This window comes from Phacochoerus africanus, chromosome 15, assembly GCF_016906955.1.
Source record: "Phacochoerus africanus isolate WHEZ1 chromosome 15, ROS_Pafr_v1, whole genome shotgun sequence".
Taxonomy (NCBI): domain Eukaryota; kingdom Metazoa; phylum Chordata; class Mammalia; order Artiodactyla; family Suidae; genus Phacochoerus; species Phacochoerus africanus.
This window is the reverse complement of record NC_062558.1, coordinates 28,285,506-28,390,137: the sequence shown is the minus strand read 5'-3', so window position 1 is coordinate 28,390,137 and position 104,632 is coordinate 28,285,506. Positions and strand designations below refer to the sequence as shown.

Below are 104,632 nucleotides of genomic sequence, written 5' to 3'. Positions count from 1 at the left end.
GTTGTGCATCAAAGGACAGAATCAACAGTGTGAAAAGGCAAAAAAAGAAAAGGAAAAAAAAAAGAAAAAAAGAAATAGAGAGTTCCTGCTGTGGCTCAGTGGGTTAAAAACCTGACATGTGTCGATGAGGATGCAGGTTCAATCCCTGGCTTTGCTCAATGGATTAAGGATCTGGCATTGCCGTGGCTGTGGCATTGGCCCACAGCTGCAGCTCTAATTCAACCCTGGGCCTGGGGAACTTCCATATGCCACAAGCGTGGCTATAAAAAGAACAAAAAAAGAGTGAAAAGGCAACCCACAGAATGGGAGAAAATATTTGCAAACCGTGTTATCTGATAAGGGCCATTATCAAAAATATATAAAGAGCTCTTACAACTCCACAACGAAAATAATCAAATAACCCAATTTAAAAATGGAAAAAGCGGAGTTCCCGTGGTGGCGCAGTGGTTAACGAATCTGACTGGGAACCATGAAGTTGCAGGTTCGATTTCTGCCCTTGCTCAGTGGGTTAATGATCCAGCGTTGCCGTGAGCTGTGGTGTAGTTCGCAGACGCAGCTCGGATCCCGTGTAGCTGTGGCTCTGGCTTAGGCCGGTGGCTACAGCTCCGATTCAACCCCTAGCCTGGGAACCTCCATATGCCGCAGGAGCGGCCCAAGAAATGGCAAAAAAACAAAAAATAAAATAAAAAATAAATAAAAATGGAAAAAGCACTCGAACAGAAATTTCTACAAAGCTGATATTCAAATAGCCAGCAAGCATATGAAAAGATTCTCAAACACCACTGGTCATCAGAGAAATGTAAATCAAAACCACAGTGGTATATCACCTTACATCTCTTAGGATGGCTACTATCCAAAAAGATAGAAAATAAAGAGTGTTGGCAAGGATGTGGAGAAATTGGAAGCTTTGGGTACTATTAGTGGGAATGTAAAATGGTGCAGCCACTATGGAAACAGTTCCTCAAAAAAAATTAAAATAGAACTACCATATGATCCAGCAACACTACTTCTGAGTATATACCCAATTCAAAGCAGGATCTCAAAGAGATATTTGCCCATCGTAGCAGTATTATCTATGACAGCCAAAAGGTGGGAGCAACCCAAAGGTCCACTGATGGATGGATAAACAAAATGTAGTACCCATATACAATGGAATATTATTCAGCCTTAAAAATTAGAAATTCCTGTCATATGCTGCAATATAGATAATTCTTGAGGATATCATGTGAAATACGGCAGTCACCAAAAAGACAAATACTGTATGGTTCCACTTATACGAGATACTCAGAATAGTCAAACCCAGAGACAGAAAGTAGAACGCTAGCTGCTAGAGTCAGGGTAGGGGAGGATGGGGAGTTGTTATTTATTGACTTTCTGTTTTGCAAGATACAAAAGTTCTGGATATCTGGGAGTTCTCATCATGGCTCAGTAGAAACGAATCCAACTAGGAACCATGAGGTTGCAGGTTCGCTCAGTGGGTTAAGGATCCGACGTTGCCATGAGGTGTGGTATAGGTCGAAGACTCGGCTTGGATCTGGTGTTGCTGTGGCTGTGGTGTAGGCCAGCAGCTGCAGCTCCGATTAGACCCCTAGCCTGGGAATCTCCATATGCCGTGAGTGCGGCCCTAAAAAGATATCAAGACAAAAAAAAAAAAACAAAAGTTCTGGATATCTGTTGTACAACAATGTGCAACTTAATACTACTGAACTGCCTACTTTAAAATGATTACTGAGCTCCTGGAGTTCCCGTCGTGGCACAGTGGTTAACGAATCCGACTAGGAACCATGAGGTTGCGGGTTCGGTCCCTGCCCTTGCTCAGTGGGTTAACGATCCGGCGTTGCCGTGAGCTGTGGTGTAGGTTGCAGACGCGGCTCGGATCCCTCGTTGCTGTGGCTCTGGTGTAGGCCAGTGGCTACAGCTCCGATTGGACCCCTCTAGCCTGGGAATCTCCATATGCCGTGGGAGCGGCCCAAGAAATAGCAAAAAAAAAAAAAAAGATTACGGAGTTTCTGCCATGGCACAGCGGGTTAAGTATCTGACTGCAGCAGCTCAGATCGCTGCAGAGTTGTGGGTTCAATCCTCATCACAGCTCAGTGGGTTAAAGGATCTGGCATTGCAGCAGCTGTGATGTAAATTGCAATTGTGGCTGGGTTTCAATCCCTGGCCTAGGAAGCACCATGGGCCACAGGTGAGGCCATTTTAAAAAAATGGTTAAGAAGGTATATTATAATTTATGTGTTTATTAACCACATTGGGGGAAAAAAACCAAAACAAAAAGCTAGAAACATTCTCTTCCCCCTTGAATGTGGGCAGCTGTCTCACTGCTCCGCCAATGTCCCCCCCTCCCCTGCCCCCAGGGTCAGAGCTGGCTCACTAGAACCCAATCCATATTCAAGCCCAAGGGAAGAATGAAAGAGACAATGGAGGACAACCTGGTTCCTTTTTAATAACGTGAACTTGAAGTTGTACCTTCTAGCTGTGCTTGATTCTAATGCACAACGACAGAAGTGATGCAGTGTTTACCTGGCCCTCATTGGCTGCTGGCTCTTGGAAACCAGCCGCCATGCTGGGAGGAACCCCCGACCACATGAGGCTGCTCTGGGTAGTGTTCTGGCCCCTACTGAGGTCCCAGCCAAGTCCCAAAGCTGGATCAGTGAGTGAGGAAGCCTTCTGGATCCCTCCAGCCATTTCTCACCCCAAGCACATAAAAGATCCCTGCAGCAACGGCCTTGCTGAGCCCACTCATCCCAGAACCACAGGAGATCATCATAACTGAGCATTGCTGTTTTCCACCGGTAAGGTCAGAATTGTTTACAAAGTAGCAATATATAGTCAAGGCAATATTGTTGATTTTTTTTAAAATCATGTATATGTATTAAGCATCCTTCTCATTTTTTAAAAGATAATTAAAGCCGTATTGCTGGTTTTTTTTTTTTTTTGTCTTTTGTCTTTTTAGGGCCGCACCCATAGCACATGGAGGTTCCCAGGCTAGGTGTCTAATTGGAGCTGTAGCCAGAGCCACAGCAACGTGGGATCCGAGCCGTGTCTGCGACCTACACCATAGCTCACGGCAATGCTGGACCCTCAACCCACTGAGAGAGGCCAGGGATTGAACCTGCAACCTCATGGTTCCTAGTCGAATTCATTTCCACTGTGCCACAACGGAAATTCTGTATTGCTTTTAAAGTTTAAAGATTTCCGTAAAGGCTAAAAAGATTCGGAGTTCCCGTCATGGCGCAGTGGTTAACAAATCCGACGAGGAACCATGAGGTTGCAGGTTCAATCCCTGCCCTTGCTCAGTGGGTTGAGGATCCAGCGTTGCCGTGAGCTGTGGTGTAGGTCGCAGACATGGCTTGGATCCTGCGTTGCTGTGGCTGTGGTATAGGCTGGTAGCCACAGCTCCAATTAGACCCCTAGCCTGGGAACCTCCATATGCCGCGGGAACGGCCCAAGAAATGACAAAAAGAAAAAAAAAAAAAAGCTAAAAAGATTCTAAATCATAGTTTTCCCCCCACGTATCCAAAGGAACAGCTTTCAGAATGTTTTCTGGATTGTGGAATACTTTTTTTTTTAATTTTTTAAAAAATGTTTATGTACTTTTTTTGGCCACATCCATGGCATGCAGATGTTCCTGGGCAAGGGTTCCTGGGCAAGGGACCCAAGCCACAGCAGTGGCAAAGCCAGATCCCACTGAAACACCAGGGGACTCCCTGATTGCGGACTATTTTAAACATTCTTCAGAGAATAGAGAATAATATACCCGGCTCTGGCTCTAACAAACATTAATATTACAACAGATTTGATGTGCTTGTTTTTGTTTTTGTTTTTCTTTTTACTGCTGCACCTGTGGCATATGGAAATTCCGGGGCTAGAGGTCGTCAGAGTTGCAGCTGCTGGCCTATGCCACAGGCACAGCAATGCGGGATTCTTAACCCACCAAGCAAAGCCAGGGATCCAACCTGCATCCTCACAGACACTATGTCAGGTTTTTAACATGCTGAGTCTCAGTGGGAACTCTGGTTTTCTTTTAATTTTCTTTCTTTCTTTCTTTCTTTCTTTCTTTTTTTGTCTTTTCAGGCCCACCCCTGTGGCAAATGGAAGTTAGAGCTGCAGCTGCCAGCCTATGCCACAGCCACAGCAACAAGGGATCCGAGCGACATCTGACCTACACCACAGTTCATGGCAACGCCAGATCCTTAACCCACGGAGGGAGACCAGGGATCAAACATGCATCCTTGTGGATCTTAGTTGGGTTTCTTACTGCTAATCCTCAAGGGGAACTCTGGAACTCTGGGTTTTTTTAAGTATTTTTAAACACTTTTAATTTTGATTTTTAAAATATGCATAAAGGAGTTCCCTTGTGACTCAGCGGATTAAGGATCTGGCATTGTCATTTCAGCAGCTTGGGTTACTGCCGTGGCATGTGTTTGATCCCTGGCCTGGGAACTTCCACGTGGTACAAGTGTGGCCAAAAAAATAATAAATGAATTTTTAAAAATTGTTAAATGCATAAAATGTACCATCTTAACTACTTTTTTTTACTTCAGATCTGAGCCGTATCTGTGACCTATGCCTCAGCTCTTGGCAATGCCAGGTTGTTAACCCACTGAGTGAGGCCAAGGATCAAACCTGCATCCCCATGGATACTAGTGAGGGTTTTAACACACTGAGCCACAGCAGGAACTCCTTAACCACTTTTAAGTGTATAGTTAAGGACAGTCACAGTAAGTACTGTGGTGCGAAGCCATCTCACCACGCCCCCTAGTGGCTGCTGTAGTTTGGGGGCAGCCTTGCAGAGAGCAGGATGCAGCTTTCGGCTTAGGTTGTAAAACTTTTCACCAGGGCACTCTTCCACCTCCTAATGCTCTCTCATCCTCATCCCTTGAGTGTTTGGGAGAAACCTATTCACTGGGGAGATCATAGACGGTTTACCCTCCAGGCAACATTTAAAAATCTTCCCAAATGGGAGCCTCTATGACTGTTTTCTGTTTTTCCACGTATTTCCTAAATACTTTCCTGTGTCTTATCACGGGGTGTGTGTGTGTGTGTGTGTGTGTGTGTGTACACCATTTTAATCAGCTTCCAAGTGTACAGTTCCATGGCATTAAGCACATTCACATTGTCCTACCACCATCACCACCATCCATCTCCAGAACTTTTTCATCTTCCCCAACTGAGACGCTGTCTCCCTTAAACAACTCCCCATTCCCCTCCCCCAGCCCTGGGCAACTCCTATTCTATCTCTGTCTCCATGAATTTGACTCCTGTAGGGACCTCATATAACTGGAATCGTGCAGTATTTGTCTTTTTGTGACTGGCTGATCTCACTTAGCTTAAAATGCTCAAGATGTATCCATGTTGCGGCATGTGCCAACATTCCCAGGAGTTCCTGTTGTGGCACAGTGAAACAAATCTGACTAGTATCCATGAGGATACAGGTTCGATCCCTGGCTTCGATCAGTGGGTTAAGGATCCGGTGTTGCTGTGAGCTGTGGCGTAGGTCGCAGACACGGCTTGGATTCCGTGTTGCTGTGGCTGTGGCGTAGGCCTGAGCTCCAATTAGACCCCTACTTGGGAACTTCCATATGCCACACACGCCCTAAAGAGCAAAAAAACAAACCAACAAACAAAAAATTCCCTTCCTTTTTAGATATGGTACATATAGACAATGGAATATTCCTCAGCCGTAAAGAGAAGGAACATCATAATGCCATTTGCAGCAACATGGATGGACATAGAGACGATCATACTAAGTGACATTAGGTCAGACAAATACAAATGTCATATGAGATCACTAATAGGTGGAATAGAGTAAAAAATAATACAAAAGAACGTATTCACAAAACAGAAACAGACTCCAAGATTTTGAAACCAAATTTATGATCCAAAGGGGAAAGGTTGAGGGGAGGGATGGATTGGGAGGTTGGGATTGCCATACACACACTACTCTATATGGAATAGATGAGGAACAAGGACCCACTCCATGGCACAGGGAGATCCACTCAATACTCTGTAGGGATCCATATGCAAAAAGAATCTGAAGAAGAATGGATGTACATAAGTATATAACTGATTCACTCTGCTGTACACCTGAAATTAACACAACACTGCAAGTCAACTATGTGCCAATAAAGTTATTTTTAAATTCTCTTCATTTTTTTCTTTTTTTGTCTTTTGTCTTTTTAGGGCCGCACCACGGCATATGGAGGTTGCCAGGCTAGGGATCAAATGGGAGCTGTAGCTGCTGGCCTACACCACAGCCACAGCAACTCGGGTCTGAGCTGTGTCTGCAGCCTACACCACAGCTCGAGGCAACACCAGATCCTTAACCCACTGAGCAAGGCCAGGGATCAAACCCACATCCTCATGCGTATTTGTTGTGTTGGTTAACCACTGAGCCACAATGGGCACTCCCTAAATTCCCCTCCTTTTTACGGCCAAAAAATATCCTCATATATGGATAGGCCACATTTTGTTTACCCATTCATTCGCTGATAGATGTTTGCATTGTTTCCACATATTGGGCTATTGGAATAGTGCTGCTATGACATGGGTGTACCATAACTTACACGGTTTTAAAGTCAACAGTTCTGTGTATCTGCTGCTCCGGAGGAGAAGGACCAGGTGACAGCCCCTTAACAGTTCAGCTAAATGGACAAGCTGTACCTGAGAACAGAGTCTCTTATGAGAAACATCATACTTTTTTTGGCGGGGGGGTCACGTGTTAGTTCCTGGTCCAGGGATCAAACCGACACCACAGTAGTGACAAGGCCAGATTCTTAACCCACAAAGGAACTCCTTTTGGTGGTTGGAGGGAACCATGCCTTTTGTTAAGTGACAGCCAGGCCCTTTTACAGTTTGTTGTAGCTTTGGGCATTTCATATCCAATTTTGCCTTTCCCTCTGGGTCCACCACAGCTAATAATTAGCAGCACACAGTTCAACACCAATGATGGGTGAGGCAATCAGTATAAACAGTGGACGCCGTCGTGGAGGACAAAGTCCCCATCTAAGATATGAAGGACTTGGAGAAATGTTTTCCATGTCGAAAGTGATTTTGTCGGTGGAAAAATGAATGCCATCCTAATTATGTTAGGAGAAACGTCAAATAATTTTTAAATTAAAGCTATTATAAGATACCACTATTCACCTAGCAGAGAAGCAAAGATCAAAGTTTGAGAAGCCCCTGTGCTGGCCAGGGTGTGGGGAAACAGGAGTTATTGACTATTGTTGGCAGAGTGTAAATTTGTATAACCTCGCTGGAGGGGGACGTGGCAAAGTCTGTCTAAATTTAAATTACATAGAAAACGAACTTGTGTTTACCAAAGGGGATAGCGGTGGGGGGAAGGGGTAAATTAAGAGTTTGGGATTAACATATATGCACTATTATACACTAATATACTATTATATAGTAATAATATTATACTATTATTATTATATATAAAATAGATAACCAAAAAGGACCTACCGTATAGCACAGGGAAATCGACTCAATATTCTGTAATAACTTGGGAAAAGAATCTGAAAAAGAATGGATATATATATATATGTATAAATGAACTAATTTGCTGTACACTGGAAATTAACACAACTTTGTAAATCAACTATACTCCAATATAAAATAAAAATACTAAAAATTAGGAGTTCCTGTTGTGGCGCAGCAGAAATGAATCCAACCAGTAACCATGAGGTCGTGGGTTTGATCCCTGGCCTCCCTCAGTGGGTTAAGCTGTGGTGTAGGTCACAGATGCGGCTCGTGTCCTGCGTTGCTGTGGCTGTGGTGTAGGCTGGCAGCTGTAGCTCAGATTCATCCCCTAACCTGGGAACCTCCACATGCCTCGGGTGCAAGCACCCCCCCAAAAAAATTAAAAATTAGAAAACAGGAGTTCCCATTGTGTCTCGGCAACAATGAACCCAACTAGTATCTGTGAGGACGCAGGATTGATCCTTGGCCTCACTCTGAAGGTTAAGGATCCAGCACTGCTGTGAGCTGTGATGTAGGTGGCAAATGCAGATCTGGTGTCGCTGTGGTGTAGGCCTGCAGCTACAGCTCAGATTCGACCCCTAGCTTGGGAACTTCCTTATGCTTTAGGTGCAGCCCTAAAAAGACCAAAAAAAAAAAAATTTAAAAATACAGAGTTTCCTGCTGTTTAGGACTCTGTTTTCACCACTGCAGCTTGGTTTCAACCCCTGGTCTGGGAACTGAGATCCCACATCAAAAGCCGCTGCCAAAAAAATTTTCTGCAGTTTCAACAACAAAATGAATGAGCATGCAACCCAGTTCTGACCAATAAGGGCAAGTCTGTTTCAGAGGCTTCTGGGAAAGATTTTCTTGCTTCTAACAAGAGTCTCAGGAAAGACATGTCAACTTCTCTTCCTCTAGACATTGTCAGGTCTATAATGGGACGTCTGGAACTGCTCAGCCATCTCACTGACAACCTGATTTTTTAAAAAGACCACATAGGGAGTTCCCTGGTGGCTCAGCAGGTTAAGGATCCCGCATTGTCACTGCAGCAGCTCAGGTCATTGCTGTGGTGTGGGTTCAATCCCTGGCCCCAGAACTTCTGTATGCCACAAATGGGGGGGACACACATAGAGGAGGCCAGAGCCCTAGCTCTGAATGTCTTGTTATAAAGATAATATATTGTCCTATGGTTTAGTCCAGTTGCTTGAGTTTTCTATTACTGGAAGCATCCATAAAGCTTTGATAAAATGGATACTTACATTTGCTACTGTACTGCACAAAGAAATCTACTCAATACTCTTTGATAGCCTATATGGGAAAAGAATATGAACAAATAGATATATATGTATGTAAAACTGATTCACTTTGCTGTACACCTGAAACTAACACAATATTGTAAGTCAACTATACCTCAATAAAATTTCTCGAGAGCACAAATTGCTTGGCCAATCATAACCGCCTGGGGGCGCTGCAGGCTTCATGGCTAAACCAAAGTCTGTCCCACTAGCTCCGTCTTCCAGCAGAAAGAGCGCACTGCACACTAAGTGCTTTAATGAAAAAGCACTTGGTCAATTTTTAAATATCTCTGCAAGAACATTTATAATAACTTGAGGCGGATTTTGTTGTACTTTCAGACAAAACATAAAAAGGAATATTACTTTAAATAAACACGAGCCTTGCATTTTTCTTCTGGTCTATTCAAGATACACAATCACATCTATATAAACGAATCCCTACATTATTAACTAGTGTAAAATCAAACTTAGGGGTGCTTTAAGATTTAACAATCAGGGGCGTTCTCATCATTGCTCAGCGGGTTAAGAACCCAGCTAGTATCCATGAGGATGCGGGCTCAATCCCTGGCCTCACTCAGTGGGTTAAAGGATCCAGCATTATATGGTAGGCTGTGGTGTAGGCCGGCAATTGACCCCTAGCCTGGGAACTTCCATATGCTGGAGGTGTGGCCCTTAAAAAAAAAGAAAAAGAAAGAAAAAAGGAGTTCCTGTCGTGGTGCAGTGGTTAACGAATCCGACTAGGAACCACGAGGTTGCGGGTTCGACCCCTGCCCTGCTCAGTGGGTTAATGATCCGGCATTGCCGTGAGCTGTGGTGTAGGTCGCAGACACGGCTTGGGTCCTGCGTTGCTGTGGCTCTGGTGTAGGCCAGGGCTACAGCTCCAATTAGGCCCCTAGGCTGGGAACCTCCATATGCCGCGGGAGCGGCCCAAGAAATGGCAAAAAGACAAAAAAAAGAAAGAAAAAAGAAAAAAAAGAACTCATGGATGGTAGAAACACTTCTCATTCATTATCATATCACTATTGTTCCTGACATGCTTGTATTTGTTGGATGGAAGGTCCTGTAAATGTTCACTAGGTATTGTGTTCACCAGGGCTCTTGAGGTTTTCTTTATTCTTGAGAAAATACATAGAAATTATTTTCCCTTTATATGAAATGAAAAGATGTTAAACTGTCAGAACTATAAAAGATATAAAGTGATGGAGTTCCCGTCGTGGTGCAGTGGTTAACGAATCCGACTAGGAACCATGAGGTTGCGGGTTCGGTCCCTGCCCTGCTCAGTGGGTTAATGATCCGGCATTGCCATGAGCTGTGGTGTAGGTTGCAGACGCGGCTCGGATCCTGTGTTGCTGTGGCTCTGGCGTAGGCCAGTGGCTACAGCTCCGATTCGACCCCTAGCCTGGGAACCTCCATATGCCGCGGGAGCGGCCCAAGAAATAGCAAAAAGACAAAAAAAAAAAATATATATATATATATAGTGTAAGAAGACTGCAAATCAGTATGCTATCTTTCCTGTAAAGGAGAATTAATAATTAGTAGTTCCTTTTATATGCATAGAGAAACTGAAAGTACATACCAGGAGAGGTGGAGAACCAGGTGTACGGAGACAAAATGGAAGACTTTTCACTACATACTGCTTTAAACTTATGTATCTGAAACTCATGAAGGTATTATCTACTCAAAAATTTTTAAATAGGAAAGTTTCGGAGTTCCTGTCGTAGCAAAGCGGAAACGTATCCGACTAGGAACCATGAGGTTGCAGGTTCTATCCCTGGCCTCGCTCAGTGGGTTAAGGATCCAGCGTTGCCGTGAGCTGTGGTGTAGGTCGCAGACAAGGCTCGAGGATCATTTGGCATGGCTGTGGCTGTGGCGTAGGCCAGCAGCTGTAGCTCCGATTAGTCCCCTAGCCTGAGAACCTCCACATGGCACCGGTGCAAGGCCCTTAAAGAAAAAAAAAAAAGTTCCTGTGTGTAGCGGGTCAAGGATCCAACATTGCCACAACTGTGGCTGAGTCTCCAACTGCCGCTCGGGCTTAATACCTGGCCAGGGAACTTCCACATGTTGCAGGTATGGCCAAAATAGTAATAATTAAAAATTGGAAAATATGACACAATGACCACCTTTTTTGGCCATCCCTTGGTAGAGGGAATTTCAAGGACAGGGATGGAAACTGCGTCCCAGTGCAGCAGAGACGCTGCGAACCCCATGGCACCACAGCTGGAACTCCTAAGGCTGATTATTTTTAATAATCACCAAGAACCATATTCTTTTCTTTTTCTTCTTTTCAGGGCCGCACCTTTGGCATATGAAAGTTCCCAGGCTAGGGGTCCAATCGGAACTGTAGCTGCTGCTGACCTACGCCACAGCCACAGTAATGCCAGATCTGAGCCAGTTGCAACACGAATTCCCTCCAAGAACATTATTGAATAGAAATCTTGTATTTCTACACTGTCCTTTCAAAATATTAGTATATGCAAGATGTGTGTATATGAACATAATTTACAGCAGCATCACAACAGCAAAAATCTAGAAACGTTGGTAGACAGGTTAATTCAGTCAAAAGGCATCTATACAATGGGAATACTAGCTAGAATATTAAAAAGAATGGAGTATCTTGATACGCTGGAGTGGGGAAATCCTGCGATTACTTAGTTAAGGAGTTCCGGTGGTGGCTCAGCAGAAAGGAATCTGACTAGCATCAGTGAAGACGCCAGATCCATCCCTGGCTTCACTCAGTGGGTTATGGATCCGGCGTTGCCCTGTGCTGTGGTGTGGTGTAGGTCACAGACACGCCTTGGCATTGCTATGGCTGTGGCATAGGCTGGTGGCTACAGCTCCGATTCAGCCCCTAGCCTGGGAACTTCCATATGCCAAATGCGGCTCTAAAAAGACCAAAAACAGCAACAAAAACAAATTAACCATGAAGAAAAAATCCATTGACTTAGAAATGTTGCAACACCTGTCCTGCAGAGTAGTCATTTCCAAGATGCTATTAAAGTTTTTTCCCTGTTCTACGACCACTCATTTCTAACAAACACCAAAATGACTAACCAAAAAAAAAAAAAAAAACTCACAACTCACAGTGACTGGACTTGTGATTGCAGATGCTGGTCAAGTTTCAGAAATTCTTGTAACCCCTTTTTTTAAGAGTCACACCCGCAGCACATGAAAGGTTATAATTGAAATCAGAGCTGTAGCCACTGACCAATGCCACAACCACACCAGATCTGAGCCACAACCATGACCTACACCTCAGCTTGCAGCAACTCCAGATCCCTGAGGACAAAGATCAAACCACATCTGCATGGATACCAGTTGGGTTTTTGTTGTTTTTTGGAGGCTCCCAGGCTAGGGGTGGAATCAGAGATAGAGCTGCCAGCCTAAACCACAGCCACAACAATGACAGATCCAAACCCCATCTGCAACCTACCCAAGAGCCTTAACCCACAAGGATCAAACCTGCAGCCTCTTGGTTCCCAGTTGGATTTGTTTCCACACCAGGACAGGAACTCCACTAGTGGGGTCCTTAACCTGCTGAGCCACAACAGGAACTTCATTGACTTTAATGTTGATTTACATGGATGAATTATGAAAATTCAGTGAACTATACACATAACCATGTCAACATGAAAAATGGATTTGCCTAGACTTAGGGATTTCTCAAATAGTATTTTCTAGTAGTGATCGCTAAAACTAAGACTTCTCAATTTTATCTGCTTTAGCACTGGTAGAGAAGTGGTGGGGGGGGGGAATTGGAGGAATGCTCTTCAAGGAAATCAATCATTTCAAGTTCTTTAATGAGCCTCTAATTGCAGGCCACTGAGAGCTAATTCCTTTTATTAAACTAGCTTCTCTTTGGTTCTAGTTATGACAAAAACACTGACCAAGTCATTAGGTAAAGTCACTACTGTGTAAGACCAACAGCCATTTGCTTCACCGGCCATCACTTTATTTATAACAAATCCTCATACAGTCACAATAAAGGAATCTTGACAATTTCAGCAACAGTTAAGAGCCAATAACCTTCATTCTCTACTAATACTTAAAACTTTCTAATGTAATGCCTAATGAGACTTTTCTAATAACAAATGCCAGAGCCTTTCTTTCAAAAATGGTCAAATGACTTTCCAGACAGTTCAAAGTGGATTTAAATAGATTTACATACTAACCCTGATTCTTCCATAGGTTCCCATCACTCCCACCCTTTTTGATTCTTTCTCCTGGCTGGTACTGCAGAAACTTCCCCTTCTCAGATACTACCATCCAGTATTTACAAGTAAATCTACATAGAAGAGTACATATGAATAATTCTGCAACCTCTTACTAGTCTGGGTTTTATTTATACTCACCCACTACAGTTCTACATTAAAACCATCTTTTACTGATATTTCTTACCTCCTGTTTACCACAGATTATGTAGCAGACTGAAAACACTTGATCTCTTATACCCAACCTGACCTAAAAAAAAAAAAATCCTCCTTAGACACTTAAAAATAAATCACACTATTTTGGAATGCAACAACTTTATTGAAAGAAAAGTGCAATGAAATTTGTTGAAAGCTTAAAAGGGAGAACTTAGAAACCTCCCCTCAAGCGCAGGACCAGGTGCAGGGTGGACTCCTTCTGGATGTTGTAGTCAGACAGGGTGCGCCCATCTTCCAGCTGCTTCCCGGCAAAGATCAGCCTCTGCTGGTCTGGGGGGATGCCTTCCTTGTCCTGGATCTTCGCCTTGACGTTCTCGATGGTGTCACTGGGCTCCACTTCCAGGGTGATGGTCTTACCAGTCAAGGTCTTCACGAAGATCTGCATCCCACCTCTGAGGCGGAGGACCAGGTGCAGGGTGGACTCCTTCTGGATGTTGTAGTCAGACAGGGTGCGCCCATCTTCCAGCTGCTTCCCGGCAAAGATCAGCCTCTGCTGGTCTGGGGGGATGCCTTCCTTGTCCTGGATCTTCGCCTTGACGTTCTCGATGGTGTCGCTGGGCTCCACTTCCAGGGTGATGGTCTTACCAGTCAAGGTCTTCACGAAGATCTGCATCCCACCTCTGAGGCGGAGGACCAGGTGCAGGGTGGACTCCTTCTGGATGTTGTAGTCAGACAGGGTGCGCCCATCTTCCAGCTGCTTCCCGGCAAAGATCAGCCTCTGCTGGTCTGGGGGGATGCCTTCCTTGTCCTGGATCTTCGCCTTGACGTTCTCGATGGTGTCGCTGGGCTCCACTTCCAGGGTGATGGTCTTACCAGTCAAGGTCTTCACGAAGATCTGCATCCCACCTCTGAGGCGGAGGACCAGGTGCAGGGTGGACTCCTTCTGGATGTTGTAGTCAGACAGGGTGCGCCCATCTTCCAGCTGCTTCCCGGCAAAGATCAGCCTCTGCTGGTCTGGGGGGATGCCTTCCTTGTCCTGGATCTTCGCCTTGACGTTCTCGATGGTGTCGCTGGGCTCCACTTCCAGGGTGATGGTCTTACCAGTCAAGGTCTTCACGAAGATCTGCATCCCACCTCTGAGGCGGAGGACCAGGTGCAGGGTGGACTCCTTCTGGATGTTGTAGTCAGACAGGGTGCGCCCATCTTCCAGCTGCTTCCCGGCAAAGATCAGCCTCTGCTGGTCTGGGGGGATGCCTTCCTTGTCCTGGATCTTCGCCTTGACGTTCTCGATGGTGTCGCTGGGCTCCACTTCCAGGGTGATGGTCTTACCAGTCAAGGTCTTCACGAAGATCTGCATCCCACCTCTGAGGCGGAGGACCAGGTGCAGGGTGGACTCCTTCTGGATGTTGTAGTCAGACAGGGTGCGCCCATCTTCCAGCTGCTTCCCGGCAAAGATCAGCCTCTGCTGGTCTGGGGGGATGCCTTCCTTGTCCTGGATCTTCGCCTTGACGTTCTCGATGGTGTCGCTGGGCTCCACTTCCAGGGTGATGGTCTTACCAGTCAAGGTCTTCACGAAGATCTGCATCCCACCTCTGAGGCGGAGGACCAGGTGCAGGGTGGACTCCTTCTGGATGTTGTAGTCAGACAGGGTGCGCCCATCTTCCAGCTGCTTCCCGGCAAAGATCAGCCTCTGCTGGTCTGGGGGGATGCCTTCCTTGTCCTGGATCTTCGCCTTGACGTTCTCGATGGTGTCGCTGGGCTCCACTTCCAGGGTGATGGTCTTACCAGTCAAGGTCTTCACGAAGATCTGCATCCCACCTCTGAGGCGGAGGACCAGGTGCAGGGTGGACTCCTTCTGGATGTTGTAGTCAGACAGGGTGCGCCCATCTTCCAGCTGCTTCCCGGCAAAGATCAGCCTCTGCTGGTCTGGGGGGATGCCTTCCTTGTCCTGGATCTTCGCCTTGACGTTCTCGATGGTGTCACTGGGCTCCACTTCCAGGGTGATGGTCTTACCAGTCAAGGTCTTCACGAAGATCTGCATCCCACCTCTGAGGCGGAGGACCAGGTGCAGGGTGGACTCCTTCTGGATGTTGTAGTCAGACAGGGTGCGCCCATCTTCCAGCTGCTTCCCGGCAAAGATCAGCCTCTGCTGGTCTGGGGGGATGCCCTCTTTTTCTTGAATCTTCCCCTTGACATTCTCAATGGTGTCACTGGGCTCCACTTCCAGGGTGATGGTCTTACCAGTCAAGGTCTTTACAAAGATCTGCATTGTCTGTTACAACACAAAAACAGGAAAAAAAAAAAGCCCAAAGTTCAGCAAGAAATTCAGAGGCCAATATATACCCAGTGCTAAATAATTCAATATCACTTTTTAGTAGCCAAATAACTGACGTGCCTAAAAACCTCACAGGCTTGACAATTAACCTCAGAACCAACGTCTCAGGCATTTAAGAGAGCAAAGCATGGAAACCTGACCCAGGTAAATTCGCGGACCTCACTTATCCTCCCCCCTCAATGGATGTCTGTCCTCTGTCAACACGGCAGCGTTTACCCCAGGCCCAAACCCTGTGTCCCCAAACTACTAAACATCTTCCCACACACATAACGGCAGGTGGCCCCACCCTAGGCTATGAGCCCACAAAAAGGGGTGAGGCCTCGTCACGGTTGTGGATCGCAAGTCCCCTCCCCCAGAAGCGTTCAGGCCAACTCAGCGGCACCAGCAGTTAGTGTCCCTTCACAGGGACGGAAAACCGAAGTTCTCGCGGCGCGCCAGCCAGCCAGTCGAGCCGGAAAGCAATGACCTAGCATTCGATCCCAGAAACACTGCACAACCCCGTTCCACAAACGGCCGGGCCCCGCCATCAATGGAAGCCTCCGCGCCTCTCGTTTCCGTTTCACCCAGTGCTCCTCGCCCACCCCCAATTTCTCTCTCCCACCTAGAGCCCGCTTCAGAGGCCGGCTTCTCCCACAGAGAGATTGGGAACGGCCGCCATTTTGCTCTAGGTGGCCGTTCGTCTTAAGGCTACTCCGCACGAGGGCCCCGGGTGACTAAGAAGCTCGGCTGCCCTTCCGCCGCAGCAGGCAAGCAGACCTCCCACACCCACCCCCGCAGCCGCAAGACCGCCGGGCGTCCGCCTCACCAGGTGGCAGTGGCAACAGCGGTCACAGAAGAAACGCAGGCAAACTCCCGGCCTCCACGAAACTGCCTGCGCCACACCCGGTGCTTCTTTATATAGCCATCGGTAGCACCGCCCCAGTAGATTCCTCCGCAGAAACGCCGAGAAGGGACTACTTTTCGCGGCCCTTCCTGTCCTCTGAAGAGAGAAGCAGTCCCCCCAGAATCTTCTAATTTCACTCCTAGAATGATTTCCTGTGAAGACTCGAACACTGGAGCTGATTTTTTGGGGGGATGAAGCCTTAGTCCTGAGCGGCCGAGCGGAGGGATCAGCGTGTTCGCTGAACACTGCGTCCGCGGACAGGGCCGGTACTCGGCTGGTTGGGAGGGGGGTGTGGGGGAGGTGCCGCGGAAGGTGCGAAAACCCGACACGGAGCCCTCTGAACGTCCGGAGAGGGCTGTCCCCGCTGCCGGTCCCCGGCGCCCCCTCCCCTCAACCAGGAAGGCTCGCCTTTCCTGAGACCCGCCCTCGGCTAACAGGGGTCCCGCCGAGCGCCTCACGATGAATCGGGGTCCCGCTCCCCTGGCCCGAGCTCCGCCGTGCCCCTCCCCCAACCCCTCTTCCCCGCCAGCGAAACCGTGGGGTCTTTATTCTGGGTCTCCCATAGCTAACGATAGTGTTTCTGTTTCCATAAACTTGCCCTCACCCCCAGTGGGTCGCGAGGGCTTCCCGGGGGGGTCTAGTCACCCCAACTGTGGCGGCCGAACCCATCCCCCTGCGGCGGGCACCGGGACAAGACGAATGACTCGACAAATCTCGGGGCCGGGCTTCAAGCCCGCCTCAGGAGGGTCGTCAGGACCTGCAGGAATTTTCTCACAACGCAGGAGTGAAAAATGTGTCCAAAGGAGAAATGCCTGTGACAAGTTCACATTGAATTTTGAAAAGGAAAAGCAAAAATTCCACACAGCTGTGAAACACTCCTTGCACTGGACCTGAAAGCTGACAGAACTTTGCGGATTGCTCTTTGGCCTTCCTGTTTTGTTCCCGATTATGAGCAAGAAGGCATCAGAATTTCACTTCTGCTGCCATTTGAACTCAGAAATCAGAAATCAAATCCATTTAAACCCAAGTTTTATTTTTTTCTTTTTTTAATTTTATTTTTTATGAAGTTTTTTATTGTAGTTGATTTATAATGTTCTGTCAATTTCTGCTTTACAGCAAAATGATAGTCATACATATATATACATTTCCTTTCTTATCGCTGAGCCTGAGATTTTTAAAAGGACACTAATTGTAAGTTCTGTATAGTCCTGGTGGAAAAAAGACCCCAAGTATGAAATTTAAATCTATAGGCAAATTCCATTTGGATAAAAGAAAAAGATCACCAGTCAGATGTTTTTCATTTTGATGATATTTTATTTGTGATCTCTGTGTCATTTATCCAGCATATTTTTTCTTTTTTTCAAAAAGCATACTTAAATTTTTTTCAAAGGCATATTTTAAAAATGTTTTAAAATATATGAACATGATGAAAACTTAAAACAGGTTTTCTATAGTTCATAATGAAAAACCTCCCTCATGCACTCAATTTCCTAGCCACTGTTCTTTCTAGACTCTTCTAGAAATATTCTCTATTTCTATAAATGGGGGGAGGGTGTTTTTAATTTTTACCCTTGAAGCTTTCAATAAATACATAGAAAAAGAGAGAACCGACTAAAAAATACCCTGCTATTAGGAAAAGACTACATTCCTGTTGGAATTATAAACATTATGTTATTTAAATACTGTACTTAAAATGAGAATAAAAACAAAACTATGTTTTCTTTGGCAACCTGTGTCTGTACGTATTTATGGGAAAGGTCTGAGCAGTATTCAAAACAGACTTTAACGCCTATCATTTTAAACATTTTCAAAGAGAATGAATTCATTACCAAGAAATGTAAATGAATAATAAAAATAAAATGTCATTTTTCAGTTTAGCAGGAGACCTCAGTGACTTCCAGTACAGATTTCTGTGAGGGATATTTCTAAATTTCTGAAAAGAGGGTTTAAAGGAACAGAACATCAAAGCTCTGTATAAGGTTTCCTTCTTGAATTCCAGAAAGAAGTTTTCAGAGGAACAAAAAGCTGAGGTTCTTTCTCAGGTGACTAGGCCTGGCTTCAAACCACACCCTGTTTTCTTTTGGCTGTTCTTTCACTGCAGGTCTTATGATTCATGTTGTTTAAAGGCTGAGTCACGAGCTTTGTGACATAGCTTTTTTTTCAAGAGTCCAAAAAGTACAGAGAAAAACAGACCTGATTTCAGAGGCAAGGGAAGGTGAAAAGGAGAAAGAGGGGGAGAGGGGGAAGAAGAAAGGCTCCAAGGGTGAGGACTGGGTCCTAGGGCTATCTCCAAAGAGAAAACAATATTCTTAGGCGCTAACAACACTGATGTTGTCTCTAGCAGGAAAATTCTCTACTAGAGAATTTTGGTCTCTAAGTCCAACAGTGGGTTTTGTTGAAGCAAATAGAAATAAACATTTGTCCAAGGACACTGAAGTGAAAGGGAGGTGGGGGAAGTAAACTCTCAGGGAGGTAGATGCTGTTTCTCTTGAGCAGTGGTTCTCAACCAGGAGCGACTTGGTCCCTTGGTGGACACTTGGCAGTATCTGGAGACATTTTTGCTTGTCACAGCTGTGGTGTTGGGGTTGAGGTGTGCCACTAAAATCTAGTGGTAGAGGCCAGGGATGTTACTAAACATCCTGCAGTGGCCAGTCCCCCACAAAAACAGAATTACCCAGCCCCCAACGTCAGCAATGCAATGGGTTGACAAATTCTGCTCTACGGAGGATGGAGGATTTTTGTTGTTTTTGTTAGAGCTGCTTTTCTGTCTGCTGAGAAGGGCTCCCAAAGTCTAAATGTCCCACTTGGATTCGGGGATCGTGTACCAAGTCACGTTCCTACAACCTAAAATCCCTTGACCTAGAATGCAATGTGCTAGAATATGCCAGAAGCAGGATGAGTCACTGGATCCATTTTCAGTTCCTTCCACCCACTGATATCCATCCTTTGCAGGTGCCCCAGAAGGGATGGCTTCAGAGCTGGCACCAATGGAAGAGTGACAGAGGCCCAGCAACACGGCAGGATTGGCGGGCAGGCAAGAGCACGTGATGGGCTGAGCTCACAAAGGGCCTGGGTGTTGGGCTGTTGGGGGTTGGACTGGAGCCTACCTGTCTGCCTTTCCTCCTTTCCCCAAAGGATTCAGCTCCCCTGAAGGTCACCACCTTGTATGGGACTTAACTCAGCGTCATGAGAGTGTCCACGTAGTGACCAGCAAACATTTTCTTTCCAAGAGAAAGGGTGAAATCTGAGAGCTGGACGGGAAAGGTTTGACTTGCGTCGTCATCAGTTATATAACCATAAAAGGGAATCTGCAGCTTAGGAGAGAAAAAATAAAAAGAAGCCCTAGGGACTCTACTCTGTTCGTTTTCCTGCTTACATTTATGTATTTGCATTCTGTGGCAGAACACAAACTGCTCCAGCTTAAAAATAACCCATCTTATCCCCCCGCCAGTCAGGAAGTCAGATTCAGTTCCAGTACCCAAATTTGCCTAACTTAGAAACACTAAGAAATTTTTTAACTCACTGGGGTTTTGTTTTGTTTTTTAATTTGCTGTTTTTAAATTGTGGCAAAATGCACATAAAATGTATCATCTTAACTATTTTTAAGTGTACAGCTCAGTGGTACTAATTATATTGTAGGGGAGGAAAAATAATTTTCCTTTTGGGAATCCTTCTTTTAGCTGAGACCCCTGTAATGAAAGACAGATTAGCAAGAGAAACAAAACAAAAGAAAACAAAAACAATAGTTTAGTAACATGCACACCTTGTGTATATATGGGAGCTACCCTCGGGGGGAAAATGTGTCACTTAAAAAGATGGCTTTAGAATTTAGGCTTAAATACCATCTTAATAGGGAATTCTCTTAAAGGGAGAGTAAATAATTTTTACTGGGAAAATAGAAGAATAGATGGAGACAAGATAGTTGATGACAAAGTTTGGTGTCAAAGTTTGTCTCTCCTGTTTTAAGAGCCAATCTTCCCTGGTTGGTGAAAACTCCCTTGAGTTTCTTTTGCAAGATCTGTCTGGGCAGATTAGGGGAGTTGAGTGAAAGCCTCACTCTGCATTTGCTGCTTTTCAAGTGACTACACCTCAAAACAATATCAAATTGGGATATTTGGGGGTCCATCACTGCCATCTGTGTCCACTCTTCGGCTTGCTAGACTGAAATTTTGTACGCATTAAACACTAACTACCCCCACCCCCAGCCCTGGGCAACCACCATTCTATTTTCTGTCTCTATGAATTTGACAAGTTTTTGGTACCTCATATAATGAGCTTTGTTAGTTTGTTTTTTAACTATGAAATAAAATCTAATTATTGAAAACGTGTTTTCCAAAGATTCATGACATCTTTTCTAGAAAGTTCTGTCTCCCAGGACAAGCCTTGTTATTTGTTCTGTATGGTATTTTTTTCTTTGTCATTGTGCTATCAGAAATACTGAATTATAAGACACAAAGTAAAACAGAAACACATGATTCATATTAGGCCTGGTAACTTTAGAATATTTTGTTCTTTTAACACCTTGTTGACATTTAGGGAGAAATAACCTTCACAGAAGTTCCTTACAAAAAAGGAGCTGTCACCAGTGCTCCAGTACCCACTGGTGAATCGTTTCATGAATTTCAGTCCCCCCCCCCCCCCCCCCAAAAAAAGCTGTGTAGAGTCAGATCCCTCTAGCTCTAAGCTGAGATGGTCTTTTTTTCTTGGCAGTGGTGTATGGAAGTTTAAAAGTACCTGCACTACACAGGATCCTTTACCTACTGGGCCACCAGGAAACTCCTAAAGAGCTTTTTATTTTTATTTATTTATTTGCTTTTTAGGGCTACACCTTCAGCATATGGAAGTTCCCGGGCTGGGGGTCTTATCTGAGCTACAACAGCAGGCCTACACCACAGCCATAGCCACACAGGACCCAAGCCATATCTGTGACCTACACCACAGCTCACAGCAACACTGGATCCCCCACCCACTAAGTGAGGCCAGGGGTGAAACCCTCCTCCTCATCTAGCCAGATTCATTTCCACTGGGCCGCCCCGGGGAACTCCAAGAGCTTTTATTTTTAATGATAAAGTGCAGTGTATAAATATAGATATAAACAGTATGTGCACCACAGCCATTGGTGCAATCATTTGTGACCTGTTGCTGATGAAGCAGGAAGCAAAATCCTGCCTGCTAAGGCTGCTGGTTTCCATTTGGGTGGCTCCCTCTGAAAATGGTGGTTACGGACAGCGCAAATGAAGGGCGAGGGCAGGTACAGACGCCTGACATTTGAGTGGCGTCTGACGGCCAGGAATGAGTCACCGGGCCTCCAGGCCTTTTACTGCAGTCACAATGCCAGGAAGATTATGGTAAACTCCCTAAATAATTATTCTCACTTTTGCCCTGGTTTCAGTTATCAGGTTTTGCCTTCTCGTTTTCCTGCTAACTGCTTCCCTTTGCCTCCTCCAAGAAAAACACACTTGGAGAGCTAGGGATTTCAAGAAGGGCAGATCATGCCTATTGTAAAACTCCAAACTCCAACGAGCGACTGTAGGAATCAGATCTGTTAACAATCGCATTCTATGTGTTTTGTAGGAACAACACATGAAAAGGAAAGTGGAGATGCCGGGGATCGAACCCGGGACCTCATACATGCAAAGCATGCGCTCTACCACTGAGCTACATCCCCCACCCTGTCTACTTCGTTTTCTGAAATTCTCTGTTAAAGCCTAGCCAATAAAGATTTTTGGTTTTTTGAGCTTAAAAATTTTGTATACTTAAATGGATGTTAAAGTTTAGCAAAAGCAAACCCAAACCAATCTTTGTATGTTTCCCAACTAAGCCCATCCTTCACAGGTTTGCAGCTGAAATTCTAGCCGATACCGGAACCAAGGAACAAAGGGAGACATATTCTTAAATGTTAACTCCTCACAGGCAGAAATGGAGGAAAGAATTTCTTTCCAATAAATAAGGGCCTCGCCTCCATTGCACCTCCACCCAGAAACATCTGAAAACCATTCCAACCTTCGGTGACTTTGAGGATTCCAGACTCCCCCCCCCCCGCCCGTTTCCCACAGCATGCGGAAGTTCCACCCTGGAGCCAAGGATGAAATCCTCCGCTCAGCAGACGCCAGGTCCTTAACCAGCTAGGCCACCAGGGAACTCCCAGCAAACTATTTTTTTTTTCCCCTCCCATAAGAACATACAAAATAAGCAAATTAAAAAGAAGAAGATCCAGGAAGCTTCCGTGTGGTGCAGCGGCTTAAGGATCCGGCGTTGCCGCAACTACAAGGTGGACTGGACCTTCCGCTTGTGGGTGCCCCCCTCCCCAAAGAAAAAGATCCAGCTCCCCATGCCTGGTATTTCTCCCCTCACCGCCGCCCCGGAATCATGGCTAAAACGCTGAGGAAGGAATCCCTTTGCAATAGCTCACTGAAAAGAGCCATTCCTTAACTGTCAATTAGCCCCTTTTTTTTCCCGAGTGCTCGCTGGTGAAGCACCGAGAGGAGAGAAGTCACCACAGGTATGGCGTGTCCTTCAAGTCATCAAGGCGCCACTCAGTGGTGAAGAACCAGTGAGAGACCAGGAGAACACAGAAAACTGAGGCTACACCTTTTTCCACCGGAACTTGAGATTTCCTGGCAGGAAATAGAGTCACTTGCTATGATTGGGAGAATACACCAGAAAATGTCCTGCCGCCTCGGTTCGTGATTAATCATCCCTCTTACGGCCTGCTGATACGTGAAATCCTTCACAGTAAAGTCCCAAATGAGCTGGTGCCCAGGACTCTGGCCTCAGCAGTCATGATTTCATTACCTCACCTCTCTCAGTCTCACCTGTGAAATGGAGTTTTGAGTAGTACCTACTTCATAGGGTGGTAGCGACTGGAGAATGAGTATACATAAAATGTTTAGAATAGTATCTGGTACAAGGACTGTGCTCTGAAACGCTAGTCCCTGGTATTTAAAATGCTGATATTGAAATACACCCTTTAAAAAAGCATTGCCTTGGAATTCCCTGGTGGCTCAGCTGGTTCAGGAACCCACATTGTCACTGCTGTGGCATGGATTCAGTCCCTGACCTAGGAGCTTCTGTATGCTGCAGGCGAAGCCAAAAATAAAAATAAAGCAATAAAATAATTTAAAAAAATTTTTTTTATTTCTATTTTTTTAAATGAGCCGATCTTGGAATTCCCTGGTGGCTCAGTAGGTTAAGGATCTGGCAATTGTCACAGCTGTGGCTCGGGGTCCAGCTGTGGCCAGGGAACTTCTGCATGCCGCAGGCACCACCAGAAAAAAATGCAGTTATATGAATTCCAGCGAAGGGCTGCTGCTTCTCATATTCACCCCAGGCGTGAACTGACAATTTGCTGATGCTGTTTTGGTTAAACAGGGAAAGACCAGGAATGTGATGGGGTGAAGTGTGGAGAGGGACTCGGTGGAGAGCTATTCTCCCTCCTTATGCCCCTAGCTCAAGGGGGTGGCCCCGAGACCTTAGCGGCCAAATGAAAGAAGGACGGCGACATAGGGGGCAGTATTTTGGATATGGTTTGGCAGCAAATCGAGGAATTACAGTCAGGTCAGCAGGTGCCCCTGATTGTTCCCTTGCCAGATTGTCCTGCTCCAAATAAATGCCGCTATGTTCCCTCTCTCCATAAAACTTAGAATCAAATCCATACTCCTATTCTGGCCTTTAGGGCCCTCTATGATCTGGCCTCTGTTGAGCTCTCTAACGTCCTTACTTTCCACCCCTCCTCCGTGCTGTTCGTCATGCGTACCAGGATCCGAAGCACCTCAGGGCCTTTGCAGTTGCCATTCCCTCAGCCTGGAAAGCTGTTCCCCAGATCTTCTCGTGACCGGCCTCATCTCACTGTCTAGATCCTCAGAAAGGTCTTCCGGGTCACCTCTGAAAGGCACTATGAACCCTTCGCATTCCCCATTACATCCCTTTGATCTGTGCTGGTTTTCTGCATAGCATGTGTCACTATCAGAACCTGTTTTTAAACTATTTGTTTATGTCTGTGTCCCTTACTTGGTCATAAGCGCAGTGAGGCGGGGCCCTGTCTTATTATTATCTTGTTTCTGGCTCTGTCTGTCCCCTGTGCCTAGAATAGTACCTGGTACTTAGTAAGTACTCAAAATATTTATGGAAGTAATGTGAAAAAAAAATGAACTAATAAATGAGTGAGGAATAGGCGCCTAGGAAGGATGCTGGCTATATTCAGGAAGTTGAATCTGCAGCCAAATTAAGACTAGAAAATGTGTCCCTTTAGAGTCACCCTACCTCTTGTCTCAAAACCATAAACATTTTCTGAGGTTCAAACTCTGGGGCCGAACGGAGCAGGACGCTAAGCAGAAGGAATATTGCAGCAGAATGAGCATTTCCTGGCCGTAGAAGTTGACAGCTGTATTCTCGGAAATCAGTATGTAAACGAAACTGTGTACATTGGTGCTGAGGGCCTAATTCCACATTAAAGTGAAAACTGTGGTCTGTTCCTACTTGCAAACTAGTGACGTTAAGTGCGCGAGTTAGGAAGTGGGACCGTGCAGATGGTAGGTAACTGCCAGAGTAAAGATCGCTAGTCTGCAAAGTGTTTTTTTTGTTTGTTTGTTTGTTTAAGAGACTAACAAGGGATATTTGAGAAAGTTGAAGAATTCGTTGCTTTGAAGAGAAATGAGAACACATCTGAGGTAGAAAACGAACAGCCTCCCCGTCGGGGAATCGAACCCCGGTCTCCCGCGTGACAGGCGGGGATACTCACCACTATACTAACGAGGACTAGCTTTGGGAGGGGCTTTTCAACTCTCCCTTTAAAGGTATATTCAGCTTTCTATAAACGTTAGACTTTTAAAAAAGTTAAATATTTTCTTTTCCTACAGAACAAAACCAGGAAAAATCCCACTTTATGTAATTCTATCTCAAAAAAACTTTGCTCGGCCCATGATTTTAGGCGCGACTGTTTAGAGAGCAGAGATTAACAAACTGCAGAAACTAACCAATAGACATCGACAAACACCCGAGGTCAAATAAAATTTTTAAAAATTAAAAGAAATGGAGTCACAAAACACTTCGCCTCTTTAGATTTTTCCAGTCGGGGAGTTGAGAGGAAGTTTCCATGTTTTCTGGCTTCCCTTTAACACTGCTCGTAGCTGTTTTAAACAAAGAAGGTGAAACCCCTTTGTTAATTGAAACGAATCTTTTCGTCTTCATTGATTTCTCTTCAATCTCAATTGGGAAGAAAAGAAGCTGCCGAAACCCGGGATCGAACCAGGGACCTTTAGATCTTCAGTCTAACGCTCTCCCAACTGAGCTATTTCGGCTGCTGGTGAGGTTATGCTCTGATTCTATCCTCCTCATTGTCTACTAGCCCTGGGTCCTCAATCCGCGGATCGGATGCTGGGAGACCACGATTAGCCAGAGCGTTCGCTTACCGCCTGGCTCGCCCCGCACCTGCTCTGACTCTTCCTTCAAGGCCACCGCCTCCCAGAAGCCTTCATTGATCACGTCTCCCAAAACGACCCCAGCCCTTTATTGTTTAGTTTTAGTCTAGGTATTGTTTTCCTTGTCCGTTATCGGTATCCCCAGCCAGAATGGCAGACCCACGAGGGGCAGGGAAGTCATCAGCCTCGGTCACTGCTATATTCCTTAAGGCCGACAATAGTGTGGGGCACCTAATAAGTGCTTTAAAAAATATTTGTTAAATTAACGAACGAGTGCCCCAACAAAATAAAGCCTGGGTCCCCCTGCCACCCCAATTAGGATTCATCAGAGGCTTCAGGCTCATTACTTCCTTTCTTAGAGAAGGATCTTTAGTGCTCATTATCCCTTAGTTTCTGTGCAAAATAAAATATTTCTCCTCAGATTTAACAGGATAAAAAATGAACAAATGAATGAATGAACGAATACTATCTGGCTCAGGGCTCCGCCTTCTCAAGCTTCCTTCTCTACACAAAGAAACAAGGTCACTCCTTGGGTGTAGTTCCCCAAGTAGCCCAAAGCATAGCAGGGATGCAAACCCCGCCAAGGAATGTGGAAGGCTGCATGGGCCAGAATGTGGATTTCCTTGGAGGCAGTGAGTGACTTAGACCTGCTCTCCAAGCATGGCCACCCTACCCGTGGCACCTGCTCAGCTTTAAGACATGAAGAAATCAATAGGCCAGCATCCAGGGTTGGCTCGCTCTGCTTCCCTGCCCTTTGGGAAATGGGTGGGGAGTGTCGTCTGGGAGAGGATGAGCAAATGGGGAGGTCCCTCATGATGTCGTCATTTAATAAGTGTTTGCTAAGCATCGAATGACCCTCTGACTAAGTCACAAATGCGGTAACGATCGTTATTTTGCTAAGAAGCAAAATAAATCGTAGTGATGGGATGGAATACCTGGGGTTGTGGTTATAAGAGAAGGAGAGTCTTGAAACGACCTGGAGAATGAAGAGCTCGCTAAAAGGACCCTCTCGAACAGAGGCAACGGCTTACGCAAAGGCCCTGAGGCTGAAAAAGAATAGCTAGTTAGTTGTAGGAATGGAAAATTCGGGTGGAAGAGGGGAAGAGGAGGCGGGGGAGAGTGTCGGCGGTAAGGACAGAGGTGGGGAGAGACAGATCTTGTTGGCCCCCCAAACCACAGTGAAGGGTTTGTACGTTCTTCTGTGCTGGAAAGCCACCGGGGAATAAGTGATATGATTTACATCGGAAAGGTTTGATAGGAGCGGACAAGGAAAAAACAAGAACAAAAAAACCCATAGAAATGTGTGAAGATGTGAGCTAATGAATACTTATATTCCTCTGCTGACAAACAGCCCTCAAATGACAGTAGTTGAACATAATTCCAAATCTCTCTTTATGAACAGAAACATAGATGGAGAGATGGACAGATAATTTTTGTATTAAAATGGGATCATGTTCTATAGCCTGTTTTTAACAAAAAGCATCAACATTAATCTTATTTCAATGTAACAAAAGAAAAAGAAATCATAAATGAAATGGAAGGAATTACTGAACTTCAGATAAATCTTTTCTTCATACCACAAGACAAATAAGTTTCTAATCAATTCTTTCATTTTAAGAAAAAAGACAGTAAAAAATTTAAGCACTTGGATATATTTTTAAAATATTTTTAAAAATAATAGTCAGTTTACAATGTTGTGCCAATTTCTGCTATACAGCAAAGTGACCCACTCGTACATATATATACATTCCCTTTCTTACATTATTTTCCATCATGATCTACCCCAAGAGACTGGAGATAATGTACCATCCTAGGAGACATTAAAAAAAAAATTATATCAATTTAAATGGGCATGTGCTGTTCCATTACTCACATAGAGCAATTCATTTTACTGTCTTCTGATCTGCGGCTATTTAGTTTGCTTGTACATAGGCTTTTCCTTTTTATTTAAAACTTGTTTCCCTCCTGGCAAAATTCCAAATATGGGATAATCAAGTTGGATGGTGGAACACACAGCTTACACTCTCTGAACTGGCCAAAGCCATTTACACTCCCATCTATGTATTCCACTCCTCTCTTCCCCAAACACATCTTGGTGGTTTTTTAAAATAACTTTTAAAAATTGAGGTGAAAATCACATAACATGAAATGAACCATTTCAAAGTGAACAATTCAGTGGCATTTAGTATATTCACAATATTGTGCCGTCACCACCGCTATCTACTTCCAGAACATTTTCATCATCCAAAAGGGAAACTGTGCAAATTAGCAGTCACTCCTCATTTCTCCCCTTTCCCAGCTCCTGGCAAAGTGTGTCATTTTGATAAAAAATCGAGTAACGAAGAAAGAAAGGAAGGAAGGAACAGGGAAGGAGAGCAAATAAATAAAATAAAAGTCAAACGATCCAGAAAAGTACAAATGGAAAGGCAGAGTTACTCGGATCTTAGCCCAGTCCTCCTCTCTAGAAGTAACCAGTGTCTAGATGACCTTGGACAAGTACTGGATCCTTTCTCTGTGGCTGCGTTTCATTTGTTTGATGTGGTATAAGACTCCCTACCGGGCTTGTCGTGAGGATTAAATGGGTGTACACCTGTAAAGCACCTAACGAATACTGCCGGGAACAAGAAGGGGGTTATACCCTCTTTACTCTCATTGTCACTGTGAGAAATATAAGTAAGAATACATTCAGTATATATATATGTATATATGTGTATATATATGTGTGTACATATATGTGTGTGTATATATATATAAATTCTAACATAAAGGGTAGCCCGTAGTGCCCTTTTTTCATTCTGCACGTCCTCGGGAGCAGAGGCATCTTTCTGACATTAGGAGCATTTCCTCGTTTCCCAAACAACTGGGATAATCACATTTTCTCTTACGTTTAGTTTAATCTATAGGTTTGGAAGATGACATTTCTTGGGTGGTCAAAACTGTAAGTCGTCTCCCCGTCGGGGAATCGAACCCCGGTCTCCCGCGTGACAGGCGGGGATACTCACCACTATACTAACGAGGATGTGACGCCGCTGGACCTCTCTTTTCCTACTCATATAGAAATACTGCTTTCCGGCTGCCACACCCATCTGCTCTAGATCCGTGTTTCTACAGGCATCGGGCTTGGTGTCTCTGGCTGATGGGCTTCCTGGGTTATGGCAGGACCCGCTTGAGTCAATGAGGAGCTGGACCCCCAGAACGGGAAAAAAATGTGCAAAGCTAAGACGTCACTTCCTATATCCTTCTTCCCAGAAGGAAAAGCCGCCGGCCAGGGGATGTAGCTCAGTGGTAGAGCGCATGCTTTGCATGTATGAGGCCCCGGGTTCAATCCCCGGCATCTCCACCCTTTTTCTTTCTGCCCCCCCGACCCCTTTCTAAGAGCAGGCCAAGCAGTTATTTAAACGGAAGACAAAGCAGAGAAAATACCCATCAGCTGGCTTGTAAAGGGAGCTCCGTGGGAGAGCGCGCCTCCAGGCAACTGCCTGTGGGCTCAATCACAGATGCCCAAGTCCCCTCCCCTGGAATTCAGACTCAGGTCAGCAGAAGACTGTGTCTTGAAACGAACACTCCTAGTGCTTGGTGTTACAAACAGAAAACACCGGATTTTTACGGAGGGTTTTGCAACTGGCCATTCACCCGTTGACTTCTGAGCGCCTAGTGCAGAGAAATATAGACATGTTGGGCACCTACCATGCGCCCAGGTAGTGTCGAGTACCTTTGTATCCCCTGGATAAGACCGGCAGGGTTTCTCAGCCCTCCTGGACTTGCTATTCCAATTTAGGAAACTAGCAATAAGCAAGTAGCAATGAGTATTTTTAAGACAGTAATGTGAGGGCTGCTGCAGCTAAACTCAGGGAGGCCTGTTTGCAAAAATGGAGAAAATGGTAACAAGGCCCTGAGGTTGAAGAGCGGAGGAAGGAATCTGCATTGAAGGAACAGGGAAAAAAAAAACCCAAAAACCCTGTGCATGGAGTTTCATGAACAAGGGTACGAAGGGGTTAATTCTTTCAAGACCTAAGACCTGATGCACAGGAATGACTTGATCAGATTTAGGTTTTTGTTTTTTTAATTTTTGGCCACATTCGCAGCATGTATAAGTTCCCCAGGCCAGGGACCGAATTTGCACGAGTGACCGGAGCCTCAGCAACAACACGGGATCCTTAACCTGCTGAGCCACCAGGGAACTCTCCAGATTTAGGTTTGAAATGGCTCCCTCTGGCGGCCACATGGTGAGTACATTATACCCGGGTCTACTAAGAGGTGCTCAGTAAGTAAGGAGCTGCTTCTGCCCATGCAGCAGCTGCTGGAGGATTGCTGAGAGCAGAGGTGGGGTGGTACAGCAGTGGAAGTGGGGAGCATGTGGGGATTCTGGACAAATTCTGGACATGGACTTACAGACCTTGTAGACGGCATGGATGTTGCAGTGGTGGGGGTGGGGGTAGGGGAGACCTCCCAGTTTGGGAGAACACTAGGGTTAGTGGCCAGGCTGTGGAGAAAGTGAATCGTTTTGGAATATTAAACATGTCTTTGTTGTTTTGTCTTACTTATGTATTTATCTTATGGAATTGGAATTTATGAGTTTATATTATGTTAGCACAAACTGACTTAGGAGAAATACCTAAAGTGAGAAAAATTATCAGTCTCTACTGGCTCATTGTGCCCTATGATTACCACTAACATGTTTGTGAGCAACCATTCAGACCAGACCATGGAACTGGGGGGAGAGGAGCCGGGCTGGGGGAGAGAGTGCCCCCTGGACCACCCCATGTTTGGAGATTCCCCAAAAGAATACACTAGACTTGGTATACAACTGTTATCAAAGCAAAGATTTATTACAGCAATGTAGCCAGCCAGGCACTGTCCCCAGGGAGGAGATGCCCATGCCACAGGAGAAGGCAGGAGCCGTGGGGGGATCCTCCCGGGCTGGGGGGAGGGGGGTACTACTTCCGCAGGGAACAGATGAAGGGAAGGGCCCATGGTCACCTTCGCCCCCCCAGCCCTGCTTCTCTACAAGGGACTAATGTAGTCCACAGAGCCTTTTTTTTGGCCGTACCTATGGCATGCACAAGTTCCCAGGCCAGTGACTGAACCAGCGCCACAGGAGTGGGCCGTGCCACAGCAGTGATAACCCTAGATCTTTAACCCACTGTGCCACCTGGGAATTCCCACAGGGCATATTTAAGATGAGGCTAGCATGGGAGATAAAAAAATTAGCTGCCCTGTAATAAATAGCTACAAAAGTCACTCCTGGGATCATATGGCCCAAGGTGGTAGCAAGTTGTGCCCAGAATCGAGCCAAGATAAACAAGGGTGTCCAGGGGCATGACCTGCCTCCTGGGAGCAGCCTTGGGATCAGGGTGACCATGCTGGACGCTGGCTGCCGCCAGCCTCCTAGGTCCCTAGGCCAGTCCTTGGCCCCACGGGCAGACCCTGGGTCAGTGGTCAGGGGTGGGTGGCCAGCCTTTCTCGACGTCAGCATGCATGGCCTGTGGGAGCCACTCGCAGTACTCAGTCAGCAGGTCTGCAGGGGCGGGAGGGAGGACGGTCAGGGCAGCCCGGTGCCCGGCCACCCACTGCAGGGCAGACCTTCCTGCCAACCCCGGGCTCCCCAGGTGGCCCCATCCAGTCCCCACCCCCCAACCCCCTGGCCATGGGGTGCCCGCCCTGGTCTGACTCACATTTGGGGTTTTTCATCCAAACAGCCAGCAAGGTGTCTCGGCAGTCAGCTTTCTCAGCAACAAGGGCTCTCAGGAGACTCTCTGTCCTGGGCTGCAGCCTGTGGGTAGGAACACAGGACATGGGCATCACGAAGCCCATGTGCCTTCTGCTGGCTCACAGCCCTGTGTCCTCTGACCAACCCCGCCAACCTGACGCCTCATCCCCTCAACCTCCCATCCTGCTCTTTCTGTTCATAGGCAACGCCACCACCTGCCATTTGTACTAGTTATCCTGTTTGGAACCAACCTCCCTGCCCTGGAAGATCCCACAAGGAAACACCTGGCACAGAGCAGAAGCTCAAAACCAACTGCTAGGTGAATGATTTGTCGGCAGGGGACATCCCTAGTCCCTGGGCTCTGTGCATGAGTAGGGTCCCTGCATGCTTCCTGCTCTCCCCCCAACCCCCAGCCAGCTTCTGGAAGAGGGAGGCATGTTCTTGGGGCTGAGCCTCGGGCAAAAAGAAGGAAAGGAGGCAACATCAGATCCTTTAACCCACTGAGCCACTGCATCCTCACGGATACTAGTCAGATTCATTTCCACTGAGCCACGATGGAACCCCAAGAACAGATTTCTGTTGTTAGATGCCCCTCGGCAGGTGGTTATTTGCTACTGCAGCCCCAGAACACTAGTACCAGCTCCTCCATTACTTGCCCACCCCAATGCTCCCGGGAGAATGTCTACCTGGCCCAGGTCTTCAACATTGTGCTGGGGCTGGAGAGCAAACAGCCCTTATAGGAGGCCAGCTTGGGGAAGACCTGGGGAGAGAACACAGGACAGGGTAAGGGGTCCCAGGAGCACGTCCCACCCATGGTGCCAAGGGAGCCACTGGGGTGCCTACCTGCCCGTCCAACAGAACCCGAGCGAAGTGCTTGTAGCAGTCAATGCCCTCTGGAAAATCCACCTGGACAGCGGGGAGCGACCAGCCGACGCGATCTGGGGCACAGGGGCTGGTGAAGAGGCAGCAGCAGACGCCAGCGGCACCCCCAGTCCCATGCCTGCCCACCAAGGGGGACTCTGCCCAGAACACACATACTTCTCAGGGCACATGGAAGGTGGGACCATGTGTCCACTGGAGCCCAAGGCCACTGGGAAGTCACCCCGACTCACAGAACACGCTGGCCTGATGACACTGCACCCTCCCTTTCTCGGGGCAATAGGTGGGGGGCGGCTCTTCCAGGGGCTTGTCAAATTGGCAGTAAGAAGGCAGCAGAACGGGAATCCACTGGACCTCCACGGTAGAGACGCCTGGGGGTCAAGAGAGAGGGGCTGGCGGCTCAGCAAGGGGCTCAGGGGTTCTCCCCATAGGGGTCCTGGTGACACAGCTCATCAGAGCCAAGGGGGCTGGGGGAGGGGCCAGCCAGCTCCACTACCTTTCATGTACATCTTGGTGGTCTCCACAATTTCCTGGTAGACCACAAAGTCGGGGAGCTCCTTGAAGAGGACAGAGCTGGGGTGGATGAAGACAGGTTCATCGAGGAGGGGTGTCTGTGAGAGAGACAGTGGGTGGGAGTGAGTCCAGGAAACAGGTGAGACCAGGTGAGGATAACCCACCCGAATCCAGGTATCCCCTTAGCCAGAAATGCAGGAGCACGTCTGGAAGCAGGTAGATGGGCAGAGAGTGGTGCGTCTGCCGATGGAGTGGGTATCCTGCTGTGAAAGGTACTGACAGCCTATGGTGTGACCCGCCAAGAACATGACACTGATGGACTAGGAGTTAGGACTCAGCCTGGATTCAATCCTGGGTCTGGGAACTGAGATCCTACATCAAACTGCTGTGTGCCGGCAGCACACAGGGCGGGGGGGGGGGAGATGGCGGCAGAACATGACGCCAAGATACTGGGTGAAGGAAGCCAAGTACAAAAGGCCACGTGGCTAAGATCCCATCCGTATGAAACATGTGGACTAGCAAGTCTGCAGAGACAGGAAGCTGACTCACAGATTCAGAAAAAAGGGTCTCAAGGTAATTATGATGGTTACATGGCTCTGGGATAGACTGAAACCCCCGAATCACACACTTTAAGATGGTGTGTTGTACGGGAGGTGATTTCTATCTCTAATAAATGAAGCTGGGGCGAAGCGAGCGAACAACCAAAGGGAGGGGTGACCGCACCATCCACCTTGTGGGAACTTTCCCAGAGGCTGCAGGACCCATGAATGAGAACAATAAGCCCCCCAGACTCCAGGGTCGCTGTGGCGGCCTCTGGCAGGCGACCTGATGGTGCCCAGTGCCCAGGCTACTGTGACATGAGGTGGGGGGTGGGGGCACCGCCCGTCCGTCCCAGAGCCAGCACCCAACCTTGTAGGCGTTCTTCCACTTTTCATCCAGCAGGTCCTCACTCTGGACCCTGCGGGCCAGGTGGTCACCCAGGCCGGCTGTCACGATCTGCCGCAGGTAGGTCACCTGGCTCTCGGAAGGTGGCTGCATCTTGGGGTCCACGAAGAGCCCGGCCTCGGGGCACACGGCGTTGACTGTGGGGAGAGCCAGGTGTGCGGATGGCGAGGTCTGGGGCTGGCCCCCCACCACTCACCTCAGAGCTCTGGGACCAAGGCTGCCAGGGAGACGAAGCTCCTTGCAGGGCAGAACCAGCTGCCCACCCGCACCAATGGCTGCCTCTACCTTAGGACAAAACCTCAGGTCCTTTGTGGATGCTTAGAGAGCCAGCACTTGATTCCCTGCTGGCCTTGGGCAGGGAGCACGCCCACGAGGAGACCCAGGATAGGGCCTCCTCCTTTTGCTTGAGAAGGATCTGAAGCTCTGGGACACCCATTTTGTTTTGCTTCAGTTTTTTTGGCCATGCCTGGGGCATGCAGAAGTTCCCGGGCCATGGAGTTCCCATCGTGACTCAGTGGTTAACGAATCAGACTAAGAACCATGAGGTTATGGGTTCGGCCCCTGGCCTTGCTCAGTGCGTTAAGGATCCGGCATTGCCGTGAGCTGTGGTGTAGGTTGCAGACATGGCTTGGATCTGGCGTTGCTGTGGCTGTGGTGTAGGCCGGCGGCTACAGCTCTGATTAGACCCCTAGCCTGGGAATCCCCATATGCCACAGAAGCAGCCCTAGAAAAGGCAAAAAAAAAAAAAAAGTTTCCAGGCCAGAGATCAACCCCAAGCCAGAGCAGTGACAAGGGGTCTGGGACTTCTTGCAGGGGGAGGAAAGGAGATGGGGCTTTGGGCCCTGCTCCTCAGAGAGGGAGGGAGCAGGAGGGAAAAGGGGAGGAGCAGGACCGGGAAGGCAGGTGAGGAGAGTGGGCTCTTTGTTCTGAGGTTTGCAATATAAATCTGCTGTCTTTCCAACAAAACATTTTAACCTAATTAAGAGAGAAGAGCAAAGAAACAGGAAGGAAGCAGAACTCTGTGACAAGGCCATAGAAGACCTGCAGGCTCCGTTGCTGCCAGGAGTTCTCGTCTCCCAGGCCTGGTCCTGATGTGGCTTCAGACAGGTCTGGTCCCCACTGCTCAGACCACCAGGAGCGGAAAGCGGAGACAGAACTGCCCATTGCTCCCTGATTCCAAAAAGAGGGGCCCCTCCCACTGGAGCAGACCCTCCTTGGCAGCAGGGACCCCTGGAGGAGGCCGCTGGGCAGGATGTGTGGCCAGCAGCTGGTCCAGGCCAGAGCCGGAACAGAGGGTGAGAAGTACGTCACTAAGGAAAAGATGAGACAAGACAACCTGACGGGAGAGCACACATGTGTCACTGCTCTGCTCCTATGCGTGTCCTCAAAGGACGACAAAAGCGTGAAGCACAAAAATAAATTTTAGCGAATAGGTGAATTCAGAAATATGGAATCAGCGAATCAGGAGGACCGACTGTCTGTGGATGACATCACTCCAGATGACTTTAAACATCATCAGGGTCAAGTTCTCTGCAGAGCGCAGACCAAGGCTGGCGTGGGGTCGTACCTGCAGTGGTCAGCTGGCCCCGCAGGCGCCGGATCTCCATCATGGCCTTATACCGCAGCCCGTTTGCCTCGCAGAACTGCAGTGAGCAGCCTGAGTACTCACAGGCTCCCACGGCGCCTGCGGATGAGGGGAGCACTCATTTACTGCCCCGTCCCGTCCCTGGGACAAACACACTCCACATCCCCACCATACACTCTACATCCGCACCAGGCGCTTACCTAGCAACACCATGAGGTCTCCGAGTTTCAGAGAAGCTCCCTGCCCTGCCCAGATCCTCTTCATCTGGGCCACCCGGGCTCGCTTGCCCTTCAGCTTGGCGAGCTCCTCGTCGCTGGCAGCCGGTCTGCAAACACACACACCAGCCGGGTTATTGCCTGGGCCCCCTTGGCCACAAGGGGAAGGAAATTCGCTGGTTACTCAGGGCAGACCTGGTGGGGTCACTGCTTAACATGATCCTCCTGGTCTTGAGCTCTGGCTCAAAACTCAAAATTCACCTCTGGTAGCCACAAAGATTAAAGATGTGTGTACCTCCTAACCCAGCAATCCCACATCTAGAGACTGATACAAATAAATAGTCTAGGAGTTCCTGTTGTGACTCAGCAGGTTAAGGACCTAGCGTCGCCACGAGCTGTGGCACAGGTCGCCGATGCAGCTCAGACCTGCTGTCGCTGTGGCTGTGGTGTAGGCCAGCAGCTGCTGCTCTGATTTGGCCCTGGCTTGGGAACTTCCATATACTGCGGGTGTGACTATAAAAAGAAAAAAAGAATCCAACGAACAAGGAATATTGCACGTGGGCCCCGCCGCTTATAAACAATGTCCTAAAACTGCTGAAATACCCACCGAGTGTGGGCTGGATAAATGAATTATTCTCATGGTTCCCAAGCCTGAAAATAATACCTGACACTTAGGTATGTGTCAGGCATGGTCACCTTTGCTATTTTAACTCTGACAATGACCCAATTACTATTAACATCTCACTCCCATTTTCCAAATGAGGAAGAAGCACAGAGAGGAGAAGCTGCTTTCCCAAGGCCACAGAACTAAGAGATGGCAGAGGGAGAGGAGGGCCCAGAGTCTGGGCTACTGAGTCTTGGCATCAGCAATGCTTAAGGAGTTTTATTACAACAGAGTTTTATTAGCCAGATCGTCTAGAGAGGTCAGCACACTGAAGGCCTCAGAGAGGATGAGGGTCTCACACAAGGCTGCTCAGTGGTCAGTCATGCCACAGGAGGCCGTCTCCAGCTCCCCGCCCGAGTGCCAGCCCTTGGCCCCACCTGTCCAGCTCCTCGAACAGCTCCCGGACGGTCATGGCAGCCACGATGGTGATGGCATAGGGCAGGCAGCCGTGTTGCCTGCTCAGCGCCAGCATCTTGGCATAGCGCGGGGCCACAGGGAACGTGGCCATGGTCCTGCCCAGCACGGTGATAGGGCAGCTGAGCCGAGACCTCTGTAGCTGCTTCACCCTGGAGGACAGAGGTCTGCGATGGGGTCTCCATGGCAAGCCTTCTGCACCAAGAGGCCTGGCGCTCCATCGGCTCAGGAGAGAGGGCAGAGGATGGGGCCAGCACTTGCCCCCTGACCCCCACTCCCCCCATCCCCCACACTACCTTTCTGTTTTGGGCGGAGCCTGCAAGGCACCCAGGGCGATCAGCAGCTCCTCGGCAGCAACGAGGGCCTCTATGGAGGGGGGCGTCGGGAAGGGGAAGTTGATGACCTGGAACACAGGGAGACAGGCAGGAGTCACATGAAGCCGGGGGCCGGAAGAGGGGCCAGGGAGGCCTGGCAGGGGGACGGGACTTAAACCTGTCCCCTGAGCACCATCACCCTCCGAACGTGGGGCAGGGTGGCCTAGGCACTCAGAAAGGGGCCCTGGGCACACTCAAGTCCACATGTCAGGGGGAGGAGGCCCAAAGGCCCCCTTCCTTCATGTGCTCACATCACCCACTCACTCAGGGGCACGTATGGAGCACCCTGCGGGCACCAAGGACCATTCCTGAGAACAGCAGGACAAGGGCTCAGTCCGTGTGGAGCTTTCATCCAACCTGAAGGGACCACAGATGACCAGTGAGCATACATGTGACTAAACTGTATCACAGCAGAAAATGTGCCCAGACCATGAAATAGAGAGGGGACAGGGAGTGACCGGGCTGGGGGACAGTGGCATGTTGGAAGTAGTGACCAGCTCAAACAAGCATTCAAACAAATACTTGTACATTAAGTGTTCACAGCAGCACTAATCGTGAGAGCCAAGCGGCAGAAACAAGGGTCCATCAGCAGAAGGGTAAACGGGAGCTCCCCCTGTGGTGCAATGGGATTGTTTGAACACCAGCCGGCTCAGAGGGTTAAAGATCTGGCGTTGCTGCAGCTTCGGCCTAGATGGCAGCTGCAGCTCAGATCTGATCTCTGGTCTGGGAACTCCACATGCCAACGGGTGGCCAAAAAAAAAGAGGGGGGTAAACTATGGTCCATCAATAGAATGGAATAAGATTCAGCCATCAAAAGGAATGAAATCCTGACATAAAGTGTGGCTGAACTGATGAAAAGAATGTGAGACGAGAAAGGACAAATATCGTGTGATCCATTTATACGAACTGTGCAAAAGGGAGAAAATCCATAGGACAGAAAGTAGACTCCTGGTCAGGGGCTGGGGGAAAAGGAATGGGGGCGACTGCTGATGGGCGAGGGGCTTCTCTCTGCCTGCACACCCCTCCTGGAGCAGGGAGACCCCTGCACAGGGGGTGCGAGGACATTCAGGGAGCAGGGAAGGGGGAACAGCCCACCAGACTGGACACAGGCAGGCTGGTAGGCCAGGGAGGGGGGTGGCAGGGCTGGGGCTGTGACTGACCTTTTCGATATTGAGAGCTTTCATCTGAAGGATCAAGTCTTCCACAGGCCTCCGGGTGATTTCCGGAGGGGGGAACTTCTCAAAGTCCTCAAAAACCGCAGAGGAATAGAGCCTGCACCAAGAGGAACACCAGAATTTTTTTTTTTTTTTTTCTATTTGGCAGTTCCCAGGCTAGGGGTTGTATCAGAGCTGCAGCTGCCGGCCTACCCCATAGCTACAGTCACACACACAGAATCCGAGCCACATCTGTGACCTACACTACAGCTCATGGCAACATGGGATTCTTAACCCACTGAGCAAGGCCAGGGATCAAACCTGCAACCTCATGGTTCCTAGTTGAATTAGTTTCTGCTGTGCCACAATGGGAACTCCCTCAATTTTCTATTTTTTAGGTAATTTAAAGTAATGTGTAATGTTGAAAAAAAACAGTATAAAGCTATTGAAAAGGAACAACAACAACAAAAAAAGCCAGCATACATAGTGGAGGAAATATTTACCAATGATACCTCTGACAAAGATATAATATCAGAATTATACAAAGAACACTCACAACTCATCAATCAAAAGACCACCCAGGAGAGAAAAAACAAAAGATAATCCGACTGAAAAATAAATGAGGGAGTTCCCATTGTGGCACAGCGGAAACAAATCTGACTAGTAACCATAGGCTGTGGGTTCGACCCCTGGCCTCGATCAGTGGCTCAACGAGCTGGCGTTGCTGTGAGCTGTGGTGTAAGTCACAGATGTGGCTTGGATCCTGTGTTGCTGTGGCTATGGCATAGGCCAGCAGCTGTAGCTCCAATTCAAACCCTAGCCTGGGAAACTGCCCTAAAAAGCGAAAAAGAAAAATAAATGAGGACTTCCTGCTGTGGCACAATAGGATCAGCAGCAGTGTCTTTGCAGCACGAAGATGCAGGTTAGCTCCTTGGCCCAGCACCGTGGGTTAAAGGATCCGGCATGGCTACAGCTGTGACTTAGGTGGCAACTTTGGCTCAGATTTGATCCCTGGCCTGGGAACTTCCATGTTTCGTGGTAGCCAAAAAAGAAAAAAAGAAAAAGAAATGAAACATATGACTAGACATTCTTCCTGAGAACACATACAAATAGCCTATAACCACATGAAAAGATGCTCAACGTCATTAGAGAAATGTAAACCAAGACTACTGTGAGATACTATCTCATAATTTCATTTTTTTTCGCCACAGCACACACTGGCTTGATGTAGGATCTCAGTTCCCAGACCAGGGGCTGAACACAGGTTGCAGCGGTGAAAGCACTGAGTCTTAACAACTAGACCACAAGGGAACTCCCTCATGATTTTATTTTTATAAAATGAAAAACAGCAAGCGTTTTGTTTTGTTTTGTATTTATGGCTGCACCTGCAGCATATGGAAGTTCCTGGGCTAGGGATCGAATCAGCCCTTCAGCTGCCAGCCTACACCACAGCCACAGCAAGACTGGATAAAAACAGCAAGTGCCGATGAGGATGTGGAGAAACTAGAACCAACACACACACACCACTGGTGGGAATGTAAAATGGTGCAGCTGCTGTGGCAAACAGTCTGGTTCCTCAAAACATTAAACAGAGTCACCATATAACCCAGCAACTCCCTTCCTAGGTATATACCCAAGAGACATGGAGACAGATATTCAATGCTTATACACAGATGTTCAGAGCAGCACTAGTCACAGTGGCTGAAATGTGCACACAACCCAAGTGTTTACCAACAGATGGATGGCCATGTGAAATGTGGTCCACCTGTGCAATGCAACATTATTCAGCCATTAAAAGGAATAGAGGAGTTCCTGTCATGGCTCAGTGGTTAACAATCCAACTAGGAACCATGAGGTTGTGGGTTTGATCGCTGGCCTTGCTCGGTGGGCTAAGGATCAGGCGTTGCCGTGAGCTGTGGTGTGGGTCGCAGACATGGCTTGGATCCCGTGTTGCTGTGGCTGTGGCGTAGGCCGGTGGCTACAGCTCCGATTTGACCCCTAGCCTGGGAACCTCCATATGCCGAGGGAACGGCCCTAGAAAAGACAAAAAGACAAAAAAAAAAGGAGTTCCTGTTGTGGCGCAGTGGTTAACGAATCTGACCAGGAACCATGAGGTTGTGGGTTCAATCCCTGTGCTTGCTCAGTGGGTTAACGATCCGGCGTTGCCGTGAGCTGTGGTGTAGGTTGCAGACCCGGCTCGGATCCCGCGTTGCTGTGGCTCTGGCACAGACCAGTGGCTACGGCTCCGATTCGACCCCTAGCCTGGGAGCCTCCATATGCCGCAGGAGCGGCCGAAGAAATAGCACAAAGACAAAAAAAAAAAGGAATAGAGTTCTTAGAGCTCCCCCTGTGGCACAGTGGGTTAAGGATCTGGCGTTGCTGTTGCTGTGGCATAGGCTGCAGCTGCGGCGGCTCGGATTTGATCCCTGGCCCAGAAACCTCCATATGCTGTGCGTGCAGCCCAAAAAGAAAAATAAATAAGTAAATAAATAAAAGGCATGAAGCTCTGACACAAGTTACAATGTGGATGAACCCTGAAAACATGATGCTGAGTGAAAGAAGCCAGGCACAAAAGGACACATATTGGCTGATTCTATTCTTGAAAAATGTCCAAAATAAGCAAATCTGTAAAAGCAGGCAGGAGATTAGTGGTTGCCAGGTGCTAGGAGGTGGGGGAGAAGTGGGGAGCAGCAGGGAGGTGTGTGGAGAAACCGATTAATGGGCATGAGGTTTCTTTGAGGGTGAGGAGAGTGTTTGAAAAATAACAGTGATGATTGCATAACTCCAAATATACTAAAAACCACAGAACTGCTCACTTTAAAATGGTGAGTTTTAGGGAGTTCCTGTCATGGTGCAACAGAAACAAATCTGACTAGTATCCATGAGCTCACGGGTTCAATCTCTGCCCTCGCTCAGTGGGTTAAGGATCAGGCGTGGCCGTGAGCTATGATGCAGGTGGCAGACACAATTCGGATCCTGCATTACTGTGGCTGCGGTGTACGCCAGCAGCTGTAGCTCCAATTCAGCCCCTAGCCTGGGAACTTCCATATGCCAGGAGAGTACAGTCCTAAAAAGCAAAAAAAAAGGTGAGTTTTAGAAGTTCCCTGGTGGGCAAGATGGCTAAAGATCTAGCATTGTCACTGCTGTGGCTTGGGTTTCATCCCTGGCCTGGGATCTTCCACATGCTGTGAGTGTGCCAAAAAATAATAAAATGGTGAGTTTTATGGTATGCAAATTTTACCTTGATAAAGCTGTTAATAAAACAAACCAAAAACAAAGATGCTTAAGGCACAGGGTCTGATGTCCGTATCAGAATAACAAAACTAATTCAAGTGCCAGAGTTCCCTTGTAGAGTAGCAGGATCTAGCTTGGTTACTGCAAGGGTTTGGGTCACTGCTGTGGCAGGGTTCCATCCCTGACCCAGGAATTTCCACATGCCACGGGCACAACCGAAATAAAAATAAAAATAAAAATAATGCAAGTGCCTGACAGCCAACCAGATTAGGAAGTGTGGACCCCAAGGACAGTTTCCAGTGGGAAGCAGGACCCCCTTTTCTCACCCATGGGTGGGTGACCACTGCAGAGTGGCCCCTATATCACTGGAGGGGCCCCTAGCAGCCTCACCTGTAGCAGTGGCCAGGCTCCGTCCGGCCTGCGCGGCCGGCTCGCTGATCTGCTGAGGCCTGGGAGACCCAGGTGACACGGAAGGAGGACACGCCGGTAACACGGTCATAGTGCCGCTTCTTGACCTTCCCACAGTCCACCACATACTTGATGCCTGGGATGGTGAGGGATGTCTCGGCCACATTGGTGGCCACAACACATAGTCGCGTCCCCTCGGGGGGAGGTTGGAAGACCTAGGATGCAGGGGTGGGGGGGATGAAGCAAGAAAATTGACCTCTGTCCCACCAGAATCAGGGAAGACTTCGTGGGACAGAGGTCACAGGAAATACGCAAAGCCAGGACATTCGACCAGAGAGAAACCAGCCGAGGCTGAGCAGGGCTTGGGACACGGCCAGGTCAACAAGTCCTCTCCTTGCCTCTGGCCACTGCTCCTGAACGAAACATGGGAAGTGGAGTTCCCGTTGTAGCACAGCAGAAAGAAATCCGACTAGGAACCATGAGGATGCAGGTTCAATCCCTGGCCTCGTTCAGGGGGTTAAGGATCCCGCATTGCTGTGGCTGTGGTGTAGGCTGGCAGCTATAGCTCCAACTAGACCCCTAGCCTGGGAACCTCCACATGCCAAAGGAGCACCCCTAAAAAACAAACAAAAAAAAGACAAAAAGAAACATGGGAAGTGTTGCTGCCCTCCAAGTAGGAGATCCCAATACCCTTTCAAAAATCTGTGGTGCTCGCAATGGGATGGGTGGCTTCTTGGGAGCAGTGGGACACAGGTTCTATCCCTGGCCGAGCACAATTGCTATAGCCGTGGTTTAGGTGGAGACTGCAGCTTGGATCTGATCCCTGGCCCAGGAATTCCATATGCTGTCATTCAGCCAAAAAAGAAAAAAAGAAGAAAGAAAAAATCTGGGGTGCTGATCAAACAACTGACGGGGAGGACGACCCGGAGCCTGACCCACCCCCCTACCCCTTGTGCCCTTAGGTGTCCTTGCTGAGCATCCAGTCTGGGCCCACACTGTTACCTGTGCCTGCTTCTCTGGGGCCAGCAAAGAGTAGAGAGGGAGCACGTGGAGGGGAATCGAGGCATCAGGCTGCTCACCTGCAGGGAAGGCAGAGGCCCATTGCACCCCACGCCCCAAGCAACCCTGGCACCTTTGCCAGAGAGGTCTCCACGCAGCCCAGCTGGCAGGGGTCTCAACCCTGGGAATGGACAGAGAGAGTGGGCAAAGCCAGCTATGCTGTAGTCTCTCCGCTTCAGAAGAGCCTGGCTCCAGGTCCCAGGCCCTGTGCAGTGACCCCTGGGGGCTCAATCCTGGCCCCACCGTTCCCCCGGAGTCTGCATTCACGCAGCTAAGCTGAGTCCAGGCAAAGCAAGCCCACTACAACCAGCACAACAGATACTTGGGGGACTTCTCCATGCCAGGCGTCTTAGGAGCTCAGGAGCGAGCAGGGGCAGGGCAGGCAGAAACCCAGTTCATCACTAGCAAGGCCCTCCCGCTGGACCAAGGTCCCCAGGGCTCCAGAGTAACGTGAACAGAGACCCCACCAGGTCACACCTCCATCGGCTCCATCGTCCCCTAAGTCCAGGTCCAGGTCGGAGCCCAAGGCCGCCTCCTCCTCATCCATTTCCGCCTCCCTGTCCTCGTCGCCTTCGCCCGCTGGCAACACTGAGTAATTGTCCAAACTGATTTGGGGCAACGTCTAAGGTAAATGAGACATCAGACGCATGGGCTGCAGGTGACTCTGCGTGGACATCCACATCTCAAGTGACCCGGACAGGTAACGCAATCCCTCCTGCTTCAGTGTCCACATCTAAAGTCAGGGGTGGATGGAGTTCCTGTCGGAAACGAATCTGACTAGGAACCATGAGGCTGCTGGTTTGATCCCTGGACTCGCCCAGTGGATCGAGGATCCGGCGTTGCTGTGAGCTGTGGTGTAGGGCGCAGACACAACTCAGCTCTGGCGTTGCTGTGGCTGTGGTGCAGGCCGACAGCTGTAGCTCTGATTAGATCCCTAGCCTGGGAACCTCCATATGCCATGGGTGTGGCCCTAAAAAGACCAAAAAAATAAAATAAAACAAAGTCAGGGGTGGAGTTCCTGTTGTGGCTCAGCAGTAACATCCCCAACTAGTATCTATGAGGACACAGGTTTTATCCCTGGCTTTGTTCAGTGGGTTGAGGATCCAGAGTTGCTGTGAGCTGTAGTGTAGGTCGCAGACGTGGCTCGGATCCCATGTTGCTATGGCTGTGGTGTAGGCCAGTAGCTATTGCTCCAATTCGACCCCTAGCCTGGGAACTTATTACATATGCTGCAAGTGTGGCCCTTATAAAATAAAAAAATAAAAAATAAAATAAAGTCAGGGTGATGACAGGGTTTCTCTTGGGGCTGCTGTGAGGACTCTGAGCTGACACGTGGGAAGCACAGCAAACACTGCCTGGCGAGTTATAAAAGCAGAGGTGACAGGTAGATACCCTGGGGTAAGCTCCCCTCACCCCTGGCCTGCCCACCCCCCAGCTCTTCAGCAAGGGCCAAGGGTCCCTTTTCCTTGTCCCACTCTCCCTGAGGATCTCTGCAGGCCCTGCTCAGGGGCTCAGGGCCCGCCTTCCAGAAGCATCCTTCTGGCCCATGGACAGGGAGCCTGGAATTGTTCAAATCACAACCACCCTACAGCCCCTGAAGCAGCATCAGCCGGCCTCTTTCCATGGCAGGAAAATTCTAGACCCTGGTTGTCCAATAAGGTCACCTCTGGACACCTGAAATGTGTCTAAAATGATTGAGGAGTGGAATCTTCATTTTGTTTGGTTTTAGGTAAATTTATATCTGCACAGCCGCAAGGAGCCAGCAGCCACCACATGGACAGGGTGACTTCAGAGCCTGGGCTGCCCCCACTGGCCTCTACGTACCGCGGCCTGGGCCTTTCTCGCCCGTGCCCGAGACTTCTTAAACTTCCGCATTTCTTCTACTGAATCTTTCTGATCATCCTTTTCTGGGAAAAGATGAGCAGATTAGGGAGAGAGACATCTCCTGGCTGATGGCAGGTCATCAGGATTCTGTCCAGGCTAAGGCCACTGCACGGATCACCATTCACTGGGGGGAAGGGAGGACAGGCAAAGAGTCGACTCTTTTGGGGGAAGCTCTGAAGCCCGGGCTGACCACCCCCAGCCTCTTGGGCGAGGGGCTTCGGCTTGGGGTTACCTGGCAGCCTGTGCCTGGCAAGTGGGAAGGCTCGTCTCAGCCTGCGGCACAGCGCATGGACCTCTGCCTGCCCCGTCAGGAACACCAGGATGCCGCCTGTGGGGAGAAGCAGGCCCTCTGTAACCCACTGGCTCATGCAGTAAACACTGCCTTGCCCATGACCGTGTGCCAGGCCTGCTCTAGGACCTGGGACATGAGGAAGAGCCGGTCAAACCAGAGCTGCAGAGGCCCAGAACAGCAATGGGCCACTACCTGCACACTGAGGGCTCTGTGACAGTTACATGCCAGCTGGCAGCCCCATCCCTGGGCCTGAGCCCAAAAGGTCGAGAAAGCAGCTCCACTCACAGGAAGAGGAAGCAACCCAAGTGTGAATAAATGGAACCAGCAGAACCACGTGCCATGGGGACACAGTGAGGGGGCTCAGAAGTGAGACTCAGGTGGGACATATCTGTTCTTCTGCTCCATGTCTGTAGGCACCTGTGCCCAACTGCACCTGCCTGGGCCCTGGGGACCAAGGGCACGCGGCACCCTCCCCCCTCCCTCCCAGTTAGTCACTGAAGCCTCACGATCCTCGGGGCAGAACTCAGGAGGGGAGGTGCTGTGAGTGCTCCAAGTTGGGCCAGGAGCCCCGCTGCTGGCACCCTGGGGCTGGAAGGGGAGGACCAGCCTCCTCCTGGCCAGGGCCTCACCTGCAGGCAGCATGCGGTGGATCTTGCAGACCTTCCGGAAGCACTCCCCGCTGTAGTCTTCCAGCGGCGTCCGCTTGTTGAAGTGCACCGTCACGGGGAACTGCCTGGACTCGACCTGCGAGGGAGCCCAGGGCGGCACAGGCTTGAGGGTGGAGGACGACAGGCCCCGGCCCCCAGCACTTCTCTGAATGTTCTGACCATAAGGATCTCTGGTACTACAGCCCTGGCCATCTCCCCACTACCAGGCGTTCCACACTCTGTCACAGCTGACAGAGGGCCCCCCCACCACCCTGACCCTGGCCTGGCGGTACCTTGATGACCGGGGGTGGCTGGGCGAAGAGCCGCTGGTTCTGGGTGAAGTCCTCCACTCGCAGTGTGGCCGACATGATGAGCAGCTTCAGCGGCAGGTGCCTCTGGGGGATGAAAGACATGGGGACCCACGGCCCCCGGGGGCAGGAGCGCTGACAGTCAGGTCAAGGGAGACTGCAGCCCTCCCAGCCTCCCTCCAGCCCCCTCTCCTCAGTCCCACTTCTGGTTGCCAAAAATCCCAGCAAAAGTGGAAGAAGTGGGCGGGCAGCAGGGTCTGCCTCTCCTTGGACCTTTAAGATCCCCCAGAATCAGGCTCTGATGGTTAAGGTGACACAGGAGGGCTGAGCTTGGGCTCCACACAATCCACAGGCCTGGTGGGTAAGGCTGCTGTCTGCCTTCACCCAACATCAAGACTGTCTGTCTGGCCCCAAGGTCCAGGGGAATAACCTGACTGGGTGTACATGCAATGGTGGTTGGGGGTAGGGGGGGTCTCTGGTTCTCAGCCCCTGCATTAGGCTCTGCTCCTGAGCCCTTTGAGGCTGTCTGTGGAGTCTAGTAAACCCCCAACCTGAGAGCTACAGAGGTCGTGTCTTTGACGATCAAAAGTCAAGGTGAGAGGCAGGGTGCAGACTGAAGGCCCTGTCTCCTCTCCACAGTGACCTCCCCAGTCTGGCCCCACCCTGTGTATCCCCTGCTCTCCCCACCTCGCTCACCCCATCCCACCCCCCCAGACCCAAATCTTCAGGACACAAATCTCAACCGCAGTGAGACAGTTCACCTCCACTGGGATGGCAGGGACTAAAGAAATGAAAGACCGGAGTTCCTGCCGTGGTGCACTGGGCTAAGAAAATGACTACAGGAGCTAGGGTTGCCAGGTTCGATTCACATCCCGGGACAGCGAGTTCAAGGATTCTCAGTGGGTTAAAGGATCTGGCATTGCTACAGCTGTGGTGTAAGTCATGGCTGTGGCTCAGATTCAACCCCTGGCCCAGGAAATTCCATATGCTGTGGGTGTGGCCACAAAAATAAAAAAGGGAGGGAGGGAGGGAGCAAAACCTACAAGTGTGCCTGAAGATGTTGGGAACTGGTACCCTGCACACTGCTGGGGTGACATAAGGGCACAGCCACTGTGGAAGACAGTCTGGGATAATTCAAGTGGTTAAACGCAAAGCTCCCATGAGACCCAGCAATTCTGCTCCCAGGCAGAGGCACGAGAGGAAGGAAATACGTCCACAGAGACTTGAACACAAATGTTCATGAGAGCCAAAAAGCGGAAAGAGCCCAATTGTCCATAAACAGATGAATGGATATGTGAGACGTGGCCCACCCACACATGGATCATTGCTCAGCCAGGAAAAGGAGCCAAGCACTGGAGTTCCCGTGAGGCGCAGTAGGTTAAGGATCTGGCCTTGCCACAGTTGTGGCACAAGTCACAACTGCAATGCAGGTTTGATCCCTGGCTTGGGGAACTTTCATATGCTGTGAGTGCAGCCACACACACACACACACACACACACACACACAAAAGGGAGTTCCCACCATGGTGGAGGGAGGGATCGGGCCTTGCCACAGTGGCAGCCCAGATTCAATCCCTGGCCAGGGAACTTCCATATGCTGCAAGTGTGGCCATTAAAAATAAAGAAAAAAGAAAAATGGAGCAAAGCACTGACACAGGCTACAATGTGGATGAACCTTGAAAATCTGCTAAGTAAAAGAAATCATGTGTGATTTCATTTAGACGAAAAATCCAAAATAGACAAAGCCATAAACACAGAAAGCGGACTACAGATACCTTGAGATGGGGGCCGTGTGGGAGGATGGGCATGGCAGTTAGAGGGTTTCTTTTCAGAGAGATGAAAATATTTTATTTATTTATTTATTTTGCTTTTTAGGGCTGCACCTGGGGCATACGGAAGTTCCCAGGCTATGATGGGGTGCACTGCCAGCCTGTGACACAGCCACAGCAACCCCGGATCCGAGCCACCTCTGGGACCTACACCACAGCTCACAGCAACACTAGGTCCTTAATCCACCAAGAGAGGCCAGGGGTCCTCATGGATACTAGATGGGCTCTTAACCCACTGAGCCACAACAGGAACTCTGTAAATATTTTAAAGTTGAGTGTTGTGATCACATAACCATTCTGAATATACTAAAAAGAAAACCAATGAATTGTACTCTTTAAGTGTATCGATTATATAAAGTTACAAAAACCAGATAGCAGGCCGACTCCTGCCCCAGGGCCTTTGCACCTCTATTGAATCTCTTCCCATCAGTAGCTCCTCCTCACTCCCTCACTTCCTGCAGCTCCCCCACCCCACCAAAGGCCACCCTCTCACTACCAACCGTCCTGCCTGGTACTGCCCCCTCTCCCCAGCTCACAGGCTTTCTGAGTTTGCTTACTGCTGATTGTCCTCACTAACAGAGAAACCCCAGGAGGGCAGGAACCTTTCTTTATCCAAGGTCACACAGCAGCTTATTCATCATCACAAGCTCAATGCCTTGAACAGGCCTGGTACATAGCACACACAGAACTGATGTCTGTTTGATCAAAAGGTCAATCAAACACTAGTGAAAACTGGCCATGGTAGGTAAAGTGTTGACTTCTCAGTGGGACTGGGCGGGGCTAGAATAGGACTGTTCCGCAGAGCCCCCACCTCTGGCAATATGTCCACCTCTGCCTGACCAGGGGTTGGGGAGATGGAGGGAGAGGCTGACTGACACCAGGCCAGGTGCAGGGTAAGCTTCTCAGAGCACGTGGAACATCAGGGCTTGGCTGGATGGCCCCACCAGCCCTGAGGACTCCAAAGACCCGGCTGGTGTCTTAAAGGCAGCTGCAGTGGGGCCTGGACTGCCAGGATCTCCCTGCTTGAGCCTCTTGCCTTGGACAGAGGGAAGGGTAATAGCTGATGAGGCCGGATCCAGAACTGGACTCATACTGGGTGATTCCCCTGGCACCAGGCCCAGGGGATCCTCTCCCAGGAGACCTGTGGCCTGGGACTCAGGGCTCCCTGGCACCCCTGCTCCCACCTACCTTCGCCCGGAGACACACGATGCGGGACAGAAGGCCAATCAGGATGTCGGTGTACACGCTTCTCTCGTGAGCCTCATCAATGATCAACACCTTGTACTTCAGCAGCAGGAAATCCTGGGGGATGGGGAGAGTCTGGGGGTGAGGCTGCCACCGGGCCTGAGCACCCCAGGGTCACCATGTACCCTGAAAAGGCCAGGCAAGGAGCCCTCTGGGAGCCAGCACAGATCATGGAGTGCTCGCTCTGCAAGGGCTCCTGGCCTATGACCTTGGGCAAGTTGCTTCACCTCTCAAATGGGACAGTGGGACCCATCTCACAGGTTCAGGGTGAAGTTTCGATGACAACTGCTATCTGTGAAGTACACAGCGTGGGGTCTGGGGCCCAGCAGAGAAACTGCTAGAGAAAAGCTGACTATTTTTTTTTTTTAAAGTGCGGCAAATAAGTGTTTATTTAGAGAGAGAAGATAGATGTGAAGAAAGTACAGTCACAGGCAGGCTGGGGGATGGGGGCACGAAGGGTGGAGAGGGAGAGACGAAGACAGAGACAGAGAAAGCCAGAGAGGAAAAGCACGGCAGCTCCTCTCTACTAAAGCCGAGCAACCAAAGGCAGACACCAATGGAGCAGAGGGCAGGAAGGGAACAGGAATGAGGGGGTGTCGGGGTGGGTGGGGGACCGAGGGCAACAGGACAGCATATGCCATACAGAAAGGGGCCATCAAACCTCAAACACAGTCACCTTCCCAGGTGACCCTGGCTGGTCTGGAGGTAGGGGAGGCAAGAGTCAGCCCTGCCCTTCCCAGAGACCCCTGCCCAGGGGAACATCATACAGCCAGTAAGAAGCATATGGAGAGTTCCCATTGTGGGTCAGCAGTTAATGAACCCGACCAGCATCCGTGAGGACTTGGGTTCCACCCCTGGCCTTGCTCAGTGGGTTAAGGATCCGGCGTTCCCGTGAGCTGTGGTGTAGGTTGCAGACACGGCTTGGATTTGGCGTGGCGGTGGCCGGCTGCTACAGCTCTGATTGGACCCCTAGCCTAGGAATTTCCATGTGCCGTGGGTAGGGACCTAAAAGACAAAAAAAAAAAAAAAAAAAAAGGAAGAAGAAGAAGAAGAAACATATGCACTTAACTAAGGCAAAGTATCTGTGAGCCAAATCCCACTAAGACACAAGTTCACATTTAATTAGCATCCACTAAGTACTGTGCTAAGGTTGCTTTCATGAATGATATAATTTTTGCTCCAAGGCAGATAATAGGAAGGTACGAGCCTGCAGAGCAAGAAACTAAGACTCAGGGAGTTCTTGTCGTGGCTCAGCGGCTAACAAACCTGACTGATAACCATGAGGTTGCGGATTCGATCCAGTGTTGCTGTGAGCTGTGGTGTGGGTCACAGACACAGCTCGGATCCTGCGTTGCTGTGGCTGTGGTGTAGGCCAGCAGATATAACTCTGATTCGACCCCTAGCCTGGGAACCTCCATATGCCTCAGGTGCAGACCTGAAAAGACAAAAAGACAAAAAAGAAAAAGAAAAGAAAAAAGAAACTAAGGCTCAGAGAGGTTCAGTAACTCACCCAAGGTCACAGAGCAGCAGGGTGATACACGGTACTTTGCTAACCTTTCACAAGCCAGCTGCTCATACTCCATGTGACACCCTAGCTTCCTGCCCCCCACGCTCACTGGCCTTGCTTTGTGCCACATGATGAAGCCACCAACCTTCTGGATTTCCTTGAGCAAGACGCCATCTGTCATGAACTTGATCCTGGTCTCTTCAGTCACGTTTCCTTCATATCGGATTTGATAGGAGACAACCCTGTGGGGACAGGCTCTAGCTCAGGGCAAGCTATTCTCCTAGAGCTGCAGCTGCATGGCTGCTCCAAAGTGGGCAGAAGATCAGGCCTGGCCCCACCCGGCAGGTGGCTTAGAGCAGGCCCACTGGCTCCCTGAGCAAGGCCTTGACTCCTGCCTGCCCCACCTCGTCTCCAGAACCTCCAGTGTGAAGGGGGATGGGAGCTGTCATGGCCAAGTAAAAGCATGTCAATCAAACACGTACATGGACCTCAGCCAGAGCCCAGTGAACGACCAACTACTCGAGCCTTTTAGAAAGAAAAAAAAAAAAGGAGTTCCTGTCCAGGTGCAGCAGAAACAAATCCAACTAGGAACCATTAGGTTGAGGGTTTGATTCCTGGCCTTGCTCAGTGGGTTAAGGATCTGGCATTGGTGAGAGCTGTGACGTAGGTCGCAGACGTGGCTCCGATCCCACGTTGCTGTGGCTGTGGTGGAGGCCAGCGGCTACAGCTCCGATTAGACTCCTAGCCTGGGAACCTCCATATGCCTCAGGTTTGACCCTAAAGAGACAAAAAGACACACACACACACACACACACACAGGCTTTTTAGGAGTTCCCTTCAAGGCTCAGCAGTTATTGAACCCAACTAGCATCCATGAGTTTGTGGATTCAATCCCTGGCCTCAATCAGTGGGTTAAAGTTCCAGCATTGCCATGAGCTGTGGTGTAGGTCACATACGTGGCATGGATCCCACACTGCTGTCGCTCCAGCATAGGCCGGTGGCTACAGCTCCAATTGGACCCCTAGCCTCGGAACCTCATATGCCTTGAAAAGGGCCTTAAAAAGACAATAAGACCCAATAAAACAAAGCTTTTTGGGAGACAACATAGATGAACATGAACATAGATGGGAGGACACTCGGGGGTCATGATACACTCTTTAGTTAAGGTAACACTATTGCAATTATGTTTTAAGAGTCTCTACCTTAAAAAAGAAAGAAAAATAGTGTCTTGATCTTTAAGACCCACACAGTGAAATACTGAGGATTAGATAATATGACATCTGAGTCAGGGGGAGGCTGTGGAGCACAGATGGGACAAAACTGGTCACGAGCTGACAATACTGAAACTGGTTTTCAGGGACACAGTGGCTCATCGTACTGGTCTACTTTTGTACCTGCTTGAAAATTCTGCACTAAAAAGTTAAATAAAGAGGATGGAAAAAAGGGGCAGCTTTGCATGTCCTCTCATTTTCAATATATGCCTTGAAATGGAACAGGAGAGACAAAGAAGGGTATGAACAGTATGAACCACTGTGTAGCAGTCAGACAGTGAGAAACAGAGTTGTTTCTGCACAGAAGGATCCATAGGAAACATGCAGTGGTGGCTGCCACTGGGGAGGGGAGCTGGGGGGGCACCTCGCCCACCTAAGATGCAAACGCAATGAGGTTCCCCATTGAGTGCCGTCCCTTTTGGGGGTGGGCGGCTGTCTCAGAGCCAGGGCAGGGCTGACCCACGCCAGTCCTGCTCAGTACACATATGATGACAGCATGGATAGAGGACACTTTCCCTCTATATAATGTCTGTGCTTCCTGAGCCTTAGACCCACACTGGACACACTGCCCCTTCAAGTCTGAACTGGACAGTCTGGACCAAGGCCCAGGTGTCTGTGTTATGGAAACAGCGCCATGCCAGACTCTAGTCAGTGCCATACCGTGTTCCAATTGCTTTCCCAGGCAAGTCCTGCAGCCTTTCTGCCAGGAGAGGATCGGATCTTTTTTTTTTCAGGGCCACACCTGTAGCATATGGAAGTTCCCAGGCTAGGGGTCGAATCAGAGCTGCAGCTGCCGGCCACAGCCACAGCTATGGCAATGGCCAGCAACTCAGGATGCCACATCTGCAACCTATACTGCAGGTTGCAGCAACACTGGATCCTTAACCCACTAAGGAGGCCAGGGATTGAACTTGCATCCTCATGAGCACTATGTCAGGTTCTTAACTCACTGAGACACAAGGGAAGTCTCAGGGAGAGGATTTTCATTTTGGAACCTTGAGTTATAAACTGACCTGGCAATGACGCTGAGTACTAATCACTGCCCGCCTGCCATTGCCCACCCGCTGCTCTGCTCCATCCCTAAGTCCCCATGAGGGCCATTTTGTCCCCTCAGTACAGTGTGTGTGTGTGTGGTGAGCCTAAGGGGCTGGCTGGTCTGTCCCTGTTCTGTGACCCTGGCCTAGAGGGTCCTGCTGTCAGCCTGTCAGCAGCCCTCTTGTCCAGGGACAGCCCTGTGCTTAGACACAGACGCGGTGGTCCCACCTTGCACCCTTGGGGGAACGAGGACCCTCATCCCCACTCAGCTTTGGCAGGGCCAGAGGACCACCCCAATCCTCCCTCACCGTGGCGACAGATTCATCTCCTTGGCCACTCGCTGGGACATGGCCACGGCGGCCACTCGGCGGGGCTCTGTGACGCCAATGATGCTGTTGTCACTGGGGGAGGAGAATACGAGATATCACCTGTCTGTCCCGAAGTCACAGAGGTGGCCCCATCAGCAGAGCCGGGACACAAGTACCAGCCAAGGCACCGCAGTGTCACCTAACAACAGCACAAGGGACAGCCCACGGGGAGTACCTGGGAGACACTCCAATAGTCATGCTGCAGAGGAAACCAGGCAGCCGCTAATGGGAACCTGGGTGAACCTGGGCCTACAACTCGGCAGCTGAGCGCGTGCTCCTCCGACCCAGCACATACCAAGGGGACAGGCAGCAGGTTCTGGAGGGGAAAGAACTGGCACAGCAGGCCCAAAGCTGCTCTCCCTAAAAGACCCACTTACAGCATGGCCCCCGGCTGGTGTCTGGGACCCGGATTTCAAGAGGGCTTCCCCACAACTCCCTGAAGGATGAGAGGGGCTCCCTGTGCCTGGATGGTTTGTACCAATGACACAGTTTATGCTGACACTTGACTCCCTCTGGGGAGCCTAGGGTTTGGTAGGTGCCAGGCAGGGGGTGCCTGTGTGACCAGCCCCCAGTAAACACTCGAGGAGCCGAGTCTCCACTGGATGTCCTGGTAGAGGACACTCATAGGTGTTGTCACAACTCAGTGCTGGGGTAGTAAGTATGTTCTGCGTGACTCCCCTGTGTGCCTGGTTCCCCCAGACGTCACCCCATGAGACTTGTCTCTTTGCTGACTGTTTTGCATCCCACCACTGTACACATCACAGCCGTCAGCACAACCACATGCGGGGTCCTGTGAGTCTTCCTTGCAAACTGCTGAACCTAAGGTGGTCTTGGGGACCCTGACACACACGGGTTGAAAGGGCCAACAGGAGGTGACATGCCACCCTCCCCCCAGGGACTGACCTAAGCATTTTACATGAATCCCGTCATTTCTTCTACATAACAACCCCCTATGGTGTAAAGATGACCACACCTCACAGCTGAGGAAACTGAGGCCCAGAGAGGTTAAGCAGCTTGCCCCAAGTCACCCAGCATATAAAGGGCAAAGCCTGAATTAGATCCCCAGGAGCCCTGGCTCCCAACAACTTTGGAGGACCATGTGTCACTGTCACCTGAGGGACCTGCAGGAGACCCTGTGGCCAGCCCCTACCTGCTGTAGCCTGCTTCGTAGAGAAACTGGGGCACCTGGGTGGTCTTCCCACTGCCGGTCTCGCCACACACGATGACGATGGGGTGCTCGGCCACCGCCTCCATGATCACCTGTTCTTCAGCGAGAATCGGGAGCTTCAGCCGTTCTTCCTGTCAGGAGAGAGAAAGTCAGCACTCATGGGATTGGGGGGGTGGGGGTCGTCCCCTGCAGAAGGGCAGAGCTGAGGGGATGAGGGAACTCTGCTCAAAGCAAGACTATGGAGGGTGATGTGGTTCCTTTATACAGGGGACAGCCAAGGGAGAACAGAAGCTGAATAAAGGAAGGAAGCCTTGACGGCTGGGGAGGGGGCCAGAGATATAGGCTGGTCCTTCAGAGCTTCAGACCTAGCGTCCCCGTGACAGCCTGGTGCAGAAAAGCTCCTCTGGGTTGCGGGCACTCTCACCTTCTGCTGGTGGAGGCTCATTTATGGTAAAAGCACTTTGGCAAAAGCCAGGTGCTAATTTTATCAAAATCAAGGATGTGATTCTTAACCCACCATAGAGCAGTGGGTTAAGAATCCAAGTGCAGCAGCTCAGGTTGCTGCAAAGGCACATGTTCAATCCTCGCCCGGCACAGTGGGTTCAAGGATCCAGTGTTGCCACAGCTGTGGCACAGGTCACAGCTGGGGCTCAGATTCAGTCCCTGACCCAGGAACTTTCATATGCTGCAGGTATAGCCATAAAAAATAAATAGATAAATAAAATAAAAAGGATGTGAGATGTGGCAATTCCTCTCCCAGGTACTCACACGCACACACACGCACTCAAGGATTACATACTGAACCCCTGGCCTGCCCTTACTATGTGCAAAGCACACCAGCATGCTAGTTTTTAAAAGTCTGTTCTCTTCTACTTTTACTCCATTCTCTGGTTCTTTTGACTGCTTCTTGTTTTTGATCCTACCCGTGGTGTGTGGACGTTTCTGGACCAGGGATCAATCCTGTGCCACAGCAGTGACAACACTGGATCCTTAACCATTAGGCCACAAGGAAACTCCTTCCATTCTACTGGTTTAAAGGGAAAAAAAAAAAGTGCTGGCTATCTCATGACTCAATAATGGCTCTGACCTCCAGTTTGTAAACACTGCTGCCACCACCCCATTTTTGTACCTCTGCCTATGAGGCGCAAGAAAGTTTAAATCAGCAGTGAAGATGATAGCAAAAAGCTAAAAGAACCCAAGTGCCCAGCCAGAGTGGGATAACTTAAACTGTGCTATATTCACGCCATGGAATAATCTATAGCAGTGAAGAACCCAATGTACACCCTCGGCGACACACATATACACGGATAAATAAATCTCAGGAACATAATGCTGACTGACAAAAAAGCAAAGTACAAGAAAATATACATGATGTGAAGCCAGTTACAAAAATGGACAAACCTAAGAAATAATTAGCTTGGGAATATGCACGTGGAAAAACCACAGAGAAAAGCAGGGAATGAAGCCCAGGGGAAACAGGGACACTGGATGGCAGAGCCCAGGGTCCCTGAATGACTGTGGGGAGCGGAATCCCACACCTCGGCCCAGCAGCAGACAGCCCTGGGCTGACATCACCTACAAAGAAATCTTTTTGGCCTGAAGCCAGTGGCACCCCATAGCTGTGTTAGACCCCTCAGTGCACCCTCATTCTTTATATATAAGACCACAAATGCTCCTATAACAGAAACTGAACTTTGCTAAACTACTCTTTTTTTTTTGTCTTTTTAGGGCCATTCCTGTGGCATAAGAAGGTTCCCAGGCTAGGGGTCAAATCAGAGCTGTAGCCACTGGCCGATGCCACAACCACAGCAACGCAGGATCTGAGCCGCGTATGCGACCCACACCACAGTTCATGGCAATGTCGGATGCTTAACCCACTGAGCAAGGCCAGGGATGGAACCTGCATCCTCAAAATACTAGTCAGATTCCTTTCCACTGAGCCACAACAGGAACTCCTAAACTACATATTCTTACTTGGAACACTGCACTAATATTTTTTATTCCATTCTCATTAAAAAACCATTTTTTAAAAAGGAGTTCCTGTCGTGACTCAGAGATAACATACCCACATTCATGAGGATATGGGTTCAATCCCTGGCCTTACTCAGTGGGTTAAGGATCCCATGTTAAAAAAAAAAAAAAAGGAGTTCCCGTTGTGGTGCAGTGGTTAACGAATCCGACTAGGAACCATGAGGTTGTGGGTTCGGTCCCTGCCCTTGCTCAGTGGGTTAACGATCCGGCATTGCCGTGAGCTGTGGTGTAGGTCGCAGACGCGGCTCGGATCCTGCGTTGCTGTGGCTCTGGCGTAGGCTGGCAGCTGCAGTTCTGATTAGATCCCTAGCCTGGGAATCTCCATATGCCGCGAGAGCGGCCCAAGAAATGGCAAAAAGACAAAAAAAAAAAAAAAAAAAGGATCCCACGTTGCCGTGAGCTATGGCATAGGTCACAGATTCGGCTCAGATCCCACTTTGCTGTGGCTGTGGTGTAGGCCGGCAGCTGTAGCTCTGATTTGACCCCTCGTCTGGGAACTTCCATATGCTGAGGGTGTGGCCCTGAAAATGAAATAAATAAATAAAAAGGAGTTCCCATATGGCTCAGTGGGTTAAGAACCGATTTAACCCCGGGCCCGAGACCTTCCATGTGACATGGGTGTGCAGCCAAAAAAAAAGAAAAAACAAAACTAAACTAAACACAGAAATATATAAACAAAAGAGCGGGTCACACCCCACCCTGTTTCCAGAATTCAACCTGTGGTCTGAAACACCTGCTCTAAGATCCAAGCACCAGCTCCCTTGGGGCCTTGGCTCATACACTTCTCAATGAGGGATGGCCCAGCTGGTCCCTTAGCTCTGGCCCTGGTCGCCTTCCCTGATGAGCCCAGGCACCTCTGCGCTATGCTCTCATGGTACCCGATCTCCCCTCCACGGCTCCTGTCCCCAGCTGTGACGGGGTATGGTCCATCTTGGGCTCCCCTGATGGACTGAAGGCCTCAGATTGTGCCACCTCCTGTGCCGGCCCACAGCACACGCTGGGTGGAAACATGTGGATGGGTGGAACCAGCACCCATGACGGGCCAGGCCCTGTGGCACCAGCGGCCGCCAGGTTTCCCGAGTGCCTTCCATGGGCCACAGGCTTCAAGTCCCTGAGTCTCGTTGTCATGATGACCCAATAAGACCCTCATTTGACCAGAGAAGGAAACTGAGGTGCAGAGGGGTGGACTCCCCCCTCCTCCACATAGATAAGGTACCCCCAGTCTAGAGATGACAAAAAGGAGGTCCAGGAATGAGCGGGAAGGTGGGGGAAGCAGCAGGGCATTCCAGGTCAACAGAGCCCACAGCCCCAGCTCTTTCCTAATGAGCGGATGCTGGACCAGGACCTGCAGTCAGAGGCTGAAGGTGACAGTGACTAGGCGATAAAGGCAGTTGATGCCCACTTCAACAGCCCTGACCATGGGCAGGGCACTTGCTCATCAGCTCTATGACAGCCTCACGAGATGGGAACAGCTATTGCCCTTTTCCAGACGAGAAACTGAGGCACAGAGAGAGGGTGAAGCAGACTACCCGGATCTTGGGATGTCCTCTGGCCACACCCTCAGCCCCTCACCTGGCACCCTAACTCGTATCTCAACATCTGGGTAGCTAACCTGCATTTCGGGGGAGCGGTTCACAGGGATGAAGATGGCAGGCTTCACTGGCGGCCTGGCCAGGGCAGAGGCTGCCACAGGAGGAGCAGATGAAGCAGCTGGGGTTCCGGCTGGATTGCTGGGCACTGGGCTCTGGCCCCCGGCCCCCGGCAAGGTTGGTGGCAGATGTGCTGGGGCCATGCCCTCAGTGGCTTCCACTCGCTTGGCCACTGGGGCCTCCTCTAGTTCGGACTCTGCTGAGGATTCACCTTCCTCCTCTTCAGCCTCCTCTTCAGAATCCTGGTGTCGGCGCTTCCGGCAGGCCCCGCTGAGGCTGCTGATCTTCTGACCCTGGGCTGCTAGCTCGTCGGGCTTCCTGCCGAGAAAGCTGGAAGTAAGACTCTAGCTTGGGTTGCTCTGGGTGGCTGAAGGCTCATCAGAGGCCAGGACTCAAAGGCCATGCCCCTGCCTGCCTCAGGACCTTTGCACCTGCTGTTCATGCTCCCTGCAGGTAACTTCTCCTTCACTTCACACAAGCCTCACAGGAAGACTTTCCCTCTCAAACACCTCTCCCACCTCCCTCTGTCCTCTCCTCCCTGCTTCTTTTCTCTTCAGTGCTTACCAGCACCAGATATATATGTATTCATTTGACCACTGTTTATCTCCCCACTGTGAGAAAGGAGGCATCTTCCCCCAAACTTCCAGAGCTTATGGAGTTCCCGAGCCAGGGATCTGAGCCACATATCCTCCACCTAAGCCACAACTGCAGCAACGTCAGATCCTTAACTTACTGTGCCAGGCTGGGATCGAACCCGAGTCCCAGCCCTCTCAAGATGCTGCCCATCCCATTGTGCTGCAGGGGGAGCTCCTAGAATGTAAGCTGCTTCTTCTTTTTTTCTTTTGTCTTTTTAGGGCCGCACCCTTGGCACATGGAAGTTCCCAGGCTAAGGGTTGAATTGGAGCTGTAGCTGCTGACTTACACCACAGCCACAGCAACACAGGATCCGAGCTACCTCTGCCACCTACACCACAGCTCATGGCAACACCGGATCCTTAACCCACTCAGCAAGGCCAGGGATCAAACCCACGTCCTCATGGATACTAGTAGGGTTCATTAGCCAACAAGCCATGACAGGAACTCCCTAGAATGTAAGCTTTTTAAGGGAAAGGATTTCATTTTTGTGCACTGCTCTACCTAAGGCACAGAGGAGAGCCTGAGATGCAATGTGCATGCAATGAGCAGTTGTCAAGTGCACAGCAACTGCGAAACTTCTGCATCCCATCGGTGTGGCTAAAAAAAACCCACAAAACAAACAAACAAAAAGCGCTGATGGGCTAAATCAAATCCTTGACCACCTGATGGCAATTTCTAGCCTGTCTGTACAAAAGCTGGAAGGACCTGTAATGAAGGACTGGGCATTGCAGGAAATACCGGCATCCCTGGGGTAGAGAACTCTGCTACCCTGTGCCTTGTAGGATATTTAGCAGCACCTGAGGTCTCTGCCCCCGAGACGCATTTTAGTAGGTGGGTCACTGCAAACACATTTTCCCATAACTCCAGAAGACCCCATGACCTGTGTGCCCCTGAGGAGCCCGGCGAGGGGACAGGACTTAGGGCACAGCCAGCCAACTCACTCTTTGGTGCAGTACATGCGGTCCCCGGTGCCCAGCTTGGACGTGGTATAAAAGAGCCTCATCTCCGCTTCTGAAACCTGGACCTCACTCAATTTCTGTAGCATCTCTGCTCGCTGGGGAAGGAAATGAGTGTGTTACACATTCAGCATCACGACTCTCTCTTCAGGAGGGAGATGAGACTCTAAATCAAACTCAAGCATTGCTAACCTCTACAGTTTTGTTTTTTTTTTCTGGTCATACCTGCGGCATATGGATGTCCTTGGGCCAGAGATCGAATCTGAGCCGCAGCTGTGACCTATGCCATAGCTGCTGCAATGCTAGATCCTTAACCCCCTGTGCCACAAAAGGAAGTCCTATTTCATTATTGTTGAAATTACACAGACATTTTAGATGTGCATCCATATATACATTTCATAATCAATGAAAGAAAAAGCAAGGTAGAGAACAGCAGGAAAAGGTACTCACAGGATTTAAACCGGACGTACTCACAGGAAAGCAAATCCTGGAAGGGCTCCAGGGACAGAGCGTCAGAACTGCTAACGGAAAGCCTGTGTGTCCCCTGGTGGACACGGCACTCTAGCAGCCGCCTTGTCAGAAAGACTAACAAGAGGGGCTCTCCTGAAGCCTCTGGTTCAGGGTTTCTCAGTCTCTACACTAGTGCCATTTGGGGCTGGAGAGTTTTTTACTGTTCTGTGCACTGCAACCTGTTTAACAGCATCCCTGGTTGTTAAGCCTGCAAGATGCCAGCAGCATCCCCCAGTGTGTCTGGACACGGCCAAATGGGACAAACTGTCCCAGTTAAGAACCTCAAGAGCAACAGGTGGCTGGTGACCACTGTGCTGGATGCTGCTGACACAGAACTTGTCCCTCATTCCAAAAAGTTCTGACCATCCTACCTCAGAGATCATGTCCAGGGACACAGACCCCCACTGCTCCCCGGTGTGCAGGGCTACGTGCAGACAGCAAGCAAGTACCTGGCTCTTTTTCTCCTTCTGGTCTAAGATTCTCTGCAGCATCTTGCGTTCTTTCTTGGTCAGGGGCTTCTTCTCCTTCTTGGACAGGGGAGGGGCTTTAGTCTTCTTCTTCTTCTTTCCCAGCAGGACAAGTGCATTGCTGGCATCAACTCCTTTCAAAGTGCCCTTATCTGAAAAGACACGCTTGCCTGACCCATGGCCCCAGAGGCCAGGGAGCACAGATGCCCAGGAGCCTCCTCAAGGTTCTGGGCCAATGTCGTTTTCCTCTGGTGAGGGGCCCTCCCCTACTGCACAGGAATGGGGATGCAGGCCCATCACACCTTCACCCCACCTGTCCAACCAGCACCTCCATCCTGGTGTTGCAGTGAGAGGGACAGGGCCCGGCAAAGGAGAAACTGAGCTATAGGAGTGCCTCCCTCATAGTGGGGTCCTGCTTTCAGCCAGTTTGTGAGGGTGGAACTATTTTAACCATAAGGGTATACAGTGGGCTAAATGCTGACTTGTGTCATATCTATTTTTAAATGTCAGAGTTTCTAAGTAAACAAATGAGGGAGTTCCCTGGCGGTCTAGTGGTTAGGACCCAGAGCTTCTACCACTGTGGCCTGGGTACGATCCCTAGTCTGAGAACTGAGGTTCCACATCAAGCTGCTGCACACTGCTGCCAAAAAAAAAAAAAAAACAGGAAGAACAAAAAGTACACGATCAACACAAAAATCCAACTCTTTCTCTTTTTTTGTTTTTAGGGCCACACCCTCAGCATACGGAGGTTCCCAGGTTAGGGGTCAAATCAGAGCTACAGCCCCTGGCCTACGCCACCACCCAGCAACTCAGGATCCAAGCCGCATCTGCACTAACCTACACCACAGCTCATGGCAACGCTGGATCCGTAACCCACTGAGCAAGGCCAGGGATTGAATGCACAACCTCATGGTTACTAGTCAGATTTGTTTCTGCTGTGCTATGATGGGAACTCCCAGCACTCTCTCTTTTTATGGCCACATCCACGGCATATGCAAGTTTTCAGGCCAGGGCTGAATCTGAGCCATAGCTGCAGCAACACCAGACCCTTTACCCCATTGCACCAGGCTGGGGATCGAACCCACACCTTGGCAGTGACCAGAGCTGCTGTAGTCAGACTCTATTTAACCCACTGCACCACAGCAGAAACTCCAAAATTTCAGCTCTCTGATTAATCTTTAGCTCAAGACTACTGCTGTACCTTGGGGAAGAGGGGCCTGGGGAAGCACCTACTTCTGCCTGACACCCAACGCTAGAGTCCTCGTAGGGGCAGTGTCTGTCTTTTATTAAAAAGCTCAGGCTGTGTATGTCTTTATGATAGTACTGAGTGTGGGAGAAGTTGTGTGCTTTTCACTAAGAATGAGACATTTTTAAGCTATTCAAGCTATGCTTTCTGTAGTTCTCAAACAGAATTAAAAGTAGAAGAGGGAGTTCCCGTTGTGGCTCAGCAGTAACAAACTCGATTAGTATCCATGAGGTGGCAGGTTCAATCCCTGGTCAGTGGATCGAGGATCCTGCGTTGCTGTGGCTATGGTGTAGCCTGGCAGCTGCAGCTCCAATCCAACCCCTAGCCTGGGGTGCTGCCCTAAAAAGACCCAAAAAAAAAAAAAATCGCATGCAGCATTTTCCAAAGGCTCCAAATCATGTGACATGATTCTACTTGACCACTAAAAGAACGTGTGCTCATATATATAAACCACACTAACAAAAGCACTTTGGGGTCTTCAAATTTTTGTTTTTTGTATTTTTTGCACCTGAAACACAGAGAAATTCCTGAACCAAGGACTGAACCAGTACCACAGCAGTGACATTGCCAAATCCTTAATCACTAAGCTACCATGGAACTCTGGATGGTTCACAAAAAAAATTTTTTCCCTTCTTTTGGCTACCCCAAAGCATATGGAGTTTCTGGGCCAGGGATGTGATAACACCAGATCCCTTTTTTTTTTGTCTTTTCTGTCCTTTTAGGGTCGCACCCACTGCATATGGAGATTCCCAGCCTAGGGGTCAAATCAGAGCTGTAGTTGCTGGCCCACACCACAGCCACAACAATGCCGGATCCTCAGCCCACTGAGCAAGGCCAGGTATCGAACCCGAAATCTCACCAGAACTCCACACCAGATCCTTTAACCCACTGTGCAGGGCCAGGGGTCGAACCTGCGCCCCAGTATTGCAGAGATGCCGTGGATTCCTTAAAAAAAAAAAAAAAGGAATTCCCATCGTGGTGCAGCAGAAACAAATCTGACTAGGAACCATGAGATTGTGGATTCGATCCCTGGCCTCACTCAGTGGGTTAAGGATCTGGCGTTGCTATGACTGTGGCGTATAGGCCAGCAGCTACAGCTCCAATTAGACCCCTAGCCTGGGAACCTCCACACATGCTGCAGTTGCAGTACTTAAAAAAGAAAAAAAAAGAGAGAGATGCTGTGGATTCCATTGCACCACAGTGGGAACTCCTCAATTTTTAAGAATGTAAAAGTAGGAATTCCTGTCCTGGCTCAGTGGAAACAAATCTGACTAGCATCCTTGAGGACACAAGTTCGATTCCTGGCCTCACTCAGTGGGTCAAGGATCCAGTGCTGCCGTGAGCCGTGGTGTAGGTCACAGATGTGGCTCGGATCTGGTGTTGTTGTGACTATGGCATAGGCTGGTAGCTACAGCTCCAATTGGACCCCTAGCCTGGGAACCTCCATATGCCGCTGGTGTGGCCCTTAAAAAAAGAGAGAACGTAAAAGCGTCCCTATGGTAAAAACTTTGAGAACCACTGTGTTATAGGGAACAAAGGGGGGGGGGAGTGCTAAAAATAAAAATGAAGGTGATGATACTGGATCAGCGGTTGGGGAAAAGTTCTTTTTTTTTTTTCTTTTCTTTTCTTTCTGGGACAGCACTTTCGGCATATGGAAGTTCCCAGGCTAGGGGCTGAATCAGAGCTGCAGCTGCTGGCCTAGCCACAGCCACAGCCACAGCAACAAGGGATCCGAGCCACCTCTGTGATCCAACCCATAGCTCATGGCAACACCGGCTCTTTAACCCACTGAGCCAGGGATGGAACCTACATCCTCATGGATACCAGTCAGGTTCTTAACCTGCTGAGCCACAACAGGAACTCTGGGAAAAGCTCTCTGAAGAAGGCAACCTGCTTTATGTTCTTATAAGATCCTCTGACCCCTGAGAAAGGTGGGAATAAACGGAAATCTCTGATTCTGGGGTGAGAAACAACTTCCCCCAAATCATTGGGTCTAAGAGACCTCAGGCCCCTCTGCTTTAACCCAACTGTTAGCCCAGGGGACTTCTGCCCTCCTAGAGGGGCCGGCTCAAGTCCTGAGCCATTAAAGCCATTTACAATGGATGACACCCATTACAGGACACGCCCCATCTCCAAGGCCTGTCTTTCCTTTTCAAAGCACTCTCGTTTCAGTCACAAACATATTCTCCCAAAACACCAACTATGAGGGCAGGGAGGACAGCTGGTACTGTTGGACCCATTTGACAGCTGAGAAGATGGAGGCATACAGATGCCAGGTGATTTGCTTCAACTCTCAGCCAATCCCTGCAACTTCCACAGAGGAGGGGATTCAGACTCCAGATTCCCACCCTGACCATCTCTTCTGTAACCTGACTGCCTTCCAGGTCCAGGGAGCGTGGGGAAGAGAAGGCTGATGAATGGGTGGAGGGAAGCAGGCTTCTCCCTTGGCAGCACCAGCTCCCCTTCCCTTGTCTCTAGAATCTAGGCTCACTCCTCCCTAACTTCAGCCTGGACCTCAGGAACCCTATATAAGCAGCTGGATGAGTCCAAATTTGGGATGTGCTCAGTTTCAGGGGCCTGCAAGACAGTTCCCCCCAACTTTCCCCGGAAAGCAGCTCCATCAATGTCATCCAATGGCCTCCCCCGTGTTACATCCAGTGGTCCTCCTCTCCCTCCTGGACCCCACAGCAACATTTGACACAGACTGTGGATCCTCTTCACGGTCCCACACCTTCCCAGTGCTCTGCCCCCACCTCATAGGCAGAACTCATTGCACGAGTAAGGCAATCCAGTCTTTAGACTTCATACACAGATGATTCCAAACTGCTACCTCCCCTGAACTTGCCTCCCTCAAAGCATGCAAGTCAGCAGCTGCCTGTCTACCCTTCTACTTGGATATCTAATAGCACCCCCCACCAACTACTCATATGCAAAACTAACCTGTAGGTCTCCCAGCAAGCTGCCCAGCCCTATCTTCTCCAGCCACTGGATCAGACACCTGGGGGTCATTTCTGACATCTCCTTTGTTCTTGTGCACAGTCAGCCAGCAACCCCTATCAGCTCTATCTTCCAAATACATCCTGCATCCAACCATCTCTTACTGCTGCCTCCCTGGTCCAAGCATCAACTCCCACCCTAGTGAATGAACTCAGCAGCTTCCTAACAAGTTGCCCTGATTCTTTGCTCTCTACTGCTTTTCGTCAACAAGCAGCCAAAGTGATGCTGTTAAAAAACGGGCCCATATCATGTCCCTCCTCTGCTCTAAACCCTCCCATGGTCACAGTCCTTGCACGACCCACCAGGCCCTACATGATCCTGCCCCCATTTTAAATTTCATCTCCACTCAGCTATTCTGGCTGCCTTCAGGTCTTAAGCAAGGATTCCATGCTTTTTCAATGGGGCCTTCCCAATCCAACCTATGAAACACTGCAACCCGCCCCCAAACATCTCTTCTGCTTCACCTCTTTAGCATTTTATCTGCATAACATTCTATATTCTTTGGGTTTATCTCTTCTTGTCTCCTCCCAGACGCATCTAAACTCTGCATGGCAGGGATTTTTTCCCTTATCTCCTCTTCTGCTACCTTCGTAGAACACAATAATCGTTTCTAATAAAAACGAGGGGTCTGAGCAGAAATGTAAGGCAGCCCTGGAGCTAAGCACACAGCTATGGCTTGAAAAATAAAAACTGAAGGATCGCTGGTAGGGAGGTTATAATCAAAACCATCAAGATAGATGGAATTACCTTATTTTCTTGCCCAAATTCCCCATGTTGCAGTCCTAGGGTTGGACCACTGGAAAGAAGCTCCAGGTATTGTTCCAAATTCAGTTATTCCTCTCTTCCCTTGGGTCATCTGAGTTGGGGTGTGGGGTGCGTCTCTCTGGTCCCCCCGCGTCCGAGTCTCGGAGGCAGGGCATAGTCCTGGAGCCCTTTGGCCGCCACTGGCCAGCCCTGGCCGGGAGGCCCCGGTTGGTCCCGCCTCCGAAACCCAGCCCCCATCTGGGGACTACTTACCCTCCAGTTCCAGTCGCACGGGGGGCGGCTCGGGAGGGCCTTTGGAAGGGCCAGGGGCCGCCTGCTGGCGCCCCTTGATGTTATACCTCCGGCGCAGCTTCCCCATGATGCCAGATCCTGCTCAGCTCCCGACGGCTGCGAAACCCGCTCACTCCAAAGCCCAACCCACGTGAGCCCCTTTCAAGGGTTCAGAACAGAAAACTTCCGGGCTGCGCTCTCGCGAGATCTGGGTCTAGATGGGTCCCTGCTGGGTTGGGCTGGAGGCGGGGCCACGTTGAAAGGCGGGGCTGGTCGGAGGAGGGTGGGGCCAAGTTAAAGGAGCGGCAAGGGCCTAAGGGTGCCACAGAGGCTTTAGTGGAGAATAGCCTGGGCTGATTAAACTGAGGCCTCTGTGGGGCCCTTAGACCCCCGGAAGTGTGAGTCTCTAAATCTGAATTATGTACTAATATTAATTTAGCTACTTGGGAATGGGAGTGTTTTATCACCTTTAAAAATATAACCCTTGGAGTTCCCGTCTGGCTCTGCAGTTAGCAAACCTGACTGGCATCCATGACGACATGGGTTCCATCCCTGGCCTTGCTCAGTTGGCTGAGGATCGGGGGTTGCCGTGAGCTGTGGTGTAGGTCGCAGACAGAGCTCAGATCTGGCGTTGCTGTGGCGTAGACCGGTGGCTACAGGTCCAATTGGACCCCTAGCCTGGGAACCTCCATATATGCCGCAGGTGCGGCTCTAAAAAGACAAAAAGACCAAAAAAATAAAATAAAATAACCCTTAATACAATCTTCTTCCTTCTCTTTTTGCTTATCTGCATTTTCTTTTTTTTTTTTAAATAATTTTTTTTATTTTCCCACTGTACAGCAAGAGGGTCAGGTTATCCTTAGATGTATACATTACAATTACATTTTTTCCCCCACCCTTTCTTCTGTTGCAACATGATGCATTTTCTGATATTCTGAAGGAAACATTAGTTGTATAGTAAAAAGGCACTAAATATTAAGTGACAGAATAACTAAAAAAAGAAGGCATCTATTAGATAACTTTGAATTCTCATTACCACATCACATTGTCTGTAGTGCACTTGGAAATAATGTATTTTCAGAATCCTATAATTATCTTGTGAACAAGAATGGTTATGTTGTGTCTCCTTTCTTTCCGTTAAGGGCAAACATTTAAATCGTCTCACAAAAAAAGTGAAGGCACTAGGAGTTATCTCAGAATTTTGGAAAGGATAGTTATTTTTTATTTTATTTATTTATTTTTGCTTTTTAGGGCTGCACCCATGGCATATGGAGGTTCCCAGGCTAGGGGTCAAATCCGAGCTATAGCTACCGGCTTATACCACAGCCACAGCCATGCCAGATTTGAGCCATGTCTGCAACCTATACTACAGCTCACGGCCATGTCAGATCCTTAACCCACTGAGCAAGGCCAGGGATCGAACCTTCATCCTCATGGATGTTAGTCAGATTCGTTAACTGCTGAGCCATGATGGGAACTCCAAGGATAGTTATTTTAAAAAGTTATTTAGGGAGTTCCTGTCGTGGCGCAGTGGTTAACGAATCCGACTAGGAACCATGAGGTTGCGGGTTCGGTCCCTGCCCTTGCTCAGTGGGTTAAGGATCCGGCATTGCCGTGAGCTGTGGTGTAGGTCGCAGACGCGGCTCAGATCCCGCGTTGCTGTGGCCCTGGCATAGGCTGGCAGCTACAGCTCCGATTGGACCCCTAGCCTGGGAACCTCCATATGCTGAGGTATCGGCTCTAGAAATGGCAAAAAGACCAAAAAAAAAAAAAAAAGTTATTTAAAGTTACTGCCTCAGGAAAAACACGTGAATAATCCAGAGCAAGATCTGGCTGCAGGAGTTCCCACTTTGGCTCAGTGGGTTAAGAATCCAACCTAGTGTCTGTGAGGATGCAGGTTTGATCCCCCGCCTTTCTCAATGGGTTAAGGATCCCGCATTGCCACAAACTCTGGTGTAGGTCGCATATGTGGCTTGGATCCAGCATTGCTGTGGCTGTGGCATAGGCCCGCAGTTGCAGCTCCAGTTGGACCCCTAATCTGAGACCTTTCATATGCCACAGGTACAGCCTTAAAAAGAAAAAAAGAAAAAAAAATCTGGCTGTAGAATAGGTAAGCAATGAATAGTTGTTGAGTTGTCACTGCAGCAGTTCCTGGCCGGGGAACTTTCTGGGGTGTGACAAATAATAAATGTTGAATATAAGAACGAACAAATGAATGAAGAGTGTGATTAATTTGGATAAGCACCTGTCTTTCCTTGAAAAACAAAAACAAACCCTGGAGTTCCCATTATGGCTCAGTGAAAACTAATCTGACTAGGAAACATGAGGTTGCAGGTTCCATCCCTGGCCTCGCTCAGTGGGTTAAGGATCTGGCGTTGCCATGAGCTGTGACATAGTTCAGCAGCTGTAGCTCAGATTCGCCCCCTAGCCTGGGAAACTCCATATGCCATGGGTGCAGCCCTAAAAAAAGCAAAAACAAACAAACACACAGGTGGTACATGAGAGGATGTAGATAGTATATGAACATACTTTCAATTAAAAAGGATTGGGAGAGGCAGAAGTTGTAATGAACTTACCAAACCTGTGTTTTCAAGGATTTTATTGCTTAGGAGGATAGTGATCCACAGTTTCTTCTTTAAATATGTTTATTTAAGTAAATAAAAAGTGTGTTCATATTAAAATAATTGGGTAGGTAGTGGTACACTCTCATATTTTCTTCTAAAAGATTATATGCCAGGGAGTACCCACTGTGGCTTAGTGGGTCAAGAACACGACTAGTATCTATGAGGATGTAGGTTCTATCCCTGGCCTCCTTCAGTGGGTTAAGGATCCAGTGTTTGCCGAAAGCTGCAGTGTAGGTCACTGATGAGACTTGGATCTGGTGTGGCTGTGGCTGTGGCTGTGGTGTAGGCCAGCAGCTGCAGTTCCTATTCAACCCCTAGCCTGGGTATTTCCATATGCCACAGGTGCAGCCTTAAAAATAAAAACAAAATAAAAAAATATATATATTGTATACCAAAGGGTTATCTCCAGAAGATATAAAGAACATTTGATAAAGAAAAAAGAAAAAGGTACATACACAACACCAGGGGTCTAATAAATAAACTGTTGAACAAGAAACCAATCACAAAAGATCATACCTTAATATATATAAAGTTCCAAAAGAGGCAAAATTAATCCCCTAAATTTTGGAGGGGGCATAGTGAACAAGGCAGAACAAAAGGAAACTTTCTGCAAAGATGGTAATGTTCTTTTTCTCTACCTGTGTGTTGTTTAAATTCATAGAGAGGTACCTTATGATTCGTGCCTTTTCCTGTCCGCAAGGTTGCTACAGTTCAAAAAAAAAGAGGATAAAATATGGAGTCAATCAATATATGAAAACCTCACCAGGAATGCAGAAAAATGTGAGTTCAAAAATAAGATAAAAATTTTCACTCTTTGGCAAAAGTTAAGTTTTATTTTCCTGGTTGTCTCAAAAAATGGTGAGACACAGTGTGCTTGATTTAGTGTGCAAACAAGGCCCTTGCATTCTATTTGGTTATTAAGGCTCTTAAGTCTTTTAAAACCAATAAACCTCCCTTGCTTTCATTTTTTATGTCATTTACTTATTGAAGAAACTGGGTCATTTGTCCTGTAGAATGCTCCACATTCTGGCTATGGCTGATGGCTTCTGCTGCTTCTAATTTTTTCCTCCATCCCCCCATATTTCCTGTAAACTGATGGTTAGATGTTGAGGCCACTTCAAGTTCGGGCCCAGAGTATTTTGGCAAGAATCAATCATAGATGGAGCTTGGTACTTCTGCCTGGAAGACTAGCAGGTCCAAGTCCTAACTACTTGGCTGCTCCATTTTCAAGTTCTCCAACAACCTGCCATCCTTTGGTTCAAGTCTCTTGATGATCATCGCCTGGATCCATTATTTCATTAAGCGGTACAAAATGATTTTCTAATTTCTAGTCTCTCTCACTGCCTCCTCATCTACTAGCTGGACTTTCCTAAAAAGAACTTTTCCATCCTCCACTATTTCGTGACTCCGAAAATAGAGTTCGTTCAAGAAGGGCGGGAGGGACGCCTGATACTTATTTAAACATTTCAGAATGAATGAATAAGCTGGTGCCCATGCCATTGGCAACGTTATCTATTTGTTGGGTACCATTTAAATTCCCCGATATATAAAAAATACGTAGTTGTTGCTTTCCAGTCAATTTCAACCATTGTCCTTGTTGGGGCTGTTTCAACTTTTACAAGCTTGGGTTTCTTTTCATATGTAGAAAAGTTAAAAATAAAAATTATTAAAAAAAAGTATGAAAGAAAAAAGGAAAGGTTAAAGTCCCATCAGGTCAGGGAGGGCTTCCGGGGGTGGGGGTGGGGAGCTCAGTAACCTCTAAGCCACCCCGCGCGCTCAGGCTAGGTCCCCCGCGGTACCGCGTCCGGGGGCGGGGCGAGGCGTGGGCAGGGCCGTCGCGCCTTTGCGCGCGGGGCGGGGCAGGTGGCGCGGCGGTGGCGGCAGCAGAGGTGCGGCGCGCGGCTCCGGAGCGCGCCAACGCGGTCCCCGCCGGAGTCGCGGCGTACCTCCGTGTGGCCCTCACCCCTCTCCCCAACTCGATATCTCCCACTGGCCTCAGGATGGGCGCGCGCGTCTCGGGCAGGCCCCGAGCCGGGACTGGGTTCCTGCTGCTGCTGCTGCTGCTGCTCGGGCTGCTGGCCCCGGGGGTGCAGGGAGCGCGGGGCCGCGGCGGCACCGAGAAGAACAGCTACCGCCGCACAGTCAACACCTTCTCACAGAGCGTCAGCAGCCTGTTCGGCGAGGACAACGTGCGCGCCGCTCAGAAGGTGGGCGCCGGGCCTGCGCCTGCGGTCACCTTGCCCGGCCGCCGCGCACCTGGCGTCGGGGCCCACTTGGGCCGTGCGCAGCCTCCAGGGCTGCCGGCCGGCCGGGACGCGGGAAGAGGGGGGCCCGGGCCGGGGGCGGGGGTGCCGGGCCTGCGCCCCGGGGGCCTGCCGCCTGGGGCCCGCGCCCCTGCCCGGCCAGCACCGGGTCTAGCGGCTCGTTCCGGCGCGGGGCCGGGGCGCAGGGCATCTCTTTCTCGCTGCACTTCTCCTTGGACCTTGTCCCCGGGGGCGGCGCGGCCAGGGCATCCCCGCAGCTGCGCTGACGCCGGCAGCGCCTCTCATTCATTCATTCAACGCGTCTGAATGAGCGCCTACTGTGAGCCAGGCACCGTGGCGGCTGCCCAGGGGGCGCCCTGCCGGCTCGCGCCCGCTCGCTCTCCCCACGCTGCTGCGCTCTCCGCAGCAAGCCCAAATTTCCTCTAGCCTAGCAGCCGACCCACTTACCCTGAGCACCTTTGGCCTTCCTCCTTTTGTTTTGAAGATATTTAAGTCTCTCTCTCTCTCTTTTTTTTAAAGGAAAGGCGTAATGCAATCAATTCTGTTACTTTGGCTACCTGGCTTGGTAGCCCTGAGCCCCTACTGTGTGCAGGGTCTTTTACTTGGAGCGTTTTGTTTCCTTGGGAGCTGTTTAAGAGCCTCAGAACCCTGGGGATGGTGCTGAGCGCTCCGGAGAAGAGCAGGAAGTTCTTTCTCCTTGCTGTGCCCTCTGTAGCTGGGTGAGAGGCGCCATTGGGGTAAAAGTCCACTGAGAAGGGGGAAGTGAATAAATAAGGGGACAGTTGTATGTGGTCATGCGGGCCTTAAGTACCGTCCTTGCTGTTCCACCTCTTAATTCCTTTGCTCTGTGCCAGTTTGGGGTTTTGGAGTGGAAAGAAGTTTGAATTTAAATTCCAGGTCTCAGAGTTCCCTGGTGGCCTAGTGGTTAAGGATCCACGTGGTCACTGCAGTGGCGAGGGTTAGATCCCAGGCCCGAAAACGTCTTCATCCCTCAGGTCTTACTAAATGGCTTTGGGCAAGTGATTTTACTTTTTAGAATCTCAGTTTCTTTTCTTTCTTTCTGTCTGTCCTTTTGTCTGTCTGTTGTTCTGTCTGTCTTTCTTTTTAGGGCTGTACCCCAGGCATGTGGAAGTTCCCAAACTAAGGGTCAAATTGGAGCTGCAGCTGCCAGTCACAGCCACAGCAACATGGGATACAAGCTTGTCAGCGACCTACTTCACAGCTTACAGCAATGCCTTATACTTAACCCACTAAGGCCAGGGATGGAACCCACATCTTCATGGATACTAGTCGGGTTCGTTACTGCTGAGCCACAATGGGAACTCCTCAATATCTTTATAGATTATACTCCATGTATAGTTACTATAAAATATTGGCCATATTTCCTGTGGAGTATGTCCTTATAACTTTAAAATTTTATATTTAGGGAGTTCCCGTCGTGGCACAGTGGTTAATGAATCCGACTAGGAACCATGAGGTTGTGGGTTCGGTCCCTGCCCTTGCTCAGTGGGTTAAGGATCCGGCGTTGCCGTGAGCTGTGGTGTAGGTTGCAGACGCGGCTCGGATCCCGCGTTGCTGTGGCTCTGGCGTAGGCCGTTGGCTACAGCTCCGATTCAACCCCTAGCCTGGGAACCTCCATATGCCGAGGGAGCGGCCCAAGAAATAGCAACAACAACAAAAGACCAAAAAAAAAAAAATTTTATATTTAGTCGTTTTTACCTCTAAACCCTAACCGCTATTTTGGCCCTCCTCCCTTCCCTCTTCCCAGTGTTAACCACTAGTTTGTTCCCTGTATCTGTGAGTTTGCTTCCTTTTTGGTATATTCACTAGTTTGTTCTGTTATTTTTTAGATTCTTCATATAAGTGATATTATACAGTATTGTCTTTGGCTTATTTCACTAAATGTAATATTCTCCAGGTCCATTCATGTTTCTGCAAAGGACATTGTATCATTCTTTTTATGGCTGAATAGTATTCCATTGTGTCTGTGTGTGTGTCTGTGTGTGTGTGTAGGTATATATCTATGTATATATATTTATATATCACATCTTCTTGTCTGTCTTTTTGAGTGTAGCCATTCTAGTGGGGCTGACAAGGTATCTCCCTGTGGTTGTAGCAGATCTGTTGACTTTGGGGATTTTTTGGTATTATTATTGTTTTGGCTGCACACATGGCATACAAAAATTCCCAGGCCAGGAGTTGAACATTGATTGCACCACAGCAGTAACAACACTGGATCCTCAACCGCTAAGCCACCAGGGAACTCTTATTTATTTATTTATTTTTATTGGAGTATAGTTGCTCCTCAAAGTTGTGTTAGCTTTAGGTGTACAGCAGAGTGATTCAGTTATACACATACATTATATTCATGCTCTTTAAGATATTTTTCTCATATAGGTTATTACAGAATATTGGGTAGTTTTCCTGTGCTGTGCAATAGGTCCTTGTTGGTTCAGATCAGTTGACTTTTTTTTTTTTTGTCTTTTTTGCCATTTCTTGGGCCGCATATGGAGGTTCCCAGGCTAGGGGTCCAATCGGAGCTGTAGCCACCGGCCTACGCCAGAGCCACAGTAACGCGGGATCCGAGCCGCGTCTGCAACCTACACCACAGCTCACGGCAACGCTGGATCCTTAACCCACTGAGCGAGGGCAGGGATTGAACCCACAACCTCATGGTTCCTAGTCAGATTCGTTAACTACTGAGCCACAAAGGAACTCCTGACTTTTTTTTTTTTTTTGTATAAATTTTTTTTCCCTTTTTATGGCCATACCTGCAGCATATGGTGTTCCCAGGCCAGAGGGTTGAATTGGAGCTGCAGCTGCTGGCCTATGCCACAGCCATAGCAACATCAGATCTAAGCTGGCCCTGTGACCTACACCACAACTCGCGGCGACACTGGATCCTTAACCCACTGAGCAAGGCCAGGGATCAAAACTGCCTCCTTACAGAGACTAGTCAGGTCCTTAACCTGCTGAACCACAACAGGAACTCCCAGACTGGGTGACTTTTGAATTGTCCCACGATGGGTCTGATAGTCTCCTCTGGGTTAGACTGAGGATGCACAATTCCAGCAAGAATTGTGTGTGAGGCTCTTGAGTCCTGGCCTGAATAGTACATCAGGGCATGGGGTGTTGGCCTGTCTTATTACTTTACTCTTTGCTTGAGGCTGGTGGACCTTCTGTCCTGGAAGGTGCCTTTTCCCCTTTGTCATTCATTTGTGATGTGTGGGTAATGTTCCAGTGCTTTCAGTTCACATAACCTTGGTCTTTCATCATGTTCCTTAGGTGCTTGGGCGGCCTCTGAGCTGCAGAAACTCTTGCCCCTTCTCTGTGAATGTGAAGACATTTCCCTTTTTTTAAAATTTTTTTTCCATTTTTTTATTACTCAAATGAATTTATCACATCTGTAGTTGTATAATGATCATAACAATCTGATTTCACAGGATTTCCATCCCACAGCCCATACACATCCCCCCACCCCCCAAAACTGTCTCCTCTGGAGACCATAAGTTTTTCAATGTCTGTGAGTCAGCATCTATTCTTCAAGGAAGTTCCATCTGTCCTTTTTCAGATTCCACATGTCAGTGAAAGCATTTGATGTTGGTGTCTCATTGTATGGCTGACTTCACTTAGCATGATAGTTTCTAGGTCCATCCATGTTGCAAAAAATGCTGGTATTTCGTTCTTTTTAATGGCTGAGTAATATTCCATTGTGTATATGTACCACATCTTCTGGATCCACTCTTCCCTCGATGGACATTTAGATTGTTTCCATGTCTTGGCTATTGTAAATAGTGCTGCAATGAGCATTGGAGTACATGTGTCTTTGCGAGTCATGGTTTTCTCTGGATAGATGCCCAGGAGCGGGATTGCTGGATCAAATGGTAGTTCTATGTTTAGTTTTCTGAGGAATCTCCATACTGCTTTCCACAGTGGTTGCACCAATTTACAATCCCACCAACAGTGTACTAGGGTTCCTTTTTCTCCACACCCTCTGCAGCACTTATTATTTGTAGACTTTTGGATGCTGGCCATTCTGGCTGGTGTAAGGTGATACCTCATTGTGGTTTTGATTTGCATCTCTCTAATAATGAGTAACGTTGAATATCTTTTCATTTGTTTCTTGGCCATCTGTATGTCTTCTTTGGAGCACATTTCCCTTTTTGACCTGATTTCTTTTTTTTTTTTTTGTCTTTTTGCTATCTCTTTTGGGCCGCTCCCGCGGCATACGGAGGTTCCCAGGCTAGGGGTCGAATCAGAGCTGTAGCCCCCCGGCCTACGCCAGAGCCACAGCAACGCAGGATCCAAGCTGCGTCTGCAACCTACACCACAGCTCACGGCAACGCCGGATCGTTAACCCACTGAGCAAGGGCAGGGACCGAACCCGCAACCTCATAGTTCCTAGTCGGATTCGTTAACCACTGCGCCATGACGGGAACTCCTGACCTGATTTCTTAAGCATGTGCCTGGGGGTGACAGGGGTGAGGAGAGATTAGGATGAGGATGCCCTCCAGGTTGAGGAGGAGGGTGATGAAATCCTGAGCTGGAGCAATCTTATCTTCTCCCATGGCCATGGCCACAGGCCTTCTGAGTTTATTGACCTGAATCTTCCTCGTTTTAACTTCATCCTGAAAATTGTCCAACATACCCAAAGGGAGGAAGAGTCATGTAATGAACTCCCATACCCATCACCCAGTGCTTCCACTTATCAACTTTTTGCCGTTCTTATTACACCTCTTCCCCAATCAAAAAAAAAAAAAAAATATTTAAGCCTGGAATAGTATTTTAAAGCTAAACCAAGACACATTAGTTCGCTTTTGAATACTTAAGGCTACGTCATTAGCAAAGAAACATTCTGCAGCCTTCCCTGGTAGCCTAACAGTTAAGGATCCAGCATTTTCACTGCTGTGGCTAGGGTGCCGTCCCTGGCCCAGGACCTTCTGCATGCCACGGGCATGGACCAAAGAAGAATCACATTTTCAGATTCTTTTTCTCTTACAGTTTATTACAAAATATTAACTATAGTTCCCTGTGTTATACAATATGTCCTTGTTCGTTATCTATTTTATATATAGTAGTGTGTGTCTGTTAATCCCAGCTCCTAATTTCTCCTCTCCCCCTCTTTCCCTTTTGGTAAATTCATTTGTATCTTTCCCTTATTTTTCTGTTTTTTTTTTAGATTCCACGTACAAGTGATATCATATGATGTTTGTCTTTCTCTGTCTGACTTCACTTAGTGTGATAATCCTTAGGTCCATGTTACTGCAAATGGCATTTTTTTCATCCTTTTTTATGGTTGAGTCATATTCCACTGTATATATGGACCACATCTTTATCCATTCCTCTGGTGATGAACATTTAGGTTGCTTCCACGTCTTGGCTATTGTGAATAGTGTTGCTGTGAACATTGGGGTGTGTGATATGTCTATTAAATCTTTTTTTTTACTCTCTTCACTTTTTTAGAACAGTTTGGGATTTACAGAAACATTGAGGCGGTTTGTGACTTCCTATTGTGGCCCAGCAGGTTAAGAACCTGACTAGTATCCGTGAGGATATAGGTTTGATCCCTGGCCTAAGTGGGTTAAGGATCTGGTGTTGCCACAAGCTGGAGTGTAGATCACAGATGTAGTTTGGATCCAGTGTTGCTGTCTCTGTGGTGTAGACCTCAGCTGCAGCTCCAATTTGACCCCTAGCCTGGGAACTTCCATATGTCCCAGGTGTGGCTCTAAATAAGGAAAAAAAAGAAGTGTGACAGGAGAAACAAAATGTGTATCCATGGGGAGTTCCCTGGTGGTAGTAGTTGAGACTTGGGATTTTCACCACTGTGGCCCACATTCAGTCCCTGATCTGGGAACTGCCATCCTGCATCTAAGCATGCCATGGCCAAAAAAAAAAAAAAGAAAGAAAGAAAAAAAAAGTGGTGTACAGCAGGGAATGTTATTTGGCAAAAAAGAAGAGAAATTAAGTACCAATTCCTGCTGCTACACGGGTGAACCTTGACAATGTATTTTGAGTGAAAGGAGCCAGGCACAAAAGGTCACAGCTTGCCTGATTCCATTTTTATAGAAAGTCCAGGAAAAGCAAATCCAAGGAGATTAGTGTTTGCCTAGATTGGGGGGAGGAGAGAATGTGGAGTGATTTCTAGTGGGTACAAGACTCCTTGTGGGGGTGATGAAAATGTCCTAACTTTAGATTGTGGTGAATTTCTAAAAAAACAAAAACCAAAAAAAACCCCCCTGAATTGTGTGTTTTAAAGACGTGAACTTTATGGTATGTAAATTATGTCAATAAAGCTCTTTAACAAAAAAAAAGAAAAGAAAAAGGAAAAGAAAAGAATTATGTCTATACTAGCATGCCTTCTATCCAGCTGGATTTCAGAAAATCCACCGAAGAGTGAGTGGTGACCCTGTTTCTCACTGATACACACACACTTCCTTCTGGCATTCCTGCATTCCTACATGGTTTTTTGGTGGTGGTTGTTTTTAAATTAACCCTTATATTATTATTATTATTTTTTTTTGTCTTTTGTCTTTATAGGGCCATACCTGAGGCGGCATATGGAGATTCCCAGGCTAGGGGTCCAATTGTAGCTGTGTGCCTCTGGCCTACACCACAGCCACAGCAATGGCAGGTCTGAGCCACATCTGTGACCTACACCACAGCTCACGGCAATGGTGGATCCTTAACCACTGAGCGAGGCCAGGAATCGAACCCACAACATCATGGTTCCTAGTTGGTTTCGTTAACCACTGAGCTACGATGGGAACTCCTGTATTATTTATTTTTTATGCTTCCAGTTTTTTTTGGGGGGGTTTATGGCCACACCCATGGCATATGGAAATTCTTGGGCCAGGGGTTAAATCTGACTTGCAGCTGTAGCAGCACCAGACCAGTGCCAGGCCAGGGATGGAGCCCCTGCCTCCTCAATCTTTTTTTTTTTTGGTTTTTTGTCTTTTTAGGGCCACACCCAAGGCGTGTGGAAGTTCCCAGGCTAGAGGGGCTACAGCTGCCAGCCTATGCCACAGCCACAGCCACAGTGTATCCAAGCCATGTCTGTAACCTACACCACAGCTCACGGCAATGCCAGGTCCTTTACCCACTGAGCGAGGCCAGGGATCAAACTCGAAACCTCATGGTTCCTAGTCGGGTTCATTAACCACTGAGCCACAATGGGAACGCCATGAACTTGGATTCTTAACCCACCTCACCACAGCAGGAACTCCCCACCCTTCCAATTTTTAAGTAGCAGCTTTATAGAGATAAAATTCACGTACTATGCAGTCTGTCCATTTCAAGTGTATAATTCAGTGATTTGTAGTATATTCACAGAGTTGTGTAACCATCACCACAGTCAATGGTAGAACATTTTCATCACCTCAAAGAGAAATCTTTTAGCTATCAGCCTCTCTCCTAACCCTGGCAACCTCTAATTTGCTTTCTGTCTCTATTGCTGTGCCGATTTTGGCAATTTCCCATAAGTGGAATCACAGTTTGTCATCTTGCATCTGGCTTCTTTTCCTTAGCACAAGGTTTTTTTTGTTGTTTTTTGTTTGTTTGTTTTTGTTTTTGTCTTTTTTGTTGTTGTAGTTGTTGTTGTTGTTGCTATTTCTTGGGCCGCTCCCGCGGCACATGGAGGTTCCCAGGCTAGGGGTCTAATCGGAGCTGTAGCCGCCGGCCTATGCCAGAGCCACAGCAACGCGGGATCCGAGCCACGTCTTTGACCTACACCACAGCTCACGGCAATGCCGGATCGTTAACCCACTGAGCAAGGGCAGGGACCGAACCCGCAACCTCATGGTTCCTAGTCGGATTTGTTAACCACCGCGCCACGACGGGAACTCCCCAGCACAAGGTTTTTGAGTGTCATCCAGGTTGAAACGTGTCAGTACTTCATTCCTTTTTATGGCTAAATAATATCCCCTTGTATGGTTTTACCAGGTCTATCTATTCATCTGCTGATTGCCACATGGTCTTTTTTTTTTCTTTTTCTTTTTTTTAGGGCTGTCTCTGTGGGGTATGGAAGTTCCCAGGCTAGGGGTTGAATTGGAGCTGCAACTGAGGTCTACGCTATAGCAACACCAGATCCGAGCTATATCTCTGACCTATGCCACAACTTGTGGCAACACTGTATCCTTAACCCACTGAGCAAGGCTAGGGATCAAACCCCTATCCTCACAGACACTGTGTCCGGTTCTTAACCTGCTGAGCCACAGCAGGAACTCCCACATGGTCTTTAAAGATAGAAACCGCTTTGGTGCTTGCAGCTAAAACATATTGGGGCCAATGCTTCTGTTTTGAGATGGGTAGTATTTATTAACTCCATTTGTTAGCTGGAACCCTGGTATATATTACAGGTATAATACGCCTATGAGCATCCCGCAAATAAGGGGCAAACCTGGGGTTTGAACCCAGGCAGTTAAACTTCCAGGCCCGCGTGCTCTCAGCCAGGCCATAGCACCAGCATCCTTTGCTCTCCTGGATGCTAATTCAACCCCATTTTTCTTTTACCTCTCTTGGAAAACCGTTCCAACTAGAATATCTGATGGTAGCCAATTCACCTCGAGGCATTTATCCTCTACATTGAGCAGAAGGGCACATGGACAAGGCCCTGTTGCAACACTCACACCCCCTGGGAGGTTGGGGACAACCTAGGTGTCCATTAGTAGGGTACTGGTTAAGCAGCTGCAGGTATCTTTACAAAAAATGAGGCGGCTCTGTCCGACTGAGGTTGGGTAACCACTGAGACAAGAGTGTTCCATGAGAAACATTACATATGCTGCCATTCAAAGGGAAAATATTTATCTATGCTGTTATTCACCCAGCGTGTCTCAGGGAGGCTCCACAAGCGAGTGATAACAGCGCTGCCTTCAGGAGGGGATTTGGGTTGTATGAAGTTTGTACCATGTGTACCATATATATATTTTTTTAATTTTTTAAAAACAATTTTTGGAGTTCCCATTGTGGCTCAGTGGTTAACGAATCTGATTGGGAACCATGAGGTTGCGGGTTCAATCTCTGGCCTCGCTCAGTGGGTTAAGGATCCGGTGTTGCTGTGAGCTGTGGTGTAGGTCAAAGACGTGGCTCGGATCCAGCATGGCTGTGGCTGTGGGGTAGGCCGGTGGCTACAGCTCCGATTCAACCCCTAGCCTGGGAACCTCCATATGCTGTGGGGAGGGCCCTAGAAAAGGCAAAAAAAAAAAGACAAAAAAAATTTAGGAATTCCTATTGTGGCTCAGTGGGTTAAGAACCCGGCTAGTATCCATGAACACTCCCTGGTCTTGTTCGGTGGGTTAAGGATCTGGTGTTGCCATGAGCTATGGTGCAGGCTGGCAGCTACAATTCTGATCCAGCCCCTACCGTGGGAACTTCCATATACTGCAGGTGCGGCCCTGAAAAGCAAAATAAATAAATAAGTAAAATAAAAATGAGACATCAAAGAAAAAAAAAATAGAGTTCCCACTGTGGCTCAGCAGGTTAAAGGTCTGGTGTTGTCTGCTTGGCACGGGTTTGATCTTCTGCCGGGGCAGTGGGTTAATAAGGATCCAGTGTTGCCACAGCTATGGTGCAGGTTGCAGCTGCAGCTTGGATTTGATTCTCTGTTGGTTATTCCCATTGGCTCAGCTCCTCCCGGGGTAGCCTTCCTCCTCCACCAGCTGTGTTTTCTTGTTTCCGGTAAATTCAGCTGGACTGGGAAGAAGGGAGTTTGGGCCCAGTTGGTGATGACTTTTCTCTGGTTTCTGCAGTTCTTGACCAGGCTGACGGAGAGATTCGTGCTGGGAGTGGATATGTTTGTGGAAACCCTGTGGAAAGTCTGGGCAGAGCTCTTGGAGGTTCTTGGACTTGACGGTAGGTGTGGGGGAGATGGGCATTCATTTGAAGGCAGTTTTATTCTGGAGCTTCTCAGGTTACAGAAGCGGGACCCACAGGGGTTGGTGCAGGAGAAGAAGGGGACATCGAGGGTATGAGTGAACCTTTTCTATTGTCATAGTTGCGTGTAGAAATGGCTGAGATTCCTAGATGCCTTTAGGATGAGGTGCAAGTGGGTAGTGTTGACCTGGCTGCCACCAGGCAAACCTCTGGGATCAGAGGTGGCGTTCTCTGGGTTGTTGGGGTCTGGAACAAACCACTCCAGTTACTTAGAAAAGGATTTAAGAAGTTCTCCAATGGCACAGCAGGTTAAGAGTCTGGCATTGTCACTGCAGTGACTTGGGTTGCTGCTGTGGTGTGGGTTCAGTCCCTGGCCTGGGAACTTCTGTATGCTGTGGGCATGGTGAAAAAAGAAAGGAAGGAAGGAAAGAGAGAGGAAGGGAGGAGGAAAGAAAGCAAGAAGGAAAGAAGGAAAGACAAGAGATTTAATACTGAGTTGCTCACAAAATCACCAAAAGGGCTGAGGGATTGATGTGTGACCCATGGGACTGCTCCCCCGGTCCAGGAGGCTGTCTCTCTCCATGAAGTCTGCTGCAGTCTGTGTCAGGGTCCCCGAGACCACCCCCAGGTGCAGTGACTCTAGAATTCCCAGGATTCTGCATATGGTGGTACCCACGCCTGTGATGTATGATAGCAAAGGACATAGAACACAGCAAAGGAAAAGGCGCCTGGGTGACGTCTAGGGGAACCAGGCAGACTTCCAGAGCCCTCCCGCAGGGGAGTCACAGAGGACACACTTCATTCCCCCAGCAAAGAGTGGTAACAACACATAGGAGCTGTCACCAACTAGGGATGCCCAGTAGAGGCTCAGTGCTCAGGGGGTTTATTGGGGGCTGGTCGTGTAGGCACCTTCTGCCTGGCATGTTCCAAATTCCCTACCAAAGGCAGTCATTAGCATAAACCACACCATTTGTTCAAAACCTCCAGGCCCAGTGAGCACCTCTCTGTGTCGTGTGTGCTTCCCACACCCCCCAGCAATGAACTAAGTTCTCCAAGTTGCTGACCAGGTATCCCCCAGATGAACCACAGTTCTGACCGTCTCTGCCTGGAGGTAGCATCTGATTCCACAAGTCCAGGGCTTAGTCCCACAAGGTGCCCCCAATTCAGACACCAGTCCAGGTTGTCACCTGTGCTTCTGGCCGACTGGTATAGATTGGAGGTTCCCACAACCCCTCCCCAATGTGGGTTCAATTAATTTGCTAGAGCCGCTTGCAGAATTCAGGACACCTGTTGACTTGCTAAAAGTACTGGTTTATTACGAAAGGCTGTAACCCAGGAATGGTCAGGTGAAGGACACACATGGTGGGGGCTTGGAATTTTCCATGTTCTCAGTTTGATTGACTCATTGCCCACTGGTGATCGATTCAGCCAGCCTCCAGCCCCTCTAGCCCCTGCAGAAGTCCTGTGCGGCCGGCCGATGACTGAAAGGTCCCACCCTCTGATTGTTTGATTGGTTCCCCTGGCAACCAGCTTACACCCTCAGAGGCTCTCCAAGATCACCTGATTAACAAAGGCAAATGTCAGTGAAAGGGGCTGCGAATCATCAAGACGCCTTTATAGCTATTGTCACTTAGGAGCCTGTGCCAGAAATGAGGATGGAGAGCAAATACACATTTGTTATTATATATCACAGTCTCACATTCTAGAAATCCAAGTCCCCAGATGCCAGCCAAGGGCCCATCTGGCCAGCAGTCCTTTCTAGAGAACAGCCTCAGGCCTGCTGGCTGAACTCTTTCCTGCGCAGCTCCTAACTGGGTGACCTTCTTGCACCCTGGGGTTCCTTCTCAACAAATCAGCCAGGGCAACTAATTTTTTTAATTTTTTTATGGCTGCACCTGTGGCATGCGGAAGTTCCCAGGCCAGGGATTCAATCCAACCTGAGCCATAGCTGCAGCCACGCTGGATCCTTTCACCCACTGCGCTGGACTGGGATCAAACCCACACCTCTGCAACACCTTGGGCTGCTGTAGTCAGATTCTTAACCCACTGTGCTACAGGAGGAACTCCTGATGTTTTTTCTTCTTTTTAGATTTTTTTAAATTACTGCTTTCTGTTTTTTGCTTCATAGGGCCACACCCAAGGCATATAGAAGGTCCCAGACTAGGGGTCAGCTTGGAGCTGTGGCTGCCAGCCTACACCACAGCCACAGCAACACCAGATCTGAGCCGCTTCTTCTACTTACACCACAGCTCATGGCAACGCCAGATCCTTTACCCATTGAGTGAGGCCAGGGATTAAACCTGCATCCTCATGAATAATAAATTCTTAACCTGTTGAGCCATAAGAGGAAATCCCTATTACTTCTTTTGTAGTAGTTACTTTAAAAAAAGGGAGTTCCCTTGTGGCTCAATGGGTTAAGGATTCAATATTGTCACTGCTGTGGCTCAGGTCACTGCAGCGGCACGTGTTAGATCCCTGCTTTTTTTTGGTGGGGGCTGCTGCTCCCATAGCATATGGAAGTTCTCAGGCTAGGGGTTGAATCAGAGCTGCAGCTGCCAGCCTACACCACAGCCATAGCAGCTCGGGATCTGAACCACATCTGTGATCTACCCCACAGCTCATGGCAACACCAGATCCTTAACCCACTGAGCAAGGCCAGGGATTGAACCCATGTCCTCATGGATACTAGTCGAATTCGTTACTGCTGGGCCACAAAGGGAGCCCCCAACGTGTTAGATCCCTGGCCTGGCACCTTCGGCATGCCATGGGCACAGCCAAAAAAAATTTTTTTTAATAAAAACAACCACAACAACAAACCCCCAGTTTAAGGCCCACTCCTTAAAACTGCCTAGTAACTTACTGTTGCACAGGGTTCACACCAAGGACACTGCCAGGGTCCTTGACACATTCACTCTCTCTAGGTGTTCTCTGCCAGGGATGATCCTCCCAGCCCTTTGCCTGCTTCACTCTTTTCCATGCTTGGGTCTCTGATACATGACACCTCCTCCGAGAGGCCCATCCTGATGACCCCATGTAAGGAACCTCCTCTTCAGCTCTCACACCCCCGTTCCTTGTCTCCTCATCAGCTGTTAACATCCCACTCGTGTGTGTGTGTGTGTGTGTGTGTGTGTGTGAGAGAGAGAGAGAGAGAGAGAGAGAGATCTGTCTCCTTCCCGGAATCCTGTGAGTGGAGTCTTGCCCACCTCCTCCAAGCTGTGGCCTCGCCCTGATTCTGCCCCTGCACGAAGGGTCCCATCATTAATAAGAATCGGAGGGAGTTCCTGCTGTGGTGCAGTGGGATCGGTGGCGTCTCTGCGGTGCTAGGACACAGATGCGATCCCCCATCTGGCACAGTGGCTTAGGGATCCGGTGTTGCTGCAGCTGCAGCTTAGGTCATGCTGCGGCTTGGATCTGATCCCTGGTTCGGGAACTCCATATGCTGTGAGGCAGCCAAAAAATGACAGAAAACATAAGAGTTGGAGGACAGTGGACCCTACTGCCTTACTGCTGGTGTGAGCTGAATTGTGTCCCCTCTCCGAAAGTACCCACCGAAGCCCCAGGACCTGTGAGTGTGACCTTATTTGGGAGTGGGGTCTCTGCAGATATAATTAAGATGCGGTCATCCTGGTTAGTGTGGGCCTTAAATCCAGTGTCTGGTGTCTTTATAAGAAGAGGGAAATTTGGATAGAGACGCAAAGAAACCCATGGAGAAGAAGGCCACGTGAAAGTGAAGATGGAGGCAGAGATGGGAGGGAGGTGGACGCAAGCCAGAGGATGCCGGGAGCCACCAGAAGCTGGAAGAGGCCAGGAAGGACACTCCCCTAGAGCCTTCAGAGGGACCTCGGCCCTGCAGCCACCTTGGTCTCAAGATCTGGCCTCCAAAACAATGAGAGGCTACATCGTTTTAGGCCACCAAGTCTGGCCATTTGTCTCAGCAGCTCTTGGAGACCAGTTCAGCTCCTCCCATGCAGAATCTCACCCCCACCGGCCCTGACACTCCCATCTCACAGCTCAGAGACAAGGCTCACCTGTGCCCGGGCTCACACCCACTGTCATCCCCCTCCCTCACCAGGAACCCATCTTTCAGCCTTGAATCACTGAATTCAGCCTCTGGGAGGCTTTGGATCCGACTCAGGCTCAGGCAGAGAATCAGAGGCAGCTTCCTGGCCATTTGAGAGGATGCTGCATAGCACGAAGCCCCCTGGGACTGCTGAGGCCCCCTCCCGGGACCCAGGCTGAGTCAACACATAACCCAGATACAGCAATTGAGTGCAATCCTGAGTGGAATCCACATCCACCACCTGTCTAGACTGTTAAACCCGGTATTTCCATCCCTGCCCAGCAAGCCCTGGAGAGACAAACCCGATTGCAAGAAATTGCATGTAGCTTGAAATGAAAGACTTAAAAAAAATTAAAAGCCTCCTATTGACATGGAAGGGGATGCGAGCAGAGTGGTTCCACAGCCCTGAGGCCCTGAATGCTGGCATTCATGAGGCAGATGGCTGGTGCTTTCTGGAGGGGAAGAACTCACTGCCATATCATGGTTTTCTCCCCTTTTACTTGGTGCATAAGCTTCCAAGCATCCAAAGACCTTTTTGTTTGCTTTTTAGGGCTGTACCATGGCCTATGGCTATTTCCAGGCTAGGGGTCGAATCGGAGCTTCAGCTGCTGGCCTACGCCACAGTCACAGCAACTTGGGATCCTAAGTGTCTGCGACTTACCTGCGCTACAGCTCGTGGTAACGCCAGATCCCTGACCCACTGAGCAGGGCCCAGGATTCAAACCTGTGTCCTCATGGATGCTAGTCGGGTTCGTTACTGCCATGCCACAGTGGGAACTCCAAGGCCTTTGGAATGTGTGTCTTATGCTTAGATGTTTGGATGTGCAAAGGCTTTATGGGAAACTACTCCAAAGTTGGAAATCCTGGCAGAAATTATTTCAGGGAGCACTGTCCTCTAATTTCCTTCTTCTGAATTTTGAAGGTGCTGGTTAAAATGGACTCTTTAGCCCAGAGTGGTTCAGTAGGAATAGAATGCCATCCATATATGTTCAGTGTTCTAGTTGTCACATTAAAAGGGTAAAAAGAGGAATTCCTGCTGTGGCCCAACAAAATCGACTGTGTCTCTGCTGCACCAGGACACAGGTTTGATCCCCAGCCTGGTGCAGTGAGTTAAAGGAGCTGACATTGCTGCAGCTGTGCCGTAGGTTGCAACTATGGCTCAGATCTGATCCCTGGCCCAGGAACTCCACATGCCTTGGGTAGGCCAAAAAAAAGAAAAACAAAAGGTAAAAAAGAAGCGTTCTGTTGTGGCACAGCAGGTTAAGGATCCAGCATTGTCACTACGGTAGCTTTGGTCACTGCTGTGGTGGGAGTTCCATGCCTGAAAGAAAATTTTTTTCTATCTGTAAGAGCTGATGGATATTAACTAAATTTGTGGTCATGGCGTTCCCACTGTGGCATAACAGGATCAGCAGCATCTTGGCAGCATCAGGATGCAGGTTTGATCCCTGACCTGGCACAGTGGGTTAAGGAGCTGGTGTTGCTGCAGGTGCAGCGTAGGTTACAACTGTGGCTCAGATCTGATCCCTGGCCTGGAAACTCCATATGCCATGACATGGCCAAAAAAAACCAACTTACTAAGGTCATCATGTCACAATATATGTAAGCCACATCATGCTGTGTGCCTTGTATAGTGCTACGTGTCCCTTACATTGCAATAAAACTGGAAGAAAAAGTTGTATGCTGACATATGACGTGTGCCTCTTTCAAATGGTATGGTTAAAAAAGAGGGGAGGGGGGAATTCATGTCATGGCACAGCGGAAATGGATCCAACTAGAAACCATTAGGTTGTAGGTTCGATCCCTGGCCTCACTCAGTGGGTTAAGGATCTGGTGTTGCCGTGAGCTGTGGTGTAGGTCGCAGATGAGGCTCAGATCTGGCATTGCCATGGCTATGGTGTAGTCCGGTAACTGCAGCTCCGATTCAACCCCTAGCCTGGGAACCTCCATGTGCCATGGGTGCGGCCCTGAAAAGACAAATAGAAAAAAAAAAAAAAGGTATGTGACTAGAGAGATGAAGCCAAATGTGGTGAAATGTTAATTGTTAAGCCTAGGTAGTTTCAATAGGAGTATTTATTTTACTGTTGTTATAATTTTTCTATTTGAAAATTTTCTTAAGTCGGGCACACGGAAGATACAAGTCCTCCATTTCACTCCATTCTTAAGATGGAACTTCATGTGTGGGTACCAGTTCCACTTAGGTTTGGCTCTGAGTAACAGAGACCCCCAAATAACAGCAGCTTAAACAAGATGGAAGCTTATTTCTCATATGCAAAAGTCCGCAGGTAAGGTGGCTAGGCAGGTAGGTTATCCTTAGGTCCAAGCCCCTTCCATTTCATTGCTCCCCAGTAGGTGACTTCCTTTCCCTCATGACCCAAGACAGCTGCTTTTATTCCAGCTGTCGCATCCATATTCCAGCAGGCAGAAGAAGAGGTAAAGGGCATATTCCCACTACTTCTAGGAAGCTACCCCGAAACATCCCTGCTTACCTCTCCTTGACCACAGCTAAGTTATGGAGCTGCAAGCGAGGCTTGGAAACGCCCTTATCCTAGGCAGTCAGGTGCCCAGCCTGAGATTGGGCATTTGTCACCGTGGAAGACAGGAAGGAAGGAAATTTCGAGGCCAGTTTGCAGACTCTGCCCTACCTGAAAAGTGCTTTAAACTCAGGATACTCTGACAGGCAGTCGTAAAGCGTTGCCCTGTCTCCTCCCAGGACTTAGCACAAAGGTACTGAGAGCTGAGCTGCCAGATCCCTAACCGGCCACTGTCCCTCTTTTCTGTCCTGCAGTCTCCAACCTGTCCCAGTACTTCAGCCCAAGCTCGGTGGCCAGCAGCCCGGCCCGCGCCCTCCTGCTGGTTGGCGTCGTCCTCCTGGCCTACTGGTTCTTGTCCCTAACCCTGGGCTTCACCTTCAGCATCCTGCACCTGGTATTCGGCCGCTTCTTCTGGGTCGTTCGGGTCATCCTGTTCTCCATGTCCTGTGTGTACATCCTGCACAAGTACGAGGGGGAGCCCGAGAACGCCGTGCTGCCCCTGTGCTTCGTCGTGGCCATCTACTTCATGACCGGGCCCATGGGCTTCTACTGGCGCAGCAGCCCCGGTGGCCCCAGTGTGGAGGAGAAGCTGGAGCAGCTGGAGAACCAGGTCAGACTGCTCAACATCCGCCTCAACCGAGTTCTGGACAGCCTGGACCGCACCAATGGCAAGTGACAACCAGCCAGCCGGCCGGGTCCCCTCCTCCCAGCGCCCTCTCTCCGGAAACAAAAGAGAAGAAGGAAAAAAAGAACGTCCAACCCCAAACAGTCTTAATAAAAATGCCTGAGCAAGAGAGGGGCGCTTTGCGAGGGTATTTCCGGCCACGGGTCAGACTCTTAGGACCCCTTCCTGGAGGAAGGACAAGATCATGGCTGTAGAACTAACCCAGCGAGTGTCATTAGTGGAGAAAATATTTTTTAAACAGAGGAGATAACCCTATGAGCTGTACAGGAAGAGAAGTTTATGGGCGCATCAAGTACCAAGTTAATTTTTTTCAAGCGTTTAAATACATCTTTTGTAAGGTTTTTTAATAAAGGCCGATGGAGTCAGATTTATTCAAACTTTGCACAGAGGGGAAGGAGTTGCTTTTTCGAACCATTTGGGGCAAGTTTCAAGGCAAGCGTTTGTTTCTGCAGAATAGGGATCGGTAGGTGAGGTCTCTATATGCTATTTTCATATTCCAAAGCTATGACCTTCATTTCCTGTTGTTTTTGGTTGCCATTGACCTGATGAACGTTGTTGCTTCTAAGTGTGGATGCTTGGGTTTCAGGGGTGAAACTAAACATCTTTGGATCCCAGGGACTCCCCGCCATGCCTCCATCCATTCTAAAGGAAGAAATCATTATTTGTAGAAAACCTAAGTCCCTTTCCTCCCCCATCTTGTTTGTACAGTGATGTATTTTAAACCTCAACATTTTGTAAAGGAAATTTCAAGGACCAGGCCAAGGGGTGTCTTTGGGGTTTGTTGCCAAGAGCTGCCTGGGTGAGCATCGAAGCTCATTCAGGCATCTGTTGGATGTCCTAATTTTGCCATTTGCCAGCTAGGTCAATACAGGAAAGACACACTCTCCAGGGTTTTATATTTATTTCTTTGGTTTAGGGTTTGGGTTGACTCGGGACCTTAGAGGGAAAACCAGCCGTAGCAGCTAATAACATTTTCAAGTCTGTTACTGCTGATAACGCATCCTCAGGAACAGTAAGCAGTAATAGGAAGACTTGGAAAAAATTTGAGTTATTTTTCCTATAGTTTTTATGATACGTGTGTCAGGTGCTTTTTTTTTCTGGAGTCTGGTGACCTCATTTTAGGCAGTCTCTGGGGGTTAGAGGTCTGTAGGGCTGACAGTTGTGGGGGTCTTGGACAAAGGGGGTTTTACAAGGCTTGGATCAGGGGCTGGTGGAAACATGCTTTTCTAGACACTGAGAAGCACAGGTAAACAAGGAAAGAAGCCCCAGATTTTGCTGCTCTGGGGTCTGTCTCAATGGTCTTTAATGCCCACCTCTGTGCTCTGGCAGCCCACTCAAAGGCCCCCCATGCACAGTGTCGAGAACCCTGTCAGATCGGGTAGAAACAAGTCCTTTTGATCCAGGCATCATTTTGGAAAAAACTCCACTGCCTGCCAACCCTTCTTGTACCAAGTCTCTGTGGTTTTATTTGTAAGTATCTGGAAAACGGAAGTAAACATTTTTTGAGGATGCTATTGAAACTTCTGTTTTTCAGGTGCACAAAACCGGACCCCAAGCTCTCCTGCATTCGATTCACTTCCTAACACACAAGCATGTTCTCTGGGATTTGTTAGGGCAAGTCTTCATCCATGGGCATTTGAACCCCGTGGTTTCTGCATTGACATCGTTCTAGTTTTGTCATTTAGATACTTAGCGACAAACCCATTTGAGCACAGGGTATAAATAACTCCCGGGAGGTCGTCTTTGCCTGCCTGCCCGCCTTCCTTGTGTTCATTTGGCTCCTGTGTATATTGAGGTACTAAAAAGTTTGCTTTGCTCATGTTGGCCCAGGGAAATTGACATTCTCAGCACAGAGCTTATTTTAAGTCTTAAGTTCCTGGCCTCTTCCTTGCCAACCCTCACCCACAGAAGCCTGATGGGCGGTGTGCAGTATTGAGATCTAGGCAGGAAAACCATTTTAACCTCTAATAAACTGAGGGAGGCACTGCTTCTGGGCACTGGTAGACTGAGGTCATAAGTTTCAACTGGAAATTGCTGTGACGAATATGCGCCTTGGAGTTCCCTTGTGGCACAGCAGGTTAAGGATTTGGCATTGTGCAGGGTTTTTTGTTTTTTGTTTTTTTTCTTTTTACAGCTGCACCTACAGCGTATGGAAGTTCCCAGGCTAGGGACTGAATCAGAGCTGCAGCTGCCAGCCTACACCATAGACACAGCAATGCAGGATCCAAGCCGAACCTGCGACCTATGCTGCAGTGACAATGCTGGATCCTTAACCCACTGAGCACGGCCAGGGATCGAACCTGCATCAGCATGTATACTACTCGGGTTCTTGACCCGCTGAGCCACAGTGGAAACTCTGCTGTGGTGCGGATTTGATGCTTGGTCCAGGAGTTTCTGCATCTGCAGGCCACAGGTGCAGCCAAAGAAAAAAAAGAATGTGTACCTTTTTTTTTTTCCAAGTTGGCTAAGTGTAGGCTATGAAGCCAGATTTACAGTTTGGTGCACTCAAATGAAAGATGTCTTTATCATTTTGTTTTTTATTTTTTTGGCCATGCCCATGGCGAATGGAAGTTCCCAGGCCAGGGATGGAACCTGCACTGCAGCAGTGACCCCAGCCACTGCAGTGACAACACCAGATCCTTAATCACTAGGCTACCAGGGAACTCCCAAAATGGCTTTATTTTTTATGAAAGTTAAAGTTATAATGCAAAACATCACTTTAGGGTAGGATGTTACTTGAAATTCTGATAAAAATCATAAATGTTCGATGAATAACTTTTTTTTTTTTTTCTTTTTAGGGATGCACCCACAGCATATGGAGGTTCTCAGGCTAAGGGCCTATGCCACAGCCACAGCCACACCAGATCTGAGCTGCATCTTCGACCTCCACATCACAGCTCATGGCAATGCTGGATCCTTAACCCACTAAGCAAGGCCAGAGATGGAACCCGCCACCTCATGGTTCCTAGTCAGATTTGGTTCCACTGCACCATGATGGGAACTCCTGAATGACTTGCTTTTTAATGTAAATTTGACCTTTGCTTGGGTGGGCTCTTAACTCCACATAGTCTGGGGTTTATTTTTCTTTCTCTATCCCATGGAGGCTTGTAGAGTATTTTGCCTCCCCCACTGCCCCTCATCTCTTCCTTTTTTCTCTCTTTTGTACATGGAAAAATGTATTTTTGTACCATATCTCATACCTTGAAGAGAAAGCTTTTTTATATCTTCAGGGCTGTAGAATATATTAGTGTAAACACATCCTTCCATGGGGTATGAAAACATCCTATCAAAACTACTGTGACTCTGTTATGGTTAAGATTCCGTTTTTTTAAAGATATCTTCAACTTCATCAGTGTTAAGTTCCCAATGCTTCAGTATCACAATAAATATGAAAAACAAAAAAATAGTCCAGAAAAGAAAAAGGACCAGCTGCTGGATATCTGGGGACATTTTGGGGAATTGATGTTTAGAGCAACCTCTCCCCTGCATTGAAAAGATGCTTTCATGGCATGTCAGCCTTCCATGAATTTTTTTTCCAATATCAATCAGCATTACCTGCCTTCTGGGTTTTTTGGTTCGGCTTGTCTTTGTTTTTGTTTTTTGTTTTTTGTCTTTTCAGGGCCACACCCGCGGCATATGGAGGTTCCCAGGCTAGGGGTCTAATTGGAGCTACAGCTGCCGGCCTACGTCACAGCCACAGCAACTCAGGATCTGAGCCATGTCTGTGATCTACACCACAGCTCACGGCAACGCCGGATCCTTAACCCACTGAGCGAGGCCAGGGATGGAACCCGCAACCTCATGGTTCCTAGTCAGATTCGCTTCTGCTGCACCACGACGGGAACTCCTGTGTGGTTTTTTGTTTGTTTGTTTTTACCCCATATCACTTCTGGTAGCAAAGGGCGGCAACAGAATTTCCTGAAATTGGGCCTTTCGAATTGTTCTGGGCTCTTAATTTATAAAAGTAACTAACAGAGCAGAGAGATTAGTATTGTTGAAAGGAGGGTTTTTTCCTTTTGTCTTTTGTGGGGGTTTTTTGGCCACACACACAGCATGTGGAAATTCCCAGGCCAGAGATTCCACCTGCACCACAGCAGCAACAACTCCAGATCCTTAACCACTAGGCCACCAGGGAACCCCACCTGTTACTTCTTAACATGCTTTTGAGGAAGGATATCTGCTTTATGGGCTGATACATGATCACGTCTCCCCGTTATGTTTTGAATTGGCTGACCTAATCAAAAAACCATCTCTTGCCATCTAGCTGACTCATTTTAAAAGGAACTCCTGGAAGTTCCCTGGTAGTCTGGTTGTTAGGATTTTGCCCTTCCACTGCTACAGCCCCGGTTCAGTCTCTGTTCTGGGAACTGAGATCCCACATCAGGTCGCTGCATCCTGGGGCCAGGGGGGAAAAAAAAAAAAAAGAGAATTCCTAAGTGTCAACCCCCTCCCTCAACTTTTTTTTTTTTTAATGCATTGCCATTCTGCAGAATTTTGGTTTATGGCCATTTGAGTAGTTGAACCTTTGCTTCTCACTCATGGAAAAACAGGATGCATTTTTTGCAGGATCTAACACAATATGCTTAAAATTAGTATTGGACAACCATCAATATGATACATAGTATCTGGAATAAACACATTTTCTCCAACAAATTTTGCGCTCTGCTCTTCAAGGATTCCTTGATATGTAGGAGGTACACTAGGACCAGTTTTTCCCTTGTGGTGGCGTTAAAAGCTGATTGTCATTTGCACCATCGCCTGAAAATCTGTGGCAGCTAGTAGCGTGATCAACCATATGTTCTAATGTCTTTTTGCAGATTTAAAGGTTTTACTGTAGCGTCAATATCCGCATGTGTGTGAACTATCTGAATTCTGTGTAATTAAATCGATATGTGATGGTGATTAGCACTCACTTAAAATCCAGCGAAACAATTATTTCCCTCTTAACTGGAAGTCATATTTGTGAGGTATAATACCCCTTATCAACAGTGTATTCATGATTCAAATTTGTATTTTGTGTATCTGGTGATAAATTTTACATAGCGTTTGATACTTAATATAAATCCATTTGATTTTAATATAGTGGGGTGTGTGTGTGGGGGTGTGTGTGTGTGTCTGTGTGTGTGGTATGTGCACACTATAGTCTCCTGAGCCTTGGGAAACTGATTCTACAAATATCATATATAGACCTAAATGTATAAGGCTTATTTTTTTCTGCAAAGTGATACATTTCCTTTACTTATTAAATCACTGGCTTTTGGTGTTATGTAGAGATATTTGTAGACTGATTTTGGAAGAGAAGTAAAAATTGTGAAAATTACAGCTTAATAAATGTTTATTTGTTGTATAGACTTCCTAAATATATTTCATTACTTCCAAAAAGCACTTGTGGAGTTTTTCCCAAAATGATTTTTTCTTTTTACACCCATACCTGCAGCATAAGGAAGTTCCCCAGCTAGGGGTGGAATTGGAGCTCTAGCTGCAGGTCTGCACTACAACCACAGGGGTACCAATTCAATCCCCAGCCTGACACAATGACTGAAGGATCTGGCATGGCCCCATCTGAGGGGTAGGTCGGAATTGCAGCTTGGATTTGATCCCTGGCCCTGGAACTTCATATGCCACCGGTGTGGCCAAAAAGGTGAAAAGAAAAATTGATGCACCCCAGTGTTCATGGCAGCACTCTTCACAATAACCAAGACATGGAAGCAACCTGTGTCCATCAACAGGTGAATGGATTAAGAAGTGGTACATAGATATACAATGGAGTATATATACTCAGCCGTAAAAAGAATGAAATAATACCATTTGCAGCAACATGGATGGACCTAGAGATGATGTTGCAGGAAGGGGGACCCCTTCCAGGACCCAAGAATGAGCTCTTGTCTAACACTCAGAAATGAATTGTCCCAAGAGACACTCGTGTTGACAAAGCAAGGCTTTTTTGGGGAGAGCAGCAGGTGAGGCAACCCAAGAGAACATCTCTGTTACGTGGCTCACAGTCTCTGGTTTTATGGGAAGGGGGTTAGGTTCCAGGTTGTCCCTGGCCATTTGTCTTGCTCGGCCCGTGCTTGATCTGGCCCTGGGTCCTCCCTGGTGGTGTGAGCATCTCTCAGCCAAGATGGATTCCAGCGCCAAGGATCCTGGGAGGTTGGTGGATCGTCTCCTCCCTCCTATTGGCCCCTCCCAAGTCCTCCTGGTTAGTCTTCGGGGCAGCATCACTTTCCTTATCAGGGCCTCCTGTTGTGAGACACCTCTTGCAAACAGCTATTTTTGTGCCTGGCCATGTTTCCTCAAAGGTCCCCTAGCAATCATCCTAAGACTGAGAAAGACAATTGTCTTTCAATTGTCTTTTCAATTGTTTAAAATGTGGCTACTGGGACATTTTAAATTCCGCATGTACCTTGCATCTGTGGCTTTCATTATATTTTTAGGAGACTTCATCGCATTGTATAATCAGTGCTAGAACAGGGCCAACTTCAATCCTTCAGGTGCTTATTACTCTGAAGCAATGTAGTGGTCTTACCTGGTTCTGGTGTTTTATACAATCCCTGGGGAGTGAAGAAGTGTGGTTTAGGGATCTTTATGCCAGACACAGGGGCTTAATGCATATTTGTTGGGAAACAAATGAATCTTATAACCCAGGACAGTAATTAATCATAATACAAGCTGTACTTGAGTCTGTGCCTAGATACTGGCTAGTCCTGGGATCATCCACCCCAATAACAGGACCGTTAACCTTACCCTCAGGTTAGTCTGTTCTAGCTTGACAATGGTCCTCTGACTGGCAGACCATAGAGGAATGGCCAGAGGCCACAGATAAAAGTGAGGATGGACAGGGTTCCCATTGTGGCTCAGCAGATTAAGAACCTGACTAGTATCCACAAGGATGCAGGTTTGATTCCTGGCCTCACCCAGTGGGTTAAGGATCCGGCATTGTTACAAGCTGCGGTGTAGGTCCCAGATGTGGCTTGGATGCTGTATTGCTGTGGCTGTGGTGTAGGCTGGCAGCTATAGCTGTGATTTGACCCCTAGCCAGGGAAGTTTCACATACTTCGGGTGCGGCCCTAAAAAGAAATTAAACTTTTTTTAAAAAATGAGGCTGGGAGTTCCCGTTGTGGCTCAGTGGTTAACGAATCTGACTAGGATCCATGAGGTTACAGGTTCGATCCCTGGCCTCACTCAGTGGGTTAAGGATCCCGTGTTGCCATGAGCTGTGGTGTAGGTCACAGACGCGGCTCGCATCCCCGATTGCTGTGGCTCTGGCGTAGGCTGGTGGCTACAGCTCCGATTTGACCCCTAGCCTGGGAACCTCCATATGCTGAGGTAGCGGCTCTAGAAATGGCAAAAAGACCAAAAAAAAAAAAAAAAAAGGAGTCTGGAGGATTTCCAATCAAGGAGCTGGAACTAGAGAAACTCAGGGGCTGGGTTTCCTGGGGAGTGGTGATGGGATATTAAGATATAATAAGAAATACATATTAAGTCTTCATCCCTGGTTCCTGGCACACAGCGCCTAAAATCCTTGGAATTTCTTGACTGATTCAGGTGAGAAAAGTGTCTTTTGTTATTTGTAACAAGCCCCTTTCCACCTTAGGGAGTATATGTTAATGAGCTGACTCTGGGTGGTCCCAGAATGGGGGCTGGTTGCAGGAAGAACCTACTGTGTGATTAGAGGATTGGAATTCCAGGTAGTTAAGCCAAGAGGACACCCATCCCATCTCCGCTTGGACCAAAGCTCCTGTACTGGGGACCCTTCCAGAGCTGACCCAGATCTCTACCGCTGGCTGTTCATCTGTATCCATTATCATATCCTCTGTAATAAACTAGGTTTCCCTGAGCATGCTGAGCCATTCTAGAGAATGATTGAACCTGAGACGGGGTTTGTGGAAATTCTGATTTGTAGCCAGGTTGGGCAGAGGTGTGGGTAACCTGGGGACCCAGTACTTTTTGAAAAAATTTTATTGGTGTAGAGTTGATTTACAATGATGGGTTAGGCTCAGTTGTACAGCCAAGTGGTTCAGTTATACATGTGGAAAGTAACATAAAGTCTTTTCTATCAAAGGAAGCCTTGGTTACTCCATTTTGCTCCGGTTTCAGCTGAAAGGCCTTCCTGCAACCCTCCCCCCCACCACCTCTTTCCCTCTTCTCCCAGCAACAATTTGTTTCAAATTAGCCAACGGAGAAGAATGTGCACCCTGGCCTGACCCATGGGAAGGGGACAGGTACGTCACCTGCGTTCGGGATAAATAGGGAGGGTCTTTTCTTCTTTGCGGGTGCTTTTTGAGCACCTGCGCCCTTCTGCAAAAGTAAAGAGGCTTGTCGAGATCTCCCCGTGTTCATGTGTCTCATTTTTCTTTTTTTTCGTGTCTTTTTCTGCCATTTCTTAGGCCGCCCCTGCAGCATATGGAGGTTCCCAGGCTAGGGGTCTAACCGGAGCTGTAGCCACGGCCCTACACCACAGCCACAGCAACTCGGGATCTGAGCCGCATCTGCGACCTGCACCACAGCTCACAGCAACGCTGGATCCTTAACCCACTGAGTGAGGCCAGGGATCGAACTCGAAACCTCATGGTTCCTAGTCGGATTTGTTAATCACTGAGCCATGACGGGAACTCCTCATGTGTCTCATTTTTCGACACTGACCATCCATGTCCCCAACATACATACATGTACATCCATTCTTTCTCAGATTCTTTCCCCACATAGTATAGTTCCCTGTGCTATACAGGTCCTTGTTGTTTATCTATTTTAGATAGTGTAGTGTGTATATATGAATCCCAAACTCCTAATTTATTCCTCCCCCCAGACTTTTCCTTTTGTTAACCATAAGTTTGTGTTTTTTTGTTTGTTTTTTTGTTTTTTGTCTTTTTGCTATTTCTTTGGGCCGCTTCCGCGGCATATGGAGGTTCCCAGGCTAGGGGTCGAATCGGAGCTGTAGCCCCCAGCCTACGCCAGAGCCACAGCAACGCAGGATCCGAGCCGCGTCTGCAGCCTACACCACAGCTCACGGCAACGCTGGATCGTTAACCCACTGAGCAAGGGCAGGGACCGAACCCGCAACCTCATGGTTCCTAGGCGGATTCGTTAACCACTGCGCCACGACGGGAACTCCCATAAGTTGTTTTTTTTTTTGTTTGTTTGTTTTTTGTTGTTGTTGTTGTTGCTATTTCTTGGGCCGCTCCCGCGGCATATGGAGGTTCCCAGGCTAGGGGTTGAATCGGAGCTGTAGCCACCGGCCTACGCCAAAGCCACAGCAACGCTGGATCCGAGCCGCGTCTGCAACCTACACCACAGCTCACGGCAACGCCGGATCCTTAACCCACTGAGCAAGGGCAGGGACCAAACCCGCAACCTCATGGTTCCTAGTCGGATTCGTTAACCACTGCGCCACGACGGGAACTCCCATAAGTTTGTTTTTGAAGGCTGTGAGTCTGTTTCTGTTTTGTGAATAAGTTCTTTTTCTTTTCTTTTTTTAAATTTTTTAAATTTTTTTAGGGCTGCACCCTTGACATATGGAGGCTCCCAGGCTAGGTATCAAATCAAAGCTGTAGCCGCTGGCTTACACCACAGCCACAGCAACACCTGATCCGAGCCATGTCTGCAACCTACACCACAGCTCAAGGCAACGCCAGATCCTTAACCCACTGAGCGAGGCCAGGGATTGAACCTGAGTGGTCATGGATACTAGTCAGATTTGTTTCTACTGAGCCACGATGGGAACACCACGTTTGGTTATTTTTAAAATTAGATTTTACATTTAAGTGGTAGCATATGAAATTTGTCTTTCTCTGTCCGACTTAGTATGATCATCTCTAGGTCCACCCATGTTGCTTCAAATGGCATTATTTCATTCTTCTCTATGGTTGAATGGTATTCAATTGCATATATATATATATATATATATATATATACCACTTCTTTACCCATTCATCTGGGGAAGCAACTTAGGTTGCTTCCTTGTCTTAGCTATTGTAAATAGCGCTGTAGTGAACGCTGGGGCTCATAAATCTGAGACCTACATTTTATCGGCATCTGAAGTGGGAGGCTGTCTGTGGGCTGAAACTCTAACCTGTGGGGTTTGTACTAACTTCAAGCAGTCAGTATCAGACACACTTAATGTGAGGGAAAACTCCACACATTTGGTGTCAGAGTGTTGTGAGCAGAGAAACCTCATCTAAACTTTTCCCTTAGATGAGGTTTGTTTTTGCCGACCCTAAGGCAGGTGGAAGTTCCTGGGCCAGGAGTTCCTTGTTGTGGCTCACTGGGTTAAGAACCCAACTAACATCCACGAGGATGCAAATTCCATCCCTGTCCTTGCTCAGTGGGTTAAGGATCCAGCATTGCCATAGCTGTGATGTAGGTGGCAAATGCAGCTCCAATCTGGTGTTGCTTGACCCCTCACCTGGGAACTTCCGCATGCCACAGGTGTGGCCCCAAAAACAAAAAGAGGTTTTAGGGCCAGAGATCAAACCCATGCCACAGGTGTAACTAGAGCCACAACAGTGACAACACCGGATACTTAACCGGCTGAACCACCAGGGAACTCCTTAGATGAGGTTTTCTTTCTTTCTTTTTTTCTTTTTCTTTCTTTCTTTCTCTTCTTCCTTTTTTTTTTTTTTTGTTTGTTTGTTTGGCCATTTTGTCTTTTTAGGGCCACACCTGAGGCATATGGAGGTTCCCAGGCTAGGGGTCCAATCAGAGCTGTAGCCGCCAGCCTACACCACAGCTACAGCAAAGTGGGATCTGAGCCACGTCTGCGACCTATGCCACAGCTCATGGCAACATCGGATCCTTAACCCACTGAGCGAGGCCAGGGATTGAACCTGTGTCCTCATGGATGCTAGTTGGGTACGTTAACCGCTGAGCCATAATGGGAACCCCTTTAGATGAGTTTTTATTTATTTTATTTTTTTATTTTTTGTCTTTTTGCCTTTTCTAGGGCCGCTCCCGCGGCATATGGAGGTTCCCAGGCTAGGGGTCGAATCAGAGCTGTAGCCCCTGGCCTACGCCAGAGCCACAGCAACGCGGGATCCGAGCCGCGTCTGCAACCTACACCACAGCTCACGGCAACGCCGGATCGTTAACCCACTGAGCAAGGCCAGGGATCGAACCCGCAACCTTATGGTTCCTAGTCAGATTCGTTAACCACTGCGCCACGACGGGAACTCCTAGATGAGTTTTTAGGACCGAGCGTCCCACAGGTTGACATAAAAGGTAACAGGAGAGGGCTGGTGATTCCATGGCCCCCATGAGTGACAGCGGTAATTCTCATAACAGAGCCTTGTGTGAGTCAGTTCTGCTGTACCTGCCCTGGCTTGTGGAGGCTGCATGTTCTCTTCACCAAGAAGGGACTATCTCTGTGATACACACGAGAATACTCAGGCTCCAAGAGGTTGAGGAACACCGCCCAAGGTCAACTGGCTCATTCTGGAAGAACCTAGCTTGGAGCCCCATCTGACAAGCCACCTTTCCAAAGGCAGAAATCCGTATACCCTTTAGGATATCCTGGAGAATTGTGGCTTTTGAGGATTTTTTCCCAAACTTTTATCAGTAGGAGTTCCCATCATGGCTCAGCGGAAACAAATCTGACTTGCATCCATGAGGACTCATGTTCAATCCCTGGCCTCGATCAGTGGGTTGAGGATCCAGTGTTGCTGTGAGCTGTGGTGTAGGTCACAGATGTGGCTTGGATCCCGAGTTGCTATGGCTGTGGCTGTGGCAAGCAGCTGTAGCTCTCATTCGACCCCTAGTCTGGGAACCTCCATATGTTGCTGGTGCGGCCCTAAGAAACAAACAAAAATAACCCCTACATTTACTGATACATTTACATTGTATCAGTAAAGATATTAGTTATCAAATCGATGACTATTGTCAACTTAAAAAATATGCACAGCCTAGAAGTTGAGAGTTAACTTTTACTGGGGGCAAAATTAAGACTATAATCTGGGAGGCAGCATCTCAGACAGCTCTGAGATACTGCTCCAAAGAGGCAGAGGGTGGAGTTCCCCTCGTGGTGCAGTGGTTAACGAATCCGACTAGGAAACAGGAGGTTGCAGGTTCCATCCCTGGCCTTGCTCAGTGGGTTAAGGATCTGGCGTTGCCATGAGCTGTGGTGTAGGTTGCAGATGAAGCTCGGATCCCGCGTTGCTGTGGCTGCTGTGGCTCTGGCGTAGGCCGGTGGCTACAGCTCCGATTAGACCCCTAGCCTGGGAACCTCCATATGCCACGGGAGTGGCCCTAGAAATGGCAAAAAGAAAAAAAAAAAGAAATCTGGGAATTCATACATAAGCTGTACAAACATAAATATTTCATACATATCTCTATGCTCAGAAAAATGTTTACAAAACATAACTGGAGAAAATTCCAGAAAAGGAAATGGATCATGTAGCCCTACCAGAGGTACAAGCTATGAGCTCAGGTTAAATTCCCTTTTTATTTCTAGAGTTATATAATTGGTGTGTCATTTTTCTCCTTCTACTTTAATATTTTCAGTCATACTTACGTCGTTTATACTTTATTTTAGTTTTTAAGGGCTGCACTTGCAGCATATGTAAATTCCCAGGTTAGGGGTTGAATCGGAGCTACACCACAGCCACAGCAACAAGGGATCCAAGCCTTGTCTGGGAGCTACACCACAGCCCACAGGAATGCAGGATCCTTAACCCACTGAGCAAGGCCAGGGATTGGAACTGCATTCTTATGGATACTAGCCGGGTTCTTAACCTGCTGAGCCACAATGGGAACTCCTCTATATTTATTTTAATTCAGCTCTAGCTTCCACCATCATGGAAGTCTCAAGTTAGCCTCTGAACTTGCCTTTTTTTTTTTTTTTTTTGGCTGGGCCCTTGGCATGCAGAAGTTCCCAGGCTGTGCCACAGCAGTGACCTTAGCCACAGCAGTGACAACACTGGATCCTTAACCTGCTGAAGCACCAGGGAACTCCTGAACTTATCTCAAAGAAGGTTCACTAAGTTTTGCAAGTATACTGTACTCATACAACCTTAAACTTAAGCATACCCTTTGTCGTAAGCACATAATGAATCAAGATCTTTAATGAAACCTGAAAATTTCTTCTGAATAGCACAAAGCATCATATTGTGTATATATTCTTTTTTTTTTCCTTGTCTTTTTGCCTTTTCTAGGGCCGCAGCCACAGCAACGCGGGATCTGAGCCGCGTCTGCGACCTACACCACAGCTCACGGCAATGCCGGAACCTTAACCCACCGAGCAAGGCCAGGGTCTGAACCCGCAACCTCATGGTTCCTAGTCGACTCATTAACCACTGTGCCACAATGGGAACTCCCATACTGTGTATATATTCTAACACTGTATATGTTAAAAATAATTAGCCTTAATTAAAAGTATTACATTATTAAATGTAAACATGTACAGTAGGCATTTAGGAGTTCCTGTGGTGGCTCAGCGAAAATGAATCTGACTAGCATCCACAAGGACTCAGGTTTGATCCCTGGCCTTGCTCAATGGGTAAAGCATCCAGTGTTGCTGTGAGTTGTTGTTTGGTGTGGGTCGCAGATGCATTTAAACCATAACACAGCGTTAGCATTTCTTCATTTTTTTCCCTATGCTCATAAGAACTTAAGTGGCTTGGCCTTGTTTTTCAACCTCTGAGTTTGGGTGGATAGTATATTACTATTTAGAGAAGAAAGACTTCATATATTTATTTATGTGTTTATTTTGTTTTATTTATTGTGGGATTTGTTATTACTGGTAGCAAATAAGAAAACACCAAGAATCTTTCCCTAAACAGTGTCTCCCACAAATATTGAAAGATTGAATCCTGCGAGGAAAAGCTAAGTTATTTTTCTACGGTTCTGCCCTGGGGGAATTGGGATATGCTGCAATGCATTGAAGTTCTGAAGTCTCTGACAAGACACAACAGCTGCCTTGAAATGTCTGTATCGCTTAGTGGTGTCCCAGAATCTGACTACTGTCACCTTTGCAAGATTCCCTCAGAGCCTCAGACCTCACCCCAAGACAGCACAACCTAAGAGACAGGCCAGCCAGGTCCTGGTCCTGCTCTAAAGAGGGGAATTGAGAGCTTCCCCTGCGCATTTTGTCTTCCAGGGGGGTAATGAGTCTTTTCGGGACAATTGGGGCGAAGAGAGCATCAAATCTCCTTATCGGTCTGATTCATCAAGTGCATTGAATCTCACACATGCTAGGAGCCCAAAATACACACCTGAACATTAACGTGAAAGAATAAGCGTGTCCTAGCCCTTCAGAAGCAAATCCCTCCTTTTTGCTCCCCAGAAGTCAAGCTCGAGGCTGTAACTCCTGTAACTCAGTAAGCTCAAAGGTGAATATTTCGGAATTGGGGGAGACAAACAGTCACAGCAGGACTGACCCGCAGGGGACAGGTTGTCAAGGTGACTACACCGGCCCTTAACAGTCGAAGGGTGATCTCGCCCCGCACTCCTTTTTCCGGATTTCCTTTGCGATTGGCTGAGAGGCGTGGCCTCGAGGCAACGGGACGCCTCTCAATTGGTTGGATCTCAGACCCGCCTTTCATGGTGAGATAGCCTGGGCCGATGTGAGGCCAGCTCCCTGGCAGCCAATCAGTGTGCGAGCTGAGTGTGGTTCGTCTGTGTGGACTGGATCCCTCCGCCGGCAGCGAGGGCGCGGGCTCCTGGATGGGCGGGGCGGGCTGGTGTCCTGAGAGGTTGTCTGGCTGGGCCACGGGGACGTTTGTCGTGCCAATTGGAGGAGAAAGGAACAGAGCCACAGAACCGAGCAGCTTTGTCCCTAGGGGGCTATCCCTTCTTCTGAGAACCTCTCCAGCATATTCGAACACTCTCGTGGCATCCAAAAAATTAAAAAAAGACTCCCAAACCCAAAAGAAGCAGTACAAATACACACAATAAATAAAAGAACGCCAAGAAAAATAAAAGAAAGGTGTAAATTGCCTGGAATATCCAAAAGAAATGCTCAATATAGTCTTAAAATATTGACAATATTGACAACTCTAAAACTCTCAAGTAACTAATCTCTCCCTAAATATTTGCATTGATATTTTGCCCCGGGCTGTAGGATTACCGAATCTGGGCACTTCTTTGAATTATAACCACCTACAATAGAGTGGAGTGGTGGGGGAAGATTTCCAAGCAAGTGCAGCCTTCTGGAGGTCGGAGAGAATAAGATTTCTCTGTATCCTATTGCACCATCTAACCCCTCCTTCACTTTTTGTGCCTGCTGAATACACTAGAGACTGTATTTTTCATGATCCTTTTCTTTGGAAGCCTGACGTCTGAAAAATGAACTTTGCAAATACATAAGAAGCCAAATCAAACCAGAGGGTGGAGAGTCACCTCATCTGGTCACATTTCGTTCCCTGCTCAAAACAATTTAGAGATTAAACCATAGCATGCTTTAGATGGCTTGTATGGCTGGTCTAAATCTCTAGGATTGGGGAGATCCCACCGTGGCTCAGTGGTTAATGAATCCGACTAGGAACCATGAGATGGCGGGTTCGGTCCCTGCCCTTGCTCAGCGGGTTAACGATCGGCGTTGCCGTGAGTTGTGGTGTAGGTTGCAGACGTGGCTCGGATCCATTGTTGCTGTGGCTTTGGTGTAGGCCGGTGGCTACAGCTCCGATTTGACCCCTAGCCTGGGAACCTCCATATGCCGCAGGAGCAGCCCTAGAAAAGGCAAAAAAAAAAAAAAAAAAAGAGAAAGAACCCATTAGGATGCAGGTTCAATCCCCGGCCTTGCTCAATGGGTTAAAGGATCCAGCGTTGCTGTGAGCTGCTGCATGGGTCACAGAAATGGCTAAGATGGGATGTTGCTGTGACTTTGGTGTAGGCTGGCAGGTGCAGCACCGATTCCACTCCTAGCCTGGGAACTCCTATATATGCAGCAGCTGTGGCTGTAAAAAAGAATCCAACTGCAATGGCTTGGGTCACCGCAGAGGAATGGGTTCCATCCATGTTGCCCATGGATTCCATCCGATGACTCCCCACCATTTATTTATCTCTATTCCTGGCTTGTGGCCACATTTTCTCCTCTGTTCTCCCCTTGGGGCTGGAGAGGAAGTGGAGAGGTTGAACTTTGACACATCACTTGGGGCACATCTCCCCCTAGGTACGTACCATCCACCCGATTTCCACAGCCCCATGGGTGGGCAGAGAGGACCGAGGCAACCACACGAGCGAAGCCAGAAAAATCCTCCACCAGCTCTTTGGCCTGGTTAACTCAGCAAACTTGGCATAGTCCATTGGCTGACTCTTCCATCATTTACTTATCCCCATTCATATGTATATGCTGTATGTGAATATATATGTATCCTATATATCTGACCTATACAGGATTCGTATCTATAGATACCCATATATAAGTTTACATAGATAGACTTCCTTAAGTGTCTGCATATGCATGGAGATATTTTGGAAAGTAGAACCAAGACCTGCCGCTGGCTTAAATAAGCAGTCTTGGAGCTTAGACAGGTTGTAGCGGAAAACTGATTTTGCCCAAGTTCTAACAAAGGAGTCAGGAAGTGGGACTCAAGGGAAGGGCGAGAAGAACTTCTGGGGTAAGAAGCTGATAGACTTCTATTTCCAGCAGCTACTGAATAACAGGCTCTACTAG

At 48.5% G+C, this 104,632-nt stretch overlaps 3 protein-coding genes and 5 non-coding genes across 10 annotated transcripts; 2 read left to right on the top strand and 6 right to left on the bottom strand.

Annotated features, from left to right (window-relative positions):
• Window positions 1-13,265: 13,265 nt before the first annotated feature.
• On the bottom strand, window positions 13,266-16,393 carry UBC (ubiquitin C). Its single transcript, XM_047760425.1, has 2 exons — window positions 16,264-16,393; window positions 13,266-15,395 (listed from the first exon to the last, which is right to left on the bottom strand). The coding sequence occupies exon 2, from the start codon at window positions 15,390-15,392 to the stop codon at window positions 13,335-13,337; it is 2,058 nt and encodes a 685-aa protein (XP_047616381.1). The 5' UTR covers window positions 15,393-15,395; window positions 16,264-16,393; the 3' UTR covers window positions 13,266-13,334.
• A 5,544-nt stretch (window positions 16,394-21,937) lies between these two features.
• TRNAA-UGC (transfer RNA alanine (anticodon UGC)) lies at window positions 21,938-22,009 on the bottom strand. The gene has a single exon. It is a non-coding gene; the product is annotated as a tRNA-Ala (tRNA).
• A 3,017-nt stretch (window positions 22,010-25,026) lies between these two features.
• On the bottom strand, window positions 25,027-25,098 carry TRNAD-GUC (transfer RNA aspartic acid (anticodon GUC)). Its single transcript has one exon. It is a non-coding gene; the product is annotated as a tRNA-Asp (tRNA).
• Window positions 25,099-25,567: 469 nt separating this feature from the next.
• Window positions 25,568-25,640, bottom strand: TRNAF-GAA (transfer RNA phenylalanine (anticodon GAA)). The gene has a single exon. It is a non-coding gene; the product is annotated as a tRNA-Phe (tRNA).
• A 3,067-nt stretch (window positions 25,641-28,707) lies between these two features.
• On the bottom strand, window positions 28,708-28,779 carry TRNAD-GUC (transfer RNA aspartic acid (anticodon GUC)). Its single transcript has one exon. It is a non-coding gene; the product is annotated as a tRNA-Asp (tRNA).
• Window positions 28,780-29,028: 249 nt separating this feature from the next.
• Window positions 29,029-29,100, top strand: TRNAA-UGC (transfer RNA alanine (anticodon UGC)). Its single transcript has one exon. It is a non-coding gene; the product is annotated as a tRNA-Ala (tRNA).
• Window positions 29,101-30,568: 1,468 nt separating this feature from the next.
• DHX37 (DEAH-box helicase 37) lies at window positions 30,569-66,187 on the bottom strand. 3 transcript variants are annotated; one of them, XM_047760284.1, is made up of 27 exons: window positions 65,978-66,187; window positions 60,700-60,869; window positions 59,726-59,838; window positions 58,112-58,466; window positions 54,451-54,599; window positions 53,241-53,333; window positions 50,772-50,868; window positions 49,063-49,176; window positions 46,031-46,132; window positions 45,720-45,834; window positions 45,031-45,126; window positions 44,739-44,821; window positions 43,392-43,536; window positions 42,858-42,934; window positions 41,838-42,070; window positions 38,220-38,331; window positions 36,982-37,088; window positions 36,649-36,837; window positions 35,593-35,717; window positions 35,375-35,491; window positions 33,772-33,944; window positions 32,846-32,960; window positions 32,583-32,720; window positions 32,314-32,507; window positions 32,157-32,230; window positions 31,436-31,533; window positions 30,569-31,278 (listed from the first exon to the last, which is right to left on the bottom strand). In XM_047760284.1, exons 1-27 carry the CDS (start codon window positions 66,081-66,083, stop codon window positions 31,193-31,195), a joined length of 3,576 nt encoding a protein of 1,191 aa, XP_047616240.1. In that variant the 5' UTR covers window positions 66,084-66,187; the 3' UTR covers window positions 30,569-31,192. The 3 variants fall into 3 exon arrangements, with proteins under 3 accessions (XP_047616240.1, XP_047616241.1, XP_047616242.1); XM_047760285.1 differs by having other exon boundaries at window positions 32,314-32,408; XM_047760286.1 differs by lacking the exons at window positions 30,569-31,278; window positions 31,436-31,533; window positions 32,157-32,230 and having other exon boundaries at window positions 32,423-32,489.
• A 4,309-nt stretch (window positions 66,188-70,496) lies between these two features.
• On the top strand, window positions 70,497-88,396 carry BRI3BP (BRI3 binding protein). The gene is made up of 3 exons (XM_047762028.1): window positions 70,497-70,826; window positions 80,627-80,729; window positions 87,599-88,396. Exons 1-3 carry the CDS (start codon window positions 70,620-70,622, stop codon window positions 88,018-88,020), a joined length of 732 nt encoding a protein of 243 aa, XP_047617984.1. The 5' UTR covers window positions 70,497-70,619; the 3' UTR covers window positions 88,021-88,396.
• Window positions 88,397-104,632: the final 16,236 nt, after the last annotated feature.

Bases quoted from the DNA above. Each gene is read 5' to 3' on its own strand.
- BRI3BP (XM_047762028.1), top strand. From the start codon at position 70,620: ATGGGCGCGCGCGTCTCGGGCAGGCCCCGAGCCGGGACTGGGTTCCTG. The intron at 70,827-80,626 runs GTGGGCGCCGGG...TGGTTTCTGCAG, and splicing joins ACGTGCGCGCCGCTCAGAAG to TTCTTGACCAGGCTGACGGA. The intron at 80,730-87,598 runs GTAGGTGTGGGG...TCTGTCCTGCAG, and splicing joins GGAGGTTCTTGGACTTGACG to TCTCCAACCTGTCCCAGTAC.
- DHX37 (XM_047760284.1), bottom strand. From the start codon at position 66,083: ATGGGGAAGCTGCGCCGGAGGTATAACATCAAGGGGCGCCAGCAGGCG. The intron at 35,718-36,648 runs GTGGGGCCAAGG...GTGTGTTTGCAG, and splicing joins CTGTTCGAGGAGCTGGACAG to ACCGGCTGCCAGCGACGAGG. The intron at 31,279-31,435 runs GTGAGTCAGACC...CCGCCCCTGCAG, and splicing joins TTGGATGAAAAACCCCAAAT to ACCTGCTGACTGAGTACTGC.
- UBC (XM_047760425.1), bottom strand. From the start codon at position 15,392: ATGCAGATCTTTGTAAAGACCTTGACTGGTAAGACCATCACCCTGGAA.